We start from the raw sequence: 144,179 nt of genomic DNA, 5'->3' as shown, positions 1-144,179 counted from the left end.
AATCGCCCAAGCTTTTTTATACGCTTGCCCCTAACTACATTATCTGATTTGATGAACAGTAAAGAACTATGTTATTTGCTTATACTTTTCATGTGGTGTAAGCTCACATTATGAAACCTAGGCTGGGTCGGTGGTACACTGGACGATTACATCTACTACAGGGGCCTGTGTTTGACCTCACGATCACAGGTTAGAATCCTGGCAGGGGCCTGCATCCTTTCGAGGTCGATAAAATGAGTGCCATTAAGTTGAGTAACAATAAACATCTGTTATCTGTCAATAGCACCAAGATGCCCCTCTGGGGATGAACATGCGCTCTACAAATACACATGTTAGAGATAGTGGCATTGTCCCTAAACCTCTTCTCCAGAGGCTCTATACAAGTCAAGGTCCATCAACAATGGTGGAGGCCGTGACAGACATGCATCTTTCATTTTTTATGAAAATCTAGTTTAGCTAAAGGCAGACAAAAACTAAATGTTATGCTTTTTCAGCATCTACTGTTAGCATAGCTATATGACTGTTTGCTTTTATATGGGCTTCTGCTGATGATGAAACTTTCTTCTTATTTAGTATTAAAACCCCTAATTACAGGTTGTATTATGAGAGCACTAACTAGCTTGTTAAAATCAGAGCAAAGCTCATTTGAGCCTGACAATTTCCCATTGGCCAGACCCTTTGTTCATTGACCTTCTGAATTGTTTCGTAATGTGGCTACTTAATATGTGCTTACCAGGAATGGAAATTTCCATCACTGGTCGCTGAGTAGGAGGGTGTTGCATTTGGACCTCAGGCACAAGTCTTGTAAACTTTTTCACAGAACGCCTGGACAGGGCCGATCTTTGACCAGATTGAACCCATGCGGGATGCATCATTGGCGCCCCGTCTCAAAATGACAATAATACAAATTGTATTGTTGGGACAAACTCCCAGGTATGCCAGAGGGCCACTAGGAATTTGCAGACTCTCAGAAGGCCCAACACCTTCCACAGGACAAACGGAAGACTCAGCCAAACGGCAAGTTCAAACTGCGGTTTATTACAGCCAAAACCAACAGAGATCAGTAAAGGGACAGAAGAAATCCATGGAGATCTCAACTTCTCCTGGCTCACAGGCCACTTTTGTACCCGAATGACATCAGAGTGACGCTACAACATGGGCCCTTCTCCAGGAAACCTATCAGACCACTTGATTGGGTACTGAGTAATAGACCACCTATTGTGGACACTATACATGTTAGTCTACTGGCCCTCGCATGTCAGGTGGCTGGCATGGTCCATCCCCAAATCACTATCTATAACAATATTGCAGTGTGAGGGTCATGTCATTGGTTCATGCCCATTACTACCCACCCCAAGGATACTAAATTGTGATTGGCTAGAGTTGACATCCCTAGGTCTGGGATACGTAAAGTTTCTCAGCTCTTAGTGTACCTTTTCAAGGTAATATGAAGGACTATGAGTCTGCATTGTGACTTGTGTGTACCACCTTAGTCTATGAGAGTGTGTGTTCGATCCGTGCAACACTTGTCTCACATTGTAGCATCTTTGTTGCGAGCTTCTGTCTGGTGGCGTGAGATCAGATCACTTTCTCAGCGCTGGTTGCTGTCCATTGTCTGCATCGGCCGGGTCACGTGTTCCGAGACAATGATTTGGAGCTTGGCAGCTCTGAATTATGAAGAATTACTCACATTTATTGCAGCTGGGGCTACTGTCGTTCAGGGAATGGAATGTCATCCATATTTTGAGGCCTTGGCAGTGGGTCCTGTCTCACACGTTTGCTCTTTGTTCAGCCTGAATTCAGCTCAGCTCAGCTCTTGCTGAGAGACCTGTGGCCTGCTGAAATTTCTCTAAGCCATCATGTGGCTTCTATAGTGCTTATACTATTCTGTATTCCCCCATAGGTTAGTCACACATGGTTCTGTCAGGTCCCATAGGTGCTCCTGCAGTTCCATAAGGTTATTTGCATGTAAGCATCTGTAAGCTCTGTTCAAAATCTCCGGCTTCTTGCGGTTTCTGCGTTGCTGCATTTGGCTAATGTCAAAATAATAAAAGCAATGCAGTATGTATATGCATCTGTCCTCTAACTATAGAACTATACGCTCATGTTCTTCATGTATTCGAATGCGTTTTTGTGTCCCGAAGTGCGGATGCCTCGTGTGCTTCATGTCTAACACTGCTAGGTCCTACGTGTCTCTCAACGTCAGTAACATGGCTTCTTGGCGCTCTAATCAATACGGTGAATTGAGGTGTCTTTAGTTGCAGCCTGGGGCTCCTCGTCCACTCTGGGGTACATTTGTACCACCCCTGGCCTGTAGGACTGGCTGAGGGGGTAACTCACGACATACTTGTCAACCATAGGAGCACTGGGAATTGGGCCGTAATAGTATGGCCAATCGCTGCGTCTCCTGGCATTCTTCTGTGTCATGTATTCTATAGGAGGGCAGGAAGGAGTAAACTTCCCCATCCCTCTTCAGTATGTTACAAATGTTATAAATAGGGGCGCTACTAGATGGAAATACAGTCACTCGATGTATAAGCACTCTTCGTGCCCTTCACTGAGGTCCTGTTAAAAACAAGCATGGGCAAAGCCACTCAAGTCTGTTTAAAACAAGCACTGACAAAGCCAAGATGTGTGGCTTGTGCATAAGTTTTAAGCTTTTGCCAGGCACTGCTATTAGATGCCAAGGTACTCAGCCTGGGGAACGTGAAAATGGAAGCGGTGTGCGGTAAAAATCACAATAACATAAGACAACATGGAGTTGTTTAGTTGGTATGGACCAGTCCCCTTCATTTACTGGACTGGCACTGACACATGTGGAACTGCGGGGGATTCTATGTGATCATTTGTGCCAGGGGTTTTTATGCGATTAACCCTTTGTTTGCTGCCGAGTGCTTACTGTAGTTGCATAGTGTCTTGTTTTATTTGGTTCAGGTAGGAGTAGCATTAACACTTCAGTTCAGTATCCATGTGATGTCAGCCAAATCAAACGATGTCATTTCCCTCCAATTAGTTTCTCTGAAACTTAGAAGGAGTGTCTTTTTTTGCTCTTTCCCTCTCATCTGCTGCCAGGCCTTGTTTCAAGGTCTCCCGTGGACAGTGCTGGCTCATTGCTCCGCAGTGATAACATGTTGCATGTCCTACAGTTGCAACATGGTAACACTGCAGCACTTCTGAAAGAACAGAGAAACACGTGTGCTTGGAAATTCGACTTATCTTTATCCAGAGCTAACCACAGACACAAAAATGTCAATAAAGACAGAGGGTCGAAGGGAGCCAATCCAGACTGAATACATGATTGTACTCTCTGAGAGTGTGTGCTTAAAGCATCGGTTTTTCATCAAAATAACTGCTTGAAATATGGCGTGGGCAACAATGTGTCAGAGAAAGGTTCCTTGAAGAGTGCTGGCTTAGAACTGGATTTTGCCTCTTGTGTGGTCACCATGCTTTGCTATTGTGGAGTGACTGAGAATGGTTTCTCGTTGTGTAACACAAGAGGGGGGTATTCCATTTTCGAATACATTCTCTTGGGGAGACTTTTAATATAGGGGCGAGGGTATTTTGTGACACCGGCACCCACATGGAATGCGAGTTTTTGGGAATCTTCATCGAGACACCCAGACATGATATGAAATGATGTTATTTATAATAGCGCCTGTACACAGTGTTTCTAGGCATGACAAGGGAGAGAAGACAGAGGGAGGACAAGACAAACGATCTTACTAGGCCTTGTGAGGCCTTGTGTCATTCAAGGACACGGAGGAAAGGAAAGGACATGAAGGAAAGGAAGGAAAAACCACAAAGACATCCAGACCTAATAGTTTTCGTGTAGCAATTAAATCAGAACTTGTAATGAAAATGCAGATGTCGGTCAAAAGATAGAAAAAGGTTGAAAAAGTTGTAAAGGATCATTTCTGATGGGCCTAGAGAGAGAGAGGCCATTTCACAAAAGCGAGGAAAATATTAGTAACTTGGGTTTACGTATTATTTACTCCTTATTGCTATTCACTAAAATGTCCTTACATTGCATGCCTGAGCTAATTGTGCATGGTGAAACAGAAGACGTTTAGCAGCTGGCTCTGCTGTAAGTGCTGAGGAAGCAATTTCAAAATGAAAATATTCATACTAAAAAGGTGATTTATACAGTACACCGCTGGCAATTTCATGGTCTCCAGGCGCTCAGGTGGATTTGAAAAGGAAAAAATGTAAGGGGTGTGTTTGTTAGTGGGAGGGAGAGTGCAAAAGTGGTTTGCAGTTTTGTTGGTAGTCATAGTCACTGTGTGTGGATCTGCTTCTGGGTGGCTTGCGTCATAGGGCCTACGGGCGCTTGAGCTCGTCTGGTGGGTTTTGTGGGCCTGTGGTATAGGATGGATTGTGCGTTACTAGAGAAGGTGCAGAATTTTGGTGTTTGGTGCTGTCGTGGGTGTTTCAGTAGCCTTGCGTGCATGTCTTGGTTGGTGTGTGGTGTGTCTGCAGGAGTTTGAAAGGTTTTGCAGGGTAAGTGGGAAGAAGGCAGTGATGCTCGTCCCATTTTGCGTAGCTTGTTTGGTGTTTAAACTGAAATCCATTGTGTGGTGGTTAACAGAGTTAGGTCTCTCTTTCAGTTGAAGGACGTTCTGCTTCGTCCGCATGACTTTGGAAACCCGAGTGGGACCTCGTACTTTGTGGTGTCCCTCTTTGTGTTGACGCTGCGTGACTCACCTAGGCCATGGTTTGGCGTGCTAGGTCAGCAAACCAAAATGTTTTTCGTATTTCCTTAGGAAGCCGAGTTACAGAGTTTCGTTGAGATGGTTGAAAAGTCTGATCCACCATATTCGAATATTGTTTGGGTTCAAGACATATGTCATTGCAAGATCTCCAGTTTCTTTTTGGTCCATAGATGGCGATTTCTTTTTTAAATGGCCAAAGACATTATGCTTTTCAATCAACAATAGTTTCTTGGGTTTTGCCCCTGCATAATTCCTGATATACACCAGGGGAAAACGGTAGTTATTTGCTAACAGAAGAAACAAGTGAATATTTTGCTTCAAATAGAAGAATCAACACGTCTGCTTTGCAATGTGCTCTTTCACGTTGCTCTGATGGACAACTGTATTTTTTTGCTCTTTCTTGGTCACTTCTCTTCCCTTTTATAATTCGGAAAGGCGTGACCACTAGACCATCTTCACTCCGTATGCCGGTCTGGAAAAGATACGGTGCCCGTAACAACGTGTACCAGCACGTTTTCCAGTCCGGCATACTCCGTGTTCAGGCCCCTACCGGCAGATAATTCACTGAAGCACCAGCATTGTTAACAGTGCCGGTGTTTCAGTGGTTCCCATACAAAAACATTCGGGGGGGGGGGGGGGGTGATATTTGTCATGAACTACACTTCATCTGGGGATTTGTAGACCTTCCTGTGACAAAGGCTAATATAGTCTCACACAAAACAGGACTGGGCACAGGGTCATGATTGAGACTGTGATGTAGGTAAAAAAGAGACTATATTTGTGGTCCCTATCTGGCCCCGGCTGGAAGAACACCCTGACCCTGCAGGGTGGTCTCACCCTAGGTGGTAGTGGTGCAAGAGAGATAGAGGAGAGACAGCTGTCCCTAGTTCTACAATGTATAGTGATTAATCAACGGCTACTCTACCCGGGAACCAGTCCCAGAGAGATTATTTCTAAAAGAGAACGGGTGTAACGAGATGGGACAGTTCACGGTGGAGTATTTCCAATAGTTTATTCATCCTCCGCGAAGTGTGTTCCACTCACCCATAAATAATATAGAGGGAAATCTCTATTATACCTAATGTGTGAAATGCACACTGTCTTGGTAAACAAACTTGTTTTGCCTTCCTTAATTATCAGGAATGTTCCTTTTCTTCCTCTACAGAGTAAAAGGCCGTTCTGAATTAATCATAGTATTCGGTCAGGAAGATTAAGGGAGGCAACATAAGTTATAAAAGGTGCCAAATATGAGTCGTATAGAGTCTTGGCATTAAAGATTAATTATTTTTCAGCATGTGTCTTAAATCAATTAGAGACATCTATGGTAGATTTAGGTCGACCGGTTTCGATGATCCTTGGATTTTGATCATCTTCATCAGGACCAATTCCTTTTCAAAATACAACGTCAATCGTCCACCCGTCAAAAATGGTGGTGCTCCATGTGCAACCTAGCGTGGCAAAGTAACAGAAACCTCATTTAGGCCGGGTTCTGTCTGGGGAATGCATTCATTATATTCAACAATGAATGCGGTGCCAATAGATTGTACAATGGCGTTTCTCATGTTTGTGTGTCACCTCGCCTCATGTGCTAGGCGCACACCACATCTTCTAAGGTTATTGCTATCTTACTAGACAGCATTTCAGCCCGGCTCTAATTAGGAAGAGGAGGTCAGGTCTTTGAGATGTGCATTCGAATTACTGGAAAATTATTAGGTTTGTTTATACCTTAGATCCGGACCATGCAGCCTAGATGTTCAAAGGATGACATGGTGCCGTATTGTTGCCTGTATGGCGATATTCCCAGACAATTTGTTCGGGCTCAGTGGTTCCCATCCCATGGGAATGGGAATCTACCGTTCCTGAACCACACGTAATATCCCAGTAATACCGGGATATCGTGCGGTGGAAATGGTAAGCCGAGGTTGCTGCTACCGGCGGTTTACCAGCAACCTCGTAATGACCCCAATGTCATGGATGCATAGCGATTATCTCTTTAGCAGCATTCCTAATTGCATGCATTCTGGTGCTACTTTACCCTCTCAATACCTGATCCTTGCAGCCTTCGAACGTGTTCAGACAACCAGCTAGAAGTGAAACTCGATAAACCCAAAAATTGTAGCGTGACTGGCCTGAAAAATAGCTATTCTAACAGTATTAGTGCAAATTTGATAAAACTCAAATAGCGCCTTATGTGGGAAAGAAAGATGGTTCATAGTAAGGTGTGGGCGTAAGACACAATTTCACAATTTCGCCACGTGTAATTCCTACCTGAAACTGACAGGATTTTGGCCAGCTCTGCCATTTCTCTTCGCATCACAGAACACAAAATATTGGAGTGGTACATCCCGAAATGGTGGTTAAATAGCTATGTGAAAATTCCGCCAAATGCACATGAATAGAAAGCTGTGCATGCACTATGACGTCATGACTTGTTTCACTCAAAGCTATCAGGCGAAGTGCAGGCTTTACTTACACATGCATGTGCTATACATCACGCTTCACTTCACCATTTGCCTTGGCGAAGCATCACGCAGGCTTCACAGTCTCATGCATGAACCGTACACTAAGTCAGTGGTAGAAGTGCACCCAAAAAAGTAGTGGAACTGTGGTCTGGGCAGGGGAGAGGGTAGGCGGAAGCATAGTGCAACATGTGACAAGGTGCTGCAGCCAGGGCATTGCAATAGTCTGTCTAAGTGGCTAGTAACTAAGGCTCCTATTACAACTTTACACTTGCACAGGGACATGAATGAACAAATCCTCTGTATAGAATGGTGAATATGACTGTAAAAAGTAGAGGAATGGTAAACAGAACAGAATAACAGTAGGGGAGCACCGCTCCCGACCGCCCCCACTCACTGCGATCACTATGCTTTGCTCAAAGGCTTTGAACGACGAGAAGCATGTGCCTTATGCTACGCTTTGCTTGTTCACACATGCGTTTTACATCATACTTCGCTTTCACAAATAGCCTTCTGGGAAGATGGAAGTGCAGAGCGAAGTGATTTGCTAGCTTGTTTAGCCCTGCCTACATAAGTGAGCCTTATCACCCAGTCCTCACCACTCCTGTTCTATTTGGAGAGGAGCCCAGAGTCTCAGCATCAGGAAAAGCAGCACCACCGCCAGCAGTATTAGCACCACCACAAATACCACATCACTTTCATCTCTAACTTTCCCCATTTTTCTCCTTTCTCCTACACCACATTGCAATTGCAATTTTTTTTTTCTGGATGGAGGCAGGAGGTGTTTCCCCATCCACAGCATGGAGTAGAAGCAACTCCACTATCAACTGAGGGGGAGCGGGAGCTTGACACGTTGTCACCTCCAAGTAGCAGGGCAGCAGACGACAAACGCACAGGGTTCCAGCTGTCAGACATAGGCTTCATGGGAAGCATGCTTACAAGACCAGCAGCGCCTGCGGCCCCCGAACCAGGAAAGTCATTTAGGGGTTGACCGGGGACTCAGTTGCGACCCCTGAAGTCTCCCTTGCTACCCCTAAATAAAAAAAAGAAAAAGAAAATGTTTGTGGCTCTTTGTTTCTGGAGTGGCTGGTTTTCTGATGTTTCTGAGAGCTACAGCCGGTAAGATACCTCAGTGGGTAGAGCGTTCGCTACTGCAATGTATGTGTGATCAGCAGGTTGCAGGTTTGACTCCCAGCAAGGTCAACTCAGCCTTTCTTCATGCTGAGGTGGATAAATGAATAACAACACAGGTTAGGTGACATTGTATGTATATTTGTTCTATATGAAGCGCTTAAGCATAAGTGCTATATAATAACATATCATTATCGTTTGCCCTTGGACGTCTGCTTGCATTCAGAGTCATTTGGTAATAGGGGCCTATACACACTGATATTAACGATACAAATGGTGATCCATTCTTGTATGCAATGTATATCACTTTACAGTGATATCGTAACCATATGGTCCCATTTGTTAAAATCGCTGCAAAAATGGTGTGTACATAAAAAACACGGCACACCCCCACAACCCCATCTCACCTTAAATGGTATAATGGAGTACACCTTTACCGGGTCAAACCACAGCATTTTTGCCGGGACTTTTTGCACAGGTGACATTTTTGCAGTGATTTTATTACTGTATACCAACCATATTTTGTCAAGGGGTAAAAAGTTGTGTTCCATCGCTTCCCGTAATGTCACTTTGGGGTGGGGTCAGATGACATCACTTCCTGTGATGTCATCAGAGGTCAGGGGCCACGTGATGTCACTTCTGCTACCCCTGTCATTTTGGTGAAATGACGTCCTTGCCCCCAACCCTACAAAGAATCAGACTCACAGGGATCCAGCCTCATCGAGAAGGAAAAGGGAGATCAGGTTGTGTTCTACCCTTTAACTTCATAGTTCTGAGACCTTGAAACTCCATTGCTAGTCAAGACAATGGACGAGATGGGTACGAACAGCAGAGTATGCATGAGGATAGGCTGTAGGAATACCAGGGTAGGGGGGGAACAATAGTTCCTCCCACCAACCAGGAAAGACAGAAGCAAGGCAGCATAAACATCCACCACCACCAGGTCAGCAGCCGCCGCCAGCAGACAGGCATCTGCCACCAATAGACCAGATGTGGCCACCTGACTGACAGGGGCGACCACCAGACCAACACCCACTGCACCAACAACCACTGCTGCCAGACTAGCAATCCCTATCAGACCAGCAGCTACTACCACCAGAGCCAAAGCCACCAGACCAGCAGCTGCCCACAACAAGCAAGCAGTCAATCCCACCAGACCGGTATCCATCAGCAGATGCCACCCCTGGACCACCAGCCACTCCCACCGGACCAGTAGCCATTGGCCCTAAATGCCTCTTGACCAGGAGCCACTGACCAGCCAATGCTATCACTGGGACATCAGCTGCTGCTAGTGCACCAGCAGAGGCCACAGGACCAGCACCCGCCCTCACGTGGCCAGCCGCCACAGCCACCGGACCAGTAGCTACCACCACAGCACCAGTGCAGTCCACTGTTGGACCATCAGCTGCCACCCGCGGACTAGAAGACAATGCCATGCACCGGCTGCTAATACACCAGCAGATTCCAGCACCATTAAACAATATACAACCTGCCCCCTTCTTCTGCCTTTCATGATGAAGTACAAGAAAATAATTTCTGTGCAAGATTGAAATAGATAGCCTATGTATGTTTCGTCATAGATTTTATTTCCTAGACACATTGTGTTATATTGTATTGTATTATGTAATGCTTAAATGGACTTGCCTCCCATCTTTCTCTGCGCTTGTGCAATAACCCAGAAGTAGCCATTGTACCTCTCAAAGGTTTACTCATATTATTAAACAGTGTGCAACCTGACCCCTTATACCTTCTACTAAAATATCAAGTAAGGGGATTCTTGCACATGCCCCCACACACACCTCAACAACATACATCAATCATGATGATGAAACCGTAAAGTATAAGAAACCAGCGCCATGTAAGAAGTCAGAAACAACCCAGTGACATTGTACACTGGGAGGATGCTCAAGCCCATTTTGTGTTTAAACATGATATACCTCAAAAAGTGCCATTCCATACCATTATCCAGGGACGTCATTTCACCAAAATGCTAGGGGTAGTGGACGTGACATCACACGACCCTTGACCTCTGATGACATCACAGGAACTGATGTAATTTGACCCACTCCAAAGTGATAACATGGGAAGCGATGGAACACAACCTTTCACCCCTTGACAAAACAGGAAATGGCATCACATGGCATTGTTTCAAGTGCACTACAAAAATATGGTTACTATATCACTGCAAAGTGATATGCATTTCATACAAGAATGGATCACCAAATATATCGTTAATATCAGCACGTATATGCCCATATTACCAAATTACTGTGAATGCAAGCAGACGTCCAAGGCCAAACAATAATTATGTGTTTAAGCACTTAAGTGCTTCATATAGAACAAATATACGTACAATATCAGCCAACCTGTGTTAGTACTCATTTATCAACCTCAGCAGGATGAAAGGATGAAACCTCAGCAGGATGAAAGGCTGTGTTGACCTTGCAGTCGAACCTGCAGATCACACACACACATTGCAGCAGCAAGCGCTCAACCCACTATCTTACCGGCTATAGCTATCAGAAAGTCAGCCACTCCAGAAACAAAGATACACTTGCAGCTGGCCAATCTTTTTTTAGGGGTAGCAAGTACGACCACAGGGGTAGCAAGGGATACCTCAGGGGTCGCATGTGCGACCCCTGGTGACCCCTAAATGACATCCCTGCCATTATCAAAAGAATGTCTGTGCAACATTGAGAAGAATGACCTAGGTAGAAAAGAAATAACAAGCCTCTGAGTGAGCCCCAGCACTGGCCCTAAGGCTGCAACACGATCAGATCATCACCGAGTATGGGGGTGCACGTCCATCCTCCTGTGTGAGTCCTGTCCTGTGATTGCAACAGGCAGCGTTTCCATCTGGGTCTTGCCTCTTGAAGTCTGTGTGGGAGTCACCACCACTGCAGAAATAGTAACAGCAGTAGCAGTAGTGTGGTAATAGCTATTGCATCAGTAGTAGTAGTGGTGGTAGTAATAGTAGCAGAGGTATTAGCAGTAGTGATAATAGAGTAGCAATAGTAGTAGTAGCAGTGTGGTAGTAGTGGAGGTAGAAGTGGATAGTGTAATAGTAAGTAGTTGTAATGGTAAATTAGTAGTAGTAGTAGTAGTAGTAGTAATAATAGTAGGGGAAGGAGTAGGATTAGCAGTATAGTACTAGTAAGCAATTGTAGAGGTGATAGTAGTCATAGTCATGGTAATAGTAATAGTAGTAGTGGTATAGCACTAGTTATAGTAGTAGTACTACTACATGGTTGTAGTGGTAATAGTAGAAGCAGTAGTAGAAGTAGCAATACTGGTATTAGTAGTAGCAGTAGTTATAGTAGTACTCATTTGTTTTAGTGTTAATAGTAGTAGTAGAAGTAGTGGTACTGGTAATAGTAGTAGTAGTAGCTAGTAGTTATAGTAGTAGGTAGTAGTAGTAGTAGTAGCAGTTATAGATGTAGTAAGTAGTAGTAGCAGTAGTTGTAGTAGTAGTAGTAAGTAGCAGTTCTGGTGGTAGTAGTAGCAGCAGTAGTTATAGTAGTAAGTATTAGTAGAAGCAGCAGTTATGGAAGTAGTAAATAGTAGTAGTTATAGAACTAGTAAGTAATTGTATTGGTAATAGTAGTAGTAGTAGTAGTAGTAGTAGAAATAGCAGTAGTTATAGTAGTAGTCACTCATTCAATTTCTTGACGAAATTCCTTTTGAGACAGGCCCTGTCAGATTAACTTAACTGATGTTTGTCTAAATCTTTTTTTTTGGGCATTGTTTAGCTGTTTAGCCCTTTTATTGTGAGCTCTAATGTTGTCATATATTGCTAAAAATGTGTTGTACCATTTTTTAATGCAATAAATAAATTTTAAAAAAAGAAAAAGTAGTTGTAATGGCCATAGGAGTAGAAGTAGCAGTACATGTCAGTAGTAGTAGTAATAGTAGTAGATGCCCTAGACAGGCACTCAGGCAGCCAACCCTCAATGCACACTGTTGTAACCTCACATATTTATAGTACCCAAGTTGATTTGAATTCTCTGTGACCCTCAGTGATAGGGTCAAATCTAAAAGGCTAAGTGAACACCTCCAAGTATGAGCCACTCCCCACTGGAGGTTAATTGTTCATATTGGATTTTCCATTAAGAACCAATAAGCCCAGAGACAATACTGAGGTTTGGTGCTTTGCACCATGGTTGTCCCAAAATCAGTGCATTGCAAAGCATTTGCGTAGCATTTGCTGGGGCAAATACAAACTGCAACATTTTCAATGTTGCGGCGGGTGTTTTCTTTATTTTATTTATTTATTGTTTGCAGGTTAGGCACTTATACAGCAAGTAAAATATTGTTTCAAAGCACCCACAGGGGGAAAGGAGGGAACAAGGGAGTGAAGCACATTACAAAACACAATATTTAAGAGCAGTGGGAGGAAAAGGGAATAATGATGAACCTACTATGCCCTGTGAGTATTCAGAACGTGCAAGTGCAGCAAGGAAGATGGCAGAGGGGGTAAGTGCTGGGGAATCCGAGCTCATTGGTGAACCACAGATGAAGTGCTATGAATCTTGAGTGCTACACAGCCAGAGCCCCGTTAGGTGTAAGTGCGAGCCTCCACTGCGGAGAGTGTGCCAATGCAAGTGCTGAGGGTAGACAGGAGCTGGGCGGATTGGGTGTGGGAGGTCAGGGGCCCCGAGGATGCATAAAGGCCCAGGACACAAATCACAGCAACTGTGGGATAAGCAGAGGAGAGTGGAAGGGAAGGAGGAGGCATAGAGGAAAGACTTACGGAGCTTTTGGAATATAACAAAGTCCTGCTCAAGGCGCAGAGGGAAGGGGAGGATGTTCCATAGGAGGGAGCCAGCTAAGAAAAATGAACGACCACCTACCCTCTGTTTAGTGAAACGTTTTGCACATAAAGAGGAACGAAGTGGTCAAGAGGGAGAGTATTTAGTAAGATAAAGTTGAAGATAGTGTAGTCCCCAGACCCAGACAGCCTTGTGGATGTTGCAGAAGGATTTGAATTTAATCCGTGCACCAACCGGGAGCCAGTGAAGACTTTTTAGGGCAGGAGAGTTGCGGTCCCTGTGCTTAAGTCCAAGGATAAACCTTGCTGTGCTATTCTAGATGGAGGGGTCGCAGAGTGGAAGAAGGTAGATTCGGGAGTAGGCTATTGCAACAGTCAAGCCTAGAGAGAACCAGGGCTTGGGTAACATTGAGCCTTGGGGGAAAGTGACAAAAGGGAGAATCCCTTTGAGAAGGAAGAGCTGAAAGTGGAACTTCTTGGCAATGTCCTGAGTGTGAAGAAGGAAGGAGAAAGACGAGTCGAAGATGACTCTAAGGTTTTTGGCTTCAGAAGAAGGAGCCGGGGGAGAGCCCATGGAGGAAGACCAGAGTAAAGGGAATAAGGAGGGAGCAGGGGTCCTGATGGGAAGGAACACAGTTTTGCAGGAGTTGATCATTGGCGGTGCACCAGGACTGGATGGCAGATGGGCAGTCAGGGATGATGGAGGGTGCAAGAGGGTCAGCAGGAATTTTGAAAAAGAGCTGTGTGTCATCTGCGTAACACTGCATAACACTGGAAGTTGGGGGAGAAAAGGATATGAGGCATGAAATCAGATCCAGGCAGATATTAAAAAGCCAAGGTGGAGAAGGAAGTAGGAGAGTAGAAGGTACCCAGGATGACTTGGGAAGAGCGGTTATTAAGGAAGGATGTCAGCCAGTCCAGTGCTTGTTCTGAGATACCAATGGTACCGTGGAGCCTTTGTATGAGGATGGAATGTTTGACTGTGTCAAAGGCAGAGGAGAGATCGAGAAGGATGAGGACAGCAAGGGAGTTAGAGTCAAGAGATGCAAGCAGTTCTTCACGGGTGTTCAGAAGAGCAGTTTCCTTGCCTCTGGATGCTCAGAATCCAGATTGATGGTCGTGGAGACCACCAACAAGTTCGGTGTGTGTGCTGAGTTGGGGCAATGCCATCTTCTCCAGCAGCTTCCCCAGGAAGGGGGTGATGGAAATAGGGCAGTAGTTGGCAGGGCAGGTAGGGTCTGCTGAAGGATTTTTAAGGAGTGGTCACAAAAGGGAGTGCTTGAGGGAGGAGGGTAAAGATTCAGTGTCAAAAGAGTGATTGCAGAAATCAGCAGGTGCAGGTACAAGATAGCCAATGTTATCCTTGATGGTCCTGGATGAGCAAGGGGAAACCTGTTTAGAAGAGACCTTCATGGAGCGGACAACTCTGGTAATTTCTTCATGTGTGACATGGGAGAAGGAGAAGTAGGAACGAGGAGGGTGGGGGACAAGGGAGGTACGGGGGAATCATTTGAAGGCAGAATCATCAGAGCAGGCAAAACAAAATACTACCTTAACTGCAGAGCATAAAAAGCAATATCAGAGCTGTATTTCACCTATCTAGCTTCACTGGCAGTGGCTTCGCCCATCCCTAGTCATGCCACTATGATAATTGTGACTTAACCTCATTATTTTGCCTTCTCGTTCCTGCTTTTTCAAGGAAAAAGCAATACCCACATGTGCATTCTGTATTTTCTATCCTACTTGAAAATTTTTCTAGGGTCAAGAAAGAACCTTTGAGTTCATTTGTTAACAATGTTTAGTGCATCATTTCTAGACCTGGAAAATATGTTTTGAAAGTGCCTCGCAAATATTCACAGCTAGTCTTTCTTCCATGCCAACAAAAATCAATGTCCCTTGTCTGCTATATTTGCTATGAGCAAAGCAGAATGTACCCCTTATATTGCTATCAAAGAATGGGCAGGAGTTATTATTTTACATTGTTTAATGTCTTTCATGGACCTTGCCTCGAGGGATTGGCCCTAGATATTTAAAAAAGCACTACGATTGGACAGGACACAGCAAAGGATTTTCAATGAAAAAAATAATAACCTTGCCATCCCTTAAGAGTAAATCACCCAAACATTTAGATAATATGACTGATTCCAAATCACTTTGAAAATTCAAGTGATTTGGCGCTTGATTGACCAAGTTCATCCAGGACTACTGAGTGGAAGCAAAGCGTGCTGTCGAAGGGGGGCACTATATGGTGACCCGATTAGGGATGAAGTATGTGCTTGCCTGGTTCATACAGATCTCCATAGCAATAAGAATTCCTAGTTCTGCCCCCTAAATTGGCAGACATGGTTTCAGACAGATTGTCTGTAATCTGTGCTGTGAGAAACATACATTTGTTTGTTTCAGAACAGCAGCTTTTCTGTGGATTTTTGTGACCTCACTACCAACTGTGCATACTACTTCATGAAAAGAAAGCAATGACTGTCTCGTGTATTTGCCAGTTTTTTATTAATACATTCTGTTGCTTGGCTTTGTGTTGAACATAAGAACAACTTCAAAAAGGAAAAAGCATTAGTGCAATTTACGGTATCCAGTCATTTTATTAAAAACAAAACAGAGTGGTACCTGGCAAAGCGGACAAAAACACTGAAAAACACTGGACAAGGGTAGTGGGGTAAGGGCTTAAAATGGGTCAGGGTGGGGTTGGGTGGCTTTAAAAGGGTGGAAATCGAAAAGAAAGAACTATATAAAAATATATTTATTTAAAGGTTCCTGCTTGTGTAGTATAGAAGGGGATGAGAGTTGTAGGTAGATTATCAAGTTATGGATCTAAGTGGTTGCATGAAAGGTACAATATTCATGGTCGCCACAGCCTTCACTTGACTTCTGCTTCCTTCTCAACTGTTTTTCTTAGCTCTTGTAATGGTCTTGCGTTGTTCTTACAGTAACCTGTCCTTTTACTTCCTAAGCCTCACTAGATAGTTACAAAGGACCTTAAATCAAACTCAGGAACTACCACATGCGGTCGGTCCTTACATTTTCTACTGACAAATGTGTTCACTGTTTCCTGCTGAGAGGTATGGTTCCTCTTGCACAACTTGTTGGCTGTTTCACCGGTGCAAAAGGACGTTTAAAGAGGCATGGTCTACCTCGTAGAGAGAGAACCATTCTAGAAGTCACTTCCATCTTTGGCGCGGCAAGCTGGCAACCATTTTGATTCCTCTAAATTGTTGAAGGCCTATCTTTTTCCGCAATGCTGCAATCGGTGGGGTGATAGCGGTAGGGTTCAGCGTCAAGTGGCCAATTAAATCTGATAGAAATTGAAAGAGGGCCATTGCTTCAATACGCCTTTTGAACGTATGTGGATGATTCCAGAAACGTGAACCAGATGGCAAAAAAATCGAATCACCAACAGGAGATAGCACCTTGCTTAGAAAGACTGCCATTTCTGCTTATCGCGAAGAACTAAAGATGCACACTGAAAGGTTTTCATGATACCTGTTGTACCCTGCTTACCTGTTCTTTCTTAACCCGCTTGCATTCTGAAGCTGGCCCTGGTGGCATGATGCACATACAAAACAGAAAAAAACAGAAAAATACAATTGCAGCCGCAATATCTGCCAAGAGGGCTCTTAAGAGAAATGATGTTCTTCAGAAGAACTGTCATTAGTGCCTACCCTTCTCCTGGCAACCTCCCTTGGCACAACCACCGGCACCAGGATTAATAACACCACTTGAAACGCCCACCACTTACTCCACTTACTTAAATCTTTGAGCGACTAAAATTGCAACAGAAGGTGGATGCGGCAAGAGATTTAGTGCTGTCTTGGCTTGGCTCCTGCAATAGTCCACGCCCCAGATTATCAAAAATACCCATGGATCTGTTACAACTAGTACAGAACTATGCACAGGTAGCGCTAGGCATATTTCAACGGTATAATATCCACACGATTTGTACTTTTCTTATTTTTTCTGCTACCAAGGCTCTTATTCTGACTCTACTTATCCTTCGTCTCGAATACTGCTCCTTGATTCTTTGGCCCTCCCAGTTTACGCTCTTCCTCTGTTGAATTCTATCTTCAATTCCGCCATTTGTCTTTTATTTCATCTAACTCTCCACTGTTCTACTGATGTCCCTTCCCTTGCCTCCATAGGATAGCTTCCTTTTCCTGTTGGACTTCAGTTCTGTTTCTCTGTAGTATTTTAGAATGTATCTCTGGATTAGCTCCTGTTTATCTTTCATCCCTGATTCCCACTGATCCCGCTACATGGGTACTAAGTGAAATGGTCTATTTAATTTTAAATTTTCACGACAATTAAATAGACCGATTTAGAAAGACCGCACCGAGACCAGGCTCGAACTGGCCTAGAGGGCAATAGGGCAATGCCCAAACCAAAAATGCAAAAAGCTACTGTACACTAGTATTTTTGGGCGAAATGACCCACATTTGTGGCCAATGTGGGCCAGTTTGGTGAGTTACTTCACTATGCAGCTAGTAGTTTGACCATTGTTGATAAATAAATATTCCTTAAATATCACAATGTGCTTACATTTTAACAATAAAACACCCCCTTGGTTACTATTCAAACAGTCTGTAAAGGAATTATTTGCCATTTACAACTGTGGACCATTTTTTCATTGGTGCCCGAGAAAGTTTTATGCTCCATTCCAACTCAGTCTGAGACTGCTCAGAGCGGTCCTTCTAAATTCAACTGTCACGCCTCTGCTGCACACGAGTGCGCAAAGGGGCTGACAGGCACAGGGTCTGATCATGACTTTGGCAGCAACGCTGGCGGTATTACCGCCGGCGGTATTAGCCCTACCGCCGAACTCCCTGGCGCTAATAGCGCGGGATCACGAGTTCGGCGGTAATGTAATTCCCCATTCCCCATTGAGCCCATTCGGGAATGGCGCGAATTTCCAGCGGATTTCCCCCCAACCAAGAGCTGGGGCGAAATCCGCCAAAGTCCTGATTTGGCGGACCCTTAAATCCGGCGGTAATAGCGCGACCGCCGGATTTAAGGGTTACCGCCAAAGTCGTGATGAGGCCCAAAGTGGGGACGGCTGGAAAAAGACGGAAGTCAGCTGAGTTGAGTGTTTGTGTGCCTGCGTGCATGTTGTGTGTAACTGTCTTTGAGGGTGGTGGGCAAGGATAGTTATGGGGGGCAGGAGTGTGCGATTAAAGGGGGAAGTTCGAGGGGAGAACCCCCCTCTTCGAATTTAAGCAGGAGATTGGTTTTCACGGGAGTGGGGGTGATCAGTGATGTATTTTGAATATTAAAAGCTGCACCAAATCGACCAAAAAACCCAGTAATTTTTGCGTGCGTCCTTTAATATTCAAAATTATCACATAGAACACTCAGTTAACAGGGCACAGTTAACAAGATTGCTCATTCATAAATAAGAATTTATACAGCAAGTATTACCATTGGTATAACATGAATGTGCTACAAACATAGAGAGAAACTTCATGAGCCATGTGCAGACGTGTATAAAAGATGCCCATTTCATATTGTGTTTGGAAATGGTATAGAGGTAAGTAGCCACACAGTGTTCAATTCTGTGTTTGTAGTTGATATTATTCCACCAGCCCTTAACCGAAATGTTTTGACAGTTTTTCCAATTGACAGTGAAAGCTTGATGGCAATAGCAATAAAACGGTCATATAGGATGGGGGGAAGAGATCATCCTCTTTGACGGCGATACTGCTATGAAAAACATTAGCAAAGGATAGAAGGATATGAACTTTGAAGATCTCCTTCAGATATTTCAAAATGTCCTGCCAGAGCCTGAAGGTAAACAGGCAATCATAAAACATATGCTTGCAAGAACCAGCGGTATCCCCGCATGACCAACAGTTGCCGTCTGATTAAATTTTAGCTTTTTTCAATTTTAAAGGGGTGATGAAGGCTCTGTGCATGAAGAAAACAAGGTTTTGAGTGATGTTGGCAGAGGTGGAGACACATCTGATCCTAGTCAATAGCTGAATCCATGTACTGTCGTCAAAGACAAGGCCACAATCAGTCTCCCATTGGCACTGAGTTAGCCACTTGATGGTAGGAGAGTCAGCAGTTAACAGCAGTTTGTAGAATTTGGCGGCTCTGACATCATAGGCAGTGGCAAGTAGATGTAGCATAGAGGTATCAGGTGAAAGAACTTTGTTAGGATGTGTCTGAAGGCCATCCAGACAAGCATTGACCAATTTATTGTGAAAGGTAAAGTCTGCTGGACGTATGAAGAAGGAACTGTTGATATCTTGGAATGATGTCATTGTATGATTTAGTACAATCTTATAAATAAATCTAATACCCTTAGTGAGCCATGACTATGATACAATACTCTGTTATTAATCGTGGCATACTTCTTATGCCACAAGCATGTGGAAAGCTCTTGGGATGGAGATTTGATTGACGGGAAAAGGAGAATTCTTAGGGCAGATCTGGAGGATATGATAGGGTTAGTACAAGAAGTGGCAAGGCAGTTAAAGAAATATATCATGTCAACAATGTTATGAGAAGAAACTAGCTGTTCTTTATCTTTATCTTTCTCAGCTTTTGGAGATAGGAGAGGGAGGGCCTCAGAGAAGATTCCGGACGAGGAACCTTTACAGATAAATGAGGAGTACAGGGTTTTGAATCTGGGAGTTAAGGAGCCAGGAGCCAGGAAAACTGATTGAAAAACTCAATGGATAGACCATCTGGGCCCAGAGCTTTGCCCCTTTCCAAACCCTTGATGGCCTGAATGATTTCCTGTGTAGTTTGGTCACCCACTGTGACGCTAAGATCAATAGATGGGTAAGATCGTTTGTTAATGTTCTAAAGAAAGCTTTGAGATTGTCCTCTGGGACCACTGTCTCCGGGGAAATACAGGTCAGTATAGAAATCCTTGAAAACCTCAATAAGACCAGAGGAACTTGTAATGATAGATCCAGAGGAATTTTTAATGTGGGAGATTAGTGTTTTCTCTTTTCTAGCTTTGAGATAGGAGGCCAGGGCTTTGCCCACTTTGTTGGAGGTTTGGTATGTTTTGGATTTATATTTTAAGGTGGCTCCTGCTGTGTGTTGAGTACGTTTTCTATTAATTTGAAAATGCAATGATAGAACGGTACGAAAGTCAATGTTTGAAGACAAGTGATAATATTGCTTCTCAGCACTGATGAGCTGAAGGTATAGGGGATTAAGGTCTTTTTTAAATCTCTTCTTTTTCATGCTAGACTAGGCAATTATATGACCTCTTAATGCAGGTTTAAAGGCATCCCAATTAGTGGTGATGGAGGTATCCTCATCTAAATCTTAATTGAAAAAGTCCTGTTGGAAAGATATACATGACTGGATAAATTGTTGGCCTTGATGGAGACAGTTATTGAATTTCCATCTAGAGGATGTTTTTTTATATATCAGAGCGATCAAAGGTGGTTATGACAGGGGCATGATCAGAAATAATAATGTTAGAAATGAGGGAGTCGTAATGGTATTCGTGAGGGATTTGGTAGTGAAAATATAATCGATGCGTGAGAGGTTGTCATGAGGATGACAATGGAACGTGTTTGTTTGTTTGTTTGTTTATTTATTTTGTATAGCGCTCCTGACCCAGAGGTATATGGGCGCTTAAGCATCAGGTTACAGGCATAGGTAAGAACATTTGTACATTTGTGCAGCATATGTATAGTTACAAAAGCAGTTATGAAAGCAGTTATAGTAGAATTAGTAACATCGTAGCGGATACATACATACATACAGTGCTAGTTATTTGTTGAGTAACCAGGTGATGATCTTAGTTCTGAGAGGTTGAAATGTAGGGGTAGATTTGATGTCCAATGGAATAGTGTTCCATAATTGTGAGGTGTGTATTCTAGGTCAACCGGGTAGGCTAGTCTCCAGGTGTCGATGAGGCCTGTTTCTGTTAAGCAGTGTGTGAAAGCTTTATGGGACATGGAACTCTTAAAGTAGCACTTGGATTTTCAATCTAAGAAGGGATCAAGGACATGGTTCACATCCCCGCATAAGATTAGGTTGGAGAAGTTTGAATTGAGTATAGTCTGTTTGGTAGAATTCCAAAAGTCAGGATCAGGTAGGGTGGGACCATAAATACACATGAAAGTAATAATAGCTGATCCAACCAGCAGTTTAACCCAAGCTCACCTCCCATTGGTATCAAAATCCTGACTTAAGATCTACTATGACAACTTCTTATTGATTAATATGGCCACTCCATTTTTCTTCCCAACTGCTGAACTAGCAATTACATAATTGACCCAAAAGGATTTAAATTTCATAGCTTCTATAAGAGAGAGATGTGTTCCCTGTATACAAGCCACAGACGGGTTTAACATTTTGAGATGGGAGATCATTTTATACCTCTTGATTGAATTATTACAGCCCTTAATGTTCCAGGTAACACATATAAAAACCATTGTACAGAAGCAACATGATTAGAACAGGAACGCAAAAATACCTAAAGATGAGAGTTTTATATAGTAAAGTAAGTAAAACATCAAATAGAATAACAGGAGCAAATATGTACCTGAATGAGAGGTGCACCAGAAGCTGTGATGGTAAACACAAAAGGACAACACAAAAGGAAAGAGAGAAAGGAAGGGGATACTTGACCAAGTAGGATAAGCTAAAAAAGAGAGGTATAACACTGAATAGGATAAGCAATAACAATGTATAGTGTATTGAGAGAACAAACAGGATCAAGATATAGTAAGGAGAAAAAAGGGGAAATAATATAGGAGCAGATGACACCATCACAGCAAAAATGAAAAGGCTCTGCATGAACCAGGGTACCAAGCGATGACCCGCCCACCATCATTCGGAGCACAAATTAGAGACGCAACACTCAATAATATAAAAGAGTCAAGAGCCAGAAGAAGATGAGTTGGTAGGGAGCAACGGATCCATGCTGTCAGTTTTGAGGGAGCGGATGAAAGCCTTAAGGTCAGCCGGCTCATCAAAATTCAAAGTTCGACCATCATAAGTCCTTTTAAAAGAACAAGGATGATAAAGACCATATGTGACATTAAGTTGCTTCAACGCGGGATGATAAGAGAGGAATTCCTTCCTGCGTTGGGCTGTCTTCTTAACCAAATCTTGAGGGATATGAATCCTATTTTCATGCCAGACAGACAAGGGTATTCATCTCTTCAGCTTTTGAAATAATGAGCTGCAGTTGGGTGTATTCTAGTAGGAAAGAAATCAAAGTACGCGGTAGAAGGTGTGATGAGCTTCTTGTTGAGCCAATGCGATGGGCACGTTGAACGTTGAGGGAGATTTCTGTTGGTTACTGAAGCAGGGCAGTTAACAAATTCTGTAGAAACATGATAGCATCACTCCCCTCACATCCCTCAGGGAGGCCTGTAATGCATAGGTTATTGCGCCTACGTCTGTTTTCCAATTCTTCATTATGTTTTTGAAGCTCTTTCACCACTTTTTCCAACTGAGACATTCTGGGTAAAACATCCTCTACGAGCCCAATTCTATTTTCCATTTCACTCATTCTGTTTTCAAAGACGTTCCATCTTTCATCTAGTTGCTGCAGTTTTTGGTTGGTGGATTCAATAAAAGGTTTGACTGACCTAATTTCTAGTAGAATGGCCTCATTGGGAGGGTCAGAGGAAGGTAGTGGTGGAGGCGATTCACTCTTGAGCCTTTTATGGGCGGCAGACAAAGTCTGTGCATCTTTAGAGACTGTAGGCAATTTCTGGCTGTTTTTTCCAGAGGCCATGTTGAATAGTAAAGCCCCCAATGAGGAAATAATGATGTAGTGAGCCACAAAATATCCCACCGGCACAAGAGAGAAAAAATAAAAATCCCCTAGGACACACCAACAGAATTAACTGTAAGAAGGAGGTGAAAATGTTACCTTAAAGTTTAGTCACATATTATTTATTTGTTGGGTGAAATTGTTTTTATTTCACCTTATTTTCTCCACTCATTCCTTTCTTTTACTCTTTTCCTTGATGTCCGCAATACTATCAGGTGGCCATGAGGTGGCGCTGTGTGAATACCGAAGAAGCCAGACCAGGCCGGATCCAGCTGGTTGCGTCACTGCCGCAGCCGTGGTTCTCCACATGAGTGACGGATGAGGAATGCGACAGCAGTCACGGGACGTGAGGGATGAGAGAAAATGGCCACCCCTGCACCGGAGCACACCAGAGCGAAGGAACGAGTAGTCTGTTACGGTCACCGCAGCAAGGTAGGAGAGGGAGAAGGTTTCAAGTTAAAAGAAGGTCTTGCAGGGTAGCGCAATATGTGGTGGGCCGGACCAACGCGCTTACACTGCCATCTTGTTCGGCGTCAAGCCACGTCCCCCACATAGAACACTTTACTTGGCTTCTTAGGTTCGCAGCTCTTTCCTTACTCACTGTTCCCCATTCTCCATGTGCTTAGGCCCATTTACTTTCTGTTCCTTGGGCTTACCCCTTAGCTATGGAATTCTCTGACATACTCACCTCGTTCAGCTTCCACTCATGCTTCCTTTGTTTCCTCTCTTAATATCTATCTGTGTAGGTCTTCCAATCAATAAGAAAGTGAAAGCATGCTGTTTGCCCTTTGCATTTGTGTAACTTATTCTGTTATTTTGTGACTTTGTGGCAGTGTAAGCCCTATTAAAATACAATAAACAAACAAAAAGACTGAGCTTAAATTCCAGTCAAATTAAGAGTCACCTTCAAACTTCTGGGCATCATTCATCAAGCCTATAGGGAACCTTGTACGAAACACTTGCCCAAACTGGTAGAAGATACATCCCAGCCAGAAACTTTAGCAGACTCTGGGGTAGTAATTAAGAAAATGCAGCATGGCGGTAGAAGACTGCTGTCCACACTGAGCCAAAAACTATTCAATTTTACATTTTACATTTACATTTATACATTTCTAACGCAACCAGGGACCTGAAGGCTTAAGGGCGCACATAAAGTGACAAACAAACATTTAAGACTAAAACATGGTATGAATATAAGACCGCCTAGAGCCAGGGTCTGAAGATAAAAAGACGGGAAGCTAGCAAAATAACAATGTTTTAAATGTTTTCAGTAGACGTAATTTCCCTTACTTTGGTAACTTGAGGGATAGCCCCAAAATCGGACAGGACAATAGGGCATATACAAATATTTAGAACAGGGGGGTGGTCCTGACCTCAAACATTTAAGCTACAGTTATTTACTATAGACACAATTTTCATACATCTCCAAATCCAGTACTGCTCACTTAACAGATTATGCATTTTGGGAGGAAAAACATACAAATCCAAATTCTGACGTCCACACTGGAGGTGGTAGAGTTAATGTCTGTCGTAGGTCTTAATGTTGGACCGTGTGACGTAGGACGTTTCGGCTGTATAGAGATAGCAGCCTTCTTCTATGGCCCAGATTAGCAGGTCTTCCTATAGTTTAAAAAAAACCATATACAGGATATTGTTGAATATCCAGAATGTGGATTTTATGTACAAACATTAAAAAAGCCCGTGAGGGGTTACACGCTGTGGATGAGCCCTCCGAACCCATATACTGACCTTGCGTTAGAAGGGGTGGGGAGCTCTGGAGTGGGCTCCCGGGGGCGATGTTGGAGACCCAAAGGTTTGGTGTGAGGATGGGTTGTCTGCAAAGAAATTTTCAGCATGTGATGCGAGTTACACACGTGGCTGACATACCGAGTGCTGGAGCAAGGGTATAGGTAAGGATAAAGTACCTTCTTAATGGTGCTCCAGGATTGTGGGGTGCTGGGGGGGTCCCTCGGTGGGGAACCGCTCGGTGGAGCGAAATATCCTATCCCGAGGTGGGAGAAGTTCAGGCACACGAATCTGTGTGGAGGGGATGGGGGGGCAGGGAGAAGAGAAAAGGAACAATTCCTAGTCAACAAGCGTTAAGAGAGTTGTAGGCGGAAACAGGTGGGTGGTAGGAGAGGCCCCAAGGTGGGCTTTAGCTTACCTATTCCATCGTGTATGGGCACACTGAATGTGCTGTGTCTCGTCTCTGTCTCTTGAATGTGGACTGGAACTGTACGAGTGAGACGTGGAGCGCATGCGCGATGGACATATAAACACCCATCGCGCATGCGCCCGTGCCCCGCAGGTCGGTGGCCTGCGGTAACACGGGCGCACGCGCAAAGGTCGAACAGACACCCACCGCGCATGCGTATGAGTAAGGTGGTCAGTTCCCATGTGGGAGCGGCCGTGTATAAAAAACCGTGGCGCAGCCTTGAAGTGAACTGGTAGGATGTGGGTATACTCGGGAGGGGCAGCCCTAATAGGGGAGCGAATTTAGCAGCTCTGATTTACGTGAGCTCTGTAGGAGAACCCATCAGCCTGACGTTCTGATACATGACGCAGCACCAGCTGTACAATCGACAGCTGTGCATGTGCGTGAGTGCAGTGGCCAGTTGCCATGGAGACAAGGACGCGTGCGGACTCTTGCCCCGGTTTTACATCACAAAGGGTAGATGGTAGGTGTATTCATAAAGGGTAATAAATACTAGGATGTTGGTGCTGCAGAGCTGTTGGATATAAACTCTGTAGGGGACCTGTCAGCCTGAAGTGCTGAATCGGAGCATGGTGCTGGCAGATCAGTGCTGGTTCCAATGGCGGGGGGCCAAATGCTTATAAGTACTCAACAGGGGCAAGTTCATTCAGACCATGAGTTGTGGTCTGTAATTTAAAGATCCACCAGGATTCTTTAAAGTTAAGAGCATTGGCGGTATTTGAACTGTCACTCACTTTATCCACTATCCACCATTTAAAGGAGTCACAGTTGTGCTGATATTCGAGGAAATGTGAGACTAACGGTGCATTATGGATCTTACATCTTATTCTCGACTTGTGTTCTCCAATTCTTTTGTTGACTGGCCTCGATGTTTGTCCTATGTATCGTAGGTGACAAGGACATTCAATGAGGTAGATGACATTCGGTGTCTTACAATTCGAGAAATGGCGAATTTCCCATTCTTTGCCATCCACCGGGAAAGACCGTAATTTCATAGTTTGACTGCAAACAGAGCAGTTGCCGCATGGGTGGTGCCCCCGAATCTCCCTCATATTCCACAGAGTAGATCTGGAGTCTTTTCGCTTGTTCCTGGCATGTGTTAAGAGATCTTTTAGATTTTTAGATCTTTTCAAAGCCATTCTAGGCAAGGGTTCTCCTGGCAGGCTCAACTGGACAATGGGCCATAGTTTTTTAATAGTTCCTCTGAGTTTGGATGTATTGGCGTTGAAGGTCGTGACGCAAGTCATGGTGTCTTCAGAATCTGGATTCCGGATCTTGGGGGTCAACAAAGCTTCTCTTGGTGTGTATAAAGCCCTTTTCTTCGTGTCTTTCAGAAGTTTTTTGGGGTATCCTCTATTTTCAAGTTTAAGTTGTAATTCGGATGCGTGTATTTTAAAATCCTTCGTGTCAGTGCAGTTGCGTCTGATTCTAAGGAATTGTCCATATGGCAGATTGGTACGTAGACTCTTGGGATGGTTACTTCTGTAGTGTAGGGTTGTGTTGCGGTCCGTTTCTTTTTTGAAAATTGAGCATGAGATTTTCCCGCCTGTGGCCATTATATTGAGGTCCAAAAAATTCATTTTCTCATTATCATGGCTCATTGTGAATTGGATTTCCTGTGTTAAGTTGTTAATCCACTCTAAGAAATTGGCCAATTCTTGCTTGCTGCCATGCCATAAAAAGATGACATCATCGATGTATCTATACCATAAACGAATGTTATTGTGGAATGGATTGGCATTGTTAAGTATGTAGGTTTCCTCATATTCGGCCATGAAGATGATGGCTAGGCTCGGTGCATACGCTGCCCCCATAGCTGTGCCACATGTCTGTTGGTAAAAAGTCTCATTAAATGAAAAGTAATTATTAGTTATTGCAAAGTCCAGAAGTTCAGAAATAAAGTTAGCTGGAACTCTTTTCTGTATCATGTGTCGGACTAGATGTTGTCTTATGCATTCGACCGCCTGTTCCTGAGGGATACTCGTGTATAGGCTCTTGATGTCCATAGTGACAATTTCTTCCGTGCTGGGATCAAAAAGTTGATTTTCAAATATGCTGATAGTCATCATGGTATCCTTGAGGTATGTGGGTGTGTTTTGGCACAGAGGTTTGAGAAAGAAGTCTATGAATTTACACACAGGTTCAAGTATGGAGCCACATAGTTCGGGTTGTTGCCTCCCGAATTGCTTTGATCTCCCGATGAGGATCACAGTGGGGTTATCCAGGCAGGAGACGCAACGAAAACCATTGACTGGTTCCAACTGGATGGTGAAATATCCACCCAAGGGATAGTGACATCCCTTCTACATTTCTTGCGTTTGAAAAATGCCTTAGACAGGAAATAAAAAAACTCAAGGATATACAAAACCATCACAGAAATAACCTCACCACTGGGGAACAAAAGGCACTCAAATCTTTGGGAAACAATCCCGACATCGTGATAAAAATGGCAGACAAGGGCGGTGGCATTGTGATACAAAGTAGAGAGCAATACACGTTAATGGTCATGGCATTACTAAATGAAGACAACAACTATAAAAAACTCAAAAAAGACCCCACAAACCAGCTGAAAAACAAAATAAAAGAAATGACAAAGTACGCAGCCGAAAGAGACTGGATCTCCGACAAAGAAGAGGCGTTCTTAAATACTGCGGAGGGGAGGATACCGGCGTTCTACGCCTTACCCAAAATTCATAAAAACATGACCCTGCCTCCAGGCAGACCGATTGTCTCAGGTTGTGGCTCCATACTTGAACCTGTGTGTAAATTCATAGACTTCTTTCTCAAACCTCTGTGCCAAAACACACCCACATACCTCAAGGATACCATGATGACTATCAGCATATTTGAAAATCAACTTTTTGATCCCAGCACGGAAGAAATTGTCACTATGGACATCAAGAGCCTATACACGAGTATCCCTCAGGAACAGGCGGTCGAATGCATAAGACAACATCTAGTCCGACACATGATACAGAAAAGAGTTCCAGCTAACTTTATTTCTGAACTTCTGGACTTTGCAATAACTAATAATTACTTTTCATTTAATGAGACTTTTTACCAACAGACATGTGGCACAGCTATGGGGGCAGCGTATGCACCGAGCCTAGCCATCATCTTCATGGCCGAATATGAGGAAACCTACATACTTAACAATGCCAATCCATTCCACAATAACATTCGTTTATGGTATAGATACATCGATGATGTCATCTTTTTATGGCATGGCAGCAAGCAAGAATTGGCCAATTTCTTAGAGTGGATTAACAACTTAACACAGGAAATCCAATTCACAATGAGCCATGATAATGAGAAAATGAATTTTTTGGACCTCAATATAATGGCCACAGGCGGGAAAATCTCATGCTCAATTTTCAAAAAAGAAACGGACCGCAACACAACCCTACACTACAGAAGTAACCATCCCAAGAGTCTACGTACCAATCTGCCATATGGACAATTCCTTAGAATCAGACGCAACTGCACTGACACGAAGGATTTTAAAATACACGCATCCGAATTACAACTTAAACTTGAAAATAGAGGATACCCCAAAAAACTTCTGAAAGACACGAAGAAAAGGGCTTTATACACACCAAGAGAAGCTTTGTTGACCCCCAAGATCCGGAATCCAGATTCTGAAGACACCATGACTTGCGTCACGACCTTCAACGCCAATACATCCAAACTCAGAGGAACTATTAAAAAACTATGGCCCATTGTCCAGTTGAGCCTGCCAGGAGAACCCTTGCCTAGAATGGCTTTGAAAAGATCTAAAAATCTAAAAGATCTCTTAACACATGCCAGGAACAAGCGAAAAGACTCCAGATCTACTCTGTGGAATATGAGGGAGATTCGGGGGCACCACCCATGCGGCAACTGCTCTGTTTGCAGTCAAACTATGAAATTACGGTCTTTCCCGGTGGATGGCAAAGAATGGGAAATTCGCCATTTCTCGAATTGTAAGACACCGAATGTCATCTACCTCATTGAATGTCCTTGTCACCTACGATACATAGGACAAACATCGAGGCCAGTCAACAAAAGAATTGGAGAACACAAGTCGAGAATAAGATGTAAGATCCATAATGCACCGTTAGTCTCACATTTCCTCGAACATCAGCACAACTGTGACTCCTTTAAATGGTGGATAGTGGATAAAGTGAGTGACAGTTCAAATACCGCCAATGCTCTTAACTTTAAAGAATCCTGGTGGATCTTTAAATTACAGACCACAACTCATGGTCTGAATGAACTTGCCCCTGTTGAGTACTTATAAGCATTTGGCCCCCCGCCATTGGAACCAGCACTGATCTGCCAGCACCATGCTCCGATTCAGCACTTCAAGCTGACAGGTCCCCTACAGAGTTTATATCCAACAGCTCTGCAGCACCAACATCCTAGTATTTATTACCCTTTATGAATACACCTACCATCTACCCTTTGTGATGTAAAACCGGGGCAAGAGTCCGCACGCGTCCTTGTCTCCATGGCAACTGGCCACTGCACTCACGCACATGCACAGCTGTCGATTGTACAGCTGGTGCTGCGTCATGTATCAGAACGTCAGGCTGATGGGTTCTCCTACAGAGCTCACGTAAATCAGAGCTGCTAAATTCGCACCCCTATTAGGGCTGCCCCTCCCGAGTATACCCACATCCTACCAGTTCACTTCAAGGCTGCGCCACGGTTTTTTATACACGGCCGCTCCCACATGGGAACTGACCACCTTACTCATACGCATGCGCGGTGGGTGTCTGTTCGACCTTTGCGCGTGCGCCCGTGTTACCGCAGGCCACCGACCTGCGGGGCACGGGCGCATGCGCGATGGGTGTTTATATGTCCATCGCGCATGCGCTCCACGTCTCACTCGTACAGTTCCAGTCCACATTCAAGAGACAGAGACGAGACACAGCACATTCAGTGTGCCCATACACGATGGAATAGGTAAGCTAAAGCCCACCTTGGGGCCTCTCCTACCACCCACCTGTTTCCGCCTACAACTCTCTTAACGCTTGTTGACTAGGAATTGTTCCTTTTCTCTTCTCCCTGCCCCCCCATCCCCTCCACACAGATTCGTGTGCCTGAACTTCTCCCACCTCAGGATAGGATATTTCGCTCCACCGAGCGGTTCCCCACCGAGGGACCCCCCCAGCACCCCACAATCCTGGAGCACCATTAAGAAGGTACTTTATCCTTACCTATACCCTTGCTCCAGCACTTGGTATGTCAGCCACGTGTGTAACTCGCATCACATGCTGAAAATTTCTTTGCAGACAACCCATCCTCACACCAAACCTTTGGGTCTCCAACATCGCCCCCGGGAGCCCACTCCAGAGCTCCCCACCCCTTCTAACGCAAGGTCAGTATATGGGTTCGGAGGGCTCATCCACAGCATGTAACCCCTCACGGGCTTTTTTAATGTTTGTACATAAAATCCACATTCTGGATATTCAACAATATCCTGTATATTGTTTTTTTTAAACTATAGGAAGACCTGCTAATCTGGGCCATAGAAGAAGGCTGCTATCTCTATACAGCCGAAACGTCCTACGTCACACGGTCCAACATTAAGACCTACGACAGACATTAACTCTATCACCTCCAGTGTGGACGTCAGAATTTGGATTTGTATGTTTTTCCTCCCAAAATGCATAATCTGTTAAGTGAGCAGTACTGGATTTGGAGATGTATGAAAATTGTGTCTATAGTAAATAACTGTAGCTTAAATGTTTGAGGTCAGGACCACCCCCCTGTTCTAAGTAATTTCCCTTACGTCAGGTGGGAGGGAATTCCATGACCTATGGGCAGCATTAACAAAGGTTCCTTTGAGAGCTTTACTGGTATTGCATTTGGGAATCCTCAATTGATGCATGTTATTTGATCTGAGAGATCTGACATTGTTTTTCTGCACAAGAAGATCCTTCAGGTAGGCAAGCATAGGTCCTGTGCGGCATTTGTGAGTGACAAGTGTACAGGAGGAGCCAAGTGCCTCTACCAGAAGTCCTGCCCCCATTTTGCCTATATGTTGGCAACCGGAACTTGAAACGTGTGCAACACCAGTCATGGTACCTATACCGCAACCAGTTCTTGAAATAAGGTATCCATTGAGAAAACCTCACATGGTGTATCCACGAAGAAATTACAGTTTTCTGAAGGAAATTCCGAAAGAAGTGTGAAGATGAGCGAAAGAGAAGTCTGGTGACATCACATGAAGCAGAAATGATGCACCCAGAAGAGATGCCAAGGAAGAAGGTGAATAGACCATATAGAATCTGATGTCGAAGTAAAGAATTGAGTAACATTTCATGAGCAAAATGAAGATTGCACGTGCTGGAGAAGTACTGAAGAAAATGCAAAGCCATTTTATAATTGTTCAGATGCAGTAATGCAAGTAGGCTAAGAAATCATAAGGCTGGCTATACGTAGTAAATAGACTGCAGGCAGTGCCGCCAATATAGTAGTGGCCGTGTAGTTATGGTTAAGTTGCTGTTTCCTTAGGAAGAGCACTTTTTGGGTGACGTATAACTCCGCTCCCCCTGGACTAATCCTCGCCAAACTTTGCAAAAAAAGTATATGGGCCACTCTGAATTTTTGTGCAAAGTTTGGTGATTTGGTGATGTTTGTTCCAGGGGGGGAAAAGTTATACGGGGGTTCCAAAATGTCTTTTTTTTCCCATAGACGGAATGGGGGAAATTTTTGCGCACGGCTACAGGGCAAAGGTGAACATTAAAGAGACGTGGTATTAGAAAAACAAACATGGAAGAATTATTGATAGCACTGTCATGCGTTATGGTGCGCCTTACTACTCATTGTACGAAATGAACTTACTGTGTTCATTGTACAACAAATACACATCATTACTGTAGTCAGGCTGCCATCCTACTGTTTAAAATCTGAGACTGCCACCTGCACTATTTCGTACACACAGCCCTTCTGCACGTGTAGAAGATTAGCCGTTGTCATGAATAGCCGCTGATATGTTGTTGCAAAACTGAAAATGTATTTCCATTCAGAGTGAAGGCCACTGCATTTTCTGTTTTCAATACGCGGTCAGTATGGCTGCATATTTGTCGACACCCATAAGGGCCCTTTGTTTTTTAACTTTGACGTACAGAGAAAGAGTAGAAAGAATGTAGGGGGTAATAATTTGAAAAACATATGACTTGATAAGGTTATCCTTCAAAAACATTTGCTCCGACCATGCACAATTAGTTCCCGAAAAGCCACTGATCCCCATACACTACTGTTTGCTTGCAGCGCACGCAATGGAGGCCGTCCATATAATGTAAGTGTATTTCTGCCGAATATATGCTACTTTGACGTTATTTCATCACTTTGCCCACAAAAGAAAAATGTCCCTAATGATTTACAAGATTAATGCTCAGGTGCAGTTTTTTTTCCCATTATGGACATTACACATTGTCGCCGTTTGTACGGTACCACTACATTTTCCCAAATTATAATAATATTTAATAAAAAAGTATGTGTTCAAATTTTGTATTGTAGAAAGGTTGCGTGGGGGGGCGTGGCCTGGCAGCTATGGAATAGGCTGTGACTCCTGAGAGCTCTGTGATCCGGCGTCTAGATCTGCCAGAAAACGTGCATTATATCAGCAGATTGCAGCTCCAAAGCTCGTTTAAATGCTTGTGAATGTGCTGTGCAGATTATGAGCGAGCCGGCGGAATGCTAAAAGTAATAGAACAGCAGAGAAGATACTTTGTATTCCAGAATCTAGCCGCGGAGCGGACATCAAAATGGCGGCGACCTGTAACAAAGAGAATCCGAAGGGCGCACCTCTGAGAAAAAGCAGCCGGCGCCAGTGAATGGCTACAGTTGCGAGAAGCAAGTGTACTCTGCACAGAATAATGAACCGCCTAGCGTGTGCGGCTGCGGCAAATGGAAGCCCTCTGCAAGTGTCGGTGAGAGCCGCGGCTAACTGGAGGGGCTCATTGTGTGCTAATGTGGAACGAAGAGCCCCGATGGTCCGACACAATCGGGACCTGCAGTGAGGGCACACAGGTACGGGGACAAGGGACATTGCAGTCCCGCAAAGCAGAATCGCCAGCGCTAAGGAGGGATGGCCCCACAGAACAAAGGGCCGCCTCTGCAAAAAGTACAACGGCACAACCTGAGGTTTGGAGCGGGAGCTCCCGGTACAGCGTGACCTGCAGTGTATGTTTCTGACAATAATAAGGTCCCCGGCGAAACAACTGATCCCACGGAGCTGTGATCAGTACATTAGTAGACTGCCGCTACAAAGAGCAGATGTAGACTGACTGGCCGGCAATTGATCGCAGTATTAAGACAGATCCCCCTCATGAAGGCATCCCGTGCTACGATTGAGGGAGAGTCCATGGAGCAGAGCGGGTGAATCACAGCTGCACTCCAGTGAACCTTGCGGACTGAGAACGGTTTGTGGGAGCAAAGCGCTGCTGCATCCCCAACACGGCAAAGAAGGGTTAACAAGGACAATCACTGATGGCCGAGAAATGAGAGTGGGAAGCACATCAAGGGCAAACTAAAGCCCCCAAAATCCGGGTACAACCAGGCGCATTGAAGAAAGTGTGCCGGTAAACGAGCGTGTCTGGGCTGATTGACCCAGGCGCTCGACAAAACTGATACTTGGTTGCAGAACTAGTGACTAGCGACAACTGATAACAAAGGCAAGATGGCGGCGGAGCCAAGATAAAGAGGACCCATGAGGATGTGAGAAGACAGGGCGAAACAAGCAGCCTAATAAAGTGCGGCATACCGGCGGTAAAACAGAGGAAGGAACCAGAACCCGACTTGCCCTGGATAACTGCTAGTTGACAGCAATATAAGATTAAAGGAATCAAGCAGGCCGCATGCAGATGCTTCAGGGAAGTTTTCCTTAAAAGGGGACAAATAGCGCCGAGCTCTACGGAGGCCCGAGACACTGTGGTGGTGGCGTGTAGGGTAAAATCGCTGCCTCCAGAGACATGCCAAAGGCGCATTGACTACAGTAGTCTGAGTGGATACGTGGCAGGGCACAGTCCGCTCGAAACAGAACTTCAGGTGCCACCACACAACGCAGCCTATGGAGGTGGACGCGCCAGCACCTGACTGAACTAGTGGAGCCACAGCAACACTGAAGAGCTGGGATCAGACACGTAGAGAAGATTGCATGATGTCAGTAAAAGGAGCGAGAGCCAAAAGCAAACAACCCACTATGGAGACCTTTGCAAAGGCACAGCGGACCCCATCGACCCCGGCACAAAGTGCGGTGGCGGCTCCCGCGGACGGTACCCCAGAAGGAGATAACCATCAGGTCCTAGCAGCCATAACAGAACTGAGCGCTAAGTGGGGTACAGCAATGGTGGATCTACGGATGGCCCTGGAGAACAAAATAGATGCTGTAGGAATCAAAGTCACCCTGCTGCGACAAGATGTTAGGGCGCTGGCAGAAAGGACAAGTGGCCTGGAGAGCGCGGTGAAGACCAACACAGAAGTCAGAACAAACAGTACGAAAGAGGTCCATATACTAAAACAGCAGGTTGCTAACCTTGAAAATCGAGTTGAAGAAGCGGAAGGAAGGGCGAGAAGGAACAACATATGGGTGGTCGGCCTGCCGGAGGGAGAAGAGGGCCAAGACCCCACGGACTATGTGGAGAACATGATCCTGCAAGAGATAGGGGCAGACAAGCTCTCACAGGGGTTCACGGTTGAACGTGCACATCGGGCCCTTATGAGGAAACAATGGCCTGGGGCCCCACCGCGGCCGATAATTGCGAAAATTCTGAACTATAAAGACAGGGAGAAGATCCTGGAGTATTTTCGTAAGGGCGGAACGATAGAAAGAGCATCCACCAATATCACGGCATACCCTGATTACACAATGCTGGTGCAAAGCAGCGGTATAGCTATGTGGCGGTTAAGAGGAGACAGCACCCAGCCGGTATCAAATGTATGCTTCTGTATCCTGCGAAGCTAAAAGTTTTGCATAAAAACAAAGCGCTCTTTTTTTGACACCCCGGGGGAAGCGGCATCATGGCTGGAATTGCAGGGCTGTCGGGAGCGAGAAGAGGAGCAAGATCGCCAGGAGCATGATAATTGAGGAGACTGTATCATGAACACTGAGGGGATAAGTGGGGGGGGGGAGTCCTAGCATGATACATGGGGACACTTGATCGGTATTGTGTAGTCTTTGATCTCATTGACCTTGTTGGACTGGAATATAGTGAATAAAATGCACGAGTGAGCTGGGTAGCATTAAGCGTAACAAATTGGGAAACAGGAGCAACAGGATGCAAGCAACCTACCCCTGAGGAGTAGTAGTAAGGCGGCCACTAGGGCGACTTCACCCTGCTGAACCGCGAGTACAGGCTTTTGCCAGAAAGTGCTAGATGCGGAGGTGCCTGAGATCCAGGGATGGAGCTGGCCAACAGTTGGGGAGGGTGTTGTTGGGGAAGGGTAGGGAGGTGGGAAGGAGGGAGGTGGGGAGTTTTGTTGTGTATATAGTTGAGGGGAGTTTAAGTTGGGGTGCAAGCCTACATAGAAGAGTTAAGCAATTGGAGTTGGACTGCAAAGGTGGGGGGGGAGTGGGACTCTGTTATGCCATGGGGGATCTTAGAATAGTCACTTGGAACGTCAGGGGAGTCAATAGTTATCTGAAGAGGAATTAGGTTATGCTATACTTACGGAGACAGAAGATAGATATTGCCTTATTGCAAGAAATGCATTTGACGCGAGATAAGATGGTGCTGATCAAGAGGAAATGGAAGGGAACGGTGGTGGCAAGAGAGGCAATACTCGCATTATTCTGCCCCGCAACAATTATACACAAGGCTGGACTATGTCTTCGTCACTCCAGAGATACTGACAGAGATCACGCAAGTCGAATATAAAGCAAGGGTCCTCTCGGACCACTCGCCCCTGATCCTTAGATGGCAATGTTGTCCCCCGAGAGCAAGAATTCCGATGTGGTGTCTCAGGGCAGAGGCGCTCAGAGACCCCTTTTTAGGGAGGGCATGAGGGAAGAGATAGTTAGCTATTTTGAGACAAATACAGGCAGTGTGGATTCAGCGGGCACATTGTGGGAGGCCTTCAAAGTTGTGATGAGAGGGGTGGCTATAGCGAAATCTACGGGATTGCAGGGAGGGATCCTGGCGGACCTGCAGGAAGCCGAGGGAGAACTAGAAAGGGCACTCAAAGGAGACAATAGTGCCAACCAAGACATTGATCTGATACTAAGACTGCAGCAAAAGTGTGCAGAGCACTGGGAAAGATTGTGTAACCTTAACTATAAAAAGTATATAGAGAGGCAGCATGCAGGAGGAGATAAACCAGGAAGGATTTTGGCATGTCTATATAAGAATGAAACACCTAGACCCCCGATCAGATCGATAAAGAGGGAAGATGGTAGGGTGGTGGATACCCAAGAGGGAGTGAATCAGGAGTTTGCAAACTATTATGGGTTGCTTTATGGGGATGATGGGGGGGATAATCGCGCGATGATAGAGGAAACACTGGAGGACATAGGATTGCCGCAGATCAGTGCTGAGGAAAGAGAGGAGATGGACGCACCGATTACCTTGGAGGACCTAGAAGAGGTGGTGAGACAGTTGCCAACTAGTAAGACCCCGGGGACAGATAGACTCCCAAGTGAGTTTTATAAAATATTTAAAGATGAGGTGCTCCCCCCGATGTTGGATATGTTGAATGAGGCGTATGAGTTAGGCAGACTACCAGAGTCACTCAGAGAAGCGGTTATAATACTGCCCCCCAAACCTAATAAGCCAGAGCATAGCTGCAGTTCCTATAGACCCCTGTCAATGTTGAATCAAGACAGCAAAATTCTGACTGCCGTTTTGGCAAACAGACTAAGGAAAGTCATAGGTAAATTGATAGACCCAGATCAGACGGCTATGTCCCTAACAGGAATATATCCAATAACCTTAGAAGACTCCATAGAGTTATTGAATATGGAAACGAAAGTGGGGACGAATTGGCAATTGTGTCGTTGGACGCCATAAAAGCCTTTGACTCGGTCAAATGGCCATGGTTGTTGGCGTCGCTGGCTGGCTATGGGATGGGTCCAGGATACCTACAGTGGGCTAAAATGTTGTATAGTGAACCGCTGGCCAGGGTGAAAACAGGGTCAGTGGTTTCGGACAGGTGGAAACTCCGTAGGAGAACCAGACAAGGTTGTCCATGGTCCCCCATGCTCTACATATTGGCCCTGGAACCCCTAGCGATCTATTTAAGGCAACAATATAACACGATAGGCATCCCTGTGGGTGGTGAACAACACCTGATATCGTTATATGCAGATGACATATTATTGTACTTACGATACCAGAGGAAAACCTCCTATATGTTTTGGAGGTGATGGGAAGATATGCGGGAATGTCTGGCATAGCGGTGAACCCTCAGAAGTCTAGCATGTTCCCATTGGGTGGATATAAGGGGGTCCCCCTAGAACGATTACCGGTGTTATAGGTGCCATGGGCAACTAGTACATTTCGCTATCTGGGAATAGATATTTACAGTGGAAGAAGAGCATGAGCGCAATACGGAAGTAGCTATTACGAAAATTGAGAATTGCATGCGGTTCTGGGTTAAATTGCCCTTAGCAATGATGGGGCGTAGCGCAATGCTGAAGATGGGGGACTTGCCTAGACTTCTGCACTACTTCGGGAATATCCGTATTTGATACCGAAAAAGTCCTTTAGCAGGCTGGCCAGTATGTGTAGGGACTTCCTGTGGCATGGTACACGAAACAGAGTGGCCCTCTGGAAGCTACAGAATTCTTACGAGAAGGGGGGTATAAAATTGCCCAACTATGAAGTCTACTATGTTGCGAATATGCAATATGTGGCCAAATGGCTCTCGGAGGATGCAACATCTGAAACCAGGCTGTTCCGACGGGACTGTGTCCCATTATATTTGAAGAAGATAATGTGGTTGCCCTAGGCTGTAATGGAGGGGCGCCCCAAGATGTTGGTGCTGGGATGGAAGATGTGGTGAAGGGCGTGTCAACTGATGGGGAACCCATGCCCATGCTCCCCTCAGGTACCACTGGTTGCACTGGCGGGCGGAGAAGAGCAGCTGAGGATGATACTCAGAAGCCATTGGGAGCCGGTTGGTATAGCGACAATGGGAGATATTTGGCAGGAGGGGACCATAGCAGACTTTGGGGAGCTGGGGGCGGAAACTGGGTTGCACACTGACCAGTATATAATGTACCATAGACTGGTGCGAAGGATCAAGAGAACGTGGTCCGAACTGGTGCTTGAGGAAGAACCAGATGCTACCATAGATATAATATATGACATAGCAGAGGGGGGACATGAGATATCTAGAATATATGAGATGATGATGTCTAAAGTGGGAAAGGAAGTGGTGCAATTGAGAATGGGAGGAGGATGTGGGTACCCAGATGGAGGATGGGATGTGGGAACGGGTCCAAGGGTATCACAAAAAAGTATCGAGGAACGCAAGACTTAAACAATTGCAATTATATATTACGCATAGGGCGTACCTGACAACCCAAAGGATAGCCAAGTTCAAAAATGCAGGACAGCAGGCATGTCCTAAGTGTGATGAGGAGAACGTGGGCATGGTGCATATGTTTTGGTCATGCCCGGTTATTGAGTGCTTCTGGGGTGAAGTCACACATAAACTAGCAGAAAAAGGTATCAAGATAGTGGTGGATACCGTGTGGCTTGCTTGTTAGGGGGGCTCCCTAGGCCACGGAAACTCATGCATGTAGGCAAACTGAGGGATCTGGCATATGTGCTTGCAAAGAGGAGAATTGCTATGGGGTGGGAGACATGCCACAAACCACGATTGGAGGTATGGTGGAAAGATCTGCAGAAATGGGCGGAAGCGGAAACCGTGGTATGGCAAGAAGCTAGCGGCACTGGGGGGGAGGAAGAAACTGAGACCCTAATGGCCTGGAGACTGCTGCTAGCAGAACTATTTGGGTCAATGCAAGACCCATTGGATCACAGGGAAAGGGATGCCCCATCACAAGATGCAGGAATAGAACATTAGGAGTAGGCTCGGAAGGGGGGGTGGGAAAGGGGAAGCAGTGAACATGGCTGAATGATGTATAATTGAAATGTTATCTCATACACTGCAAGTTTGGTTTGTATTGTTTGTTTAAATATTCAATAAAAATATATTTTTTTAAAAGGTTCCGTGGTGATACACGTTTTGTTTGCCATTCCACCGCGCTGCTACCTCCAAACAATATTTTTATTATTAATAAGGACATTCCAGCTTTCAGTGCCGTTCCATCTTCTAACCCAAAAATGGACATTGCACATTGTCGCCTTTCATAGGTTCCCACTCCGTTTCGTCCTATTGAATTACATTTTCAATAAAAAAGTTATGTGTCATAACTTTGGTTTATCCAAAGGTTGCATATTTATACATCTTTTTTCCCATTTTCCCTTTCAAATATTTTCTTCCCTATTGTCATTGTCACGGATTACATCTACTGAGTGACAGATTTTGCAACCTTCAACTCCAATTGTTTATCTCTGGATGTCTGAGCGTCATAATTCACTGGGATGATCGTGTCGGCCCTCTGTGTCCGTACGCTTCTGTCATCATAAGAAGTAACATTCCATCCTTTCCGCTGGTGTAGATCAGAACGGTTGACGTCGTCTTGCACATGAATGTGGGAGGAAAACGACTACTTTGGCGGCACTGCTTACTTTCTGTGTGTGACAAAACAACGTGGCCTTTCAAATTTTCATTGTCACCCAAAGAGACAACCTTTCCACTTCTATGGAAATGTGAATAGGGCGATCATTTCGCACAGGTCATTGTGCAACCAAACAACTTTACTAATTGCACAGAGCAATGATTTCGCTCAGTGCATTGTGAAATAAAACATATGTACTAATTCTTATATGCTCGTGTTTTCTTTATAAATTTACTCTCTGTTTTTACAATGTAGTATGCTACGTTGCAGGACATAATGTGTTCTTTTACAGTTGCTACATCACGACACGTACATCCACATGGACACATTTGTTTAAGCAGCCAAGGAACATTATTGAGAAACCTACTTTTCACCACTAGCAATGATATTTGTGATGTCATGTTTGATGTCCTGCGTGTTAGTCTTAGCAATGCACGTAGATGGTACGAGTTCTGGTTGCTAAGCTTAACATAATGGGGGAATGTGTAGTGTTGTTTGGTGTCACTGTGAAGTATAACATTCCTTCAACAAAGTTTTTTACGGAATGTACACAATTATATATGGCAGGGAACAAAAACAAAGGGGCTAAACATGTAATGCTGTCAGTGATGTCATCAGTGGCATTTGAGATGACATCTTTCATGATCTGGGTGTTAGAGTTAACAGTGCACGGTGGTGTTGGCAAGTAAGGGGGCTCAGTCTGCCATAACTTAATTTCAGGGGTTTTTCGTTTTTAATGTAAAGCATAAAGGGGAGGGCGAACATTTTTTTGTAGGGAAGTGCACAGGTTTTTGGTACGGCAACTTAACCATAACGTCCCCTCAACAAAGTTTTTTTTTTGTAGATGAATATATATATATATATATGTGTATAGAATCTGGATGTTCCACAACGCATTTTAGCAAACTTGGACCCTGTGAATAGAAGGGCTGAAAGTGTGGCGCAGTAGAATAAAACAGCTGACGATGAAGAAAGATTCGAGAAGGGCTTGTCTGACCCTGTGTCAAAAGTTGGGGCCGCCAAGAATCTGGTTATCTACTCAAGAAGATACAATGAACATGAGAAGCGAGCCGAGCACCTGTTGAGGTGTAATGGAAAAACACCTGAAGTGTCAGGTTTTATTCATTCAATAGTAATAAATACAATGAAGGAGCTCAAAACATGGTCTCCTGTCACATGGTCAGATAAAAATAGACTTTGGGCAAGCTACACCGAGACCAGAAGATAAGGCCATGCTCACACTCCTCTTTATTCTCAGGAACAGTGATCCTTTGCAATGCCAAGTTCAAAGAACAAATTGAATGGCAGACAGCAGGAGTGATGATGGATGTTGGGCTAATTGGGTGGGGAGGCATGACCAAGCCAACCCTCAAGCACATGGGGTATCTGCTTGCGTGCTGCTAGCGAGCGGAATATTCCAGAAGGGTACAAGTGTGTCAATGAATTTTAAAGTGCCACATAGCAAAGAGCCCTATGGTTTGAGAAGCCAATGAAATATCATGTTTTTTCATGACACAGATAACTTGCACTAGGGGTGGGCATAGCTGTCCACTTGACCTTAGTGACTCAATCACAGTCCAATCCGACATAGAAAGTATACATAAATGTTCCCTTGAAGCCTATTACATCCCCTGGTAGGTTTTCTTTTTTTGCCACGTAGTATGATATCCCTCATGATGAGTTTTTACTATAAATGTGTGTTTTTCATGTGAATCATTGAGAGACTTATGACTGTGCGGCATCCGTTGATGCCCGTTGTACTCCAGGTTTTAGACAATTGCAATTAAAACAGTTGTGTTTTTGCCAACTTCCTGAGTCAGTCTGATTATTAATGTCTGAGTAAGATCTGAATCCCCATCCATCTCAGATACTGTTGCCTCGTCTTAAAGGGCCTACGGGTTCACAAGGAGCAGACAATATTGTACTCTTGCCTCCACTGGGAGCCAGTGACTACTACGCCTAGCCTCTGAGATGTGATCTCTCCATGTGAGGCATTTAACAACCTGAAGACGATTACACTCAGATTTCGGTATACCAATAAGGAGACTGCAACAATAGTCAATCTTTGCTCCTATTATAGCCATAGCAATCATCTCAGTATTTTTCTGAGAAATGAGCGGACGCAGGTGGGCCAGCAGTTTGATAAAATAGATCGAAGAAGATACCAGACTGCTGACCTGCGCTTTTATATTAAGATTCTGGTCCAGTATAATGCCCAGAGTTTTTACTTTTTTTTTACTATAACCACAAGAACCAAGACTAATGGCGGCTACTGGAAGACCATCAAAGGTTTGGGCAGGCACTCAAGACCCCACTTTCCAACAATCCTTCAAACAATGGGTATGGGAACAAGCTCAACCTCTAGGCAATGTGGCAATATTATCCGAGGCGGTGGGCCAACCCTGCTGGTAACGACACGCTGCCAAAGTTAATGGCACAAAAAAGCAAAGGCCCACTGCTGAGGTCAATGCCACGATTAGAACCCGTGGAAAACAACACACAGGTCCTAAAGGTTACAACAAATCTTTAAAAATAGAAAAACTAACTTACCTTCAGTCCTGTGGCACTCCTTCTGTAGAAGGAGTTTTTTTTTAATTATTTGTATTTAGTTCAGTTACAAAGAAAATTACTTTGTAGAACCTTTACAAAATCAATTACAAAAAATAACAATAAAATATTTACATTTCAATTATCATTTAAATTCATATTTCAACATAAAACTTTACATCATATTATTCACAGGTTGCAAAAATGAAGGATATTGTGTCATACACTTTATATCCTCCAAGTCTTAAAATGTAAGCAATTCTTTGTTGATATGCTTACACAGGCTGACCAATTCAAATATCATTGGTTTGTGGGTGCCTTGCATCATGCGTGTCCATAAAAATTGCAAGCAATCTTCAAAATCTGTATTCACAAATTTCGAGAACCGATTTGTCCTCATTAAACTAAAATGTAGACATTCTAGTATAAGATGTTTCATTGTCTCAATCGGTTCTTTGCACGATGGAAAGCGACACTTCATTATCTTGGGTTCACCAGTTTTAGCCCAATTAGCAATTTGTTCTCCTGTATAGTATAGGTTTACCCTGTACCTAATATAGGCTTGTCGGGTATGGTTGTATGGGAATAAAACCACATGGTCATATCGGGGCATACGTTGTTTTAAGAACGCACCATACTCTCTGTACATGTGATATGTTGATATGGTATTGATTGTGTTCCTCCAGTCCTGTTCAAAAAGTTTCTTTTTTGCAAAAGCAGGACATTGATATACATCTTCTATGGTAATACCTAAGGAATTCAAGATATGTTGCATACTGCTATTGTATTCATTAAAGGAAGCAGAAGAGGAGGACTTCAACATACTGTTCAAATCACCGTACAAGGAGTTTTTGGGTGCAAAATGAATCTTAACGTAACCTGATATTTGACGCCATTTCCAGCGTGTGGAGAGTGCAACCAACCCGAGCTCGTGACGTATCACTACGTTTGGTATATTCAAGGGAAGCTGCATGGCAGATTTTATCAATGATCATTGCGTGGTATTCAAAATTGCAGTAACATCTTTTAAATAAGGAAAGGGAGGAGGGCACCACTAGATAGTAAGAAATGTCTATACCTCTTATTAGAAGAGAATCTATAAAAATACTTTAGCCTGGAGCAGCCAGTCCATAAAGGATCCCTTAGCACCGGGATCTATTCAAACCAATATTCTCCAAAAAACAAAGTGGATCCACTTCGTTAGGAAAGGCGCTTCTCAGTTAGCCCCAATAAATGGTTGCTGTTTGTTGGATAAATGCTCATAGTAACAAAAACTTCTTAATTAAATGAATGTAAGACAGAAAATGTTTAATGCACATTTCTGAATTGTTGGATGAAAATCTTAACAGATAACACATAGAGCATCCATCGAAAATTGTCCATAATACTGTGGTGTTAGTGCCAATGCATTTCGGTGAAAACCTTCATCAGGGCAGTATTACAGCTCAACATGATATATTGTATATTTATTCTATTAACAACAAATTTAACAATATTATCGACAAAGGTTGCAAAATTCATTCAAATGTAACGAATGAAAAACACGTACCCATTTGTGAAAACACATCCGTGTGGAAAATTGGAAACAAAAGGAAAGGCAATTCAATTAGTATTCTACGGTACTAAAGGGTGTGTGAGTAATTCAACAAGCTTACAGATACTCCATACCTTAATTGAGTCTCTGAACGCCTGGTTAACCTCGTCGCTTGTTAGCAAAACGTGAAAATCTGGAATGAATTATAGTTTTAGAACCAGGGGTAAGTAACATCTTTTAGACACATGTCAATGGAGTATAAAATGACCGATTCAATTTTTAGTGTCAAAAAGTCAATCAATGGAATTAGTGAAAATTTGCAATATTTTGCGTAGATCATTTTTAGTTCAGATAATAAAAGCCGCAACTTATTTTTGATTAAGTCTGTCCAAGCTTTTAATGAGTTTTGATCGGTCAAGTTATAGCCGAGATATATCGCACTACAGGTACATGGGATTTGAGTTTTCATAATTTCCCATTTGTATCCCTTATTATTTTGTTTAGTACCAAATTTTAAAATGGCTATTTTTGCAGGGTTTGGAGTAAGGTTGTGAGCAACTGCAAAGTCTTGAAAAAGCAAAAGCTTAATTTGCAATCCAGCAGGCGTAGGATCAAAGACTATAATGTCGTCTGCGAACGCAATCCATTTAAGTCTTAAAGCACCAACTTTAACTGAGAATAAATTACTGTGATCACATTCCTTATCAAGATCAGAAAGGTAAAGATTTAAAAAAGTTGCGGCTAAATTGCACCCTTGTTTAAGACCAATGGATGTGGTGATGGGATCGGTTGCTCTACCATCTGCAGAGATTTTTATTTTATACAAGGTGTTAGTATGTAATTGAATGAACCAATATAGTAGTACTGTAGGAATTCCCATTGATCTCAATTTATTCCATAAGAGGTTTCGTACGACGTTATCAAAAGCTGATGTCATGTCTATCATAGCCATATATACGGATTGAGAGTTCTTGCCTTTTGTGCCCGCGACAAGATGAGACATGACAGCAGCGTTGAGCGAGGTACTCATTCCTTTTCTAAAACCTGTTTGATATTTAGAATAAAGGTTGTTCTCTTCAATATATTTTTCAAGGTCGTGCAGGAGAAGAATGGCAAAATGTTTTGCATCTGTGTCAATCAGTGAGATAGGTCTATAGTTCTGTGGAAGAGAAGGATCGCCCTTTTTGAATAGTGGGACAATATTCGCTGTTGTCCATGAGGGAGGAATTTGACCAGTACTAATGATTGAGTCAAATTTAGGTTTCAAAATTTCTGTCCAAAACTCAGGATCAGCTTTATAGAGGCAGGGAGGAATCTCATCGGGGCCTGCTGATTTAGAATAATATGTTTTCGATATTGCCCATTTAAGATCATCGTGTGTCCAATTAATTCGGGTGATCCTGCTATAACACAACTGTACATTTGACACAGATTCAAATCTCAATGAGATGCGGAATTTAGTTGATATGTAATCATACCATACTCCTTCAGATATACAAGAGGGGGTAATCAGGGGAGTTCTTTTGTCATCCTTTTTGATTATGCGCCATATAGTTCTAGTGTCATGCATAGTTATGGCTCTTATTAGATCACAGTTCTCTCTGTTGTATTTCAGTATGCGAGCGTGTTTCAGGTTCCTCTTGTATTCTTTCAGAATTTGTGCCTGGATAAACCTGAAGTGGTCTACTCCCAAACCCGATGTTTTGAGTTGTCTTATTGCTTTATTTTTCTCACGTTTTAGGATCTTACAGGTGGAGTCAAATGGATGGAGGCGAGCACTCCCTGTATACTTTTTGCTGAATATGGATAGGGCTTTCTTTATCACCTCAGAGTAACCATTTATCCTTAAGAATTCAGGCTTATTGTCAGAAAGTCGAGATGATTGTATTTGTTGGAATACATAGTTAACAAATTGCTGACATAAGCTTTGATTCCATCCGATGGAAATTAGAGGACGATCAATCTCTACTAAAGAGAGTGTGGGATCGATAACCAAAGGCCTGCATTCCCATTTCAAAATGCAATTTATACGTGCATGATCACTGGTTAGGATACGGCTACATTGCATAGACGATGTAATAGTGTACAGAGTTCGAGTAACAAAAATGAAGTCAATTGTCGAAGATTTGGATCCACAGGACCATGTAATCTGAGACTTCACCTCATTACTTGCAACTGTGTCCATATCCCAATTTTCCAGTAGCTCCCTGAATTGCGAGCCCCTTCCCCGGGAAAGATAAGATGGCTTAACTGGTCCACATTCACTCAGTTCTCTACAGTCGCAATTGAAATCACAGCCAATGATGATTTCTAAAGGTTGGTATTTACTGGATATATTCTCTAGACATTCATCCAGTTCATCAAGCATCATTTCAATCAAGGATGTGGCGGGGTTCCAGTATGATGAAATAATTAAGATTGAAGGGATCGTTTTTGACAAGAAGTTCTGTACAAGTACACCCAATAGGTTTGCAGATTCCCATACCCACTTTGACTGGAGATTGACCGAATTATTTATTGCAATTACCAGGCCACCGCTGGGCCGGCCTCAAAAAGGTCTTGTTGCAAACTTGCAATAAGTGGTAAACCCTGGGATGGTAAATTTGGTCAGTTTCATTGTCTCCTGTAATATGAGAATCGTTGGTTGTTTTTCGGGAGTTAAAGAAGTATTCCATCCAATGAAATTAGCATAACCACAGGTATTCCATGAAAGTATCTTATGTGAGCTATGTTGTGCAAGCTACGAGGTGGTCGATGACATTTTAGATCCTAAAATAGCAGTGAGCATTGGTTCAAGCCAAGGGATACCCTTTGTTATGGCTATATGCGCTAGGATTGTGTGGAGGTCACCATCAACGCTACCCTTGGTTTGTTGAGCGCTGGTTTCGCTTGCTGCTTTTGCAGTGACAGCTGGGTCAATATAGGCAAGGAAATCGTTGGCTTGCGATTCTAGTTCGTGGGTGGTTAGATTTAGCCCATGGTTTTTGATCTCTTCACGATTAAACCATATAAATTTCAATATTGTTTCAGAGCTCAAGTAGCATACTGCTCTACAGTTGTCAGTCTGTGTGAACGAGACTCTAAGGATGTCCTCTGATTTAACCATTCTGAGTTGAGGTATACGAGAGAAAAGCGACAAAATAAAAGATCGATTAATCCTCTTCCCTGCAGTTGAATCCCTCGGGGCATTTCAATTCGCTTTGCACAGGAGGGGGAAGTTCACTTTTCAACATCTGGAATGCATATGTGGATGTTGCTTTACTCGAGGTTTCATCATACGAGTCATTGATATATATGGCCTTTCTCAAGATGTCTAGGATTTCATGGTGGACTTTCACAGAACTTTTTGGTTCAATACATGGAGGAGGTACTGCTTCCTCCTGGGCCTTTTACGACGCCACCGTCTGAAGCGACTTCATAAGTGTTTCAATACTCAGTGTACCTTCCTCTATAGCTTTTTTAAAGATGTCAAGAGACTCCTGACGACTATTCATAAGATCTCTGGAGTAGGTTTTAGGAACTTCTCTGCTCAAAATAGGACCCTGTATGGATATGCGAGCGGGAGCAAAGATGGTTTTTTCCTCCTCTTTGTGGGTGGTAGTATCGCTTTTTAATGGAATAGGTTGTACAGTATCCGACACCTTGTCAGATAACATCAATTTGTCATTCTTAGTGTTGCGATCTGACAATTTAGCCCTTTGTTGGCTCTGAACTGTCTCTAACACTGAAACTTTTCCTTTGCCATTGATCATATTTGAAAACTTGTTGTTATTAGTTGTGTTTTTCACAACAGGATCTCTGCACAGCTTGGGGGCTCAGTACAAACCACTCTATAGGATTTTCTTAGAACTGATTGTCTAGGAGAGTTACTGATTGAATCATTGTTAGGAATCTGTTGTTCAAATATAATATCCTTTCTGGTTGTGCAGCTTCTTCCTGAAATCGGAAAGTAGCTGTTCAGATTGGATTTCAGATGTGAAAGAGGTGTCGCTTCGGTCATATTGAGATCTGATCTTTTTTTTGGAATTAGTTCAATCATTCTCTTTTTAGATGGTAGTTTAGACTTAATGGAAGGAGTTGGGATTAATGCTTCCTGACTTTCTTTTGAAAGTTGTTGGAGGTCAATACTCTCTTCATCAGAAATTGCTATCGCCATTTCATGTTCAGCATTCTGAGGAGATTCATGTCTAGGTTGAATAGTGTTATTAGCAGAGTCTTAATCAGCGTTTTTCTCCATGAATTCTTTTCTCCTCTTAACATTCCTTTTTATTGCTCTGAGGTGCAATTTTTTTGCACGACGAGACATAAACCTGAATTTCTTTGCAGAATTAGAGGATTCATGTTCTTTCACCTGTTGCTCGTCAAGAACCCTCAACAAAGTAGAGGGACTGTCTGGGCAGTCAGCGATCAGGACTAGTTTGGTCAGTTGAGAGGAGATAGAAGAATTAATTACTTCAATTAAGACTTAAGTTCTTTTAATTCAGATGGGCAATTACAAGATTGGGAGAGAGAGGAAATGCTTGAAGGTAATGGGGGTCAGTAGTTGCCTCATCGCCAATTTGAGTAGCTTTTTCAAAGTAGTCCCGAGCAGGTTGAGATTGATTGTTGTTAATAACTCGTAAGGTATCTGCCGCAATAATAAAGCCTTCTATCTTGTCCATTTTGGAACATAGGTGATGTAAAGTGCCTTTTTTCTCTTTCAATTCAAGATGGGTGAGATCATGCCCCTTATCTAGTAAATCAAGTATTTTGATAATTACAGGAAAGGTATGTGGAGAGCGTGTTTCGTTCTCACCAGCATCAATTGGTCCATCCAGTAGATCAAGTTGAAAAGGTCTTATGGGGATATCTGCAATGTCAGGTGAATATGACATGCGTGGGGGTGGTAATTCAGCCTTAGTATTTAGAAAGCTCTCACTTTCAGGATAATTTAGAGAATCTATGTCACCGAGTGGTTGTAAGGAGGTCCTTTGGGTCAGTTTAGGAGGACCATATAAAAGAGGGAGGAGTCTGTTTTCAGTGTTGATTACAAGGGCGCAGTCAATACCGAAATCGGAGTACCTCTCATAAACGCTGCGTGTTTCGCAGGAACAAAGGTACATTTGTTTTTCTTTTTTTAAAGATTTATTCCAGCCTTTAGCCACTGCACTTGGTTTTTTGCGGGTGCTAAAGGTGGCGTGGGTGCGAGCCAGTGAGGCACCGGGCCATGGGCGTACAACACTTGGGAGTCACAGACTAGGGGCTTATTTATACTGATGAATCCAGACCACTTTCTGAGTTTCCTAATTGGCTACAGCCTGCGTCTAGGATGCTAATGCAGCGATGCTAACTGAGGTGACGGGCTGATCCTACTGGTAACAGCCCGCTGCTTTACCCGCGCCCTTTAACGTGGGCAGTGGGGGCATTACTGGCATTGCTGGCCTTCCTCTGATGTCAATATGACATTAGCAGACGTGAAAAACCACATATGTCTGCTAATAATCCATATGTTGTGTAACAATGGGGACATTAACTCAAGGTCTAGCTAAATGGAATAGGACGTGTGTGTCACCGTGAAAGATGCCTGCATTGTGGATTTCCCTACTTTACTTATTGTTAACTTCCCCCTTTCCTCCTCTACTTCATCAACTCAACCCTCTTAGCACACTTAGAACACTACAAATCACCATTAAATTAAATAATAAATGGTGCTTTCTTAACCTAGACTAGCCTTTCCACTTTTTAGGAGTGGATCTCAAATACTGAACTAGCACAGAAACAAGTGGAGACTTGGCAGGTGTTGTGTAGGAACATTAGGTGCGGTGTTGAGTAAAGATCAGTAATCTCAAGAACTGTGCATCTTTATAACTGAGGCCCAACGCAAATACAATGCTCTTAGAGCTGCTCTTAGTATCACAAGGAAAGAGCACATTTCCGTGATCAGGAGACAACATAACTGGTTATCCAATAGTGAGAAAATCCAATTGAAAAACAACTTCACTTACCCACAAATGCCTATACAACAAGGCGCCAAGCTATCTCACCAAGAGAATTACTAGAAAAACTTCAAGTAGGCCCACTAGAACAGTCAACACCAAGTGCCTATCTGTTCCTAGATTCAAATTAGCCAAAGTAGGGGGCAGTAGCTTTGCAGTGAAGGCAGCACAACTTTGGAATTCCCTGCCCACCCCCACTGCGAGATGACCAAACATTCTTCAAATTTAGACATAGGGCCTCGTTACGACCCTGGCACTAATGGGTTAATGGTGCCGTAAAAGGCTGAGGCGCCGTTAACCCATTAGCGCCTGATTACGAGGTCCCTTTGCGGGACCCGACTTTAACGGCTGGTCTACACCAGCCGTTAAAGTAGGGACCCGCAAAGGGACCTTGGTGCTAAGTACGGTACCGTACTTAGCGCCTTCCCCATTCCCATTGAGCCCTGTGGGGCAAAAATGGGAATGGGGAAGGGCCATGGAGGAAGGGGGAATTACCGCTCCGCCAACCTTGTAATGGGGTGGTAATTCCCCCTTTCTCCATGGCGGAGTCGGTACGTTAGCCGCATGGACCATGGTGCTAATAGCACCATGGTTTTCCGCCTGGGTCATAATGAGGCCCATAGCCTCATCACCTGCCTTAAAGATAAGGACCAGTATGACTTAGTTCCTATACTATTTGGTATATTCCATGACCTCTATGTTTATGTCTAATATATGTTCTTGTTTGTATATTGCCTTCTTGCAGTAGATGCAGCTATGTACCCACATGCATCCACTTCACTATGTATTTGCATAACCTGTATATTTTTGCCAGTTTGTAACCCAAGCTGAAAGACTTCTTATAACCCCTGCGCCCTGATACCTTCGGGTCTGGTGCGCACTATAAATAAATAAACAAACAAACGAACAATCACTGGTATTTTTAACATTGCAATTTTTTCATAAATTATAATTTTGTTAAATCATCCCAATAAAATTAAAAATATGTCACTACAAGATTTTACCATTTCTTTATAAAAACTATTAACATCTAACTACCAAGCTTTACCTTTTCTTTGTACAATAAATACAATTACCATCTCCTAACATTCCCACTTCATGACCTGGAGTGTAGCATAGGCAACGTTTTTGGCTTTACTGATGCTACTTATTATTAAGAGTAGTGAGCAGCAGTAGGTGGTCAAGGTTGTGAAAGTATGTTCTGAGAAAAATACACAATATTCCAAAATGAAAGGAGGGGCAGGAAGAAGAGAGCTCTCGCTAAGAGTGGTGGGCCAGACCGAGACAGAGCCTGTGGAAGTCAGCCAGAGGAGAAACTGCGAGTGCCCAGAAAGGAGAAGGGGGGAACTCAATCTGGACGACCACAAGCGGACCGAGGAATGGGAGCCGGATAGTCATGAGAAGCCTTCGAGGGAGGCACCAGCTCTGCCAACGTCAGAGAACACCGTAGACACTGAGGAGCTGGCAGCAGCTATACTTAACTTTCCCTTAACCTCTAGGTGCACCACAATAAAGCTGAAGGTACATGTAACGATATGCTTGTAGGTAATGCGGTCCTGTTCTCTGTCTCACGTGCCCTGTTGTTGTTGGAATGCAGGGGTCGCGTGACAGAGGCAGAGACCGTTGGAAGGAAGAATGAAGGTGCGGGGCTCCTGCGGGCCTGTATAAATAAAACCTCTATTACTTACCCATTGCCTCCATCCTAGTTCTTTCAACTGGCGACGAGGATGGGATGGGTTTGAGGTGACACAGGCCTGCTGCGGAGCGGAGCGCCGCATACAGCCAGCCGCCCAATCCTTGCTGATTGCGGTTAGGAAGTCTCAGGAGGCCAGGGCACCTGGAGCACGGCAACCGCAATGGACAGGCCACACAGAGTTGCCCTGCCAGTCACAGCCGACGACAGGCGAGGCTGCGCGCAGGGATCGGCCCTCCGATTGCGGTCGCCTGCTGTGTTCAGCGAACACGGCTGACACCTCGGCAGCCCCACTGATACAAATTAATGAGGTGAGGAGTCGGGGGAGGACCCCTCGTAGCGTTCAAGGGAGGCGGTAGTCCTGAATTCCTTTCCCGAAGCCAAGGGGGGAGGAGCTAAAACCTCACAGTAAGCTGCCAAATGATTAGATGACCATACAGAAAAAAAGTTAAAAAAGGGGCACAGCAAATGGGTCTATAAACCTGCAATAATGATTGGATGATCATACAGGAAGAGAAAGGACACAGCAAAGAGGAACTATAAACCTGCAATAAGGTCTATTAACCTACTCTTCCACAAAAAATGGATTACAAGGAGTGACTATGAATGATCCTTGGTACAAGAGTACAAGAGAAGAAGAAAACAGAAGCAAACAAATTGTCATCCAAGCAAAATTGTACAGCAATTCAAACCCAGTTTGTGACATTTGGTAACTAAACTGCTTGATAACACAGAAGGTAAAGAGTAGTGCAAGGACACTGCAAACATGGCAGCAGTAAGCATGGCTCCACCTCCACCCTTCCTACCTGAGCCTGGTACATCAGCAATCAGGTGGGACCGATGGAAGAAACTGATACATACTTGGTTGCCATAGGGGGAGAAAAATGTGCGCCTGCTAGAAAGGAAGCAATTTTGCTGCATAATCTGGGGCCGGAGGGCTGCAGTGTATACGATGGATTGCCAGACTTGCCGCAAGAAGGCCAAGGAGACACTGATCAATATAGTACAGCTGAGAGAAAACTGTCAATTCATTTCGAGCCCAAGAGGAACATCACATTCAAAAGGCACAAGTTTTTCCAGAGATCCCAAGAACCACAGGAACCAGTAGAGAATGTAATTGCAGCATTAAGAACACTGAGTCACACCTGCGATTTTGGACAACTCACAGACTCACTCATACGTGACCAATTGGTTTGATACACTAATCGTGCCAAGGTGCAGGAGAGACAACTATCTAAGGATCTCCCGTTGGAATTAGCTGTAGAGATGGCTAGGAGTATGGAGCAGACGTGCAAATATATGTTAACCATGAGAGGAGACAAGTAAGGGAGCGAGGTTGCGGCAATAAGAGGGGCCAAGAAACCGGGCACAAACAGAGAAGTCAAATGTTTTAAGTGCGGTAGTAATCGCCACATTTCTTCAAATTTGTTTTGCTCGGCCAGGAATGTAGATTGTTTGAAATGTAAAAGGAGAGGACATTTCACTAGCGTTTGCCGTGATTCCGGACAAGCAGTGAATGTGGAGGCTGGAGGAAGACTTCCAGAACAAGAGGAAAGTTCTGTAGTTCCACAGAATCACAAAGGGAAGCACGTGTTGGAAGTAGCAGATATGTCCTCTAGAGGAAACGGACCAACAGATGTTTTTCTGATCGAAGGAAGAGTGGTCACGATGAAGGTTGACAGCTGCTTGCCTTGGACACTAATATCAAGAAAATCTTTTGAGGGGTGCATGCAAAGAAAACTAGAACAGCTGAGTGAGCATATGATAGAATCGTATGCCTACGGTAATGTGAAAATTAAAGTTTTGGGAATGTTTCAAGCGTCTATAAAGTATAAAGGCCGGAGCTGCAAAGCAGATGTCTGTGTCACCCAGTAGGGGTCGTAACTTTTAGGCTGGGTTGAACAACGGAAGTTAGGGATAGGAATACAAGCAAGTGCTGAATACCCCTTCATCGTAGCTGAAATGAGGGACAAGCGGGAACTGGAATTTCCGAAGGTATTTACGGAAGAACTGGGGATGTTGAAGGAATTCGAGCACAAGATCATACTCAAGTGTGGAGCCACTCCCAAGGTGCATAAGGTTAGACTGGTGCCACAGAACCTGAGTGACAAAGTGAAACAGGAGATTGAGAATTTGTTGCAGAGAAGAATTATCAAAAGAATTGAAAGTGCTGAATGGTTGTCTCCGGTGGTGGTAGCAGCCAAACCGAATGGAGAGATAAGACACTGTGTGGACCTGAGAGACTTAAACAGGAACATGCTGGTTGACAGACATCCACTTCCCATCATTGGAGAAAAATTGACAACTTTGAATAGTGCAAATCTTTTCTCAGTAATAGATCTATCCAAAGCCTATCACCAAGTACCACTAACTGAAGGATCTCAACATCTAACTGCATATATAACCATGTTGGGGACTTTCAAATATTGCAGGATGCCGTTCGGCAGTGGCAGCCGTTTTCCAAAGAGTGATGGAAACAGTAATGAAGGGATTGCACAACATGGTGATTTTCTAAGATGACATGTTGGTTTATGCCAATTCAGAGAAAGAGCATGATGAGATTCTTAGACAGGTGTTGGGCAGATTGAGTGAAGCTGGTTTGACGGTGCGCAGGAGTAAGTGCAAAATTAGAGTTAGAGTTGAGAGTGTGGAATACTTGGGACATATGATTGACAGTGAAGGTGTGAAACCAAAAGAAAAACTAGTAGAAGCTATCAAAAATGCACCTTCGCCATCAGATAAGGATCAGGTGAGATGGTTCCTTGGTTTGGCGGAGTACTATCATAAGTTCATAAAGGATTTCGCAGTGAGGTCTACGCCTCTTAGGAGCTTAGTCAAAAAGGGTGTTAAGTTTCAGTGGAGTGTGGAGTGCGAAGAGGCATTTGAGAAAATTAAGGAGGGAATAATCAAAGCGCCATCGATTGGAAAATTTGACCCAGCTGATAGGTGTGTTTTGGCGGTAGATGCCAGTGTATTGGGTTTGGGTGCAACATTGATACAATATGATAAGCATAACTCGGAGAGAGTAATAGCTTTTGCTTCACATACTCTGATGGGTGTGGAAGAAAATTACTCAGTCATTGATCGTGAGACCTTGGCAATGTTTTGGGCAGTTAATCATTTTAAATATTTCTTGTGGGGGAGGAGATTTGTCATAAGGTCAGACCATAAACCAATGGTGCAGCAATTTTAGAGTGGTAGGTGGGAATTGGGATCCCCAAGGATCAGCAGATGGGGTTTAGGACTCCATATGTACATTTTTGATGTGAGTTACTTGGCAGGAAAAAGGAATGGAGTAGCAGATTGTCTACCTAGATTACCTATAGAGAAGGAGGAACAAGTTGGAACAGAAGAGATGGAAGAGTGTGGTGGTTGAAGTGGAGAGTGCAGTGGGAGGAGCGAGATCTATGCAAGAAGACCAATTAGATGACAATTTGAAGTTGATAAAGCAGTGGACAGAGAAGAAAGTTCTTGATAAAAGGTTTTAAGTGTGGTGTGAAGTCAAGGAGGATCTAAGTTTGATTGAAGGAAAGTTGAGGAGGGGGCAGTATTGTGTGCCTCCGGACACTCTTAGGGTAGTGTTGGTGGAACTGGCGCATCAATGGCATCCAGGTGAGGGGGCAAGGAAAAGGAAATTGAGACAAAATTACTGGTGGCCAGGAATGGATAAGATGGCTCAGAGGTGTGTAAAAAATTGTATGTCATGCCAGTGAAGCAAAAAGTGCAGGGTGGTACGGGAGACACCCATGGTCCCCAACACTGTTCCAGACCAACCGTGGGTAAAGTAAGCAGTGGATATTATGGGCCCTATTGCAGGTTTAGGTGATGGGCTCAAGTATTTGTTTGCACTGGTAGATTTTCACTCCAAGTGGGTGGAATGGGAAGCAGTTAGAGAAGTGACTGCCAAGGATTTGATTTTGTTTTTGGAAATAATCTTTCTCAAGGAAGGAGTTCCAACTGAGTTGGTATCTCACAATGGTGTGCAGTTTGTGTCGGGGTCATGAGGACATTTTTGGTCAGTTACGGTATTGTGCATACCAGGACAGAGTTATACCATCCTAGGGCCAACGGTTTAGTAGAAAGAGTAAATAGATATTTGAAAATGGGAATGCAAATGACAATGCGAATGGGACAATCATGGAGGGAGGTACTCAACCATGTGACCTGGAGTTATGTGAATACACCACACTCAATTATGGGTGTTTCTCCATTTGTTTCTCTCAAATGAAGAGAACCTGGAACAAAGCTTTGCCCAGGGTGGTTAGGTATGGCAAAATCTGTTGTAGTGGACAGAAAGGAGATTATGAGATTGATCAGACAAGGACAGGAAAGGAATAAAGAACAATTTGATAGGAGAGAAAGTGTGAAGATTCGGGAATGGAGAGTAGGGGAATCTGTGTATATCAAGAATGCGAGATCCATAAACAAGTGTGTTGAAAGTAAATTTCTTGGTCCTAAGAAAATTGCTGCAGTGAGGAATGGTGTAGTCATACTTGAGGGTGGTGAGGTATTGTTCAAGGGTAGGTTAGCCAGGCCCACCGATGTACAAGGGACAAATGGGGAAAGCAAACAAGTTGGAGGTGGAGGTGTAAATGAGGGTGGTGTGCAAAGAGGTGTGGGTGTGGAGTTTGGTACAAATAACACGGTAGTTACTCAGAGAAGGAGAGTTACTAAAGAACCCACATGGTTGGGAGATTATATACATTAGTTGGAATGCTTTGAAGTTTATTGTGTTATGTTTTCTGTTATTGTTAAATTAGTTGTTTGCATATATGCTTTCTTTATGTTGTTTTTCCTTGAGGGGAGAGATATGTAATGATATGCTTGTAGGTAACGCTGGTCCTGTTCTCTGTCTCGTGTGCCCTGTTGTTGTTGGAATGCAGGGGTCGCAAGACGCAAGACAGAGGCAGAGACCGTTGGAAGGAAGACTGAAGGTGCGGGGCTCCAGGGGCCTGTATAAATAAAACCTCTTTTACTTACCCATTGCCTCGATCCTAGTTCTTTCAGTACACAGCTCCTCAGGAGGACAAGGGAGGCAGGGGCCAAACATACCCCAAAGCGGTCTGCATGAAACCTTATCCATGGCTGGGGTGAGAGCAATCATATCCCTAGATGGGGCAAGAGAAGCCAGCGCCCAAAGCAAACATACCCCAGGGCAGGATGAGACCAATTATAGCCCTAGGTGGGGCGAGAGAAGCCAGAGCCCAAGCAGGCCTGAGCCCTATGGGGCAAAAATGGGAATGGGGAAGTGCCATGGTGAATGGGGAATTACCGCCCCACACATCTTGGAATGGGGCAGTAATTCTGCCATTCACCATGGTGGACTCAGTAAAATACCGGCAGCAACCATGGCGCTAATAGCGCCATGGTTACCACCATCCGTGTAATGAGGCCCTTGGTGTATCCCCTTAACCTCAAAATAGCATCCGGTGCATTCAGAGATAACAGCCAATCACAGCTATCACCAAATTACAAGCCATATGTGCAGATCCTGACTAGGGCACCCACCCAGTTTGGGAGGTAACACAGTATAAAAGCAGCCATCCCAGGTAGTAAGGGTTAAGGTAATAATAGAGGAAGTGATAATATCAGTCGAAGGACAGTTGCAGGAGGAGTGGATCAACATCAAACAGCTAGGCAAGGTCAAGAGGATGTAGTTGAAACCAAGGCACAACAAGACGTGGTAAGACCCAAGGACAAGGAGGAGGTGGCAAGAGCAGAGAGTGGAAGTGACATGGAGGCGGTAATATCAGCGGGAAAGACTGATACGGAAGAGGTGGAATAAGGAAAGTGTCATAATGTCATCTGGGTTAGATGACAGGTGTAGATGCAGGGTGATGATGTCACATGGACATCTGTCTGTGGATGCAGAGTGTGAGGTCATTTGGAACCTGGAGTGTTGGTGTGAGGGACCTGGTGTGTTGGTGAGACAGGGTTCTAAGGGTTCTACAGTGACAGTTGGAGTTGCTGTGCTGGCTGGGGTGGATGTCCCAGTATTTCCTATCCACCTTCCTATCATATTACTTACCTGTACACACAGCCAGGAATAAACTTACCTGATAACTTACCCCCTGTCTCCAGCGTGGTCCTCGAGTGGCGAACCACAGTGTTAGGAAAGATTTCGTAATTGTAGGTAATTTTCCTTCCATGTGGCAACCCCTAAACTTTTTGCTGTTGTTTTTCACCTTGTTCTTGACTTTGCCAGAGAAGTGCAGCCTTCTGCTGCACTCCTCTGGGCTTTCGCTCCTTTCTTACGGGGAAACTGACATGCCCTTAAGACAGTCAGTACCGGGGAACGCTGTTTCCCATAGTTTCTTTTATCATGTTGCAGCTTTCGTGCAACATGACACAAGAGGGCACTGTAAGCTAAGTTACAGCTCTCTTGGGTCTCTAGCCTTCTACAGGCCCTAGATACTCGTTTAGGATTGTATCTGATTGGTGCAAGTGATTCAGGGACAGGAATGGTGGCAGCGATCGTTTCTTGTGTTTTGAGCTCCTTTTGGCGTTCTAAGCGCGTTTCTCGCGCTTAACCCAAAATGGTGGCCTGGCTCCCAAAATGGCCAGACCACGAGGCTCCTTTGTCCTGTCCCCTGACCGTCTTGCTCCCTTCACCTTCCCCAGGTCGAGCCGACCCGGGGCCTTCCTTATTTGGGCATGTACTTTCCCGCGAAACACGGATGCTTTCGCGGGCTTCTACATGTCTTGTGTGTGCCTCCAGGATGGGGGCTGGGATGTCTGGTCCCAATACACATCCTGGGTGCCAGAGAGTCTAGGGTGGTGTGAATGCCTGGGACCACCGTGGTCCGTGATTGGTCCACGAATGGTGTGAGTGTTGATGAGCGGATCTCCCATTGGGTCCCCTCTGTTTTGGCGCGAAGGGAACCGTGGATAAGAGGGGGCTGGAAACACCACTACCAGGTCGATCTCCTGAGTTCTCACGAACGAAGGAATACAGGAGCCAAGTATCCTGCAACCAAGAGGCTGGACCGAGGAATCGCTGGTGACCCGCTGAAGGACTTCTCCTCTGCACTGCTGTCGCCTTGTGAAACCCTTTTCACCTTGGATCGAACCAGAAGGCCTGTACTGGTACTTCGACCCTTGGAATAGCGGGAACAGCTATTCTCGGCATCTTCACCATCTCCTGCCAGTAAGCCTTAGGAAGCGTCTCTGGGCCATCCAGCTGACTGACCAGCTTACACGGGAGTCTTGCTCTGTAACCGCCGCCAGGTTGTGTAGTATTTCGAGTCCTTGTCACTCTCACACGCTTCGTACACTTGGCGTTCCCAGGTCTGAAGTGAGTAGTGTACATTTGGCTCAGATACACACGGCCGCTCCGTTGCCCTGCTGTGGTAACAAACTGTGCGGGTTTCTTCGATTGGGACGTCTTTTTACTCAACACGACGATGAGGCGTTCCCTGCTCTTCTGAACCTGCCAGCTGCTGAAACTGACGCGGAGAAGCCTGGGCCTGCTTGCATCGGGGACCGGTGAGTAGCATTGCTTGGATCTGGTCGCCCTCCTGCAGGAGCCCATTGCTTTTCCCCGCTGTGTCAAACAGCACCCTTTTTCCGTACTCGCGCTCTGCTTCTGCCCACTGTGGAGGCTGCGCTTGAGTCGCGGAACTTGTTCTTCTTCTTTTGTGCACTAAACTGAACTGCCTGATTTCCCTCGAAGAGCTTCTCCTTTTGCCCGTTGGCACCAGCGCGTGCAGGTACTTTTGAGCACAAGGCTCCACTCTTCGCAGGGCTCGGACTTCCATCTAGTTAGGTGCCTCTGAAGGCGAACTGGGTCTAAGCATTATTGCGCACTGCCTGTTTTCCCTCCCTTTTAGGTGGACTACACATTTCGTGCATATAACGCTTGAGACTTGTTGTATTTGTATATATATTGTGTTGATATGGTATGTGTTGGTTTACTATCGTTATATTGTGATTTTCTCGCTACGGTCATTGTTTTAAAGGCCTTGAAATAAATGTGTATATATTTTTAATATAACAACTGTTTGGAGTAGTTTGTAAGTGTTCTTGCTTTGTGTGCTCATTGCGGGCTTTCAGTCACCCTCACCCCTCTTGAGACCTAGTCTTGACCGCCGCGATCGCTACCTTGATTGGTCTGGCTCGTCCAGAGGTTACACTGTTCCAAGTAATTAGGTTGGCCTTCTGAACTTCTGCGCCACCAGGACAGAGTTCAGAAATCCGTCTTAACAAATTGGTGTACAGCGGTGGGATACGACTGAAGGTATCCAGTGTTGCGCACGAACTAAGGCATTTCAGGTTATTCCAACCAGGACACGTAGTGAATTGTTGTAGTATAACTTTAAAAAGGCCATAGTCCTATCTAACAGTATGGAAACAAATACCTTGTTAACTTTAAATGCTTCTAAATCAGAAACATTAAAAAAGATGTGTGCGGAGAGAGGTGTTTCCTCTCAAGGCACGAAATTGGAAATGATCCAAAGAATCGTGGCGTGGCAAGAAGCGCAGCTTGACGCTATAACTTCTGAGGACAGTGCGGAAGGAGGTGGGGCTGCTCTCACTGGTAGAACCGACGTTTCTGCCGCTGCACTGATCCATCACGACCACGAGGACAGGGAGGACGAGATGTCTAATGTTTCCTCTGCCAGTGCTGATGGGGAGGCTATGCTTGAATTCAAGAAGCAAGAGCTGCGGTTTAGGCAGCAGGAGCTTGAATTCAGCATAGCCAAACTAAAAATCGAACAGGCAGAAAAACAAAAAGACAGGGATCACCAGTTGGAACTGGCCAAGCTTCAGGTTGCAAATGGGTGCAAGGGTCCTGGACATGGGTCTGGGGCCTCCTCTCATCCACGGTTTCCGAAAGATCTGCTCAGTGTGTATGAGGAAAGGAATGACATTATGGACTGGCTGAATGCGTTTGAGTATGCATGCGAAGTTCAACAAGTTGACAATGCTGATAAGATTGCCTGGTTACTCAGCAGACTGCCCCATTCTGGCTGTAGTGCCATTATGGAAATGTCGAAGGCTGAGCGAGCTGATTTCGCAATGTTAAAGCAAACTCTCATTTTAAAGTTTGGGAAGACTCCGGCCCAATATTTGAAACGTTTCAGAGAGTATAAGAAAAACGAAGGTGGTACTTGGGTATCTTATGTCACTGAATCCTTGAAAAACTTAACTGGCTGGGTCGAAGGTTATAAGGTTTCTACCTTCGAAGGCATGATAAATCTTGTCATGCTGGAACACATTTTTGCCTCTTCTTCCCCGGAGCTTAAGCAGCATTTGGCCGATTCGAAGGAGATAGATCCTAAGAAGCTGGCCATTGCAGCAGATTTATGGGTGTCACATCGAGTGTCCCATAAGGACAAAACTCATCCTGGTAAGCAGGAGGAAGGGAAAAAGTCCAAAGATATGGAGGGTGGAGAATCTGATAAATCTTCTTCTCATAAGGGCCACAAAAAGAAAAATAAGGGTAAGACACAAGAGAACTCACAGGGTAGTGGAGGTCAGCCTCCGAAACAGAACTCTGGTTACAATAAGCCTCCCTATGTAAACAGACCCAATGGATCTTGTTTTGCTTGTGGAGCAACTGACCATGTGAAGGGGGATCTCCGGTGTAAGGTTAGACCTTTGGGGGTCCACTCCGCTAATCTGGCCTTCTCCTCCTATGAGGAAGAAGAGATTACAGGAGCATCCTTCTCCTCAGACTCATTTCCCAGCGGGATAGAGGCTGAGGTAGTTTTAGTGTCCCTGGGTTCCTGGGAGCCTAAAGTCGCAGAGGCTTATGCTAGGATTCCGGATAATACCAAGCACTACTTTAAAGACAGTGTGCTGATCAATGGAGTAGATACTCCAGCTCTTAGGGATAGTGGGTGCAGTCGCACTGTAGTGGATTCTACCTTGGTAGACTCAGAGGAAGTTGCCAGAGCTACTCTGATGCCCACTAAGTTGGCTGACGGCCCACTCCGTATGTTCCCAGTAATACCTGTAAATCTTACTTTAAATGGTACAGCAGTCAGGATTCCAGTGAGCATTCAGAGAAACGTCCCGGGAAAGGTCTTGTTAGGTAATGATCTCAGAGCTTTAGGGCTCGTAGGAGACACTGCCGAAAGACCCTACACACGGTCTCAAGCACGGGCAGCATTGGCCAAGACCAATACGCTGCCCCAGCCGAAGGGGAAACCCAAGGCGAAAGGAGTCGACAAGTCAAGACGAGGGAAAGAGAATATTCCCCCGAGCTCGCCTACCACTGCGGTGGAGGAAGTTGGTCAATCGCCCGGGCTTGACGAGGAGGTGGCGATGCCTGAAGTATTTGACCCCAACGATCATCCTGAACTAAAAGACTTGTTAGTTGAAGGAGGTCCTGAGAGGGACGAATTCAGTAAAGGCCAACGTGAGTGCCCATCTCTGGAAGGCCTAAGGAGACAGGCCTGCTCCCAGCTTGAGGGTGAACCTCCTGGGACGCATAGGATTTATTGGGAAGGTGGACTCCTGTACAGTGAGCCCACAGAGTCTACAGAAGGAGACCATAGGAGGTTGGTGGTTCCCCTTACTGTTAGGTCCTTCCTCCTGCAGTTGGCGCATGAAGTTCCCCTTGCTGGTCACCTTGGTATGAAGAGGACCAAGCAAAGGTTATCCATGCACTTCTACTGGCCCAAGATGGGGGTGCAAGTAGAAAGTCACTGCAGGAGTTGTGCCTCATGCCAGTTGTCTGGTAAGGTTGGCGCGACAATCCAAGCTCCGTTGGTACCGCTCCCAGTTGTGGGGGTACCATTTGAAAGGGTAGGGATCGACATCGTTGGTCCCCTTGACCCGCAAACATCCTCGGGCAATAGGTTTATCCTGGTGCTGGTCGACCATGCAACCAGGTATCCTGAGGCCATCCCATTGAAAACTGTAACTGCCAAGTCAGTTGCAAAAGCTTTACTTGGCATCTTTACTAGGGTTGGCTTCCCTAAAGAAGTTGTGTCGGATCGTGGCAGCAACTTTATGTCGAAGTATATGCAGGCTATGTGGAAAGAATGTGGGGTCACCTACAAGTTCTCTTCTGCATACCACCCCCAGACCAATGGTCTGGTGGAACGTTTCAACAGAACGTTAAAGAGCATGATTGGGGCTCTGGAGGAACCTCAGAGAAGAAAATGGGATCTTCTTTTACCATGCTTACTGTTTGCCTACCGAGAGGTACCACAGGAGGGTGTTGGCTTCAGCCCCTTCGAACTTCTGTTCGGTCATCCCGTACGGGGACCCTTAGCCATCGTCAAAGAGGGATGGGAGATGCCCACTCCCCCTGTTACTACCAACGTAGTTGATTATGTGCTAGGGCTCAGAAAACGGATGGTACTTCTGATGGGCTTGGCTAGTGATAAATTGAAGGCAGGACAAGCGCTGGTGAAACATTGGTACGACCAGAAGGCTTCCCTCATCAACTTTACACCTGGTCAGCAAGTCCTGATCATGAATCCCATAAGGCCTCGAGCTTTACAGGACAAATGGTCAGGCCCTTACACAGTGGTGGAGCCCCTGGGTGAGGTTAACTATTTAGTGGACCTTGGAAGGCCTGGACAGGCTCCAAAAGTGTTTCACATGAATAGGCTGAAGGCTTTCGTCCCAAGAGTCGAAATCGCAGCACTGCTACTGGCTTCAGATGTTGAGGAAGAGGAGTCTGAACCTCTCCCCGACCTGTTCCATAGCGGTCCTTCAGATAGCTCCTTTGAGGGTGTCCGAGTGGCCCCTCACCTGACTTCTGATCAGCAGGCTGAGGTGAAAAGTTTGCTTAGGCAGTTTTCCCCCCTGTTTTCACAGTCGCCTGGTTTGACACCTTGGTGCAAACATAACATTGACACAGGAGACAGTGTACCTACCAAAAGTAGGGGATACAGGATGTCAGACAAAGTACAGTCTTATATTAAGACCGAGGTCAACAAGATGTTAGACCTTGGGGTGATTGAACCCTCTAGTAGTCATTGGTCCAGCCCTGTGGTTTTGGTTCCAAAGGCAGGCACTTCTGAATTGAGGTTCTGCGTGGATTACAGGGCTCTGAATGCTGTCACCAAGACAGATGCACACCCCTTGCCTCGAACAGATGAGCTGGTGGATACGTTGGGTGCCTCCAAGTACCTCAGCACGTTTGACCTCACTGCTGGCTATTGGCAAATAGCTTTAGCAGAACATGCCAAGGAGAAGACAGCATTTTCTACTCCAGACGGCCTTTACCAATTCCGGGTAATGCCGTTCGGGTTGAAGAATGCACCTGCCACTTTCCAGAGGCTTGTGAATCATGTGTTGAATGGGTTGGACGAATTCTGTCTTGCATATCTGGACGATATAGCAGTTTTCAGTGCCACCTGGGAAGACCATGTGAAACACCTCGGGATTGTGCTCCAGGCTCTTCAGAAAGCACACCTGACCATAAAGGCTAGTAAATGCCAGATTGGACAAGGCTCAGTGGTTTACCTTGGACATGAAGTAGGTGGAGGGAGGATACAGCCTCTTCCCAGTAAAGTACAAGCAGTACAAGACTGGCCTACCCCCACTACGCAAACCCAAGTGAGAGCCTTCTTAGGACTCACGGGGTATTACCGAAATTTTGTGGCAGACTATGGCACCATAGCTGCCCCTCTGACTGCCCTCACAACTCCGAAGAAACCCAAGAAGGTAACTTGGACCGACGAGTGTGAGAAGGCCTTCAATGGCTTAAAAGACTCCTTGTGCCAGGCCCCTGTCCTCAGGGCCGCTGATTATCAAAGACCTTTTATCGTGCAGACGGACACCTCTGACACTGGGATAGGAGCTGTACTATCACAAGTACATGAGAAGGGTAAGGAACACCCTATTGGTTTTATTAGCCGCAGCTTAAGGACAGAGAGCTCAGATGGTCCACGGTAGAGAAAGAATGTTTCTCTGTTGTGTGGGCCCTAAGGAAGCTGAGGCCCTACCTCTATGGGACCCACTTCACTGTGCAAACTGACCATAAGCCCTTAAAGTGGCTAAAGAACATGAAGGGGGAGAATCCAAAGTTGCTTAGGTGGTCCATAAGTCTACAAGGCTTCGACTTCACTATTGAGCATAGGCCAGGTGTCCAACATAGCAATGCTGATGGGTTGTCCAGAATGTTTAACCGACCTGAACAAGAGACTCATCCAGGGGTGGATTAGTTCCCCCTGTCCATAGTCTGGGAGGTGCGAGTGTTAGGAAAGATTTCGTAATTGTAGGTAATTTTCCTTCCATGTGGCAACCCCTAAACTTTTTGCTGTTGTTTTTCACCTTGTTCTTGACTTTGCCAGAGAAGTGCAGCCTTCTGCCGCACTCCTCTGGGCTTTCGCTCCTTTCTTACGGGGAAACTGACATGCCCTTAAGACAGTCAGTACCGGGGAACGCTGTTTCCCGTAGTTTCTTTTATCATGTTGCGGCTTTCGTGCAACATGACACAAGAGGGCACTGTAAGCTAAGTTACAGCTCTCTTGGGTCTCTAGCCTTCTACAGGCCCTAGATACTCGTTTAGGATTGTATCTGATCGGTGCAAGTGATTCAGGGACAGGAATGGTGGCAGCGATCGTTTCTTGTGTTTTGAGCTCCTTTTGGCGTTCTAATCGCGTTTCTCGCGCTTAACCCAAAATGGTGGCCTGGCTCCCAAAATGGCCAGACCACGAGGCTCCTTTGTCCTGTCCGCTGACCGTCTTGCTCCCTTCACCTTCCCCAGGTCGAGCCGACCCGGGGCCTTCCTTATTTGGGCATGTACTTTCCCGCGAAACACGGATGCTTTCGCGGGCTTCTACATGTCTTGTGTGTGCCTCCAGGATGGGGGCTGAGATGTCTGGTCCCAATACACATCCTGGGTGCCAGAGAGTCTAGGGTGGTGTGAATGCCTGGGACCACCGTGGTCCGTGATTGGTCCACGAATGGTGTGAGTGTTGATGAGCGGATCTCCCATTGGGTCCCCTCCGTTTTGGCGCGAAGGGAACCGTGGATAAGAGGGGGCTGGAAACACCACTACCAGGTCGATCTCCTGAGTTCTCACGAACGAAGGAATACAGGAGCCAAGTATCCTGCAACCAAGAGGCTGGACCGAGGAATCGCTGGTGACCCGCTGAAGGACTTCTCCTCTGCACTGCTGTCGCCTTGTGAAACCCTTTTCACCTTGGATCGAACCAGAAGGCCTGTACTGGTACTTCGACCCTTGGAATAGCAGGAACAGCTATTCTCGGCATCTTCACTATCTCCTGCCAGTAAGCCTTCGGAAGCGTCTCTGGGCCATCCAGCTGACTGACCAGCTTACACGGGAGTCTTGCTCTGTAACCGCCGCCAGGTTGTGTAGTATTTCGAGTCCTTGTCACTCTCACACGCTTCGTACACTTGGCGTTCCCAGGTCTGAAGTGAGTAGTGTACATTTGGCTCAGATACAAACGGCCGCTCCGTTGCCCTGCTGTGGTAACAAACTGTGCGGGTTTCTTCGATTGGGACGTCTTTTTACTCAACACGACGACGAGGCGTTCCCTGCTCTTCTGAACCTTCCAGCTGCTGAAACTGACGCGGAGAAGCCTGGGTCTGCTTGCTTTGGGGACCGGTGAGTAGCATTGCTAGGATCTGGTTGCCCTCCTGCAGGAGCCCATTGCTTTTCCCCGCTGTGTCAAACAGCACCCTTTTTCCGTACTCGCGCTCTGCTTCTGCCCACTGTGGAGGCTGCGCTTGAGTCGCGGAACTTGTTCTTCTTCTTTTGTGCACTAAACTGAACTGCCTGATTTCCCTCGAAGAGCTTCTCCTTTTGCCCATTGGCACCAGCGCGTGCAGGTACTTTTGAGCACAAGGCTCCACTCTTCGCAGGGCTCGGACTTCCATCAAGTTAGGTGCCTCTGAAGGCGAACTGGGTCTAAGCATTATTGCGCACTGCCTGTTTTCCCTCCCTTTTAGGTGGACTACACATTTTGTGCATATAACGCTTGAGACTTGTTGTATTTGTATATATATTGTGTTGATATGGTATGTGTTGGTTTACTATAGTTATATTGTGATTTTCTCGCTATGGTCATTGTTTTAAAGGCCTTGAAATAAATGTGTATATATTTTTAATATAACAACTGTTTGGAGTAATTTGTAAGTGTTCTTGCTTTGTGTGCTCATTGCGGGCTTTCAGTCACCCTCACCCCTCTTGAGACCTAGTCTTGACCGCCGCGATCGCTACCTTGATTGGTCTGGCTCGTTCAGAGGTTACCCTGTTCCAAGTAATTAGGTTCAGAGTTCAGAAATCCGTCTTAACACACATTACTTCACTGGCGACGAGGATGGGATCCAAACCCACGCGTGCAAAGCACAATGGACTGGAGACGGTGACGAGCTGATGGCAGCAAAGCGTGCCGGGGTCATGGATGGTGGCGGAGAGGTGGCGGTGAGGCATCACAGGGACCGGGGAGACTGCCGGAGAGATTCTGGTTACAGAGGTGATGACGTCGCCAGCTCTGGCGGAGGCGTTCCAGCAGAGTGGGCTGGAACGCAACGTGCACACGCTACGCGGCGCTGGTTACTTCCACGTGACAGTGTATGGCGTTGCTGCTCTGAAGATTAGGAGAGCAGCAGTGGAGGATGTGTGGATGCCTAGGGAGGCAGCAGGGCCTGGAGAAATATCTGTGGAGTGAAGTACAGTTTCGGAGGCAGCAGGGCGGGCAACTGCAATGGCTGGTGCTGGTGCTGTGTTATTAGAGTGCATGAAGGGACATGGATTTCAAAGAGTGTCCGGTTTCCGTGCAGTGGGAGACCTTTATGGATGCGGAGGTGTTCGCATTTGCGGTAAGAGGCAAAATAAATTGTTCCGAGGAGCGCTGTCCAAGCGCAGCTAAAACGCACCATCTGGAGGGCCTGGTTGATACAGGCCAGAAGTGTGCTGTTTGTACGGCGAGGGCGTTGTCCATTTGAATTCCAATTTGTAACAGGATGAATCCCAAAAATTCCACTGAGGTCGCATGAAATTAGCATTTCTCCAGCTTGACAAATAACTTGTGTTGCCGTTGTTTAATGAGTACTGCCCTTACATGAGTTATGTGCTCTTGGGCTGAACTTGAATAAATTAGAATGTCATTGAGGTACACTCCCGGAAGTGTATCCAGCACTGGCATAGGTAGCAAACTCCTATCGCTCCTAGGTAGGAAACCTCTTAAAGACTTTAGGTTAGCCTGTCCTGTTTCTGGCTAGGAATGTCCTTTTCCATTGTAGATAAATCCGTAGTCCTCATAGCAGTTTATCGCTGAAACCATATTTCTTGGGAAATGTTTTGTTGATTCGCCATTTTGAGAGCTATGGTGTGATGGCGTGCAGCTTCACAGATGGGAGGAAAGAAAGGAAGCTTTGAGGAGAGCAAAGCTACCATGTGACCCCAGGTTGGCAGGACATCATCTTGCCTGGCCTGTTGTTTTTCATTTACCATAATAATGCATTCTGGGATTTGTAGTGTGGGTTCTTTCCAATCGAATAATTTAGGCGAATGTAACAGGTTGCAATGAGGGGATATAACCTGTGGCGACAAGCTGACCTTGCCGGTAATAGCCCACAACCCAAGTTAAGGTCTCATGCAAACATTGTTGGATAAATGTTATATACCTTTGAGCCCCTGCAAAAAAGCACATGCAGGTGCTAAAGCCTAAAACAAATTATAAAAAAGAGAAACCTACTTACCTTTAGTCCTGCTGTGCCACTTATGTAACTTGGAGTCTGTCTTCAGTGTTGAATAATAATGACATAATCAACACTGGAAGCGGCCCCCTCCTCTTCAAAGTGCCCTGTTGCATGAACCAAGGTGAGTTTTTCTTTTCCCTAACATTTGGTCTAGACTTTAGCACCCACATGTGCTTTTTCACAGGCTGTAAGGGCGGCAGGGGTGAGGGAGTGGCAAGTAAGGCACAGAGCAAGGGATATGCAGCATTTGGGAAGTTCAGAACACAGGCTTATACCAGTGAATACAGCACGCCTTCCGAGCTTTCTGATTGGTTAGCGGCACCACACAGCGTGCTAATGGGTTGCAAAGGTAATGCACTGGGCTGGAACCCAGGTGGTGGAGCCAAATGGTCCCTCTGGAGAGCGCCATCTACAGGCAAAACATAGACAACAAAGAGTCCCAACTCTTCTTAACAACTGATATTAATTAATACCTCTGCTATCATAAAATAAATTAGACATATTATAAAAGATCAAAATGAATAGCCGAATTTCCGAGGAATAAAAGCATGCTAAAACGATGTTATTGGCAGCTTTTACCTGCACCATCTTTCTATAAATAAATTGTATTAATAAAACAACATTGTTTTGTAGGCTGGGAGGGCCGTCCCTTACCCCTGCCTTCCACCACACATACAATTAGGAGTTTGTTCTATAATTTTGAGAATGTATACCTTTCAGTATAGATTAAGTGCAATTATTTTTCTAACTCAACATGCCCTAGATTTGAGAATACTTTATGTCAATATTGTCTTGGTTGCCTGGGAACCACTGAAAAATACCTTGAAGGAAAACAAATGAGAACATAAACATTGGCTTAAATGTAGAATTTTTCTGTGAACAAGGGAAAGTGACCCCATACAGTTCACTGCACCTACTGCTAAGGATTCTCAAGAGCAGAAACAACAGAGATGTGGAATCTAAAACCGGCCTTGGTAAAAACAAGAGGCACCAGGAATTCTATGTATGCGTGCATTGGGTTTTATATAGTGCACGCCTAGCTGGAGTGCCAGGGAGCACTGCACAATGAGAGGAGGGTATCTGTCATGGATTTGCATTTCCCTTAAATGAGAATTGGCGCTATTTGGCCTCCATTTTGTTTTTTCTTTTCTGTACATTTTTTTATGGCCCTTTTTTTAAATGGGGCTTTTCACCCCTCCACACTCCCTTTCCCAACCCTACAACACTCCTCCCTTTTCCCCCTTTTTTCCAACCTTATTTTTATTAGCACCCTGGGCAAGGTGAGCAACCAATCAGGTTGCTTAAATCGCATGTTGAATCCCACGATCCAAGCCCACGTTCCAAGTAACCTTCCCCCATCCTGCCTTCCCTTTAATACTAATTTCACCTTGATTCCCCTCCCGAGCCCCACTTACCTGCTTACTGCAGGAGCGCCAACTGCCGTCGCAGCTTCGCTCCATCTCCCTGCTGCTGACAGCCATGGAAATGGAAGAGGGGCCCCATGTGGAGTCCCGCCTTCCAGCTCCTTGGCGGCCATCTTGTGTAAATATTTTCTTTCAATGACTCTTACGCTGTGAAGTGTCCCGGTCATTGAAAGAAAATACTTTGTCGTTTGCATCCTCAGTTTCTGGATTTGAAACCGAGGTGCTAATACTAGCAATAATCGCCCGTTCCAAGATCTGGAACCGGTGATAACCGCACTAACAATCCTCATTAAAAGCCTTTGCTACGCTCTGGCCTTTAACTCTGGCTTAATTAGCACCCTGAAATGGGTCACTGGCCAATCAGGAATCTCGGAACGTATTCTCTGGAATCCAGTGTGCTGCTGTTCACTGCCCTTATCCCTTCCACACTCCTCCTTTCCTACCCTGCTGTCCACTGCCCTTTTCCCTTCCACACTCCTCCTTTCCTACCCTGATGCCCCCCTTCACCTCTTAGCACCCGTATAATTTCTACACGGGTGCAAAGAGTGTTTAATAAACATAAAAGAAAACTTACCTTGCGATTTAGCACAGCGCCATAGTCTCTGAAGTCCATTTCCTTGTTGATGACGTCACAGACAACACAGCAAACGGACGTCGGAAACTCCTATTATGCATAGCACTGTAAGGTATGTTTCTTTTTTTTTTTTTAATTAAACACCCTTAGCACCAACGTAGGAAACTACATGGGTGCTAATGGCAATATAACCCTCGGGCCGGTCAATCGCCTCTGGTAATGGCTCCCCATCCACATTAAGGAACCCTTGCTTTGCTTTGACACATGTCAACTTACGCACACATTCCCTTTGCCAACATTCTATCTCTGTTGCTGCGGTAGAAATGGTGGAATTCTCAATAGAATTTTCGAATTGTTGACTGAACCTAGGAGGGGATACAGTAATGAAATTCATTGCTATGGATGCAATTAGAAAGATAGACTATAAAGGTCCCAATGAGAGGGAGATGGAGAGAGCGATGTAGGGGGGATACAGGCAGGGGGACTTAAATGATGGCATGCCCCTGGGTCTCACATTCCACTCTTTACCTGGGCACAACACTGAATTAGCTGCCACTCTCGGTAGAAAATACCTATCATGATTCTACTACTGAAACCCGCTAAATGAGCGAGTCATGAGTGAGTTTACAAATGACGGAGTGATGGTTGAATGGTGTACGAATATAGCATGAATATATGAGTGAGTGCATGACAAGGTGACTGAATGTGCAAGTGAATGAGTGATGTGGGAATGTTGCAGTGGATAACTCTGTGTGCTTGAGAGGGTATGAGAACGGATAATGGCGGGAGTGAGTGTGGGTGGTTGAATTTATGTGCAAGTGCACGAGAGGCTGAGTCTGTGAGTTAGTGTCTTTGAGTATAGTGTGGGTTTGGATATTGAGTGGGTGACTGATTGCATCAGATGGTAAATATCTGGTTAAATGAGTAATTGAACATGTGTGGCAGTGTTTGAATGGATAAAAGAGTCTGGGAGTGCCTGAGTTTGTGAGGGGTTTGAAATTAAATGGTATCCAACTATTGAGTGTCTGAACATAGAGGCAAATGACCAAATATGTTAATCTGTGCACAGACCGATGATGATTACGTGTGCAAATGCATGCATGGGTGGATGTGCAAGTGGGAGAGTGAGTGTGTAAGAAGTGGTGAGAGATACAATTAGAAGCAGTGTGGGAGTGGCTGGGACGAATGTGAGAGGTGAATACATTAGTGCATCATCAAATAAAAGGGTGAATAGGTTAACAAGGGGACACATGAGTGGGTCAGTGACTTAGATATTTCATGAGTGGGTGAGACAGTGAATTAATACATGGGTAAATTGGTGAAAGAGAGACTATTTCCAGTGAGTAATGAGTGGATGAATGAGTGAATCAGTCAATGCGGGTCATTACGACCTGGGCGCAAAGGGATACCGGGCACCGGTAATGACACTGGTGCCGGTAATCCCTTTGCGCCCTATTCCGAGGTCACTTTGAGGCCCCCTCCTTAATGCCTGGTAAAACAAGGCGTTATGGACGGGACCCGCAAAGGGACTTCAAAGCTAATAACGGTACCGCAATTTGCGGTACCGTTATTAGCGCCTTCCCATTGAGCCCTATGGGGGCTGAAATGGGAATGGGCAATGGCTTTTTCAATGGGGAATTACCGGCCCCGCAAAGGTCGGACTAGACCGGTAAGTCCCCATTGAACAAGGGCGGACACGGTACCGGTAATGGTGCTAGTCCTGGCGCTAATAGCGCCAGGACTAGCACCAACCTCGGAATGAGGGACAATGAGTAAGAGTATTAATAAAAGTATATGTTGCAGGGGTACTGTAATATCTATAGATAGTTGTGGAAAAAAATATGTAGGAACAGTTGAATAATTGCCAGACATAGCGTGAACCGCCAAATATGGATGCGAGCCATTGTTACTCCCGGACACACTCTTATCCAAGGGCCCCATTCTGAATTGTGATCGCATTGCATGTACGCTTTATAGGTTTCAGTAACCCTCGCCTATGGGAGCGACCCCGTACTACCGTATGGGCACCCACGGGCAGCAACCTTTTGTGTTGGGTGAAGATGTATTCTGCCGATCAAGACCTGTTCCAAAAAATGTGTGAGTGGGAGGTAGAGAATAAGAGGAGATAAATAAAGAAGAGCCGAATTGTGCCTAAAAGGGCATTGAGGCGATGTGATGTGCTATTACTAATCATTGCCAAAACATAAATAATTTGGTTTCACTTTGCAGTAAGGTGAAGTAACAATTCATTAATGAATGTGTAATTAATATGCAAGTAAGGTGTAACAACAATGTAATAGAGAGCAAGTAATTAGAAGTTATTATGCAATGTGCACTTCACTGCTGGCTCTGGGTTCATTCTGTACCAAATGAGTAATTCACCAGTGATTCACCAGTGTTAAAGAGGGAATGGCATTTCGTTCTGTCTGCTACCCACTTGTGAGACTCAATGGGCTGCATTAGGAGGTAGGCGGCCGCGGAATGAACAATGCCAATAAGGGACCGGCAATGTTCATTCCAGGCCGCCACATTACGAGGTCTGCAGCGGGTCCCGCACTGGACGCCTGGCCAGACCAGACGTGCAGAGCGGGACCCGCTAGCATCCAGGATGATAACAATGGGCCTGTCATTAACAGGCCAATTGTTAGCATCCCCCCCATTCTCATTGAGCCCTCTTGGGGCTAAAATGTGAATGGGGATGTACTGGGTCCGGGTCCCAAGAATTTTTGGGACCCGGTACCCAGTTTGGGGGTAGCCATGCAGCTAAAAACGGCATGGCTACCTCCAGACTCTTAATGAGGCCCAATGACCCCCTTTCATTCTGTACAGGTACAGAACAATATGTACTGCAATTGGTTTCACAAGATTTAACAGACACATTGAAGGGGCATCATTGGCGGTCTCAGCAGTTTGTAGGAGACTCAACAAGAGGCTCATTTTGAATGAGCCTCAATATCTCAAAATCCCCCTGAATGGAGCATGGGCCTCAATCACAAGTTTGCCAGTATCCTGGCGGTAAATCCACCAGCATACCAGCAAACTATATTACCATTACCGGCACTCAGTATGGTGATATTACCACTGGTTTACGAATGTCGGCAATGGTTGTAAATCCCCATTCCATGGAGTTTGCCTCAGATCAGGGTCAGATTGGCCCCATCGGGGAGTGGGGACCGGTTTCTGGCCATGCCTGGGCCGATATGGAAGAAAAAATTCAATTTTTGTTTTTTTCAATTTTTCTTTTCAAAAAGCCTTTCATCCTTCTTAGGTCAATAAATGAGTACCACAGGTTGGGTGATATTGTATGCATATTTGTTCAATAAAAAAGAGCTAAGTGTAACTGCTATACAATAACATCACTTGGCCTTGGACGTCTGCTTGGATTCACAGTAATTTAGGGGTGAAATGTCGTGTTTCATCGCTTCCCGGGATGTCACTTTGGGGTGGGGTCAAATGACATCACATCCGGTGATGTCATCAGAGGTCAAGGGTCGTGAGGCGAGGGGTGGGACACTTTTTTGAGGCGAGGGGTGGGCCACTTCTTTTTGGGTGAAGGGCCTATTTCTTGTCCGACCCTGCCTCAGATGTGAATATTTCAATCGACAACAACGGCTCCTTATTAAAGCGTTGCCAGGTTATCCAGTGAAATGCTATGGGCCCCACGGATTTTGTGTATGACAACAATTTAGGTACGAACTTGTCCCTGAGCCCTGAAGCTGATAACGACATCTGAATGATCAACCAGTGAAAGCGATTCTTAGGAGGAAGCCCATGCAAAGGGTGTTACTTTTGGCTGTGGATATTATGAAGCGCGTCCTTCCAGCACCGCGTTATTGGGGGCTCTTGAAGCAAGAATCGATGCTTTACTACTTCTATGTTCCAATATGGCGGCTGAGAAGCAAGGGCTGAAGGAATTGGTAGAAAAAGTGGTCGATGCGAGCCTTCTCGCGAGCACTGACATTGCTTGTGCTGGTAAACAGGGTGCGGAATAGTCTTGCGCAGGGCAGCCGGTTTCTGTCCCGCTAATGGATTCTAATTCGCCTTTTAAGAGCAAGAAGGTGGTGGAACAGCCGCACAGGGTGGAAGGTGCTATACATTCTCAGGTATCGCCATCACTACCTCTGGCGCAACTACAGCATGGAGCTGCACACGTTGTGGCCGACTCAGAGAGTTGTGCACTGGAGGCGCTGGTGCTGAAATGTCACCCCTTAATATGATATGATATGTCATTTATAACGTGCCTATATACACAAGTGTTTCACAATAGCCCTTTGAGTCCCATCAAGCGCAAGCAGTATAAGCGCTGTGCCGCTGCCAGTAGGCGACCACAATGTAAGGGTGCGACGTGTAAGCAAATCATTGCAGCTATGGAGGAGGCTAAATGGGGGAGTATGACCTGCATAAGTCGGTTGGGGGTACGAAGATTATCACCAGATATGGGGGATGGCTCGGTTAGACGGGTCCATATGCAGGGCCCAATGGATAGGTGGCTTGCCCCCCCCCCCCTTAGTGTGGGCCCTAAATTGCAACCTCTGCCGCAAGTTCAGGGGGCCAATATTAACACAGGAAACATGCTCGGCCCTGATTTAATTGCACCCACCTCGATTTCCTTGCCTCTGCGAGAGGCTCTTTTTGAATAAGTCTTAATATCTCAAAACCTCCTGAGTGGACCATAGGCCTCATTACAAGTTTGCTGGTATCCTGGCGGTAAATGCGCAAGGAAACCAACAAACTGTATTACCATTACTGGCTCTCGGTCCAGCGATATTACAGCCGGTTTACGAGTGTCGGCAACGGTTGTAAATCCCCATTCCATTGAGTCCAATTGGACACCAGGGGGGGATTTGCTGGTTATAGCGGTGCCGCTAATACAGGTGACTTTTGCTGGTAAGGTGCCTTACTTACCTCCAGCTTTAGCTGTAGGTAAATCAGGTGCCCCATCAGCAAGCTTGTAATTTCCAGGTGCGGTAATGTGCCGGTAAACTGAATTATACACACGTTATTACCGCACTGGCAAAGATATAATGGCTTGTCATGTCCGTGACCACGTCGGTGGTCTGATCTGGGGGATGCAGAATAATTTCCTGGTCACAGCGGTAAAAAGGCATAAGAAACTCAACCAGTTTGTGGGTTGAGTTCCCATGCCTTTTCCCCCCTCAAACGGAAAACAAGTGGCAATGGCGGCCGCCATGAACATGCATTGAGGCTGCCATCGCTATTAATCCCTGTGTATTTTGCTTGGGGGGGATGCAGTAGGGTTCAAGCCTCTCTGTCCACATCAAAATGATGCACAGAGCAGGGAATCGCGCAGCGCGTACTTCCCCTGTGCCGTGTCCCTCTCTCAGGACAATCCTGATCAGAAGGGATGGATGGCAAAAAATAGGTTGTACTTGTCTATTGTTTTTACAATCCGTCCCATTTAAACGTTGTAAGGAAATTAAGGATCAATAGGAATTCCCACTTTAACACTGATGACCTGTTATGATCCCAGAGAAGGTAATGATGTAGGCAACATTCAAAAAATAGAAAAGAGAATCGGCACTAAAATGTTATCAAATGTTTGTCACATGTTAACTATACATTCATGAATGCACTGCTACTACTACTGATACAGTATTGTCTATCTGGCACCTTGTTAACTGGACACTCAATTAACCAGACCCTCCATTTCCGACAATAGTAACTGCTCTGGGTATGAAAATGGCAGACAAGAGAGGAAACAGCCAAGGAAGCTGGTAACATTGGGTCCTCAATGCTGCCTGATAATCGAGCTTTTATAGTGCATACAGCCAAGGGGCACAACCCTGATTAGAAGGACATCCTTGCATAGAGGTAAATAGTGGGTGTCAGGGGTGGATGGGGTCACATTACTAAACATAAAACCTTTGAAAGTGTCTTCAACCAGTGGTCTTCAAACTCTTTTGGCCTGGGCCCCCCCTGAGCAATGTTTGGGCAGGCTGCCCCCCCCCAAAAGTGCCAGATGGGCAGTATGTAGAAATCGCTATGAACTTTTGTGTGCCGTCACCGCACCCTACTCCCAGTACAGACCCTGGGCTCTCCCCACCCTACTCCCACCACTATGCCAGTGCTGCCGCCCATCCTGCTCCCACCACAGTCCCATAACACAAGCATACAGACATCCATACACATTTAAATACAAAATAAATCTCCATAAACTTACCTTCTGCAGGGGCCTGCGCGTGGTTGCTAAAATGCCCCGCTCCAGGTTGCACTGCCCATATGTGCGAGGAGGCACAGGAGCATCCCCTCACACATACATACATGCAGTGCCCCAGCCAGCATTTCCAATGAGCTATGCAAGGCTGGCGAAGCAAAACACCCCCAGCGTTGCATGGCTCAGTGATCATGTGCGACTGGGGAAATGAACTGTCAAAGGCAAACAGTGTTTCCCTTTGACAGTTCAGCCAGCCCAGGAGCACTCCCTCAGCTGGAAAAAGCAGCTGAGGGAGTGTTCAGTGTTTCACTGGGCTGGCTCCTCAGCTCCTCCATAATGGGTGAGGTAGCCAGTGGGTGGACGCCCCCTCAGCCATTATGGATGAGCCGGCAGGCTTGGACTGGCCTATAGGGGAATAGGGTGATGACCGTACCAAAAACGCAAAATGCGAGTATAGGCCAGTCAAAATAGGCCACTTTTTTGGCCAATGTGGGCCAGTTTGAGGAGTTACTTCCCTATGCAGATATTAGTTTTGACCATTGTTGCTGAATATTCTTTAAATATCACAATTTGTTTACATTTGAACAAAAAACAACCCCTTGGGTACTATTCATACAGTCTGTGACTAAAGAACTGAATATCCATTTGCAACTGCTGTCCATTTTTTCATTGGTGCCTAAGTCCGTCTTATGGTCCAGTCTGACCACGTGAGATGCCCCTTCCCATTTCCTCCAATCTAAAAAAAATAAATATATATATATATATATATATATATATATATATATATATATATATATATGTAGAAAAAGGACTGGAAACCAATCCGGGTTACACCAGCACTCCGGCTATGATGAAAGCGAAAGGCTGGATGTCTTCAATAAATCCACACACAGACTTGTGTTCCGTGCAGTCAAAGTGTCATTTATTGTTTAAGATACATGGACAAAGGAGGCAGCAACGGTCTTAGGTGCAAGAAAGGAACGACGCGTTTCACCCTACTCGGGCTTCGTCTGGTATGTGACATAGAGAGAGGACTGTGGTATTATAGAGACAAGTATATAAGTCCTTTTTCAATGTTTTGCACTATATATATATATATTTTTTTTACATTTCATGCTGGGCTCTGGGGCCCCCCCTGGGATGCAGCCGCGCCGGCGCGTCCCACAGTTTGAAGACCTCTGGTCTTCAACATTCTCAAGCACTGAAAACAGCACTGGGAGCCAAGTAAGAGTAAATGTTAAAAGTAACTAGGCACACCGTTTTGTATATGTATAAAGTTTAAAAGCTCCACCAGAGTATTAGAGGATATATAGAAAGGAAGTCCGGCTGCCAGAGTCTCAAGAAGTATGCAAAGCAAAAAGCGTGTCTGTGAGTGTGTTATTACTCATATCGTTGCGCTAGAGCAGGGTTGTGAAACCTGCGGCGCGCCAGATGTTCTGGACTTTGACTCCAATGATCCCACACCAATGCCTGTGCTGGCTAGGGCCAATGCGATTTGTTGTCCAAAACAAATGAAGAGCTTTAAAGCGACTACCCATCTAAATGTGAATCTAAAGACTGTTGGCGAACTTGTGACCAAGATGGTACACTGTTTTAAGTGTGGTGGGCAAGTGCAAACGTGCAAACATTCTGAAAAGAGGTGCACCCTCTTATTAAAGCCATAAGAAATTTCCAGTTGAGCCTCTAATAGTGTTTTTTTGGGAGGCATAGCGATTGAGCAGGTGTATTCTTCAAAGATGAAGGGTGAAGGCAGGCACATATTACACACCTTCAGGTAACATCTACATGTTCCATTATTTTTTATTTTACTTTTATTTATTTTGCTTATATTTATAACAAACCTTGCACAAATAAAGTTTTATACATATATCAAAAAGAAAATGATCAAAGATATATATTAAATAGTTCATATTCAATTCATTATAAACAATTCTCGAAAATTAGAAACATCACTGATAGAAAAGAGGGTATGTCACCATCAAAAATCTTTTTGTGCCCAACAGGATTCTCGACCAAAAAGTAGAGTTGGAAATACTTCTAATATCATCAACAAAATGGCTGTAATAGTTTTTCTAAATTCACTCAATATGGGACAAAAAGCAAAAGATGTTCTAAGGTCTGGAAGGAAGCTAGCCACGTAGCCTGCGGGATCTATTTTCCCTCTCAATTTTTGGACAAGGATCTAGAAGCTCCAGTGTAGGATATAAACAGAGACAAATCCTCATAAATTGCTTCCTCTAAAACAGATGTGGAAATGTTAACAAGTACCAAATTTCAGGGTGAGAGGGGGGATGCTGACTTGTACTGCTCTCTGGGGTCTTCCTGTCCCCTACGGGAGTGGGGGACACCTCCAGAAGGATGCCACTTACCCTGTTCCCTAGGGGCTGTTAATTGTAGCAGGCTCACCTCTGTAGTCCCAAAGGTCTCCCTGAATTTGTCACACAGCCTAACCCCTTAACATCGGTTACCTCTTCGATACTGATGATTTGGTCATACAGCCTGCTGTCAAAACTACATAGACACTGAACTACCTGTGTCATTGGGGTTCAGAGGTGACTGCAGAACCACGGGACAATGGGCGTTTGCTATCCATGCTACTTTTTCGTGCCAACCTGGACTATATGCCTCTTACTATTACCATTTTCCTGGAGAATACCAACTCATGTGTGTCCTTTCACTGCCTGCTTTCCTTTTGCAAGGCCTGTTGGTGGTGTGGTGGGTTGGAAGAAGGAGTTGGACACATAGTGGGCATTGTAATGTTTTTTTTAAATAATGAGGACAAAAGGCCTATCTCACCCTATCCCTATTGGGGTATTCCCTACCTAACTAAATTAAACAAAAGGTGCTCATCTGTCGTCCTAAAGTCCAAACTCAAAATGTCCCCAGTCCAATCCTAAATCAACCTGACACTACCACTAACAGTAACAACTAAAAGTGGCCAAGAGAATGTTTCTCTTCTGGCTGTCTTCCCTTGGCCTTGTCTTTAGGCTTTCTCTCAGGGCTTTCTTGTTCTACAACAATCTTCAATACGCAAATGTCTCTTTTAGAAAATCTTGGTCCTTATGGTACTTTCTTCAGATACTTTTCTCTGGGTTTATTCATGAGCTCTTGTAACTCCCCCCAACTGTTCAAAGATCTTGTCTTCCTGATAGTGTGACATTTATCATTGTTCTCTTTGCGATACTCTCTTAGACACCTTCCTTTATTTTATGTACTGCCCTTGTTTTATCAAGGTGGAGAGTTCCCCACTCTTGGTGTCTTTTAAATCCAATCTTTCTCTCCTTGCTTGGTTCATTCTGCAATCTTAGCTCATAACACCTTCGACAGTTTCTCATTAAGTGGTCTTCCCACTCTGCAAGACACATCTCTCGTCAAATTATCGCTTGTGCCTTTCTCTCTCTCACTCAGGATATTTGTTTTGACTTTCTGAATGATTCACAATCATTTGTGTTCTTCAGGTTTTCGAATAATTCCTCTGATATCAGGTTATTCTGATTCAATGTTCCGTTATCGTCTCATCACAATCATAGTCCCTTCTATTTATCACGTCTTACCCCGGAGGCCACCCGCGTCTGTAGTTCACCGCTGTACGTTTGTTTGCCGTGGGTGACCTTGCAGGGCTTGGTGCTCGCGCCGGTACATTGGTTTCCTTTCTCGCTTCTTCCGTTCGGGCTCCACATGCGTACCGGTCTCAGTGTCTCTGTAGCTGGCCATGTTCAGCGAACGACGACAGATGGGAGCTGTCAGCACTCCCTGTCTTCCAGTTTTCGGCATTGTTAGATGGTCCCCTGGCCGACCACTGTACTACCGTGGCACGCCACACATCAGACGGTTTCTCGAACTCTGTCCTGATAATGGCTTCACCGTTGTCTGCTTTGCTGCGCCTCAAGCAACTGTCTTTGGAATTCCTGGCTTCTTGCAGTTCTGTGGGTCCCACAGTTCAACTGTGCTCTACCTCTCCACAGCGTTCTGAGATCAGTGGGTTTCCCCTCCGTAATGTTCTCTCGCCTCCCTTCTTCTCTACTCATCCCACTTTCATACGAGTTTCTTCTTAAAGGGGTATTCCATTTTCCTTCAAATGGCGTGTTGGATTCAACATTGCCTTATAAAGGTGCATTTCTCCAAATAATTCCCCAAAATTATCCAAAAGGAGTCAAAAATGGAGTGTACGAGTTGCAAGGAGAAAATAGTTTTATTAAACAAAAACAGCTGAGAGAAAAAACAGACATCTCAATGGAACTGAACTGGAAACCATTTCTCAAATTGCCATTTTCGGACTACTCCTGTTAAAGCAGGAAACCGCAAATTAACTACAATTGCAACAATTAGTATAATTCTAACATGTTGATTGGCTGCTCGTCATTGACACCCTATAGAACCCTATACAATAAATGATCTAATTGGAGGGTTCATTTTTCACATCACTAAGAAATACCGCCTCTTGATGACAACATCCTCTGCTGGGCAGTGCAAAACTTGGTATTCTGATTGGCTGCCATCCTTCGCTGACAGTAGCATCTCACCAAAACCAGGATTCATTTATTAGTGACGTGATAAATGGCACTAGTTCTCTTGCTGCCTCTTTCATTATTGGTGCAGGGCAAGTGTCCCCCTGGTATTTAGATGGTTTGAGGGAGGCTATTATATTCTCAACTTCAATGTGGTGAGAGGAGTAAATTTGAACCTGTGACAGGGTTTTATCAGGGTCGCTTGAGCCTTCTGCAATGAGGGGTTGAGAGAGGCTACGTTTTTTATTTTCAATTTTCTTTTGTAGGAGCTAAATTTAGTTTGAAAGCGCTAGTTGAATATTAGTACAACAAGACTTATCTGTGGTGCAGGTGGCTGTTGGAGGGGAAGGGGATTCTAATTCTCTTGAAATAACGAAGAGTTCTCTTGTGTTGGAGTTGGCTTTATTGATTCTATTGTTATAAGTGTCTCTTTTAGTTTGAATGGTCTCCGATTTATATCTAGTGGAGATTTTGGAAAGTATTTCCTTGTTCTCAGCCATGGGGTTATTTTTCCAGGAATATTCATCACTTCTTTTTTCATTCCGTAATGTTTTAAGATTAGGAGTGAATCATGAGTTTGGATGTGCACGCGGCTTACGTTTGCAAAGTTTTAGAGGTGTTATACTATCATTGGTTTGATTAATTGTATGTTGTATAAGGGCTGTGGGGTCTGGGTTGGTAGCTATGAAGTTAGTGATAGGTTGGATTAGCGATACCATCTCCATGGTTATATTGTGTTTATTCCTAGTTAGTGCAGGAAGAGCCATGGGGTTTGCCAGAGTACTTTGAGGGCAGTCTTGTATGGTGAACGAGAAAGGTGGTGGACCAAGCGCAGGGTTCATTGGATAGGATTTTAGTATCGCAATTAAGATCTGCAAGCCAGTCTAGCGTTCTGCCTTTATTATGAGTTGGAAAGTTGATGCGGTGGGTGAGACCTAATTCTGAAATAGTATTGGCTAGTAAAGAAGCATTATCATCATTAGGGTCGTTGAGACCTAGATTGAAGTTGCCCAGTACTATGATTTAAGAGGTAGGTTTAGTGTTTGTGATGAGTATAGACGTGATGTCTTCCTCAAAAGGTAAAGTAGGGCCAGGTGGTCTGTAAATAAGGTGCATAGTAATCGTACGTGATGATGAGAGAGACAACTTAATAGTCAGCTCTCCTGAAGGGAAAGGGAGATGTCGAAGGACCCTTAAGCCCAGATTAGTTTTAGCAATGAAGGCGATGCCACCTCCTCTGGCATTTTCTCTGTCTCGTCTTAGTATGGTGAAGTTTGCTGGAATAGCTAGGGAGACCGAAGGACCTGCAGCTGTGTTAAGCCAGGTTTCGGTTATGACTAAGAAATCGAGTTGGCCGAAGATGATGCCAGCAATGTCCAGCGCATGGGCTACCACAGATCTGGCATGTATCGGGGCACTTTTGATGTGAGGAAGGTCAGTATCAATTGTGGTCATAGGATAGGATGTAGTTACCTTAGGAGTTGGCTTATTAGTAGGGATATGGTTGTTCAACTTATGTTTAGATCTCTTTCTAGGTGGTGTTGGCAAGTTGGGTTGTCTGGTATTGTCATTAGATAATGGATGATGAGCCTTTACCAATCTAGTTCCTAGGTGGTAGGGCATGGCTGGTTAGGCATTGGCCTAGTTGCATATAATTGTGTCCATTATAGTGGTGATAGAGGGCAGAGGAGGTCGTGAGTTAGATTGCTCTTGGTTATGGGAATGTTGGGGACAGGTCGAAATGGTGGCAGGAACGTGGTAGGTGCGATATGATCTGACTGTGGAAGAGGACTGGACATGGTGAGTGGCGGGTGAGGTTTGTGCGAGGTAATATGGCTGGTAATATCTTTTACCTCCATATTGTGAGTTTGAGGAAACTCCATAGTGATGATGGTGAGTAACAGTATTATGGGTATAGTTAGGTAGCTGTGTAATAGGAATACATTTGCAGTGATGGTCGTGGGGCGGTACATGACTTGATGGTTGATCCGAATTTTGTATGTGAAGAGTAGGTTCTATTAGGAACAAGGATAAGTAGTACTGGGGCCAGCTGATTTTAGTAATCCGGCACAGTAGCTGTTAGTGGGTAGTGTTCGTGTTCTACAGTTAATCCGTTCGGTAGCACTAGTATTCAGCGATATACAACAATCAGACAGAGCAAGAATGGCAGTAATCGAGGGTAACCAATGGATGAGCAAGGCAATGATGCCAATATTCATGATATTCAATGATTCAACAATACAGTGCTTCAGGTAGTCTACTATGTTCAGCAGTTACAGCGTGCAGTGATACCCATATGTAATGCTATCCAATAATTAAGCAGATCAGATCAACAAGATATTTTGCATATACATATAATGATAAGCCAGGCAGAGTTAGACTAGGTCTAAGACATACAGTAGAAGCAGTACTTAGCGGATAGCGCGAGACACGTCCGTCCACATGATGCATAGTGCTTTAATGCAGTTATTCTTGAGACAGAGTTGTTGTAGCCGAGTTCATAAATGCAAAGAGTTTGTCAGTTTACCACGTGGTTTTGCTGGTATATGACGATCTGCGAGCGTCAGCGGTCGTGTTAACGAGTAGTCATATGAACTAGTTGGCTGCTTACTTCGTCCTGGAGTTAGGTGAAGATGGTCACCAGGGGAAGAGTTTCAGGATATCTAGGCCAGAGTTCTCGTCCCGCGCTCCTGACGACCCGGAAAGACACAGACAGGCCCTTATTGTACAGCCCTTCTGTCGCACGGCCAGCTTCTGCCTACCGGCGACCTCTATCGGTGGATATTGTGGTGAGGGGCCAATCAGCGAGCTGCATATAGCTGAATCAAAAAGCTCATTCAAAATAATACAACGGATGCGGACGCCATTACTCTTGTTGCCTGGTAACATGGAGGGGAACGCACACAAATGGCTGCAGGGCACCAATATAAGTTGCTGCAGGCTGATCACTTCTGCCATGGGGTTGTCGTAGTGAAGAAATATTATTTCAGTGAAGAAAAAAGCAGACTGTTGCATATGCCTTGCACACTCTACGTATTGGGCCGGCTGGTCCTGAGGGAGCCTGTAGTAGTTGCTCGTGCTTCCGCGAGCTCTTGTCTAAGGTTATACAAATAGAATGTTGATGTGTGAATGTTCGGGGGGTGACGGTTGGTGAGGGAGAGAGAAAGGAGCAGAGAAGAGATGATGTACGGAGTTCGGGTTTGAGAAATAAATATCTAATAACTTACCTGTGGAGGTCTCGTTATTACACTGGCGACGAGGATCTTCAAACCCGACCCACGCGCCTTGCCAGCCGTACACATCCTCTGGTACCTCAGCTGCTTTCTGGGCTGCGCTCCCGGACGTGGTCGAGCGCGGCCCCCGGCGTGAAAAGTGTCAGCTGGGCCAGCGCTACTTTGCCTTCAGCGGCCGGCCGAGCCGCGCTCCCGGAGGAGGTCGAGCGCGGCACACGGCAAGGAGTGCAGCCGTGTTACGGCTGAGCGGCCGCTGCCACAAGCAGAAGATCCTGCCGAGCCGCGCTCCCGGAGGAGGTCGAGCGCGGCACACGGCAAGGAGTGCAGCCGTGTTTACGGCTGAGCGGCCGCTGCCACTAGCAGAAGATCCTGCCGAGCCGCGCTCCCGGAAGAGGTCGAGTGCGGCTTGCGGCAGGGTGCGACTGTGCCGTGCGGTGCACGAATATACTGGAGAGCGGCACAGGTGAGAGGAGGACCCTGGGAGGGGGCACAGTCCGGCGTTCTTCGTAGATGAGAAGACGCAATCTATACACGGATGCCCTGTTGTTCGGCTCCGCCCACCACATAGGAAGTTAACGGAAGGCTTCCTGTTCAAGGGTGGGTGTGTCTACATTACTTGAACTGCAAGGAGAGGAAAGTTAACTACTTGTGTGCCGACATTAGAGGTACTGCGCTTTCTATTTTCTACAAAATATAGAGGAGGGAAGTGACTGGAGCCTGCCTTTAACAGTATTGTGCATATGTGAAGGTGGAATATTCATCTTGCTAGTCTGCCGTGTTGAACAAGGTACTTAAACATTGTTATTCACGGAAGTGCGCAGAGGTTTCAAGTGTTTCATAGCATAGACCTCAGTCAGTGGCTATGTCGGATCCAGTGACTATGCAGCGCAGCAATGCACGTCCTCCTCCAGCCTTCCTCCCCAATCCGGGGGAGCCCCCCATTGCATGGGAGCTTTGGGTGGACACTTTCAAAGTATATCTGAGAGCGTCAGGTGGTTCCAGAATGTCTGATGATGACAAGGAAGCGACCCTACTCAATTGCCTTGGTACGGAGGGTTTAAGGGTGTTCAGACACCTTCCGGGCCAGGATGTTTTGGCTGTGTCTTCAGGAGAAGGAGATGGTGAAGGGGGGCAGGCAGTGATTTTGGCATTTGAGACTGCTCTAAAAAAAACTTGAGACACGTTTTGGCAAAAGAGCAAACATTGTGCTTGAGAGGTATCATTTCTTTTCAAGGGCACAAGGTCCTGGTGAGAACATTGATTCGTATGTGACGGCACTGCGCACCCTCATTTCTACTTGTAAGTTCACGGGCATGGCAGAAGAATACATTCGTGACCAGATCATGATGAGAACTAGTGACTCGAAGGTTAGGGAGAGGTTGTGGACGGAGAAGGATCCTCCGTTGGAGAAAGTAATTGAAATAGCCCGAGCCCTGGAGGAGTCAAGGAAGAGTGTCAAAGAAGTGACGGAAAAGGCGGACATTGTACACATGGTTCAGCCACGCAAGAATGAAGAAAGTCGAGCCAGGGACAAGGATCAAAGAGTCACGCCGAATAGCAGAGAATTCTGCAAGAAATGTGGTTGGAGGGGTCATGTTGCGGGTGCTAGGGAATGTCCTGCTTCTGCCGTTGTGTGCAGAAAGTGCAAGGGAAGAGGACATTTTGCCCGCATGTGTAAGGCTATACCACAGAAGGAAGTGGTGCGGATGGTGGACCCCGAAGAAGATGATAGTAATGTAACTGTTGTAGGATATGTTAGTCCTTCTGTTAGGGCGGATGTGCTTCCAAAAGAAGGTGCACTGTTGAGTGTGGGACCGTCGGGAAAAAGTGCGTGGGCTACTCTTAATGTGAATGGAGTTCCACTCAGTGTGTTGGTTGACACGGGTTCTCCATACACTATGATATCTCCTGAGATGTATAAATCTAAGTTCCATAAGGAGGTGTCTAGTCTTAACCCGTCTGATATTAATCCTTGTGCGTATGGCCGTGTTCCAATTAAAGTATTGGGATATGAGTGGGTTGAAATTGAATTTCATGGCAGAAAAGCCAGAGGAAAACTGTATGTAGCTTGTAAGGGCGATCCGGTTATTGGGTGGGAGGAGCAGGCTGCTCTAGAGATGGAGATTCGACCTGGCAAAGCTGTCCCGGTTTTGTGCGTAAGCAAGGAAAGAGACGGTAGTTTGAGTGAAGGAAGTGTGTTGTCGGCCGATAATCTCCAAAGGAAATTTCCATCAGTTTTCTCCTCCGTCCTGGGCAAGTTGCGGGGTTTCTCACACAAGATCGTGCTCAAGAGGAATGCTGTTCCCGTTGTGCACAGAGTTAGGCGTGTACCAATCATGGCACGTGAAAGTCTCCAGACAGAACTTAAAAAGCTGATGGAAGCTGGTGTAATAGAGGAGGTAGAGTCATCAGAGTGGTTAGCCCCGGTGGTATTGGCACGTAAATCCGATGGTGGTATGAGGATGTGTGTTGACCTAAGAGATTTGAATTCAAGTATCTGGATAGACAGGCATCCCTTACCGAATATACAGGAAATGCTTTCACTTGTGGGAGGGGCATCTTATTTCTCCACCTTAGATTTGTCATCTGCCTATCACCAGGTGGATTTGCACATTGAATCACGACCTCTTACATCGTTCATTACGCCATTTGGAGCTTTCCGTTTCCGGCGTATGCCATTTGGTTTGGCATCCGCCTCCGCTGTTTTCCAGCGGGTGATGCAAAAGTTGTTTTGCGGAGTGGATGGTGTGGAATATTTCCAGGACGATATCTTGGTGTGGGGCAGGTCACGTGAGGAACACAATGAAAGGATTCTACGAGTTTTGGGCATTTTGGAGAAGAGTGGTTTGACGGTCAAATTAAGTAAGTGTAAGATAGGGGTGGAGAGTGTGACTTATTTAGGACACACGCTGGATGCCAAGGGGATACATCCCAAGGCTGAGTTGGTGAAGGCATTATGTGAAGTATCTCCACCCACCAGTAAGGACCAATTACGGTCGTTTTTGGGATTGGCCGAATATTATAGTAGGTTTATTCCCACGTACTCCGACAAAACTGTGGCCATGAGAGCGTTGCTCAAAAAGGGCGTACGTTTTGAGTGGTCAGGGTCATGCCAGCTAGAATTTGAAGGTTTGAAGGCTCAAGTGGACCAGGCTCCATCGTTAGCTTCCTTTTCTCCATCTAGGAAGACGGTTTTGACAGTGGATGCAAGTGAGTACGGTGTAGGGGCAGTTCTTGAACAGTGTTTTGATGGATCGTATCGCCCCATTGCGTTTGCATCTAGGGTTCTTAGTGAAGCAGAACGTAGATATGCTGTCATAGAGAGGGAGGCCTTGGCAGCTGTCTGGGCATCCAAACATTTTAGAACATTCTTGTGGGGAGTAGAATACACATTACGCACCGATCATAAACCCCTAGTGCATGTTTTGACATCTAAGGGTTTGTTCCAGGCATCGTCTAGAGTGATGCGCTGGATGGCAGACATGAGTGAGTATAATTTTAAAGTGGAGTACTTACCTGGCAGTAAAAATATGGTTGCAGATGGTCTATCTCGTTTTCCCCGGCATGATGTAAGTGCGGAAAACTCAAAACAGGCTGTGATGAGTGATGAATATGTGTTGGTGGCCAAGGTGTTTCCGGCAGTAAATGAGCAGGAATGGGGTAGAGAATGTGCGATGGACCCTGTGTTGAACAAAATCAAGACTGCTCTTACTACAGGTGCAGGCAAGGACGAATTGGACAAGTCGTTCGGACAAGTATGGACAGAGTTGTCTGAAGGTCCGTGGGGCATTGCCAGGGGTACCAGGTTAATACCACCTGAATCTCTTAAGGCCAAGTTGGTGGAGTTGGCTCATGAAGGGCATCTCGGGAGATCCATGACGAAAAGAAGGCTGAGAGAAGGGTATTGGTGGCCCAAGATGGATGAGGAGGTTGAGAAGGTAGTTAAGGATTGTATGGCTTGTTCAGTCAGTGATACAAGTAAGACAACGTCGCCCCAACCCGTACAGCCTGTGGAAGTGCCGCAAGAGGTGTGGTCAAAAGTGGCAGTAGATATTATGGGTCCAATGGACACCTTGGGTGGAGGTTTCAGATATTTTGTGGTGTTAGTGGACTATACCTCTAGGTGGGTGGAGGCCACGGCCTTGTCCTCGGTCACCACTGAGAAGGTGATTGACTTCTTGTCAGCAGTGTTTGACAGGGAAGGGGTTCCAGCTGGAATAGTCTCAGATAATGGTCCCCAATTTGTATCAGTCACCATGCAAGAGTTCTTCTCCAAACTAGGAATTCGTCACCATAAAGTGGCTTTGTACAATCCAGAGGCCAATGGATTAGTTGAACGGATGAACAGGTTTGTGAAGGGGGCGGTTCAGTTGGCCATCGCAAATGGTTTGCCGTGGTGCAGTGTGGTGACTGAAGCTCTAAAAGCCTATAGGGTTACCCCTTCTTCCTTTACTGGAGTGTCTCCTTTTGAGTTAATGAGAGGGAGAAAACCAGGATCTAAACTAAGGGTGGCCGCTCTTGGGGGTGCTGTACAAAGTTGCATCAACATGCAGGAGGTTCTTGACAAAGTGCGTGTTAAACAATCCAGTTTTTGGGAATCTCAGCTTAAAAAAAAGAAACCCCTGCGTGTACAAATTGGTGATCTTGTAGTGGTGAAAAATCCAAGATTTGTAGCAAAGGGTTTGTCCAAATTTATGGAACCAAAAATTGTGACCAAAGTAGGTCATGGATACGTTAAATTGCAAGATGGTACCAGATGGAGTTTGAGGAGGGTGGTCCTTGTTAAGGGAAAGCTGGCGGGTACTAAGGAACTGTGTTGTGAGGGAGGTGGTGATACAATAGGAGTTGATCCAGATTATGCCTCTGAGGATGTGGTTCCCCTAGAGAGGGATAAGGATATGGCTGTACGGGTTGGGGAGGATGCTCGGGTGGGGCATGGAAGGAGGGAGGTGTCTGCCTCGGAAAGTGATGATGTTGTGCCATTAGAAGGAGCTCATTGTGCTAAAGGGATGGATGTACATTCTGAGTGTGATTCTGATAAAGGTGCTTTTGGTTTGACTGGTGTGGATGCAAGGGTTGCAGAGGAGTTGTCAGTGCTCTCATCAGATAATGCAAGCATAGTTCCACACGGAAAGGGACAGTGTGGAAAGTCTGCCCTTGCGGAATCCTCCAACCAAGTGAATGATCGCCCAAACCGTATAAAGAATATTCCAGCCAAATACAAGGATTTTGTTTTAGAATTTGCAGATGATTAATGCTTGGACTGTAATCAATTATCAATGTTCCATATAGATAAAAATGCCTCTTATTGCATATTAAGGATTCTTCCTGTCCAACCTTGCCTTACCTAAGTTCATAATAAATGAATGTTCATTATGGAGGTTTACAGGGGGAGATGTGTAGTAGTTGCTCGTGCTTCCGCGAGCTCTTGTCTAAGGTTATACAAATAGAATGTTGATGTGTGAATGTTCGGGGGGTGACGGTTGGTGAGGGAGAGAGAAAGGAGCAGAGAAGAGATGATGTACGGAGTTCGGGTTTGAGAAATAAATATCTAATAACTTACCTGTGTAGGTCTCGTTATTACACTGGCGACGAGGATCTTCAAACCCGACCCACGCGCCTTGCCAGCCGTACACATCCTCTGGTACCTCAGCTGCTTTCTGGGCTGCGCTCCCGGACGTGGTCGAGCGCGGCCCCCGGCGTGAAAAGTGTCAGCTGGGCCAGCGCTACTTTGCCTTCAGCGGCCGGCCGAGCCGCGCTCCCGGAGGAGGTCGAGCGCGGCACACGGCAAGGAGTGCAGCCGTGTTACGGCTGAGCGGCCGCTGCCACAAGCAGAAGATCCTGCCGAGCCGCGCTCCCGGAGGAGGTCGAGCGCGGCACATGGCAAGGAGTGCAGCCGTGTTTACGGCTGAGCGGCCGCTGCCACTAGCAGAAGATCCTGCCGAGCCGCGCTCCCGGAAGAGGTCGAGTGCGGCTTGCGGCAGGGTGCGACTGTGCCGTGCGGTGCACGAATATACTGGAGAGCGGCACAGGTGAGAGGAGGACCCTGGGAGGGGGCACAGTCCGGCGTTCTTCGTAGATGAGAAGACGCAATCTATACACGGATGCCCTGTTGTTCGGCTCCGCCCACCACATAGGAAGTTAACGGAAGGCTTCCTGTTCAAGGGTGGGTGTGTCTACATTACTTGAACTGCAAGGAGAGGAAAGTTAACTACTTGTGTGCCGACATTAGAGGTACTGCGCTTTCTATTTTCTACAAAATATAGAGGAGGGAAGTGACTGGAGCCTGCCTTTAACAGTATTGTGCATATGTGAAGGTGGAATATTCATCTTGCTAGTCTGCCGTGTTGAACAAGGTACTTAAACATTGTTATTCACGGAAGTGCGCAGAGGTTTCAAGTGTTTCATAGCATAGACCTCAGTCAGTGGCTATGTCGGATCCAGTGACTATGCAGCGCAGCAATGCACGTCCTCCTCCAGCCTTCCTCCCCAATCCGGGGGAGCCCCCCATTGCATGGGAGCTTTGGGTGGACACTTTCAAAGTATATCTGAGAGCGTCAGGTGGTTCCAGAATGTCTGATGATGACAAGGAAGCGACCCTACTCAATTGCCTTGGTACGGAGGGTTTAAGGGTGTTCAGACACCTTCTGGGCCAGGATGTTTTGGCTGTGTCTTCAGGAGAAGGAGATGGTGAAGGGGGGCAGGCAGTGATTTTGGCATTTGAGACTGCTCTAAAAAAACTTGAGACACGTTTTGGCAAAAGAGCAAACATTGTGCTTGAGAGGTATCATTTCTTTTCAAGGGCACAAGGTCCTGGTGAGAACATTGATTCGTATGTGACGGCACTGCGCACCCTCATTTCTACTTGTAAGTTCACGGGCATGGCAGAAGAATACATTCGTGACCAGATCATGATGAGAACTAGTGACTCGAAGGTTAGGGAGAGGTTGTGGACGGAGAAGGATCCTCCGTTGGAGAAAGTAATTGAAATAGCCCGAGCCCTGGAGGAGTCAAGGAAGAGTGTCAAAGAAGTGACGGAAAAGGCGGACATTGTACACATGGTTCAGCCACGCAAGAATGAAGAAAGTCGAGCCAGGGACAAGGATCAAAGAGTCACGCCGAATAGCAGAGAATTCTGCAAGAAATGTGGTTGGAGGGGTCATGTTGCGGGTGCTAGGGAATGTCCTGCTTCTGCCGTTGTGTGCAGAAAGTGCAAGGGAAGAGGACATTTTGCCCGCATGTGTAAGGCTATACCACAGAAGGAAGTGGTGCGGATGGTGGACCCCGAAGAAGATGATAGTAATGTAACTGTTGTAGGATATGTTAGTCCTTCTGTTAGGGCGGATGTGCTTCCAAAAGAAGGTGCACTGTTGAGTGTGGGACCGTCGGGAAAAAGTGCGTGGGCTACTCTTAATGTGAATGGAGTTCCACTCAGTGTGTTGGTTGACACGGGTTCTCCATACACTATGATATCTCCTGAGATGTATAAATCTAAGTTCCATAAGGAGGTGTCTAGTCTTAACCCGTCTGATATTAATCCTTGTGCGTATGGCCGTGTTCCAATTAAAGTATTGGGATATGAGTGGGTTGAAATTGAATTTCATGGCAGAAAAGCCAGAGGAAAACTGTATGTAGCTTGTAAGGGCGATCCGGTTATTGGGTGGGAGGAGCAGGCTGCTCTAGAGATGGAGATTCGACCTGGCAAAGCTGTCCCGGTTTTGTGCGTAAGCAAGGAAAGAGACGGTAATTTGAGTGAAGGAAGTGTGTTGTCGGCCGATAATCTCCAAAGGAAATTTCCATCAGTTTTCTCCTCCGTCCTGGGCAAGTTGCGGGGTTTCTCACACAAGATCGTGCTCAAGAGGAATGCTGTTCCCGTTGTGCACAGAGTTAGGCGTGTACCAATCATGGCACGTGAAAGTCTCCAGACAGAACTTAAAAAGCTGATGGAAGCTGGTGTAATAGAGGAGGTAGAGTCATCAGAGTGGTTAGCCCCGGTGGTATTGGCACGTAAATCCGATGGTGGTATGAGGATGTGTGTTGACCTAAGAGATTTGAATTCAAGTATCTGGATAGACAGGCATCCCTTACCGAATATACAGGAAATGCTTTCACTTGTGGGAGGGGCATCTTATTTCTCCACCTTAGATTTGTCATCTGCCTATCACCAGGTGGATTTGCACATTGAATCACGACCTCTTACATCGTTCATTACGCCATTTGGAGCTTTCCGTTTCCGGCGTATGCCATTTGGTTTGGCATCCGCCTCCGCTGTTTTCCAGCGGGTGATGCAAAAGTTGTTTTGCGGAGTGGATGGTGTGGAATATTTCCAGGACGATATCTTGGTGTGGGGCAGGTCACGTGAGGAACACAATGAAAGGATTCTACGAGTTTTGGGCATTTTGGAGAAGAGTGGTTTGACGGTCAAATTAAGTAAGTGTAAGATAGGGGTGGAGAGTGTGACTTATTTAGGACACACGCTGGATGCCAAGGGGATACATCCCAAGGCTGAGTTGGTGAAGGCGTTATGTGAAGTATCTCCACCCACCAGTAAGGACCAATTACGGTCGTTTTTGGGATTGGCCGAATATTATAGTAGGTTTATTCCCACGTACTCCGACAAAACTGTGGCCATGAGAGCGTTGCTCAAAAAGGGCGTACGTTTTGAGTGGTCAGGGTCATGCCAGCTAGAATTTGAAGGTTTGAAGGCTCAAGTGGACCAGGCTCCATCGTTAGCTTCCTTTTCTCCATCTAGGAAGACGGTTTTGACAGTGGATGCAAGTGAGTACGGTGTAGGGGCAGTTCTTGAACAGTGTTTTGATGGATCGTATCGCCCCATTGCGTTTGCATCTAGGGTTCTTAGTGAAGCAGAACGTAGATATGCTGTCATAGAGAGGGAGGCCTTGGCAGCTGTCTGGGCATCCAAACATTTTAGAACATTCTTGTGGGGAGTAGAATACACATTACGCACCGATCATAAACCCCTAGTGCATGTTTTGACATCTAAGGGTTTGTTCCAGGCATCGTCTAGAGTGATGCGCTGGATGGCAGACATGAGTGAGTATAATTTTAAAGTGGAGTACTTACCTGGCAGTAAAAATATGGTTGCAGATGGTCTATCTCGTTTTCCCCGGCATGATGTAAGTGCGGAAAACTCAAAACAGGCTGTGATGATTGATGAATATGTGTTGGTGGCCAAGGTGTTTCCGGCAGTAAATGAGCAGGAATGGGGTAGAGAATGTGCGATGGACCCTGTGTTGAACAAAATCAAGACTGCTCTTACTACAGGTGCAGGCAAGGACGAATTGGACAAGTCGTTCGGACAAGTATGGACAGAGTTGTCTGAAGGTCCGTGGGGCATTGCCAGGGGTACCAGGTTAATACCACCTGAATCTCTTAAGGCCAAGTTGGTGGAGTTGGCTCATGAAGGGCATCTCGGGAGATCCATGACGAAAAGAAGGCTGAGAGAAGGGTATTGGTGGCCCAAGATGGATGAGGAGGTTGAGAAGGTAGTTAAGGATTGTATGGCTTGTTCAGTCAGTGATAAAAGTAAGACAACGTCGCCCCAACCCGTACAGCCTGTGGAAGTGCCGCAAGAGGTGTGGTCAAAAGTGGCAGTAGATATTATGGGTCCAATGGACACCTTGGGTGGAGGTTTCAGATATTTTGTGGTGTTAGTGGACTATACCTCTAGGTGGGTGGAGGCCACGGCCTTGTCCTCGGTCACCACTGAGAAGGTGATTGACTTCTTGTCAGCAGTGTTTGACAGGGAAGGGGTTCCGGCTGTACAGCCCTTCTGTCGCACGGCCAGCTTCTGCCTACCGGCGACCTCTATCGGTGGATATTGTGGTGAGGGGCCAATCAGCGAGCTGCATATAGCTGAATCAAAAAGCTCATTCAAAATAATACAACGGATGCGGACGCCATTACTCTTGTTGCCTGGTAACATGGAGGGGAACGCACACAAATGGCTGCAGGGCACCAATATAAGTTGCTGCAGGCTGATCACTTCTGCCATGGGGTTGTCGTAGTGAAGAAATATTATTTCAGTGAAGAAAAAAGCAGACTGTTGCATATGCCTTGCACACTCTACGTATTGGGCCGGCTGGTCCTGAGGGAGCCCAGCGGCTCTTAGAAATGCGGAACTTTAGAGGGAGAGGGCTCCTGCCCTCTCGCTTTTAAGGAGCGATGGTGAAATGAAATAAGGCACAGACAGGCCCTTATCGTACGGCCCTTGTGTCGTACGACTGGCTTCCGCCTGCCAGTGACTTCTATTGGTGGATATTGTGGTGAGGGACCAATCAATGAGCTGCATATAGCTGAATCATGAAGCTCATTCAAAATCACACAACGGATGCCATTGTTCACGTCGCCTGGTAACACGGATAGTGCTGGGGAACGCACACGCATGACTGCAGGGCACCGACATAAGGTGCTGCAGGCTGATCACTTTTGCCGTGGGGTCGTCGTAATGAAGAAATATTATTTCAGTAAAGAAGAAAGCAGGCTGTTGCATGCCCCACGCACACTCTTTGCATATTGCGCCGGCTGGTGCTAAGGAAGCCCGGCGGCTCTTAGAAATGCAGATCTTGGAGGGAGAGGGCTCAAGCCCTCTCGCATTGAAGAAGCGACGGTGAAAATTGATATTCTAGTTATATTCTCACGATGGACAGCTGAATGAAAAACGTGTGCATGGCCCTGCTGATGGAAATTAATTGCTTTATTCGTTCTACCACACCCTTTTATTCCTGATCCAAATGCCCTGTGGTCAATGGGGGGCGCTGTTGCTCCCCTCCTACTGCTATATTTTGGCATTGCCGCATTTGAGCCCCCTCGTGCATCATACTGTGTCCTTCACGATCACGTGTGTTCATAAACTGTCTGGAGAGCAACTTCATGCCCATGACAAAAATACTCCCTTGCAACAATTATTGGACTCGGTTTGGCATCCCTTAGCACCTGACCTTTGCTCCATGAGCTTCTCTGCCCAACAGTGAAAATAAAATCCAATTAAATGGATGCTGAATCTTTTAGCTAAACCATGATACTTTTGCAACTTTCAACACTGACCAGTCCCAATATGGCCATCCTCTTGCTCCCTGCAGCAACTAACGATGCTACTAAATACATTTCAACCTACATAATGAACTCAGGCCCCAGCTACCGGCCCTTTTACATAATACTACAGGTGTACTAAGCCAAGTTCCCTCTAAATCTATCCCTCTGCATATGTGTTTTTCTGCACAGCCCCCACCCTACCAGCTCCCTAATGTGTGCCACAACTATTTACATACTCTAATTCCCCGGTGACGCCACCAAACCATGTGACCACCGCATCATTACCTGGGCCTAAGTCCTTACTAAAATACTTTTCGTAGCTTGTGCTTACGCCCCCCTGTGGAGCGCCAGATCTGTATCTTTACAGCCTATATTCAAAGAGAAGAAGGACACAGTGTTTTTGATGGAAGGCAGTTCCATATATGCAGGTAGAGTGTCCTGCATAGGGAGTTCCCTTTGGGAATGGGAGTCCTTGTTTTCTAAGGGGGAAGTCAATCCCAGTGAGGTCCCACTTGCCCATACCCCTAGGGAGGATCTTGCACAGGTTGCTCACCTCCCTAGCCTCAAAGAGGGTGGCTACCCCTTGGGGAGAAGGGACGAATACTCCCGACACTTCACATAGGACATATGATAGTGGTGCCTGACAAATGCCTGATTAACACCTATACACAATCCAAAAGTGTTAGCTTTGCTAATGCTTGTTTAGAGGACTTCAAGTACAAAGCACAGATGTAAAACACACATTTTACAATACCAGCAGCACATTCAGAGCTGCAATTAAGTCATTAACTCTCAGAAGCCTGCCTAGAAATAACACTGGCAGGCCCTATGCAGCACAACATGTGATGTTGCTGCTTGACAGTACCAGCTCAAAAAGATACCCAGATGATGTGTTTGATCAGAGATGAGCAGGTACTGTGTGGGAATGGCCATAGGGATTATCATGTGAATGGGCTGTCAGTGGGAGAATGAATAACCAAATAACCCACAAGCTGTGACCCTCCTCGAATCCTATCTCCCTCCTATTTGTATTACAATGCAATATTTTGAGCTCATACGTGGTGCTGAAGCGCCACCTAATAACCTACACTAAGAAAGAAACAAAAGCAATAGATCAACAAAAGCAACAATTTAGGAAACCAGACAGAAGACAAAACAGGACTACTTCATAGATGACAAGAAACAATTAACTGCGACCATAGAATTTCATGGTCATCAGGTTATGGAAAGAAGATTGAAACCTAAGGACGAGAGGTTAATCATTGCAGTAGACTGTGTACGTAATAGAATGGTTTACGAAATGTATGCAAATACCAGAAGAAATCAAGTGCCAGATTACAGAAAACTTGCATGGTGCCAGTGCAATTTTGCATGCTACCAGCACCACGGAAAGGTTTTCCCTAGTGAAAGAAACATGGGGCCACATTAGAAAACCTTTGCACCATGGCAAGTGTAATTTTGCATGATAGCACTAGGGCAAAAACTGTCCTTGTGAAAAAAACATATACTTTCAAAACATCTTTGCACCGGGTCAAACTTTGCCCTAGTGCTAATACCACTCTGTATTAGTAGAAGGGCAAAGTTTGCCCTGGAGCAAAAATGCATTGAAAGAAGAGGTTTTTGCCCAAGGGAAAGCTTTGTCCTCATGCTAACACCAGGCAGAATTTCAGATGTAATAGTGCAAAACTTTCTAATATGGCTGAAATGTGTTTTGCTTCAGGGAAACACTCTGCCCCAGTGCTAATACCATGCTAAGTTGCACTTGCACCAGTGCAAAGTTTCTGCAATCTGACCGTAGAATGTTTCCTATTGCACTGCACGACTCCCAAGAGAGTCACGTCTTGTATGTGCGGAATTGTAAACAGCAAGACCCAGAACGGGAGTGACACTTTGGCTAGGATTACTTACGAAGAGGATTATTCGGAAAACATGCCATACAGAATTACAGGAATTGGTGATGACGTCATTAGTTTGCCTTCCCCAATAGCAAATGATAAGTAACCGAATCTAGAAAAAATAAAAACGAAGAAAAACACAAATCTTCAAGGAAGGATGGATTGGTTCCCAGGAATTACTAGTTCTTCAACATGAAAAGGCGGAAACTCACAAAATTCCAGGAACTGCAATTAAAAAAGAACATGATGTGAAATAGCAAAGCAAAGGAAATGTCAATTGTATGAGGTGCACCAGGGCGTATAAAGAAAAGCCTGCATGTACACAAAAGCAGGCTGTTTGTGAAAGAGAGGCATGCGAGCTAGAAACAACAGGCCACCTTTCCTGGAGGACACCATTTCACAAGGAACTGAATTGACGCTCCCAAGCACTCACTTATCCAAAAATAATGGAGCAGACCTAAGTGTACGAAGAATAAGCTGTAATTACTTTACTCATAAAGTAATTCGGACGCTAGAAGGTACGAGACGTTCTCAAAAAACTCCCATCATACAAGAGGTTATGAACCAAACACAATGCATTGTCATAATTATAAAAAAAACAATACTACAAACTGCTGATTGGATGTTAGAAAGAAGACACATATATCGTTCTATATATTACAAATACTGGTTGCCCAGTCCCTAATCTCTGGACCTGCCCGTGGTCCTTCCCACCAGGTGAAACTTCACATCATGAGCATCATTGGAACAATGTTTGATTGGCTGGCACCACAATGTGCTGAAACTATTACAGAAATGGTGCACCATTGGTCAATTGTTACTCATATAGCCTTCAATGTTGCACTTGTCCACAACATCTCAGTCATATTTTAATCTGCAGGGCGGGATTGAAGCGTTGTTGTGGGCAGAAATAACAAATTTACTCCAATGCCACTCTCTCACGCCAGGCCCCAATCTCCCAGACAGTTTGCCAACCTTAGACAGTTTGTTGTGTCCTCCCCGCAGCACACACTGTTTAAATCATACAGTGAATTGTTACTTTATCGTGGTGCGGGTCAATAGGCAAGGCCTATTTCTTCCATGTATTCATCTTGCTACTGTGTTCTTCATGTTCGCACTAAACCTCTTCTACCATGGGGGGCACTATGTGTTCATCTTGTTATTGCATCTTTGGAAATGCTACTGTGTGCACTTGGCAATCAAAGCTATGTGTGGTTCTCTCTGCCTTCAAAAGAAATTAACTAATTATTGCATATCTATGCTGAAACCTTGGGAAGACCAATTCATGCAGTTTTATCTCCCTATAGTGTCCTTCATCCATTCTCAGCCTTGGCATCCTCATCCTTCCAAACACCATTGTGTACCAACAAAATCTCTATTCAGAATTTTAACCTCCACTGCTGTGTCCTTTAACTACAAGTCTTGCAGGGGCTTGCTCACTCAAATTGGCAATCCTCTTGCCATGTTCAGTGTTCTTGTATGTACCCTACCTAGCTATGCATGCTGCCATTTACTATGTTCCCTCTCTGTGTATTTAGCAACCTAACCTTCCCTATAATGTAACACGAGTTCCATAAAGTGTGGCAAAACTAACTGTATCGTACTTGTGTTATAGTTCACCAAACAACATGGCGGCAGCAGCAAACTATTCCAGCTTTCTTATTCTATATGTCCTTTCCCGTTTTGGGACTTCTGGGGGCATGACCTTGTGTGTTGCTGGTCGTATCTGCACCATCACATTTCCCCCTCTGGTAAATCTTTTGACCAACAACCCTCTTTCTGTCATCCTGTCATACCCATCCTTTGGAACACAAGCTCAACATACCCCCCTCAAGAAGCCTCTTCTTTTTTTTGTGAGTCACAGGTCAGAAAGCAGTATTCACCATCTCCTTTACAGTACACCCAGTGTTGAGTGTAATTCTCAGGATCGAAAGGGGGTATAAACCTAGTGCCAGGAGGTCAAATTGGTTGTTCTATCGGGACCAATCTAATCTCTTCTGTGCCAAAGGAAGCATCTGTCTGTGTACCAGTGTGTACCAGGTGAGCAGTACTTCTTAAGGTACCAAGTGGAATGTAAGGGACATCATGTGTGTTTGTACATTTGTTTCCATACTACTTTACAATATCCCAATATTATCTGTAGAATGCTGAGCCCTATCAATAATACAAGAAGGAGAGGCACTACTACTTTAAATATTTTATCCAACCAGGTTAGCACCCATGAGAACATCAAATTGTACTAGTCCTCAACGCCTACTTTACTACTCTCCTTCTCCTTAGTAGTATGTAACGTGTGCAGGGCCGATATGGGATCTGTCAAACTGCTGTTATCTTTGTCATTTGCTGGTGTTAGCATACAGCAACACACCCCTATTTTTGTATAGACCCCTCCCTCCATACCCTTTAGGAGGTCCAACACATACCTATTCTGGGCAGCAGTCAGTCTGACCACCTTTATTTCTTCCATAATGGCATTCAGACCTTTCTCTACAGCTGCAATAACTCCCACCTAGTAATTTGAATCCACTTTGAATTCACTGCCACCTGTATACCAGGGGTAAGTATACATGTAAAAAATACAGCTGCTTTGCTGAACAGCCTGTATTTGGTTGGTATTGCTGCTAATTTATTTGCAAATTCTTGTGAGAAATAATTCTCTCTCTTGCTACTTTGTAAACCCAAACTTTTACGAGCTCCTTTTTTACTAGTCACATCCATTACTGCTGGATTTTTGTTGGTTGCTACAACATGGCTCTGAGGCGCCACCAGTCCCGGCGAGTCTTGGGTGGTAAGAGAACAAATACCATTTCTATTTGCTGGGTGATGCATGTATGCCCACGTACCAAATGACCAATAATGGTCCATCAACACTGTTGTGCCTAGCCGCATATCATGATACGTTTACACCCTGTGTTATTTCCTTTTATGATAAAGGTGAAAACCAAAGAGATTAAACGAAAGCTTCGCTCTTGGCTACGAGCCTATCGATTATCCAAAAGAGAGCTCAGTGGCAAAAATTTGCCAAAATACTCTGCAGTAAAAACAATAGCAGAATATGGCATTTCCTATCTCAAGCTAGGGGTGAGAAGAAGCTTAAGATCTTGAACCCTATTTCTGGTGAAGTATGGGTAAATTACATCTCCAATACATTCTATAAGGAGAATGCTGATACAACTAGCCTACCTGTGGGGGTAAAGTCTTGGCTACTCAAACTTAGCCATAATATTATAAAACAAATAATTTTGAATCTAATGTCCTCCAATGACCCGGGTCCTAATGGATTAGCCAACTCAGTGCTAAAAAAGGATCTAAATGATTGGGCTCCGGTACTGCCCACACTATATTCCCGCATTTGTAGAACTTGCCTGGTTCCTTCCTCGTGGAAAAAGTCGGTGCTGATCCCTGTGTATAAAAAGGGAGAAAGGGGGTCCCCCGCTAATTATAGGCAACTGTCTATGCTTGATGTCACAAGTAAAATCTTTACGATTCTGGTACTCAAAGAAGTAGAAATCTGGGTTACAGAAAACCAGATATTACATTATGCACACAATGGATTTAGACCTGGGGCAAGCACCACCCATAACATTCAGGTACTTGACCAGCTGATTAATACTACCAGTAACAAGAAGAGCGCACTGTACATTGCCTTTATAGACTTCAGTAGTGCATTTGACCTGTTGGTGAGAGACATTTTGTGGTCAAAACTTAAAGCTATGAATTGTCCTGCCTGGTTAATGCACATACTGATTGCACTTCATATCAACACCTCAACTAAGGTCCACCTCAAAGACAATGGAGAAGTGTCTGCTACAATTTACACCAACATAGGGGTAAAGCATGTATGCGTAACTGCACCCATGTTGTATAACCTCTACATTGCCGACCTGCTAGTGCGTATGGCTTTAAAATCCAACTGCCCACCTAAATTGGGCGATACTCCAATCTTTGGCATGCTCTATGTGGATGACCTAATTCTATTTAATCGTACATGATCTGGCATAAAGAGCAGGCTCAAAGAGTTGTCAGCCTATGCTTCCCTTTTAGGTTTGATTATCAATCTGGAGAAGACTAAAATAATGCCGATAGCTAGAAAAGGTCCTAGCCGGACTGGCATTGACACTGAACTGGGCACTATTGCAGTGGTGGACTCCTACCCATATTTGGGGCTGGACTTCAAAGCTCCAGCTAATCATGAAGACATAATTAGGCATACAAAATGGCAAGCCAAGATGCTCATACTACAGGCTTGTAAATTTGGGAAGGGATCGGCTGGCTTTAGCATGGCAGGAATCTTAAAACTTTACCAACAGTGTTTTGTACCTGCCATTCTCTATGCTTGGAGGCGCTGATCATGCAAGATCTGAAGTGGTTGAATATCTTGGAGGGTCACTTTTGGTGAGCTGTGCTGGGATTAGGTCCCTCCTGCTCGGTACAGTACTTACGTCTGGAGTTGGGCCTCATATCTTTGAAAAGTATGGCTCGACGTGCGAGAGGTGCATTCTATCTTCAAGTTCCTGCGATCCCAGATGTAAATTTTTGAGCCTGGCTGGGGATAATTATGAGGCTGAGAGACATCCTTGTGGCCGCAATTTTAAAGAACTAAATGAGTCCTTGTTCATGGAGATTGATTGGCCTTATGAGAATAGATACATCTGCCCTACATCCACCAGAAAAAATCATTTGAAGAAAAATTAAACAGGTGGGATTGGAGCTTGAACTCTATCCATCTGGCTAAATTAAGTGGAATTGAGGCAATATCCCATGTAATATATAAATACTGAAAGCCCCAGCCTTACCTTCTTTTGTGTCCGGCACCAGATGTGAGGCAATTCCTATTAAGGCTTCGGACCAACCAGGTCCCGGTTTTAGCGATCATTGGGGCCCATGTGAAGATACTGATGGAGGCCAGACATTGTCGGGTATGTCAGGCTATAGGAACGCTGGAAACTACTAGACATGTCTTAGCCCTCTGTCCAAAATTGGGACCAATATGTATGTGCACATTTGGAAAATGGGTCCACAATTATGAGACCATAACTGGGGTAGCCTTTTGGGATAGTTGTCTTAACTCTGAGTCCTTGGGACTCGAACTTGCTCTTTTTAGGGTGTGGTCCCATGTTAAAACCTTATTTCGGGATGAACAATGAGGATCACGGAACGACGATACATACATTCCTATGCACCTTAATGTCTATATACTTCATTCCATGTTATTATTTTATTATTTGACATTTTATTTTTCACTTTATATTTATTGATCTGTTTATTCTGCTGTCATTTAACTGTATCATATTGTGTTATGATGTTTTATTTGACTTTGGATTTTTGGATGTACTAGTTTTGATTTTTATGATTGTTCTTTTGATTTGTATCTTGTATGTTCTGTATGGACTAAGAGATATATATATGTTGTGTAAAATCCTACATTTTGGATTAAATCACAATAAAGTATTTATTATTTCCCATTTGCACTGTTCCATTGTATCTGAAACATAAGAAAGGGCATCCAATTCTTTGTATGTGCACGGGTTCTGATTTCACATCCACCCATGTGAGCAATTTTGCAAATGTTTTCCAGTCAGCTCAACACGTATCATTAAGAAATGCAGCTGTTTGTTTAGCCAAACCAACCATCACGTCTGCTCTGCATGCCATTTACCCTTTTAACCATCCTCCTTTTGTAAAAACCTGTCCAATTATGTGTAGTTGTGGTCTTGTCAAGCAGCACAGTATTACTGATCCTGAGAAGTGTGTGCATTTTTTAAGATCTTGTGTTCTATATGTTACTTCACCTCTATGTGGTCCTTGCAGTTTACAAGACATGGGTATATTCTTTGATCCCAATCTGTCTGCAATCCTTTTCTGCTTAATAAAAGCATCATTATAGGGAGAATCATCTCTTTCTACCCATTTAGAATATGCCCAATGTCCCTGAAATAGCCCTCTCGACTTGCAAAATGAGAGATGGAACAAGCAATGGGCTGTGCGTATTGGTGCTTCCTGTGCTACAAACAGCCTGAGTGCACTCATGGCGTGAGGAATGAGAGTGCAAACATAGCAACTCTCATTCGGATCTCTCGCTACCCACGTCTTGCTTATGGCTGTACCATAAGTTACCGTTTCTGAATTAAAACCTTCATACTTATTTATTAGTGTTAACTCTTCGTTAAATATTTCTCTTTTTACTTATATACTTCTCCTACTACTATTTTCTACTCCCTCCTTCATCATATACCTACTACATTCAAGCCAAAGGAAAGAAAGAGAAAAAAGGAAAATTACTATACACATTGCTATCCATGACAATTTAGTCATCATTAAGTGACGTCTCCTATATTGTGGTAAACCGGATACTGAGTCTGTATGGATCACTGGGCGTCCAAAATTAAGAAAAGTAACGTTCAACATGGATCCTCTTCCTCTTTGCCTTGCTCTGTGTCATTGGACAGGGGGCGCTGCTGTTGCTCTTCTTGACATCGCCTAGGTGGAGCCATCCCTTTATTGCACGTATCTTCACAGCTGCTTCAGTGGCCCACTGCACAACAAGCAGTCCGGTAAAACGTGAAGTGTTGTGAATTGCTTGTGTTCTTTCTGGTGTCATCGTTCTTCCTTTTGATGATAATATATGTCCCAAATAAATTACTTCTTTCTGACAATACTGCAATTTACCCTTGACCACCTTGTATCCCTTTTCTGCTAGGAAAGTTAGAAGTAATACTGAATCTTGCCCTCACTGATCCTCTGTGGTGCTGCACACCAATATGTCATCAACATATTGTATGATGTTGCTTTGTGTCTTTATGCTGGCCAAATCCATTTGTAATGCTCTGTTAAACACACTGGAGGATTCACAGTTCCCTGAGGTAATCTTGTGTGTTGGAATCTTTGCCTGTGGTACGTAAACGTAGTGAGCTATTGGGCCTCATTCCGAGTTTGCCGGTCTGGAAATAAGGGTGGTGGTAGCAACTTACTGGCACAATTTCCGGACCAGCAAACTACAATCTGCCTGCCAGGGCTTTTGCATCCAGCAGGACTGACCTGCCAGGCACAACGGTCCCGGAAAGCAGAATTGTCATGGAAGCACCAGCACCGTTAGCAACGCTGCCGGTGCTTCCGAGTACCAATTCCCGTGGAGTCCTATGGAACTCCACCGGAATGGGGACTAACACTTTCTGGTGCCTGACTTCCCAATCCACCTGGACTTGTAATGTCCTGGTGGCACCAGGAAGGCAGGCGCCGGAAACAGTGTTACAGGGTTGGCGGCAACTCGCCAGTGGCACCAGTGTGTTACAGCCAACCTAGTAATGAGGCCCATTGTGAGTATGCATGGAATGGAATGGGAAAAAAGCATTTTTAAGATCAATCACTGTGAAATGTGTGGCAGTGGTGGGTATGAGCAAGGAAGATGGGGTGAGTAGCATAGGAGTAATTAACTGTGGGTTGTGACCTAGCACTATTGTGTAGCACGAAAGGAGAATGGGCTACATACCCTATTATTCTGTCATTGTGCTGGGCATATATAATGCACTGAGAATTGTGTGATGTCTCTGTAAACAACAAAGAGGAAAGGCAGACTAAACTGGTAGTATCCTGTCTTGGCTCACAGAAGCCACATTTAATGTTAGGATCGAGGGCTAGGTACTGGATGGTCTTGTTGTTGGCAACTATGTAAAGGAAAAGAAGACAAAGAAGATAGGGAAATACTATCTATCCCAGCCTACCTATGTGACTATCCCTAGACGGCACTGTTGTTCTGCTTATCTAATAGTGGATAAGGACATTTAAATAAATTCTCCTTGTTCTAATTTTCTTTCGACTGCAGTACCGGTTTGTCTTATACGTAGTCATATGCAAGACAGGAATTACCAGTTTTATACCTTACTTGGACATTAAAATTGTTCAGTAGGATGGTTGTCGAACAGTATTGTGGCAGTGATTACTTTATTGGCCAGTACTGTAGGAACAACAAATCCCTATTAAAAATGCTCTGATTATAGAGTTAAAACTATTATACTCTATGAAGATCTTGTCTCGGGGACTGCAGTAAAAACTATTTTGCAATCTCCCTCTTTCTGCCAACCGGTTTCAGTGGACTCTCTGATTATTGCCACCTTCTTCAGGACTGTCTTCGTAATATTTATGTGGGAATTGTCCACGTCTCTGTGTGGTGTGACTTTCTCAAATACAATCACACTAATTCCGTGTCCAAAACACTAAAGTTATATTGGAATGGTCCCACCTTATTTGGTTTCTGGTGACATTCTGCCCCTTCAAGAATTAAGAGGGAACAATATCACTATTGTGATCACCTTTTATGTTTTAAGTTTACATTTGCCATCAATTAAGGAGCACAGATACGTAAAAGATAGAGGATACTCACATGTCATTCTTGTAGCTACAGTTTTGTTTAGGTTGAATGTAACTCATAACAATGAGGGTTCACACTGTGAGCTTCCTGTAGGAAAATGGAAGAGATGTAATGGCCCATCAGGTTAGGAATACTAATAATGCACTACTGCTTAATGTTATTGTAGTCACTTGTTGGCTTTATTCTTGAATTTGCAAATTATTGACCTTTGAGCACTGTATTGCTAATGAATTAAAATGTCATTTAATACTTTAGCACTATGTACGCCATCTATATTACACTATTGGTTGCCATACCGTCCCTTGTATTGCAAGGGCTATCGGTGTTGTGAGTGTCATGTTTCTTAAAAACAACTCATGGTGATATTGGGTGCCGAAAGCAACCCATTATCTTACTCTGCATTAGCATATTTGTGTTAGTTTCCTCAGCACTGCCCGTTACAAAAGGGTACATCAAAGTACAAATGAAGGCTGCCATTCTAACTCGAGGACCTCCCATACATGCTTGAAAAGTGGGATCTATGTCCTGGTTTACAGTAATACAGGCACTTATCTTTCCTTACAGTGCCGCAGCACTGCTAGTTTGTAATAGTTGAGAGAGGAGTGTTATGGTTCCATGTAACACTTGTTAACTTTTGTGCCTTGCTGTGTATGACACACAGCGGTACAAAGTAGAGTGTAATGCTCTAAACTATGCAAGCATAGACAGAATGTTCTAGGCTTACCTATGCTTGTAGGTCTGTCATTCCCAACGGAGACAGCATTGCTGCTCATCAAACGAATCGTTAGATTCTATTTCTTGTGTTCGTAAAAAGGACTATCGTTGCCATGGTTGCCGTATTGCTCACACCGTTGTTTATTTCCATGAAACACAATCCAAATGGGCACCATATTGGAATGGTTACTGTATCCATGTATTTGAGTCTTATAGTGTACCATTCTGTGTTTCCACAAGTGGAGATATCACGGTTTTATTGAATTTATTGAGCCAGAACTCCCAAACATTAGTGTTTAATATTCTACTGAGAGTTTTTTCACACTTTGTTATGCAATTTAGGATGGAAATGTTTTTTTATTTTCATTTCTTTTTTCCGCTTTTTTTTTAAAACTGTTGTGGTACAGGCATCTTGAGAAGAAATTATTTGAAATCTGAAGTTTTATACGTTTTTGTTTCTATTGCAAAAGTACGTTCAGATTATTGAGTTGCAGTGAGAGGATCACAAGTATCCATAATACACTTGAGGACTGGTGATAGAGTAATGGATAAGTAATATCCATACTGCTAGTAGTTATCTAATGTAGGTGGGTGCTTTCTTGCCTCTAAAGGGTGTACAGGTGAAAGATGTGTCTAATTTTGCAGCACGCATCTAGTAATAGTATCTACAAAGAGCTGGTGGTAGTTATAAGATATATGAAGAAATAATTCCTCAGAATGTATTTACAAGTATCTTATAAGGTAGTGATAGTCTACCAGTTTATGGGCTCATTCAGACCACTGCAGTCAGTTTTCAATCTGAAAATCCAGCAAAGTTCCCGTTTGAGTAACGGGGCTTGTTTGTCTCCTCGTCTTGGTGGAACTTTCTCTTTTTCTACGATAGTGCCGGTTAAGTCTTCTTCCCTATGAGCTTTCTGTAGAAAATGTTCCACTAGGAGTGCATTTAGTTTCTTAGCCTGTATACACAATTTGTGTTCTTGGATTCTCTTCTTGACTGGCCTAGCCATCATGCCTATATACTTAAGGTCACAAGGGAATGTAATCAGGTTTATTACATGGCAAGCATTACAGTTAGTGAGAGAGAGTTGTCTCCAGAGAGTGTGTAGCCTCAGGTCTAATGTTTTGGACCTGAATGTTTGTGGGCATACCGAGCATTGACTGCATGATGAATGACCCATTGGTCTAGTGGAATTCACTTTGTTGCTGTTTGCGTTGCAGGATCTCGTCCTGGGTGGTAAGTACTTTACCAAAGAGTCCATGATGTTTTGTCATCGTTTTATGGTGAATTGTGGGGGCAACAACAGCATTGAGCCCACATTCAGGATAGGCCATAATCTTAATATCTCTTTCTTCACTTTATTCAATTGTGAAGAATAGCTCTGTAACATGATTCTCTTGTTGTTGACTTATGTTTTGCTCAAGTGTGGTTTCTCCATGGATATTTTGTGCATGTTTTTTGTTTGTTTCAGGAGATTTTTTGGATAGCCTCGGTCATGCAGCCTATTTGCGAGTGCAGTTGCTTGGTCGTCGTATTCTGTTAGGCCTGAACAGTTCCTACAAAATCTCACAAATTGGCCAAAAGATAAATTGAACTTAACTGTTTTAGAGTGGAAACTATCAAATTGGAGTATTGAGTTCCTATCCGTTCGTTTTTTAAATACTGTGGTACATAGTGTACCATTCTTTGCCGTGATTTTCAAATCAAGAAAATGCACTTCTTCCCTACTGCTAGTAAACGTAAACTTCAAGTGTCTGTTTCTACTGTTGAGTCAGGTGATGAATGCTCCTAGATGTATTTGATCACCTGTAAAGATTAGCAAGCCATCATCAATATATCTATGAAAAATCGTGACATGTTCTCGGAATTGGTTATTGGTGTAGATATGTGTTCCTTCGAAGTGGGCCACATAGAGATTTGCCAGAGAAGGGGTGAATGTTGTGCCCATTGCTGTACCTGATGTCTGTTCATAAAATGTGTCTTTATATATAAAGAAGTTCTTCCTTTGTGTGATTTCAGGCCAATTGCATCAGGAACAGACTTGGGATCGTTAACTGTGGTATTTGATCCTCCAGGATCTTGTCTATGACCATCAGGGTCTTCATTTGATGGATGGAGGTATAGAGTGGCTCTATGTCTAGAGTTACCAGAATCTGTTTGTGTGGGTCAAAATGTATGTCCTGAAGTAAATTCAGTACTGCTGTTATATCTTTCACATATGGATCCATTTGTTTTTTTTTAAACTTAATTTTAGTGCAGTGTAGAACATACATCAATAGAGACAACGATCAACAATACTGCAGTGTGTGCATCATTCCAGGCTCATAATACACGCATATGGAGACATTGTTTGAACAACAAGTACTATCTGCATGGTTGTCATTGAACAGATCTTTGTCTGTTTCCCATATTCCCATATGTCCTTAGGCCTGCAGTTTGATGTAACAAGTGAAACATAGGCCTCTTCACACTCATTGACATATGTCATTTCCCTGACCCACATTTCGATGTTCGGTGCAGATCCAGACTTCCATTTAAGCAGTATGCATTTTTTGGCCACCAAACATCCAAGGTTAAGGAAGAGTCTCAATTTAACTGCAATCTTTCCTATATCTCCAAATAAGTTTTTTGGGATAAGACTCCATTTGTGGTATTTCCGGTTGCAAAAATGAAGTCGATGAATTGGGACAAAGATTCAAGGATCCCTGCCACTATCGGTCTGCTGGGAGGTGGTGAGATACCTTTGTGTATCTTAGGTAAGGCATAGAAAGCTGGGATGCATGTAAACTGTGGGCATACAAATGCTGCCTCTTTTGTTCTTATATGTCCATCACAAGCTGCTTCTTCCATTAGTGTCTATATACTGATCCTTAGGTTTGCAATTGGATCGTATGGGAGGCATTGGTAGTGTAACTCATTGTTTAGTAGTGTGATCACCATTTCTTCATAGTAGTGGGTATGCTACACAGAATTGTGGCTGGGTTAGGAACCACTGGAAATTCTGCCTCCACAACATTATTCAAGGGGTGTAAATCTTAAATGAATCTCCACAAACCTTACTTTGATTTTTTCACTGGCTACACAGCCCTATAACATGGGTCTTCTGATATTATAATTCCTTGCTGCAATAGCGTGGCAATGGTCTCCTATATTCCTTTGTCTACTTCTATTGACATGGGATATTGCCTTACTCAGGGTAATATTGCCCCTTTTGTCTGTGTAATTCTGACTGCTCCTATGCTTTAAAGGAGACCTACATCATGAGTATTGTTAGTCCATAACTCCTTTGGTATCTTCTCAAATTCTTCCTGAAAATGCAGTGACAGTTTTTTGGCCAATAATATCCTCGGGGGACCGCTCTGTGCTCTACTTTTAATTGACATGGGATACATATCTCAAATATTAATTTGTCGTCCTCATCCTGAAACAATTGTTCATCTATCAGATCATTCAATCACAATGCTAGATCAATAGCTAAAACTGTACGCCAGTCAATGCCATCTTTGGCTGTCCAATGCAGTATTACTCTGTCCTCCCTTACCACTGCTGCTTCTAAGTGCAGTATAATCACTGTCCCACATTTAATGTCTGTTGTTACTTTGGGTCTCAACAAAAACTCTGTTGGTAATCATTTTTGTTAATTTTTTTATTTATTTATTTAGCATAAACGTACTGCACATACAACCAATGGCTTGTAAATAATACAAATCATATAGTCATCAAAAAACAATATAATCAGGTATAGACAATGAAATCCAAAAGAAAGAGAAATAAAACACGGATGTGATGAACCACAAAGGTAAAATCTCAAAAAAACAAAACCATAGCCAAGGCAAACAAACCACAAAAACAAACATGCAATAACACCTGCTCATGCTGTCCCAGTGTGGGTTCTCAATTATCTATGCCAGGGCATGCCCTCGACTCCAAGGAGCCATTGGTGGAATGAGGTGCCCCATCTGTATGCAGAGCCAATTTGGTCTTCTACAGGGACATATCATCTGAGGGCGCAAACATCACCTGTATCAGGGCAGTCCAGGTGGCCACATCATCACTGATTTCCTTCTTTCCTCTATATACAGTGCTGTACCAAACAGACGTCTCTGCCATTGCCCATCTGTACAGATCTCTCCACCACATATCCTCAGTGGGACCCTCTTTTGCCTTCCAGGTTATAGCAATCCAGTGCTTGGCCAACACACAAATCAGATCTTTCATTCTGGTGATGTGCGTTGTGTGTTTCTTTCCCTGTGGGAACATCCCCAAAAGGCAGGCCTCAGACGGCCATGAATGCATCTCAATACCCCCTTGGCCACTTTGTCTGCAGTTGCCTCTGAACCACCCGCCAGCTCCAGAATATATGCAGCATACCCGCCACTTCATTCTCACATCTAGGGCAGACCTGCAGCATTGCCCCCGGGAACTGGGAGATTTCGTTCAGAGTCATATATGCTCTATGCGTGACGTATAATTGCAGTAATTTGAAGCAGGCATTCCTGGACACCTTTCTGGTATAAATGAATGCCCAGGTCCATTCTGCATCTGTAAAGGTCCTGCCTAGGTCTGCCTCCCACTGCAAATGCACCCTTAGAGTAGTCTCCGACATTCTACTGGAAACCAATTTGTATATTCTGAAGACAACGTGGCCTCCCGCAGACATACAGTACCGGGTCAGACTCTGTACCCTCACAAAGGTCTGGCCATTGTTTCCTAATCTCCCTTACTAAGCCTGAATACAACAGGAACTGGCCCTCATGTATGCCTGAGGTCTGGGTTAGAGTACTAAAGTCTACCATCGCCCTATCCTGCAAGACGTCTCCCACTGTGGCTACCCCGTTCATCTCCCAATGTCTTCTAACCCCATGAACCTGGTTGAGTCCTGCCCTCACCAACCCCACCAGGGGAACGTTAGGGGAGGAAGGATATACAACCCCCAGGAGCCTCCACAACCTGTGCCATAGTCCTACCCAACACAAGGAGGTGAGGTCCTTGTGAGAATGTGCCCTCATGTACCCACAGCGCCTCCTTAAGGAAGTACTGCTTGATGTCAGGCTGTGGCAATCTAGTGTCAAAAGAAGGCTCATCTGCAAGCCAACCTATGACACACTGCAGCTGTCCTGCCAAATAGTATAGCTCAAATTGGAGTAAACGGACCCCCCATCCCTATAGATCCTCTTCAGGGTGCCCAGCGCAATACGGTTCCTCTGCCCTCCCCCAAACAAACTCCTTAACAATATAATTCAATTTACTAAAAAATAGTCTAGGGATGTTGTAGGGTAAGTTGACAACATAGTATAAGAGGTGCAGGAGCACCACCATTTTCTAGAGTGCCACTCTACCAATCAGCAACAACGGGAGCTTCCTCCAGAACACCATAGACTTAACAATCCCATCCAAAGCCATCTGCGTATTATATGCGTGTGAGGCAGGGAAGTCATGTCAAACATTCACCCCAAGATATCTAAAAGAATTCATCTCCCAGGGCAAGCCTAGTTTGGGCAGCAAGCTGCTGCGATGGCCCCACAATCCAGCTAACGGGAGCAAGTAGGTCTTTGACCTGATAATATGTATACCTGAGATCTCCGCAAATTGGTCAATCACGTCAAGAAGGTAGTGTTATTTATCCTCTGGGTATGTAACGTAGAGGAGCACATCATCTGTATACAATGAAATTAGATGTCTAACCCCGTCCACCAGGATGCCCGCCTTCGTATATTATGATCTAAGAAAAACTGTGAGTGGCTTCAACGCTAGGATAAACAGCATTGGAGAAAGCGGGCAGCCCTGCCTGGTGCCTTTGCCCAGCACCCACCCTGCAGAGATCTGCCTGCCCGTACGCACCTTGGCCATGGCACTGGTGTACACTAGGAAAACCCATTGGAGAAAACCTTCCCCAATACCAAACTGGCGCAATGACTCATACAACCAGTCCCATCAGACCGAATCAAATGCCTTCACAGCATCCAAAGAGGCCACTGCACGTTCCAAGTCTGAATGCCCAGTGTGATCTATAATGTGGTGGAGCCTCCTCAGGTTCGAAGTAGTATTCCTCGCCCTCTGATCTGGCTGGAGGTGAGGCAATTCGAGATGAGACAAAGCTTCTGAAACGTCATTGCCACAAACCTCTGCTCCAGATGAGTACAGGGTCTCACAATATCTAGCAAAAACCTCCTTAATCTCCTTTTGCCCTTTCCTAACAGCCCTCCATTCATCCCGTATAGCACTAATCATTCCCCTCTTACCCTCCTTTCTACACAACCAGGCCAACAGCTTCCCAGGTTTATCACCCTCCATATGCAACTTCCACATGTACTCCATGAAGTCAAATTTACCCAGCTGGTCCCAAGCCGCTATGCATTGCTCCCGCAGTTCAATCAGGTCCACAGCTTACCCTCCCGTCCCTGCAGCCCTCCCCTCTATCACCTCCAGCCTACCCTCCATTTCCACAAGAGAATTAAGCATTTCCTTCCAGAGCCCCCCAATTTCCTTATTGCCTCTCCCTACACGACCATCTTAAAACTCTCCCAAAGTGTGCTTGTCTTGTCCACACTACCAATATTAATGTAGAAAAAAGAGTCTATCACCTCCCCCAAATGTTCTCTGAAAGTTTCATCCAGTAGAGTCTCTGCCCGCAGCCTCCAAGTAGGAATTGGGGGTCTACACCCTCTCCTCCACCACATGGCCATCAATGGTGCATGATCAGGTAGGAACCTGGTTCTATACACCACTTCTGTAAATTCCCACAGTGACTCCTGTCCTGTAAAAATATAATCATGCAGTTATGCACCCCTTGTGGGGCCGAAAAGGACGAAAAGGACCTTTCCCCTACATGTGTCAACTCCAGGTCCTTTAGCAATCCCTTTCAGGCTTTCGGCGGGGGGAGTAGGTCTCTTGAATGTATTGTCTGACCTGTCAATGGTCGCCAACCCCCCATATCCACATGACACCCCTATAATGGGACAGTCTTGAATAGAGTGAAGCAAAGAAAAGAGCGGCAGAGTGGTTAGGAGCATAGAAACTTACAATGCATACCGCCCTCCTCACAAGGTGCCCCAGGACAACCAACATTCTCCCCTCGTCATCCCCTTAGGTTTTTAGAATCCTAAAGGGGACGGTAGGTGCATACCACACCTGCACCCTTCGGGCAAACGCTGAGTAGGAGGAGCCGTACAACTGCCCATTCCACTTCCTGATGAGCTTGTTCGGTCTGTCCTTGGTAATATGCGTCTCCTGCTATATAGCTATCCCGACTCACATTCTACGCAAGTATGAAAACACCCTGAGTCTTTTAATGTAGCAATTCAGACTGCGGACATTCCATGTGATGACACGCACACTGCCAGTCACACTCAACCATTCTCGGGTCCTGTTCATCCTCATAGACCCCACACAATCCCTCTGCAACACAACCTCCCATCCGCTCAAATCCTGCCCCCTCCCGTAATCCACCCAGGTGCCCTGCTGAACCTCAAGCCGAACTCCAGACACAAGCAGAAATAACAATGAACCATAAAACCTCTCAACACACTCAAAATGCCCCCCACCCCCTAACTGTATAATATTGGCCTAATAACTACAAGAATATTCAGGCCTTACTGCATTTTGCGCACCCCCAAGCTGCTACCAGGCAACACACTGCAACAGATACCTTAAAACTCGTACCCAAAGAAAGTGTGTTTAACGTCCATAGGGACACACCAGCCGCACCTGTAGCGGGCAGCCAAAACCCCCCCAAAGAGAAACTAAAGAAAAAGGAAAAAGAGGGGAGTCAGTCTCCAGGCTCCTGCCATTAGCTAATCAAGAATGCCCAAAGTGGTTGTAAGTTATACCTCCTCTCGGAACAGTAGTAACAGTCAATGTTAATTTTTCCCACTTGATGGCAGCTGCGCAATGCCCACCGAGTCCATACAAGTATATGCCGCTGTGGTCTCCTCAAAGAAATGTGATCAGCTCGCATGGAGCATCTTTAGCTTCACTGGATGAATTAGTATATAGCAAAGGTTATCCCTTTGCAGTCGCTCTTTGGTGGGGCCAAATGCTGCCCTCCTCCTCTGCACCAGCTGTGTATAATCCGGATAGATAGTCAGCATGGAGGATGCTCTTTCTATCACCTCTCCCTCCCTGGAAAAAGCCAGTATCCGCTCTCTGGGCCTCATTATGAGTCAGGCGTTAAGGGGTTTACGGCGCCGTAAACGGCGCCGACCCTTAACGCCTGATTACAAGGTCCCTTAGCGCCATGGTGAGTTTAACGCCTGCTTTTTGCAGGCGTTAAAATCCATGGCGCTAAGGGACCTTGGAGATAATTACGGCACCGTAATTTACGGTGGCGTAATTATCTCCTTCCCCACTCCCATTATGCCCTATGGGGCAAAAATGGGAATGGGGAAGGGTAAATGGGAAATGGGGATTTACCGCCCCACTCACCTTGGAATGGGGCGGTAAATCCGCCAACCACCATGGCGTAAACTGGGTCGTAATGAGGCACTCTGTCTTTAAAGTTTTGGATCCTTGCATTCAGCGGCCTTGGGAGGCCAGGGGGGCCCCAGGCAACGGCCTCTTGGTTAAGGATCTGTGGGCTCATTCCACTGTGAAGCCCTGCGTCAGAGTCCCGGGGCCCACCTCCTGCAGAAGCACGTTCTTCACATAAGAGGTAGGGGCCCCCTGCTCCTTCCCCTCAGGCAAGCCTAGGATCCTGACATGATTCCTCCTCGCTCTCCCCTCAGCATCCTCAGCATGACGCTCCAAAGCCTGCACCTTCTCCACGAGCGTGGCAACCTCTGATTGACTACTAGCAATGTTTGACCTATTCTCCTGAGCCATCACTTCTGTCGGACCCAGCTGATCCTGCAAGGGAGCGCGCATCTTGCTGCAAAAGACTAACATCAACAGTGACCGCTTCTATTTTGTGTTCTCAGGAGGTTTTCAATGCTGTGATTGCTGCCAGTATTATATCTTCACCTGCTGGCTCGTGGACACAGATGAAGAATCTCTGCCTTCTATTCCATACGTCCATACAAGGGAATGGGCGGCTCACCTCTGCCGGCCCCTCCAACACACTCATGGCCCTACCGCAGTACCAAGGTCTGTGCTCCCCACGCTGGTCCGCCTCCCACAGTGACAGCCACCTCACTGCTTCGTCCTTCCCCAGCATCGCTGCAGCTCCTCCACAGATGCCCCAAGCTGCCTCAAGTCACCCTGTCACCTGTCCATCACCAGGCCAAACCCCTTCAGACCCCCCTCAGCGCAGGCCAACCGCCAGGGATGAATTACCGCCACACGCCACCAGCGACTAACAGCCACCATCAGCGACTAACGTCCAACACCTGCGCCACCCATGTAGCGCCAGCACAGAAATAGTTGGTGGGGTTACTCAGTCCAGATCCCTAAATCCCAGGAGATAGAGTGCTGCCTCCTAATGCTGCAGTACAAGCACCTCCAACTGGTGCCAAAAATACAGTCTGTGGGGTCACGGGCAGCAGCACAATCAGTGTGGAAACACCAAGACTGGATCATCCACTCCAACACAGACAACAGTATATATAATATATATATATATATATATATATATATATATATATATATATATATATATATATATATGGGTGTTCTAGCAGGGGGAATCACCTGCACCACAACACAATACAGAAGGGATCTACCAGTGGGAAGGTGGTGTCCAGCAAATGGAGGGCCAGGGCTCATGCCACGGTGAGAGCACCCAAGATGACAGCTCCCACAGTTATGATGGCTCAGAGCACAGTAGGTAGGCACCTATGCCTCCTATCGGTTATAGGTCAAATGCTCGAATGCATTTGATTGAATGACAATATGCTCGAGCCAATTTGACCAAAAAAAAGGGTCCCATTTTTTTTTGTTTTGTCTTTTTGTTTTTTGGGGGGGTCTCCCCCTCTCTCCCCTCCCCCGCCCCCGCGCCCCCCCCCCCCCCCAAACCACTGTTTTTGGTGTTAAAACGCCTTTTTATTTTACCTATACTGGAGCAAAAAAAAAAGATACACTTTAAAAAAAAAAGTGACCTTTTTCAAATTGACTCCAGCATTTTGTCATTCGATCTTGACAGGACACCCCTCCTATCAATATAGGTCATGCTGGCAGGAGTTCCCCAGCAGCCTCCTCTCCTTTAGAGGGCATCACAAACCTCTGCTGCAGCAGCGGGGCAGAGGGGCAGGGGGGCGGGGGAGGAGTGTGAGTCCTATGAGCCACGGGCCCCTTTACTCGTGTGCACAGCGTCGCAGGCGCACTGCGTGGCCGGGTCGGGCTCCTGCTCCTCACACTCTTGCATCCACAGAGCAGCTGTGGCCGCACTCCCAGCCCTGTGCCTCAACTCCGGATCACTGTGTTGCCGACACCCCAGCTCTGCCGCGACCCTCCCTGCTGCTGTGATCCATGCAGCACCTGCTTCAGCGCCCACCTCAGCGACTCTGCAAGGTCCACATGACAGCCCCAGCAGTGTGCCTGGTGCAGTCCAAAAAGGCCCACTTCTTACCCCACAGAGTGCCCGCCGGCCCAGCGTCAATAGTGCCAGCAAGGTGAGATCCCACTCAGGGCTCCAGGAGGATGGCAGGTCCCATGTCGGAATCCCTGGACAACGTCTACCAGCAAAGCATGCATGGAACTCGAGCTTCCTTCCCCATCCGTCAGCCCCCCCAATGCAGGCTTGGGCTGTGGTGCACCAAAAGAGAAAGAAGAGGTACTTTGTGTTATAAAAGAATCCGTTATGGGCTAATCATGCAGGATCATGTGGGGGCACAGTGAAGCTGCTGCTCACTGCATGGCTACCGGCCACGCCCCCATCCTCTATTGGTAATCATAAAGGTTTGTCTTGTATCCTGGGGACCCATCCTAATAACACCTGCATTCCATATAAGAACAACTCTGAATTGAATAGCACTCCTCTCAAAACTCCTTGGCCATGGAATGCTTGTATGAGTGTTTTGGCATGCATATAGTGAATACCTGGTGGAGAACACACTATACCCTTTTTTACGTAAATGAAATGCTCATTTTAATTTGCTCATCAAATCTCTGCCTAATATGTTCACTGGTGTATTTCGTGAATATAACAAGGGTGCTAACATCGCGTGTTCCTACTGTGACTGGTGAATCGTCTTGAAAGGAACCGCCATCATAGTCCCATGTGTGTCCATGCTCATGTCTGACAAGAGAAACCCTACCTCTTTAACACCAGATGGAGTTGCCCCGGTGTCTATTAAGAATGAGAATGTCCTGTTTCCTCTTCTCACCCCACCCCCGTTTCCTCTTCTGCTTGTTTCTGCAAAGCATTTGATTGCTGATGCCGAATTTGGGGCTGTGGTTGTACTGCTACCTTTGGAAATGTTTGTTGCTGTGTATAATAAAAGGTGTTTGGCGGGGCGTATGACATCTGCTGTGCTTTTGGTGCATTGTATGGATACTCTCTCTGATATCGTGGGGGATACATGGGTGCAGAACATGCTACCATACCTCTGACTGATTTGCATATGGCTGGACCCCTTTTGCAATGGCGCAGACGGGCTAGAAAATGGTGGTAAGGAAGGTTGCCCAGAACATTGCCAGTGGTACAGATTCGTTCAAAACCTTCCACCCATCACTTTTGAAGTCACAGTTTGGCTCACTATGTGAGAGAGAGTATGCCCAGACGTGGGTCCCTTGCTCGCTGCACCATAGGGAACCAAGCTGCACCTCACTGAGAAGGCCCAACAAGGCCGAAACATGCCTGCGGTTGCTTGTGTTTCCATGAAGAGGGGACCTGGTTTAGCAGTTCGGGCTGGGCTGCTACCATTGGTGGCAGTACCTGACTGATTTGCATATGGCTGGACCCCTTTTGCAATGGCGCAGACGGGCTAAAAAACGGTGGTGTGGAAGGTTGCCCAGAGCATTGCCAGTGGTACAGATTTGTTCAAAACCTTCCACCCTTCACTTTTGTAGTCAAAACATACCTCTGTGGCCATGAGGTGCTAATCCATATGGTGTCATTCCTCTTCTCCTACTACCTCTTGCATAAATGTCCTGTCATTCCACATGTCTAACATTGCCCTCCAAAATTCCCAAAGCCCCCAAAACTATGTCTGCCTGCCTATCAAATCCTCCTCTGAATGCGTGTCCATATGCTTTTCCCCTACCCCTTTGTGAGTTCCCCCTTCCTCTTGGGTATACATCTGTTCTCCCCGCCCTAAATGATATCCCATTGGTCGTGCTTGCTGGTAGCTTTGCTCATATTTTTCTCCCACCTTTGTAATCACTGAACCTTCTATGCAATTAGCTTCTTCTTTCTCTCTCTCTCTCTCTCTCTCTCTCCCTCTCTCTCTCTCTCTCTCTCTCTCTCTCTGTCTCTCTCTCTCTCTCTGTCTCTCTCTCTCTACTACTTTCTTCCTTTCCTTCTCCTGTTTCAACCTTCAAAAATTAACAATGTGCCGTTGTATTTCAGGCTACTGTTTCCCCTCAATCCCCACCACAATCTTTGTAATTGTGTCTGCACGTCTTTGGGAAGACCTGGCATATGATATGATAAAACAAAGGGTTATTCTTGTCCCATGCCTCTCTTGTTTCTAAGGGCCACTTTTCCTTTATATAATATGATATGGCATTTATAACGCGCCTATACACAAGTGTTTCATCTCCTGAATGTATTGTGTGGGGTCCTTATCTATTTGTATTTTCCGCATCATAATGGCGCTCATGCCTGATGTGCAAGGGTGCATTACACATAATGCCTTTCACATATTCGCCCTACAGTTATTGAATGGCGATCAGTCATGATGGTTACTCCTGCATATCCTACTCTCCTCCAAAGATCATCTGCCTGCTCTCCCAATATTGAAGCAAGTACATTTTTCATGTCACCTACAGCTAAAGTAATCACTGTGGTCCTTTTTTCTAATTCATGAATCCACCTGCCTACGCCAGCTGTGAGGGACAGTAATATATGTATTAAATTATCCGTACCTGTCTGGGGCCACAGGACCTACTGAGTCAATCTAGTACCCTTCTGTAACAAGAGAAACTGCATACACTGCTTTCTGTGCATGGACACATTCCCTGCTTTCTTTCCCTTTACCACAGCCATGCGGCCTCGTAGCCATTGAAGTCTGTCTCTATATAATTATTCTCTCCTCTCATTTACTGGAGGCACTGGGCACAGGGGGCCCTGTAGCCCCTCCTCATCCATTTGCAGTTCAACTTCCTCGGGATCATCAAAATCTTCTTCCCAATTATTATCCTTGTCCCCGTGTACTGAATCAAAAGCAATGCTGGTAGGCTGTCCCACGCTCGGGACAGCCTGCCTTCTCTGTTTGCTGTCTGTTCTGCCTGGCATGCTCGGGGGATCCCCCCTCCCCCTTTGCGCGTTTGTTGCTCCTGGTAATTTAACTTGGGGGTTCATCGACAGCTTTGCTGTTTATTTTAAACACAATTTTTCCTGCACTCCAATTGTCTCTAGCTAGCTCTGCTCCTTATCCTTCTTTCCTCATCATTCTCGCTCTTCTTGCGTCTCTCGTAATCGTGCATCTACACTTTGCCACGCCTCGCTCTCTTACTGTAGCGGAGCAGTAGGCGGCATGCATATTTTGTCCTCCTCGTCCTCAAAATGTTTCCAGAGCTCAAGAATGCTTATCCTATTTTCAACTTTTCCCCCTTGTATGTGGCAGTCAAATACTGTAGCACCTCCTTCGTGTGCATGTTCTCTTTATGGGCCATGGCCTAAACATCTTACCCAATGTCTTACCTACTCATTCTGTGTTATATTTTACTATTTTCTCACGATATTGAGGGAGTGACTTACACATGTGGGCCAATGGCGAGTCCATAATATAACACAATATATTTTACTTACCCATTTTAATAGACACTGTTCCAAGCAGGGTCCTCCACCTTATCTCCTTTCCCGTTAAGACAAATCACCCCTCCCACCTTTTATTATATACCCAAAGCGCTTATACAACAAATTAAACTCTCACCCTTTCATAGTCACCATCACACACTTACAAAATTTCAATATTCCTCTTATTCACAAATCAAAATCCTACTCTACCATACACCAAAATATTCTTCTAAAACTACTACACCTTCCCACACAACTACCTAGCCCCCACTCCTTAGGGCTAAGACACTACTTCAAAAACCACTAAGCACTATTATTTACACCAACAACCTTGCGCCAGCCTGGCACAATATCAACACAATCAATAAAATAACACCTTTTAAAACCAAAACTAGATCCTCATCTGACCCCTATTCTACACACCATGCCATCCCTCTCTTGGGAGTATGCTCTTTATATACACATTCTAAACTATACAAGGCTATCTTCCCTCATACAAGGAGTATCCTCTTCTTCAATATCTCCTTATGAAACTTATATTAGGTCACTGGGATCTTACTTCCTAGTTCACCAGAAATATCTTCTTTTCTCTTCTTCTTAATCTCAACTTTTAGATAAACAACAAATCATACATATATGCAATGCTGTTATTCTTAGTGTACAGGTTTTCTCATGTTCTAGGATTTCCGAGGTCCTCCAATGTCGAACCTTCCTCAACTGACTGCACTTCCCTCGGCCCAGCGTGCCACCCGTGATATCGGGCAGAATCTCGCCGAACTCAGTACCTGCCAACATCCTGGCGTGTGCACACAAATTCCGGAAAACAATACTATAACCTGCCAGCTGTATGTTAGAAAGCAGACACCTATATTGTTCTATATATTACAAATGCTCATTGGCCATTCCCTAATCTCAGGACCCGCCCATAGTCCCTCCCGCTAGGTGAAGTTTAACTTCATGAATATCATCGGAACAAATTTAGATTGACTGGCACCATAATGTGGTAACACTATTACAGAAATGGTGTGCCTTTGGTCAGTTGTTACTCATACGGCTTTGAATGTTGCACCTGTCCACAGCAGCCCAATTATATTTTAATGTGCAGGGTGAGAACCATACGTTGCCATGGGCAGAAATAACAACTCACCCTCTCACACTGGGCCTCAATGTACCAGACAGTTTGTTAACCTTGGATAGCTTGTCATGTCCTCCCTCAGAGCACACACTGTTGCTTGCAGGTGCATGATGTAATTAAATCATACATTGAATTGTTACTTTATCGTGGAGCGGGTCAATGTGCAAGGCCTATTTTTTCCATTTATTCATCTTGCTACTGTGTTCTTTATGTGCACACTAAACCTCTTCTACCATGGGGGGTACTATGTGTTCATCTTGCTATTTTACCTTTGGCAATGCTAGTGTGTGCATCTTGCGATCAAAGCTTTGTGTTTTTCTCTCTGCTGTCAATAGAAACAAACTAATTGTTACATATCTGGGTTGAAACCGTGAGAAGACCATTCATGCAGTTTCAGCTCACTATCGCATCCTCCCTCCTTTCTCAACCTTGGCATTCTCATCCTTCCAAACCCTGTCGTGAACCAACAACATTTCTATTCAGCAATTTAACTTCCAGTGCTCTGTACTTAAACTACAAGTCTTACAGAGCCTTGCTCACTCAAAATGGCGATCCTCTTGCCATGTTCAATGTAACCGTATGTACCCTACCTAGCTATGCATGTCGCCTTTTACTACGTTCGCTCTCTGTGTATTCAGCAACCTAACCTTCCCTACAGGGTAACACTAATTCCCTACAATATGGCAAAACTAACTATCCTGCTTGTGTTATATTTCGCTAAACAATCTGGCAGCTGCAGCAAACTATTCCAGCTTCCTTATTCTAAATGTCCTTTCTCCTTTGGGGACAGCCGAGGGCATGACCTTGTGTAACACTGGTCTTATCTGCACCATTGCAGAACCCCCTCTACAAGTCGGTCTTCTTTTCAGAAACTAACGCATTCTGGGATTTGTAGTCTTGGTTTTCTACCGTTGAATAAATTGGGCTTAAGCAAATGATTGCACTGTATCACAAAAAGGAAAGGACAGGGTAAGTGCTGCCTTAGCAACATGGAGTCATCCTACTATCCTACAAAGAGTTGGCACTAAGCAGAGCCCTTACGTAGCCTGCGCGGTCCACTTTATACAAAATGAACTCAGGAAGGAAGTTTGTACTTGCTATGGTATGCATGTAAAAATATGCTCTTTAGACACACTAAGGTTCCCCATTTAAAGGCTCCCTAGTCAAACTGGGGGTTCCTGCCCCTGCACATGCCCATCATCAGTGGAGAGAATAAGGGCATTTTGGAGCAGTCCAGTGACATTGTTTCCAGATGTTGCCTTTGCGAGAACCTTCAGGAAGGCTCTCCAGGTGGTAGCAAGTGTCCCGTGGGCCACTCCACCATCAGGCCTACGGTGCGGCAAATCCTTTTTTCACACATGCCTTAATTTGTATGAATTCACTTTTAGGGTACAGCAGTTTAATTAATGGCTGCGGCAGACTTGACAATTACTGTAAGGGTGTCCCTTTCCTCTCAAATGTCTCAGCTCTTGTTAGGTGTTTTGACTAATTGATGTGCTGGTTTGATGTGCAAGTCTTTTGCAGATTATGGATAACAAGAAAGTGCATAGCTTTGTCAAACACTGACTACAAGTAGATGGGTTTATCACAAATGCTCTTCCGGTGGTGACTAAGAATTGAATTTGTTATGTGATGTTATGTTGATTTATATCATGCACCGCTACCACCCACGGGCAGTCTGCAGGCGCTCACATGGCTCTACAAGAGAGGGGGCTTGGAGGGGTTAGTGAGGATAGGATGATGCGAGAGGTTCAGAACGAGCAGGAATTGGCGTCTGTGAGTGTTCTTTAGCATGTTGAAGTTGGCACGGGAGGCCCTGTGCGTTGTAACCGTATGGGTAAGACTCAGTGCCTCGGGTGTGTGCTAGTGTTTGTATTGATGTTAGTGTGTTGTGTGATGTTGGATGGGTTGTGGTTGTGTGCACTGGTTAGTTTGTGTCCACATGGGATTCAGAGACAAAGGTGTCTATTGCTGCATGACTATCTGGTGTCTTGGTGCATAGTTGTGTCTTTAGCAGTGTTATGGACTATGAGGTTCACTCTAGGAGTGTTTCCAGAATCTCAAAGATGGTGGAGTGTGAGCATTGAATTGATTCTTGGCGTGTTAATGTGTAGTGTGGCTAACCAAAGGTCTAGTGTTGTGGCGTTGGTTAAATTGGAGGAGCAAGAAGGGGGGTGGGTTAGTAAGTCATTAGTTTGGTTGAGCCTCTGGTGTGAGTCTTTGGTTGCTGCTTGATGGTTTCTACCCCCATCCTTGGTTGCAGTTTGTTGGCCCATCTCGCCTCCTCTCCAGTCGCCGGTCTCAGTTGTTATTGCTGCCGGTGTCCCTCTGCGGTTGCCATTGTCTATTGAATAACCAGGTTTTGAGTTGATTCCTGAGGGTGATGTGGTCTTCTGTTGTTCTGATCCATCCACAACGCCGGACACACCTTATCGATAGGAGTGCTGATTCTGATTCATCCCATATCGATAGGAGTGCTGATTCTGTTTCTCTCATTGGTCTGAAGTCAACCTGTGACCGGTTGAGCACACCGTTTTTTTGACGTATTTAAGTAGGATCTTGTACACATGGTTCTTCAGGATCTTCGCTGGGTAGGGCAGATTGGGATATCAGTCTGTAGTTGCTCAAGTCTTTTGTGCTTTCTGATTCCATTTTTATCATTGGTTTGATGTATGTTGAATTGAAGGCGGACAGTACGATTCCTCTTTTGAGTGACAGGTTCTTTGGGTTCCAGAAATGTGTTACCAGGGTTCTTTGGTTGAGGATTCCTTTGGAGATGTCAGGGGAGCAGGATTCTCTTGGGGATCCAGCAACATTGGTGTCCTTGATAAGTGTGGCGAAGGTTTCTTCCATGATTGGTTCTAGGCAGGTGAGTTTTGCTGAGGTTTGATTTTTACCAGGTGTCTGTGGTTCGGTGGTTGTGGTTGCATTAGCCCGTGTTGTGTTAATGGTCTGCTGGATAGTTTCTATTTTTGATCTCAAGTGGTTGGTGATGTTGTCACAGAATGCTTGTGCCGGGATGATGGAGTTCTTGCAGGATGAGTTTTTTTGTATCTCTTTGATGATTTTGAAGAGTTCTTTCTGTGGATTGTTTGCCTATTCTATTCTTGTGGGGTCAATCAACAGTCCTCAAAGCATCTTTTTTGCTTTAAGGACTGTTGATTTATATAGTCTGAGCTTTCTTTGATATTTTATTTTGTCTTGTCGGTTGTATTGTTCTCTCCATTTTCTTCCATTTTGCAGTTGTTGTTTTTTAGTTCTTTCAGTTCTTATGTGAACCATTTTGCTGCCAGTTTGTTTGGTGTGTCTTTGAATGGTTTTGCTGGTGCCAGGTTTTCTAGGGCCTTGGCGATTCAGGTGTTGAGTGTGTTTTCTGCTGCATCTAGGGTTCTTTCTGTCGGTTCTGTTCTTTTTGGAAGGTCCGCATCTAGTGCGTTTCTTAAGGCCTCCACGTCTAGGTGCTCCCAGTTTCTTTTCCTGTTGGCCTCGGGTGGGCCGGTTTGGAGTGTGATATAGAATGGTATCAAATAACGGTTGCTCCATACCATCGGTATGTGTGGCGCAGATGCGCATAATCCTTCTCTGCAGAAAATTGCATCCAAGGTGTGTCCGGCGTTGTGGATGGACCCATTTACTATTTGCTTGAAATGCAATGTTTCCAGGAGTGCGCAGAGTGAGTTTGCTGTGATTTTGTTTTCTTTTTGGAACCAGATATTGAAGTCCGCCAGTATGACTAGGTTGTGGTGGTAGGCTGACAAAATGGCAGCGTCAGCTAATTTTGTTGCGAAGTTGGGGTTGTAAGAGGGTGGTCTGTAGATCAGGAGGAATACTATGTTGGTTTGGTCATTGAGCTCAGTCTTGATGAGGAGTGATTTGCAGTCTTTTACGTTGGTGGGGATGAGTTAAGACGCTCAGATATGTTCATTGTGTTTGATTGCGATTCCACCTTCTCTTTGGTTATCTCTGTTGACGTATTCATTTTAAGTTGTCCGGTATGGCTTTGTTTGCAGTGGCTTTATAGTTGTCCGATAACCAGGTTTCTGTATGAAAGAGCACGGCTGTGCCACCTTCGCTTAGAAGATTATGGATTTGTATCGAGTGCGTGCTCTAGCACCCTGAATCGTATCTTGTGCTAGATTGAAATACCCAAAAAGATTTTAGACCAAATAACCGGACAGGCTCAAAGAATATGGCAAAGTACTATTTTATTCTGAGTTTAATAAAGCAGGGTATACCAGGAGACATCGGCTGATGCTTGCACACACACAAACATGATTGCACAGAGGTCTTATACCCCAAAATGTGTCACCTATGACATCATCCTATGTGCCAAACTGTAAAATCTACTGGCGGGTGGGATTGGTTAGGGGAACATATCTAGTTAAATAAAGTATACCGGTTAGTACTTCATTGGCGGTCTCTTATTTGATTATAGCAGACAAAATGGCAGTGGATTGGTCTATGCAACATTGTATAGCAGGTTGCCCCATAGACCCACTGATTGGTTGGTATTCCCACCGAACCTAAGACTTTCGGCTCGGCTAGCAGCATATAAGGAAACCGAAACCCAGGTGCTTGAGTCACATCAGATTACTCCCCAGTTTCCGAATTAGTCCATCATCTCTCATCAACTTGACCATAAACCAGTTTGCCATCTGTAGTTGACCTTGCCATTGCTCTTTGTTGTGGGACATTCAAGGGAGTATGAGCACATCACTTATCTTCAATTGCAGTTTAAGGAATGGCCCTTGTTTTCGACTTCTGCATCACGTGTGTGGAGACTGTAAATGTGTCAGTTTTGACCTCCTATTTACTGCTACTTGATTCAATTTTGCTGGGTGTTATTGCTCCTTTGGCCTCTAGAGACGTGCTTACTCCATCTTGTATGAGCCTTATTCAGTGTTCATTGCCCAATACTTGGCAATTGCACATGTTTTCATCTTCGTTAATCTAAGAGAAATATGTCCCATGCTCATGACTTATCCGTCTGCCTCTCTTTGTGGTTTGGAGCTACTTCTTTAAATAGCATCCTTGATCCAAGTCCAACATAGACTCCTCATCATTTGCACACAAAGCTGTTCTCCTGCAGCCCTGATCTGTTTCTGAGGTAGCTAGAGTGAATCTTTGCATGAGCCAGTGTCCATTTTCCAATTATGGCCATTCTAGCCACGTTATATATTCCTTGATAAGAAGCTTATATATGTCTCATCTACCTTGCATTACTGCTTATTTACACTTAATGATCCACAAGTTACTTTATCTTCTTCTTGCATAAATGATAACTTTATCATTTCGTACATGTTTCTCTTGTGGCTTCAGTTATATTGTCATTCTTAAGTATTTTCATATTGTTTCAGTATGTCCTCATATATATTCTTCATGACATCACTCTGCCCTCATCAAATGTCACTCAGCGCTCCATGATGTCTAATGGTGCGTGCAGACATCCTTCGACTCTCTCAGTGTGAGGGTACATTTAGCATGGTTGTTTGAGTGCATATCGTCACTCGTACACTCAATGCGGTATAGAAGACAACACAGGGGGTCGCACATACAGTTCTTCTTCTGCTGTTTCAGTATGACCGCGGTGAGGGAGCGAGAGATAGAGTATATGCATCTAACTGCTCGTCTACATTCCTCTTTAATCTCCTTTATCTTCTCTTCACACTGTTGTTTTTTCGGGATCCATATCTTTGTCACCCCCCTCAGGTGACCTGCATTCTCTCTATGTTGATCCACACTCCAGGTCATGTAGCAGCACTCTCCTGATGGTGGACAGAATATCCAGTGTCCTACATATTTCTTATGATCCTTAGGTTAGTGAAAATGTGTTCCTGGAGATGCCAGAGGACTTTTCTTTATATTCTCATGAATTATTTGCATTTTGCATCTGTTCACCAGTTTCAGCATCTATGTCAATCATGATCTTCATCCGAATAGCTTTCTTGGCTGTCTTCTTACATTGTCCCAAGATGATCCTTATGATAAAATCCTAGGAGTACAAACACTAGTACTGCTCTAAGAAAATTTGAAGGCATCCGCCAACCAAGTTGGAATCCATGAAAACAGAGATGAAAACCAGCCACCCTCCTCGGTCTTTGCTACTTCGTCCACCATTTCTGTGTGCAAGGTTGACAACATTGTTATTGCTGCTGTCAGAGTCCCTTTGTCTTCATCATGGGCAGGTGCAAATGTACAGCAAGAAGGCATGACCTTTGTGCTCATGCTTCCTTTCATTTCTGTGATTAAGTCCAGGACATACCTGTTCTGGAGTGCCATGAGCCTGATTGCCCTCAATGCTTCTCTGATGGCATTACATCCCTTTATTGTCGTGCTGATCATTTGCAGCAGCTCCCATCTGGTTATCTGTAACCATTTAGCATTTACTGCTGTCTGAATTCCTGGCAGGTATGGTGCTGCGAATATCACTGCTGTTCTGCTGAACACCTTATGCTCATCTGGAAAGTCATAATAGGCTTCTATTGATTTTACTGAGAAGTAACTATCCCTCCTCTGTCAGCTTCAATGCAAGGATCCTTTCTTCCTCAGGTGTGTGTCCATTTTTGGAAAGTCTGTAATCTGCAGGTCCCTTTGTGGCACTACTAAGGCTGGTATGCTTATCAGCACCAATGAACAAACTCCTCCCCATTTTGGTGCCAACTTTATATGTTCTCTTGATCCACAGGCCCAATAATGGTCCATCAGGAATGCTGTTCCTCCCCTCATGCCTGGTACATCAAAACTCTGTCACACTAGTGGTTTTCTCCAACTTTCACTGTACCAATCTTTCTGAAGCATAAGGACGCAATCTTCAGAGGTAGTATCTGCAATGGTCCTCCTCATCGTCGACCCATGTCAACAATCTTGCAATCTTAGGCTATTGGGCTTTGCATTCTTTTTCTGCATTTGCCATAACTACTTCCCATTGTCCGGTTAATACTGCTGCTTTGCACACAACCAATCCACCAGCCCATCCTTCAGGCGTGAGCACTGTTCCTTTAATTTGTAGTTGACCTCTTTCCCAGCCTTCTCGTATTTCCTTCCCATTCTTATTCTTGCATTGTAGCATCTTATTTTCTTCAACCTTGATTCTGCTCCATTTATTCCAGGCTGTTCACATTTTATTATTTGATGCATTGTTTCTGGCTTTTCTCTTGACTTTGTATCTTCTACATAATTATCTTCTCTTTGAGATGTCACTTTATTCACCCACACTATGGATGCTGTTTTGCCTTGGACCTGTCCTCTGGTTAGGAAAAGAGCAAGATGTGTCAAGCAATGTCCCTTTTGCACTGATACTTCTATTGCAATTAATATTTTAGAGTTTCCCAAAGCATGAGGTATTAGGGAAAACACATAGCAGATTTCATCTGACGTTCGTCTTCCCATCTTCTTCATGTGCTGATATACTAGGTTATTTTTTAAATGAGCCGAATAATCAAAAGATGCATTTATATATTTTTGATCTTCTCCAAAATCCCTTTTAAATCAAACTAAATGCCTAGTAAGATTACAGCAAGATGATTGCAATAATTATTCTGAAAATAATATAATTGTTCTTAGGATAATTGTTCTTAGGATTTCCCAAAACTGTTACTATATTCACGTGCCTTCTCACTAAAGCTAGATAACACTGTATTATGTAGGTAAAAACAGCAAACAAGAATGTGTGTAATGTTATTGCAATAGGTAACATAAAGAGATAAAGTGTGCTTTTTTTCTTTCAGCTCGGGTAGTTCAATGTAATGTTCCTTGGGCCTATCCAAAAAGAAAGTTCCAGGATAACTGCAAGTCTATTTATTCCTTATCAAATGCTGACAGATATTGCACTTAGTTCAAAGTACTGTCATGCTCTTAATTTTTCTTGTCTTTGCTCCTGGATATCGAACGAGTCTGCCTGCACAGAAATTCTTCTCTTGCTTCACCTTCGGTATCTTCAGGAGGGGTCACAGTTTCTCCTTTGTATGGCTTGGTGTTGGGCAGATGTAGCCAAGCCCGCCTTCCTTTTTAATTTTGAAGCTGTTGGGGTAATTTCTTCCATTTCATACAGACTTTCAAAGTGGGGCGTGCTCCAAGTGCATACAAACGTTCGTACCTGCAACTGGTCCCCCGCGTATATGCTGCGTTGTTTCAACAAATCTTCTACTTTTATTGGATTGATTGTCTTTATCACTTCTCTTTGACCCCTCCCTCTGGTTTTTTTGCCTGTTGAGACATGAAAGAAACACTTGTAGTCACTGTTGTTAGGTAATCATGAATCCTGTCACCTAATACCTTTGCTATACCATGGGCATCAATTTTTAACCTAGTTGGAGGACCAAGGGGAGTTCTAATGTGGCGTCTAGTCACCAACTCATGAGGAGTTAGCTGGTGATCTGAGCCAGGTTTCCTAGGGCATATAGAGCAATGGGTAAGCAATGTAGCCATCCTTTCTTTAGTGTCATCTTTATTTTTGCAATCCTTTCCTTTAGTATCCCATTTAATCATTCAGATGCCATTCACCTGTGTGTGATACACAGAAGAAAACCTATGCTTAATGCCCAATAGGAGAACTATTTGCTCAAAAAGTTAATTTACAAAATACGGTCCATTGTCAGGCCGCAAAACTTCACACACGCTCAATTTATTTATTTATTTTTTTATTTATATTGCAGCGAAAGCCCACAGGCATCAGGGAAAGATTTCTTGGAAAGACTTCACGCACAAGAAACTTGGCAGTGCACATGGTGTCAGGGTGTGTGCATGGAACTGCCTCAATCCATCCAGAAAAAGGACATACCATGAAAAGCAAAAATCTGTAACCATTGCATGTCTGCAGCATGTCAACATAATCTACATGTAGGTGCGGAAATGGGCCATTGGGCCTAGGAATTGCACCTCCCACCGTTTGAAAAGTGTGCTCTGCAGTACATTTCTGGCAAACAATGCAATTTACAATCAACTGTGCCACATGCTCTAACAGCTTTGGCAAGAACCACTCTTCTGCAATTGTAGCATCTAAGTCTCCTGAGTCATACGCGTGGGATAGTGGAGTTGCTCCAATGCTATCCTCAATAATACTAGAGGCATAACTGGCTTTCCAGTGCTATCCTGTCTCCAAATTTCCTCTGTGGGAAATAAAGAACACCCATGTTTCTTTCATAACTCATTTTCATCTTGTGGTGCTCGTCCTCGTATCTCAATCAGCTAGACAATAGACAGCATGTTAAAGCCCTCCTTTAGCAACATGCATTGTCATGTTATCTGTTTAACACTTTTGATTTCAAAATTAGTGATCTCTGGGAAATAGGCTGCTTTTTTTGGCTTCTAAATCTGCAGCTCCTTTTCCCTGGGAAATTACATCGTCTCTTTTAGTATGGACTGCACATTTTATGACTGTGAGCGCCATTTGGAGTGCTAATACTCCAATCAGTTTATCCAATAGGGTTGCATATTGAACTGGAGTGCCATCTGCACAGAGGAAGCCCTTCCTTTTACAGTGTGACAAACCTGTGTGTACAGTTGACATCACATAGGCGGATTCAGAGCACACTTTCCCTTCCTCATCTTTGAATCTCTGAAGCGTGGTGATAAGTGCCACTAATTTTGCAGCTTGTGCTGAGTAATGCGAAGGCAATCTCGTGCTTGTCACTACTTCAAATTCACCCTCTCAGTTCAGCTTTACTACTGCTTATCCAGCATGCATTTCACCAGTTGTTTGGTCAATTTTCAAAGAGCCATCAATAAAAACAACTTCCCCCCTCTTGATAGCATGTTGTCTAACTTGGGGAATTTCATTATATTTCTCAGTATACAGTGTGCAATCATGTACATAATCATCCTTCCCTAATTGCTAGGTTCACTGTCTTAAATCTGCCAATATTAATCACAGGATTTGATACAATTACCTTGTATCCTGATGCTCTTTTTATGGTCAATGTACTTTTGGGCTTCTCTAAAATCGTAAATAATGCATTTTCTACAAATATTGTTACTGAACACCCCATTGTTATACTTGAAGCTTTTTTCAATAGCGAATGCAGCAGCAGCAAAAGACTGCTCACAGGGATAATGCCCTTTCATACCTGGATCTAAAATCCCACTGTAATAGGCCAATGGTTTATGTCCATGTTCTAAAGTCGTTTTCTGTACAAGTACTGCTGGTATGACTCCTCCATTTGAATGAGAAAATAAATAAATGTCTTCATGATAATCTGTAATTCCCAACGCAGAGGCTGTACTGATTGCCTTTTTCAATCCTTCAAACCCTTCAGTCATCTCATCTGTCCATGTTCAATAACTCTTGCCCACCTGTGCTCCTTTAAGCCCTTTTAAAAGTGGTTGAATATAAGTACTGTAATTGAAAACCCAGGTCCTACAATAATTACATAGGTCTAAACATTGTGGCATTTCCCTCACTGTTTTAGGTTCTGCAGTCTACATAATTGCTTCTGCTCTTTCAGGTGTACCTTTCCTCCACTCATGAGAAATCAACTGTCCTATATCCAAGACCGCATTCTGACAATATTGTAACTTCGCTTTGTCCACCTTATTCCCCTTCTCTGAGAGTATGATCATGAGCTTAACTGAATCTTCTCTGCATCTTTGTTCTGTCTCACTGCACACCAAAATGTCATCCACGTATTGAACTATTGCACTTTCTAGCTGGACATTACCCATGTCCATCGGAAGGACTCCGCTAAATATCTAATAGGACTTACAGTACCCCGGCACAAACAAGTATGTTTCAGGCGGATATTTCTATACGAAAAGGAAGTCAAATCTTGTGAGAATTTGTAAAGGAGAATCGAAAAGAAGGCATTTTTTAAATCTATAATTGTGAAATATTTTGCCTTAGATGGGATGTTGCACAATATTGTCATGGGATTTGGAACTAAAGGAAACTCAGCTTCAACTATATTGTTAAGAGGAGGGTGAAGGTCCTGTATAAATCTCCAAGACAGCCCTCCTCCCCCGTCGATTTTCTCACTCGGTACACAGGCTTGTTACATGGAGAATCGGATGGTACCAACATGCCTTGCTTCATTAAATCGAAAATGGTCTCAAATATACTTGCATTGGCTTATCTAGACATGGGGTATTGCTTTGCTCGTGGTAAAAAAAAAAGCTCCTGATTTAAGCTTGGTTTTTACTGCTCCTACCCCTTTTAGTGGACCCACATCATATGGACTTGTGGTCCATAAACTATTCAGTACGTTCTCTAAATCTTCCTGGAGAAATGGCGGTATCTTTTTTACCATCCCCATTCTCTACTTTTGTCTATTCTCTTCTTTAATCTAATAAGTAATACTTATGGAAAAAAGTTCCTAATGGTATTCCCCATGCTTCTAGGATGAGCGATCTCGTCCTTGGCACTTAAGGAGTAAAACAGCTCCTCGTCTGTCAAATATGTTAGCCTGTATCCTTCACTGAGGGTTATCACTGTTCTCCATTCTCTGTCACATGAAGAACAAGCCTTTCCTCTCTGACCACTGCTGCTTCTAACTCTAAGGGGATAATCTGCCCTTCGTCATCATCCATAGGGAGTCATGGTCTGAACAAAACCTTGCCAAGTATTCTTAATAACTTGTCTATCAGTCTGGGCAACCATGATAATAAAATAGTTACTCCATTCAAAAACACTTCTGGATCTAAGGGAACTCCTTGTCATGCCTTCTGGCCTGTAAAGATAATGTATCCCTGGGGTGGAACATACTATTCCTTTTTCAGTAAAAGATATCATCATATTGAGTTTCGTAATCAAGACACACCCTAATATGTTAGCTGGCGTCTACCTAGAGTACAATAATGGCATCGACACTTCATGTTCTCCTACAGAGATTAGTAATTTGACTATAAAAGGAACTAAGTTTGTCACGCTAGAGAATCCCTGCGCATTCATGGCAATACCGGGCACTGGATATTTTCCCTCACGGACACAGGAACGATTTGCGCCAGTGTCTACAAGAAATGAAAATGTCTTTCCCCCTATCATCACCTTGACCCTTGGTTCCTCTTGGGGTCTGGTGTAACATATAGTACTGAACATATCAGGTCACCCTGTGGGGGATGTCCTATTTTGGATATAGATTCATCCCTGTACCTGTGAAAGGATTTCTTCCTATCACAGTCACACTCCCCAATCTGGGTGCGGGTGCTTGCTGAACTGCTGTATTCATATTCCATTGTGGTACCAGAGCATGTTGAGTCTGCACTTGCTGAGGTTGTACTTTTTGTGCTTGCATGGGCACTTGCTGTATTTGCTGTGGTTGCGGCGCGTGTGTCTGAGCCTGTGTGTGATATTAGGGATAATATTCCTGTTGCTCTGCATTATATTCCAGGACATAGCCCAGCCCCCCTCTTTGAGCTTGCCAGTTTTTCTGCATGCTTCCTCTGCTTCTACATGTTCTGGATAGTTGTCCATTCTCCCACAATTCCAGCTTTGTTGCATTTGTCCAGCATTAAATCCTCCCCTTCCCTGAGGGTTTCGAAACTCACCTCTTTCTCGTCCTCTAAGCCTATTCTCTCTTCCTCTTCGCCAATCACCAATAATGATATCGAGTCTGATCTGGGGGATACATTACATTACCTTGCTGTGTTGGTTTCATCTGCTGTGTCACCCCACCTTAATTACTCGGCAATACCGTTCCCTCTATGGCTGGTTTTGACAATTTCTTTTGAACCAACTTTGCTTCCTATGATATGATATGATATGATATGGTATTTGTAACGCGCCTATACACAAGTGTTTCAAGGCGCGACGAGGCAGGGAGGGAGGGAAACAAGGGGAAGACAGACAAACGATCCTACTAGGCCAGGTGTCATTCAGATCGCGCAAGTGCAGAGGTAAGGGGAAAAGGAGAAAGTGCAGGGGGAGGAGGTGGGGGGGAAGTGCAGTACAAGGTAAGTAGCGTAATAAAATAATAAATAATAAATAAAAGGGCCAGCTGGTGGCAAGTGCGAGGTAAGTGCAGAGCAAGTGCTGGGAAGGGGGCTGTAGGGATACAGTGACAGTCCCACAGTGCAGGGGGAGCCAGGGAGGCAGTGCAAGTGGAGAGTGGCTGGGCCCTGGACCGAGGTCACTGAGAGTGGCCCAGATGCAGGTTTAGTGCAGAATTCAGTGGGGAGTTAAGCAGGTTTAGCAGGGGAGAGGGAGAGAGAAGGCAGAAGCGAAGAGGAAGGTTTTGAGGTGCTTCCGGAACCGGAGATGGTTCTCCTCGAGTTTCAGGGAGGCAGGAAGGCTGTTCCAGAGGGAGGACCCTGCTGCGGAGAGAGATCTACCCCCAGCTTGTTGCTTAGAGAAGCGGCTGACCATGAGGGAGTTGGAGACGGATGAGCGAAGGGCTCGTGAAGGAAGATATTTAGGAAGAGAGAGTTGAAGGTATTTAGGCCCCAAGCCCCAGAAGGCCTTGTGGACAATGCAGAGGGTTTTGAACTTAATCCTCGCAGCCACTGGGAGCCAGTGAAGAGATTTCAGTCCTGGAGAGATACGGTCCCTGGGCTTGAGGCCAAGGACAAGTCTCGCAGTTCTGTTCTGGATAAGTTGCAGAGGGCGGAGAGTGGAGGCAGGCAGATTAAGATAGAGGCTGTTACAGTAGTCCAGCCTTGAGAGAACCAGGGCTCGGGAGACAGTGAGCTTCTGGGGGAAGGAGAGGAAGGGAAGAATACCTCTGAGGAGGTGCAACTGGTAGTGTGACTTCTTAGAGACGTCAGATATATGAGGAGAGAAGGAGAGTGTGGAGTCGAAGATGACCCCGAGGTTTTTAGCCTTGCAGGTAGGGGCAGGAAGGGGGCCAAGGGAGGCCGGCCAGAGAGCTGCAGGGAAGGAGGGAGTGGGTGTGCCGATGAGTAGAATCTCAGTCTTACTGGCGTTAAGGCAGAGGTCATTGGCGGCACACCATTCCTGGATACCCCTTTCTCTAGTGCTTTATACTCTGGCCATGATTTTGCTTCCATTCCCACCTGTTTCTTCAGGTGGCGATGCAGTGGCTCGGACAGCCCCTGACACAAAATGTGGTAAAATAATGCCACTGTTTTATCCCATGGTTCACGCATCTCAAGGCACCATCTCTCTTGAATATCTTGAATATAGGTGACAGGGTCTTCATCCTCCTCCATTTTCCTAGTCATAATCATACCCATATCTGATGTATTGGGGTATTACACTTTGAGCGCATGCCATACATCTGCTCTGCAATTATTAAATGGCACTCCGACGTGTATTGTGTTTTTCGCGCAGTCACACCTGCGGATCCTGCTTGCTTCCAAATGTCGTCAGCTCTCTCTCCTATGGTGGCTGCCAGCAGGCCTTTTATGTCAGCTCTGGCTAAAGTCATTCCTGATGTCATTCTCTCTAACTCATTAATCCATTTTCCTGCATCGGAAGTTAAACTCAGTCATTTGCATCTTAAATTATCTTTATCCATTTGTGGCCACGGTATACATTGTGGTCGTCCTCCCCTTTCTCTAATAATGGGATTGTGAAAATCCTGGTCCATAATCATACCTGCCTAAACTCCTTGTTTTTCAGGCAGGCCTAGTCTTGCCCGTCTGTATCTGTCCTGCTAGTGCCCTTAACCTGCATACATAAGGCAGGGATACATCCACTGTACTGCTCGATCGTGCTTGTGGTCGCTCAGTATATGGTGTTGATTCTGGTGTTATCTCTTTTGATTCCTTTAAATCTTACCATTTTACCCCTTTCTCTGTACTTGATTCTTTTGAAAATCTGCATGTGTCCTCCCTTCATGCTCTCTTGTTTTCTTCCCTTTCTTCGTCTGACATTATTATGCCCCAGCTTGTATGACTATCATCCTCTTACACATCATCATACTTGAATACAACGTTCTATGCTTGTCTGTTATGACATCATCTGGACTTTCTCCTGTTTCCCCCAACAGAAACCCTTCGAACGTTCTCTTGGGTTTTACACCCTTATTCATCCCTCATTTGCCTATATACATTTTTTCTCTACACCTTCTTTGTCCCGCACATCAGCCCATGTTGCTATTCTTGGTTCTCCTTACAGCTCCCTGCGGGGGTGTTGTGACTTTCTCTCTTCCTCAAGTCGCTTTTGTCCTTCAATCGGCACTATGCTTTTATGAGATAGATATTCTATCTTGTCATCTTTTTGTGCCATACCTCTTCTTCCCTTTTCTTCATCTCCCTTAATTCATCTTCCTTGCGCCTTCCTTGCAACCTACGTTCTTTCATTCTTTGTGCTTCTATCTCCTCTCGTCTCTTCTCTTCTGGCCTTTTCCTTTCCTTCTGCGCCTTGTATCTTCTTCGTTCTTCCCTTTGCTTGCATTCTTTTTCTTTCGCTTCTTTATATGCTCTTTCTTCTTGCTTTTCTTTCTTTCCCGCTCTTCTCTTTCTTCTCTTTCTTCTCTTTCTCGAACCCCATCAATGCCTGTATCATCCAGCTTGAGTAAAATTTTGTCCTCACATCCACTCATTCTGTTCTATCGTTATTGCTTTAGCTTTGTCCTTTATTTCCTTCTGTTTCCTTGCTTCTCCATCTATCTCCGTCTGTCTATCTTGCCTGTTCTTCTTCTCCTCACGCTGTTTACTTTCATCCCGTGTCAATATATATTTGCATTCTCTGTTTTTACTCGGTTCCACATTGTTCTTACTGCTTTAAGTGGGGTGCTCATATGGCAGATTAACGTACCCTGCTGCTGCTTTCAATTCCTTTAAGGGATAATGTCCCTTCTCCTCTGTCTCTGCGCTCTTGTTTTCTGGGGGGGAAAGGGGAGCCGAAGGTGTTTTATCCTCTCCTTTATGCTGATTAAGCATCCACTCCTTCTCCGCTGGATCTTCTTTCTCCCTCTGGCACATCTTCCATAGCTCTAAAATAGCCAACCTTTTATGTAGCTTCTTTCCCTTGTATATGGCATGCAAATATGTCAGCATGAGCCAAAATACTGTTTTTGACAAAAAACCCTCCTGAGGCAACGGCATGAATGTCTTATTAGTCGTGGCTCAAACCCATTCCAAATTTCCATTTCCTTATCTTAGCTGTGTATCTTGGCAATGGCCTACATAAGCGTAGAAGAAGAGTGTCCTCCATATTGACAAGTTGATTTCGACTGTCTATACTTACCAGAACTTTTATTTGTTTCTTTATTTTGTCAAATATATCACACTGATCAATTTGAGTGGGCACCATCAATTGCCGCTTAATTATCCGAAAATCAAAATATGTTATCCGCTTTAAAAATTCTATGCAAGGCAGTTCTTTTTGTGCTTTCATTTACTCTTTCTATCTGTTTTTAGTATCTCGTTGTTTTATCATTGATATTCTAAGAACCTCTTCTTTCTTTATTTATTAGTTTCCTTTGATTTTTATCCTTCTGATTGACGTCAATCTCTTGATTAAAACATCTAAAAATCACTTTAATTGTTTACTATTGTTTTATATCTATTCATTTTAACACAATCAAATAAAAGCTTTTCATTCACATATTTATAACCTTATACGTGTGCACTTCAATAAATGTTCCCCTGCGTACGCCTTCCTTTACTATGTTTAGTAAATGTATCTCATCTCATTCTGACCCCACCTTGGAGTCTGATATGCACTCTTTTTGTTGGCTTTGCCTCGGGTATCCTTAACACCCCTATTTGGGGTCTTTTTAGTTCTTACCCTTGTATCCCCTTGGAACCGGGAATCGAGGTATGTACTTTGTTTCTTTATAATCCACCAAAAATCCTGTTACTTATATATATATTATTTACAACACAGTTCCTCCCCCTATTTTTGCCACTTTCGATGTTCTACTTACATCTGTGGCTCAGATCGAGTCCCTCGGCATTAACACTCCCTGTACCGACCAGTTTGCCTCCTGTCCACGGGGCACCTGCGGGGACCGTACAGGAATTTCATCAAAGGGGGACCTGCCAACCGTATCTTTTTTCACGTCATCGTACGCGCCGCTCTCCACAAGAAACTCTGCGGTCTTCTGGATAATGGTGGGAGCAATCGATTGTCTGCAAGCATGCATGGGTCTGGGCCTAGGCCGATTAGACTTTGAACCATCTGCATCACTACCAAATTGTGCTTTAGCACCTTGAACTATAGCTTGTGCTAGATGGAATTACCAATAAAGATCTTAGACCAAATAACCGGACAGACTCAAAGAATATGGCAAAGTACTACTTTATTCTCAATTTATTAAAGCAGGGCACACCGGCAGACATTGGGCGATGCTTGGACACAGACACAAACTTGATTACACAGAGGTCTTATAACCCGATATGCGCCATCTATGATGTCATCCTACATGGCAAACTGTAAAACCTTCTGGTGGGAGGGACTGGTTATGGGAACATATCTACTTATAAAAAGTATACGGGTTAGTACTTCATTGGCGGTCTCTTAGCTGTAAGACACACCTCAAACTACCTCTAAATATGTCTACGGCTGATTATAGCGGACAACGTGGCACTGCATCCATCTATGCAACATTGTATATCAGGTTGCCTCATAGACCCACTGATTGGTTGGCATTCCCACCCAACCTCAGACTTTCGGCTCAGCTAGCAACACACAAGGAGACCATAACCCAAGTGCTTAGTCACATCAGAATACTCCCCACGTTCCCAATTCTATGTCAAGACGGAGGCGAGCATTATGCTTCATCTTCTTATTTATTTGCTCTCCAGCAGTTTCAACACAACAAATAAAATGTCCATCTATCCGATGGCACAAACACATTTTTTTTTTTTTTTTTTTTTCAAAAAACTTCATTTCCCATCAGCCTAGGCCCTGAACCCAGTGTCCTGGTCATGTGACCTAGTCCTTCCTCTTCCTGTAAACCTCCTCTTCTTTTCCTGCTCTCCAAAGAGATAAGTACCCTTTCACTTAGCTGCGCATTTCTGTCAGCTTTTTGTCTTGGGTTATCAGTTGTAGCGATGATATATAGCGTCTTTCTCATGACCTATCATTAGTGCAGCGCGCAGGAGTCGCGCAGCGTAGGGAGGATTCGACAATCCTTTACTTTAATTCGTTTTTAGCCTGGCCCCGTGCTGCAGTATCAGCACCTCAGGGGCCGGCCTAGGACACCACACTCGCGCCGACAGTGAAGGAGCGAGACCCCCACCTTCGTGAGGGAGGCACGAGAAACAGAGTGAACGCCCATCGCGGGCGACGCCGGAGGAGATACGTCTTTCCCCAGCTTCCCCGCCCTCGCGGAGGCGGGGCTTCGCCGAGGAACAGATCTGTAATCTTTACCGGAGGGCGCTCATTTGAGCGAATTGGTGAACTCAGTGCCTACACTGAAAAAAGGGAAAGAAGCTGCTTTGCAGTCAGGTGCAGCCTCTAGATAAAGGAGTGAGAAGTGGACGTGCCCCTACACCTTTGCAGGTACTATCAGGCACCTACCAGCACGCATCATGGCCGATTTTGAGTGGAGTGAGGAGGAGCAAGAAGCCACGTACTCGGAAGATCTGGCTCAGAGCTTCAAGGACGTGCTAGGTAACTCACTCATAGAGGCAGTGGCTCTAGGAGTCAGACCCCTGCAGGACCGCCTGCTAACTATCGAGACTGTCCTAAGCCAAAAGGACAGAAGCACCGTACCATCGACAAGCACGTCCACCAGGGCCACGCCAGAGAGCCCTCAGGGGTGTACGAAGGCCCGGAAGAGCGTGAACTCTTCTGACCCCCCGGGCCAACCGGAAGGGGCGAATCCAAAGGCCCCGGAGGCATCCGACGCTTTCAATAGGCTCAGAGAAGCCTTTATGGCCAAGTCGGAGGTGCCGAGCCTCATGACCCCCTACCCAGGGGAAAAGAATATGGGAGACTCAGGAGAGGAGGCCCCTCGAGAAGAGGAATTCGCAGAATCTCCGACATCCTCACAGGAGGAGGAAGATAAAGACGGAGACGAAGGGAGCCTGCCGCCTCCGAAAAAGAGACTGAGAAAACTGAACCACCTAGAAGTGGAAACCTCAGACATGTTCCAACCCGAGGAGATTAGGAACCCGAGATCTTCGGAATGGGTGCCCTCCCCGAGAGTGGCACGATACATGACGCAGAGGCTGCGCAAGGCCTTAGAGAAGGAAGTGAGGCAAAGAATGAGGGCGGAATGCCCCAGACCGGAACTCCCAGGGAAGGTAGCAGAAGCGCCAGAATTAGACCCTAAAATGTTAGCGTTTGTGGCGAAATCGAATAGAGACCCTAGGAAAGGGATCGACCGCTCCTGGAGAAGTTGCCAGGAGAAAGTCCTGGATCTAGCAGGCCCACTAGCCAAGATCATGGACCTGGCAGAGAGAGCGAAAGACACAGGCGAAGAAATTGACCCGGATGTACTAGCGAACTGGGCCCAAAGAGCCGTATGCCTATTGGGTAACGCGAACTGCGCCATATCCTCAGAGCGTAGGAGGGGACTGCTTCTGAAGATAGACCAAAAGCTAGGAGACCTGTCCTCCTACGAAGCAGGGGAGGCCGCGCAAGGACTGCTGTTCGGCGAGACCTTCGGAAAGGAGATGGGGAGGTTCGTAGGGACCTACACTTCATTGGAGAAGGCGCAAGCCTCCATTCGAAAAATCTTCCCCGGAAGGGTTTTTGGAGGGACCGGTCGCTACAGAGGCCGAGCGTCCGGTCGTTATCAGTCAGCCAGAAGGCCTCAATCGAACAGAGCGCAATATTGGGAAGATAAGAAGCCAGACACCTTCTTCCAACCCAGAGGCCGTTTCCCCAGAGGAAGACGAGGCAGAGGACAGGGAAGAGGTCAATACGTTCCCACAGGTGAGAGTATCCGCTTACCCGGCAGTAGGGGGGAGGACAGCGACGTACTGGGAGAATTGGCGCGCGCTTTCCTGCGACGCGTGGGTGCTTCAGTCAGTCAGAGGCCTACACATACAATTCACTCAGACCCCAGTCCAATACAGAACCCCCAGGTTGATAGTAACAGCGCGAACAGAAGCAGCCCTGTTGCGAACAGAACTTCAGAGTTTAGCGGAGAAACGGGCCATCGAGCCTTGCATAGCTCCGAAATTTATAAGCAATATGTTCCTGGTCCACAGGAAAGAGAAAGTGAGGCCAGTAATAAATCTGAAGGACTTGAACGAGTGGGTAGTTTACAACCACTTCAAGATGGAAGGGACCCACCAACTGCGAGACACGCTCAGACAGGGCGACTGGCTCACGAGGATAGACCTGAAAGACGCGTATCTCACGATCCCAGTAGATCAGGAGTACCGACCCTTCCTGGCCTTCAACTGGGAGGGGCAAGTATGGCAGTTCGCCACGATGCCTTTCGGACTAGCGTCCGCTGCCTGGGCGTTTACGAAAATGATGAGACCAGTAGCGGCAGCAATCAGAGAGAAGGGCATCCGGATCATCATCTACCTAGACGATATCCTAATAATGGCAAGCAGCGAAGAGGCGCTGCGATATCAGACCAGATGGGTAGCGAATCTATTAACCTCTTTGGGATTCCTAGTGAACCAAGAGAAATCAGAAACTGTACCAGCCAGGAGGATAGAATTCCTAGGTTTCATTATAGATACCAGGTCGGCGACCCTGGAGCTGCCGAACAGGAAGATCAGAGATATTCGAAGGGAGATAAGGACCTGCCTCGCCAGACCGACCACATCGCTGCGAACAATCGCAAGAATTGTGGGTCTGCTGGCGGCGTCAATCCAAGCGATATTCCCAGGGCCTCTTCATTACCGAGCGCTCCAGAGGTTGAAAATAAGACACCTACAGCAAGGGCTCGGCTATCACCAGCTAGTCCAACTAGACCAAGAAGCCCTAACGGAGCTGGAGTGGTGGCTCCAGAACATGGAGGCATGGAACGGCAGAGCCATTTTTGGCGACCGCCCGGACATGGTAATAGAATCGGACGCCAGCAGAGCAGGCTGGGGTGCCCGATGCGGAGAACTGCAAACGGGAGGGAGATGGAGCTCGGAGGAGCTCAAGCTTCACATAAACTGCCTGGAGCTCTTGGCCGGCTCTTTTGCTATCAGAGCCTTCACCAAGGACAGAGTGAACTCTTGTATACTTCTGAAGATGGACAACATCTCAGCAGTCAAATACATAAATCACTTAGGTGGGACGAAGTCCAGATTGCTAGCAGAGATAGCCAAGGACTTCTGGCACTCTTGTCTGGAGTCGGGAACAGCAGTGACGGCAGAATATCTACCAGGAGCCCAGAACGCGGTGGCAGACTGGAACTCCAGACATCTCACAGACACCAGCGACTGGATGCTGCACAGAGCGACATTCCAGCGGATAGAGAAGCTCTGGGGACCGTTTCACGTAGATCTATTTGCGTCCAGACTGAACGCTCAAATGGGCAGGTTTTTCAGCTGGAGGCTGGACCCAGTAGCAGCAGGAACAGATGCTTTTCTGCAAGATTGGAGAGGGCAAACGCTATATGCTTTCCCCCCATTTATAATGATAAGCAGAGTTCTAACAAAAGTCCGCAAGGAGGAAGCCAATCTGATCATAGTAGTACCAATATGGAAGTCCCAAGTCTGGTTGCCGGCGTTAATGGAACTGTTGGCGGACTATCCCCGAGTGCTGCCGCAAGAGGAAGATCTCCTCACGGACCCAGCTGGGTCGTATCACCCTCTGAGAGTGAAGGGGACGATGCCGCTAATGGCGTGCAAGATAGCAGGAGACGTTGGAATCTCCCGGGAATTTCGTCTCAGGCTGCGAGCCTCATCGCAGAGTCATGGGCTCCATCGACTAGAAGGAGCTACGATGCAGCTTGGTACAAGTGGTCAAGATGGTGCAAGGCGAGAGGTTTTCATCCCATTTCGGCCCCTCTAGTAGAGATCGTGAATTTCCTTGCAGAACTTCTGCAGGACGGTAAAGCCTACCGTACGATAGGAGTATATCGATCCGCAATATCGACAGGCCATATGCCCATTGAAGGAGTACCAGTGGGTGAGAACGTGGCAGTAATTAGACTCCTGAAGGGGATAAAATACAGAAAGCCTCCGCAACCGAGGTATAAATCTCTATGGGACGTTACAGTAGTGCTTCGACTATTAGCCGACTGGCCCAGTAATAGGTACCTAACACTAGGAAGACTGTCGGAGAAATTAGCGATGCTTCTATGCATGATCTCCTGCAGGAGAGTGGCAGACGTCAGAGCTTTAGAGGTAGACAGATTGATATACGGGCCAGACGGAGTGACTTTTCATCTGGCCAGGAGGACGAAGACAGACTCCTCATCAATTACGTATCCATATATGCAAGATCATCCTAAATGGTGCGTAGCCGCATGCATAAGAGAATATGTAAATAGAACAGCGGAGCTGAGATCAGCGGGGACGACGCAATTGTTGATAGCGCGCAGGAAACCGCATAAAGGCGTAGCGACAGCCACCATAGCAAGGTGGGTTAGAGAAGTCATGGGTCTAGCAGGGATAGACATGGCGAAGTTTGGAGCACACTCTGTAAGAGGAGCGGGGGCATCCAAAGCACTCCGTCAAGGAGCGACATTGCAGGATATTTTGAAAGCAGCCGATTGGGCGAGTGATAGCACGTTCAGAACGTTTTATTTTAAGCCAATTAATGCACTGGCAGAAGCTATGGTAAGAAGCTTTGAACAAGCATAATGCTCGCCTCCGTCTTGACATAGAATGAAGATTCCCCCTGCTAATAGCGCAGGGAGCTCTTGATTCTATTAAAGACAAGGAGGCGAGCATTAATTTCCCACCCGAGATACACGAGGGAAGAATGAAAGAGGATATTGTAATAGTAAGATATGTACGGAGTAAATAACAAGTGCACTTTTTCCTCAGAAATAGGGTGTGTATCCGCCGCCCTAATTTGTACTGTTGTTTTTTCCATCTTAGGAGAAGATCAGAAGAACGGCTGAGTAAGCACGCGAGCTGATCGGAAAGCATCGATCGTGATCGCAAGTTTGGAGGCGAGATTTCGTTTCACAGTTTTACAGTTCAAAGACCTCCCGGATCAAGTTGTCAGTTCAGGAGACGTTTGCAATGTTGGTTGGAATACAGTCAAAGAAGAGGAGGTTTACAGGAAGAGGAAGGACTAGGTCACATGACCAGGACACTGGGTTCAGGGCCTAGGCTGATGGGAAATGAAGTTTTTTGAAAAAAAAAAAAAAAAAATGTGTTTGTGCCATCGGATAGATGGACATTTTATTTGTTGTGTTGAAACTGCTGGAGAGCAAATAAATAAGAAGATGAAGCATAATGCTCGCC

General features: G+C 45.1%; 1 long non-coding RNA gene across 1 annotated transcript; it reads right to left on the bottom strand.

Annotated features, from left to right (window-relative positions):
- Positions 1 to 43,638: 43,638 nt before the first annotated feature.
- Positions 43,639 to 106,138, bottom strand: LOC138513098 (uncharacterized). Its single transcript, XR_011281701.1, has 4 exons — positions 106,063 to 106,138; positions 105,351 to 105,425; positions 43,938 to 43,996; positions 43,639 to 43,740 (listed from the first exon to the last, which is right to left on the bottom strand). It is a non-coding gene; the product is annotated as an uncharacterized lncRNA (long non-coding RNA).
- Between the last annotated feature and the right edge of the window lie 38,041 nt (positions 106,139 to 144,179).

The sequence above is a fragment of the Ambystoma mexicanum genome, chromosome 12 (assembly GCF_040938575.1).
Source record: "Ambystoma mexicanum isolate Mex_15411 chromosome 12, UKY_AmexF1_1, whole genome shotgun sequence".
Classification (NCBI taxonomy): Eukaryota; Metazoa; Chordata; class Amphibia; order Caudata; family Ambystomatidae; genus Ambystoma; species Ambystoma mexicanum.
Note: the sequence above shows the minus strand (reverse complement) of the source record. Positions and strands in the feature narration are given on the sequence as shown.